The 144,179-nt window shown below is 38.0% G+C and overlaps 4 protein-coding genes and 1 pseudogene across 6 annotated transcripts in view; 3 read left to right on the forward strand and 2 right to left on the reverse strand.

Moving 5' to 3' along the window:
- Nucleotides 1-19,172: 19,172 nt before the first annotated feature.
- Nucleotides 19,173-26,094, forward strand: LOC117394576 (RING finger protein 32-like; annotated as a pseudogene).
- A 4,556-nt stretch (nt 26,095-30,650) lies between these two features.
- On the reverse strand, nt 30,651-85,997 carry LOC117394431 (limb region 1 protein homolog). 2 transcript variants are annotated; one of them, XM_033992702.3, is made up of 17 exons: nt 85,618-85,993; nt 82,964-83,036; nt 75,431-75,470; nt 74,293-74,432; nt 72,290-72,393; nt 59,861-59,987; nt 59,591-59,659; nt 58,908-58,972; nt 57,889-57,961; nt 52,416-52,496; nt 51,015-51,091; nt 50,642-50,734; nt 45,425-45,498; nt 45,124-45,214; nt 40,681-40,747; nt 31,722-31,883; nt 30,651-30,829 (listed from the first exon to the last, which is right to left on the reverse strand). In XM_033992702.3, exons 1-17 carry the CDS (start codon nt 85,684-85,686, stop codon nt 30,750-30,752), a joined length of 1,485 nt encoding a protein of 494 aa, XP_033848593.1. In that variant the 5' UTR covers nt 85,687-85,993; the 3' UTR covers nt 30,651-30,749. The 2 variants fall into 2 exon arrangements, with proteins under 2 accessions (XP_033848593.1, XP_058875115.1); XM_059019132.1 differs by lacking the exon at nt 30,651-30,829 and adding an exon at nt 32,669-32,747 and having other exon boundaries at nt 31,732-31,883; nt 85,618-85,997.
- A 965-nt stretch (nt 85,998-86,962) lies between these two features.
- Nucleotides 86,963-100,455, forward strand: LOC117435754 (nucleolar MIF4G domain-containing protein 1-like). The gene is made up of 11 exons (XM_034059167.3): nt 86,963-88,176; nt 89,025-89,149; nt 91,302-91,497; nt 92,629-92,952; nt 93,295-93,405; nt 94,548-94,706; nt 95,310-95,431; nt 95,586-95,718; nt 97,253-97,384; nt 98,371-98,480; nt 99,150-100,455. Exons 1-11 carry the CDS (start codon nt 87,181-87,183, stop codon nt 99,325-99,327), a joined length of 2,586 nt encoding a protein of 861 aa, XP_033915058.3. The 5' UTR covers nt 86,963-87,180; the 3' UTR covers nt 99,328-100,455.
- Nucleotides 100,456-113,807: 13,352 nt separating this feature from the next.
- On the reverse strand, nt 113,808-118,653 carry LOC117394577 (motor neuron and pancreas homeobox 1). The gene is made up of 3 exons (XM_033992895.3): nt 118,046-118,653; nt 115,780-115,940; nt 113,808-115,278 (listed from the first exon to the last, which is right to left on the reverse strand). Exons 1-3 carry the CDS (start codon nt 118,548-118,550, stop codon nt 114,994-114,996), a joined length of 951 nt encoding a protein of 316 aa, XP_033848786.2. The 5' UTR covers nt 118,551-118,653; the 3' UTR covers nt 113,808-114,993.
- A 17,884-nt stretch (nt 118,654-136,537) lies between these two features.
- LOC117435231 (ubiquitin-protein ligase E3C-like) overlaps nt 136,538-144,179 on the forward strand; it is a 65,353-nt gene continuing 57,711 nt past the window's right edge. The window contains exons 1-7 of one of the 2 annotated variants that reach the window (XM_059019156.1): nt 136,538-136,611; nt 136,808-137,074; nt 140,410-140,528; nt 141,147-141,200; nt 141,553-141,627; nt 141,902-142,048; nt 142,687-142,802. In XM_059019156.1, the coding sequence (XP_058875139.1) occupies nt 140,463-140,528; nt 141,147-141,200; nt 141,553-141,627; nt 141,902-142,048; nt 142,687-142,802 (458 nt within the window). In that variant the 5' untranslated portion in view covers nt 136,538-136,611; nt 136,808-137,074; nt 140,410-140,462. The other variant, XM_059019165.1, reaches the window with a different exon arrangement.

Genomic DNA, 144,179 nt, shown 5'->3' on the forward strand with positions numbered 1-144,179 from the left:
AGTCGAGTTCATCCAGAAAGTGAGTGAGAGGCCCAGGGGGGCGGTACAAAACAATGAGCAGGAGTTGACAGGGAGAGGTTAGTTGGACTGCATGAAATTCAAAGGTAGTGACAGAGAGGGAGGTGAGATCAGAGGGGACAGAAAAGAGTAAGGAGGGAGAGAGGAGAAGACCCGTCCCACCTCCCCGTCCGGTGAGACGCGGGGTATGGGACAGGACGTAAATAGAGGACAGGGCAGCAGGAGTAACAGTGTTATCAGGGGACAGCCAGGTTTCAGTGAGAGCAAGGAAATCGAGCGAGAGGTGGGAGGCAAAGGCAGAGATGAAATCAGCTTTGTTAGCAGAAGAGTGACAGTTCCAGAGTGCACCAGAGAGTGTGCGGGAGGGGGGGAGAGGCAGAGAAATGAGGTTAGAGGGGTTGGAGGAGCAACAGCGGAGGGAGGGCAGAGGACGAGGACGGGAGGACAGAACAGGGATGTGAGAGACAGTCATAGCAGGACAAGCAAGACAAAAGGCACAGTAGGAGCAGTGGGGTGGAGGATACAGACCTGACTAGTAGATGGCTTCTTCCAGAGCGCTGGTAGGTTCGGATCTAGTCGAACAGCGTCTCAGCGCAGGCCTCCCCTCGCTGGACTCCCACAGCTAGACTCCCGGCTCTGGATATAGCCAACCTAGAATTGCTTTGGGAAACTAGCGTCACTATTGTAATATAAGGGAATGAAACTAGAAATGAGTGAATCGCCGACCCTGTGCACCACAAGCGAGTGTCTTAACCACTATGTAAAACTGAAGGGTCGTCTCCATCTGTGATTTTAGAGCTTTTAACCTCATCTCATCTCACCGACAGGAGAGGGCAGAATCCATAACGGCAGTGTATCACACAACACTGCCCGTTACATAAACACACACATCAAATCTCATCTCACCGATGGGACAGGTCAGACTCCGTAATGGCAGTGTATCACACAACACTGCCCGTTACAGAGGAATCCCTAGAACTGCTTAAATTAAAAAAAAAAAAAACAGCTGCATAGGAATCACAGATTGTGCTGTACCTTGGTAAATTGCACCATCAACAACGGACAAGGGTGTGAATGCAAAATAAGTAGTATTATCAATTTAAAATGTAAAATTTGAAACCCTAATCATAATATTGTTATTGCAAAATTGAAAAGTTTAGCACTATCCACAAAATGGCACAAAGATTTTCCTTTCCTACCTGTATTTACCCATGTTGTTCAATGTTTAACTTTGCCTTAGGTCAAAATGCTATCAAGAGGTGGAAAAGTGCCCATAACTTGCAATCTTCTATCATTAAGATCAAAGCCAATGATTTATGTTGCTCAGTTTTCTGTTAAACTAAACTTAATTACACAGTCTAGACTATCATACTGTATTTGAGCGCATAAAAACAAATATTAGTTTTGCAAAAATACACACAACTATATTGGGTAATAGTCACCGTTTGTAAAGGTTAAATATCTTACTGCAAATGGCAATTGAGTGTCTTTGGATCAAAAATTATTATTATTAGTTTATTTGGCAGATGCTTTCATCCACAAATGCACTCCCAACTTTCTCATTGTACCCTCCTACTTCCCAGTGTTGTATAGCTGACACAAGCAGCACCCTTCTCAGCTGCATGCAGACTGTAAAGATTAACAAACCTGGTTGTGTAAGATCTTGCTTTATTGTCAACCAAAATATTGAGAAGAAAGCAAGTATAACTGTTTTCCAGTTAGCTGTAGCAAGTAAATTGTTCCCTTTTGCTTGTTAAGGCTGGTTAATACTTCAGTCTTGTGACCACTGGGCGAGGAGCACCAGGCAGTCATCTGACTAAAGATGCTGGTAATCACCCTCAGCAATGGTCATATAAAGTATGAACCAGTCTCTAGTTGTTCATTTTCACCATCAAGTGACCTTCATGCCCTTTTCTAGCACCGCATCCCTGACTTTGCAAGCATTCATATTCACAGTATCACAGCATTTCTCTCTCTCGTTATGTAAATCAAAGGCACTTTTTCAGGAACAGTGGCTTGAAATCTGGTTCCAGGAGGCCTAGTTTGAGGCAATGTTGCTCTATCAAACCCCAAGACTCACCTGGAGTGCCATGTCGTCTCCTGAAACCTAGTCCCAAACCACAAAGTGGCTTTGTGTTCCCTCAGCTTAAGAGAGATTGAATTGTTTCCCGATTGTTAAACGTTTAGCAGTTATCTTTAAAGTGTAACAACTGTCAGAGATATGGATGTCAAATACAGAGGTCAGCTGTAGTATTTACACATTATGATGTACACAGTGCTAGGTTATATTTAAAATACGTATTTTCTTTATACACATACATGCTGTGTACATGCACGTTGTAGTATAGCATGAAAAAGTAACAGCACTAATGAAGGGCTTTTCCTGGTGACTTTTTTGATTGATTGTTTAGTTGGTTACAACATTTCCCACTATGTTAAAGTTTAGATGTTTAAACATTTGGGACATTAAAAGTAATCTGACATCCCTAGCAACCCTTGATGAATGTCTCCCTCTGAGCTTTCCGACATTCTGGCTTTTTTTTATGACTCCATAATGAAACCTTTTCAGATTCTTTACCTTTTAAATGTATTCACCTATCACACCCTTTCACACCAGTTCCCTTGACCTTTTTCAAACAACAATAACGTTCTATCAATCTGTGTAGTTAACCCAACGTCTATTTCAATAGTTTGTAGCCTGCGACAGACGGCTGTGCTTTCAAAACTAATTGCAGCTGTTTTTTGTTATCGGCGTTGAAAATAAGTGGGGTGAAAAATACATTATAGCACTTATCATTTTTCAACTGTACTGGGCTGAAAATGTTATCACATCAATTATTTAATCAATAATGCTGTCTCTTTGCAATTGCGCACACATTTATTCCAAAGTACTAAAATGTAATTACCTTAATGTTTACTTCCACAGTGCCGTCCTTATGAGACAGTTTAATACCTTAGAACTCTGCACACACTATTGCAGTCATTTCCACACTATTTTATACAGTAGAAATAAAGGGGAAGCTCATATTGCAATTAACATAGCTAATAAATAATTCCACGAATCTTAACTTTTGGGCACTGCATCATCTATGCAGGTCTCACTTAAATAAAAACAAAGGGCCAAATTGAAGTTAATATTTTTATAACTAATAAATAACAGATATGATTAGAATCCAGACATTGAGGCCACTTGTTGCAAGTCAGACTAAATCCAAATTAACCAGGATCTGACTGAAAATGCACCTGACCTCATGTAGCAGGGCAGAGGCTGAGCAGGGACCGGCGACCCCGCACACTGCAAGCAAGTGTCTAAACCACAATGCAAAAGAGCCAGGCTCGTCTGAATTTGTGGTGGTAGAGCTTTTAACCTCATCTCATCTCATCTCACCGACAGGGAGAGAACAGAATCTGTAATCCAAAATTATTCAATTTAAAAAAAAAGAATGGTTCTAAAAATAGAATAATTATGTGATCAGCGGTACATCTGTTTTTAATAGATTATGGTTTCAACATTCCTGCAAAGAGCAAAATGTTTGCATGTTGTCGATCCTTCAGTCACTGGATTACCATGAATCGGGGTCACAATTAGGGAAATATTAATGTTAATATTGTAGTATTAAGGAATCAATTTCAGAGTGAGTTGATTCTATAAGTACCACATCTGGCAGCCTTACAGAACAAGATACAAAAATAATGTAACGGGTGTTTCTCCTTTCAAATGAGACCACTACAGAATAGATGTCAAGTATAGTATAGCACAGTCAGAATTCAGCGTGGTTTCAGAGTTTAGTTGTATGTAGCCTAAATTAGCTGGCTTAATTTTGAGCTTGGTGTTATATATTTTTTATAATGAGTGATGGGGTTCCCATAGTGCACGGGAAGTATTTCTTTACAATACCACTGTTTTTCAAATGACCGTGTTTGAGGTATAGTACACAGGACAATTATGTATGCCGAGTTGTACAATAGCAATCTTTACATTTTCAAACAAAGCAACAGCTGTAAAGTACGAGGTTTCTGCTAATTATTTTTCAAGGAACTTTGATTTGTTGAATAGTGGTTAGGTGAAAAGCCATACAACCGAAAAGAGAAGAAAAAAAAGGATTACATATTATATGAACTTGCCATAATTACGTCAATACAAGGCACGTCTAATTTGGACTGTCACTCTTTTTATCACTCCTAAAATGGGAATGGCAATGTATTTTATTAGTAGCCTAAATATCACTCCAATTAAAAATTCTCACTCATTAATTAGTTGACTTTTGATTGTTTCCTTGTACATAATCAATACAATAAAATACCATAATACAGTACATATGTTCAAACCACCTATATAAATTAAACTAACCGGTGGAATACAATTACAAAGCCTCTCACTCCCTAAATGAACCACTCCGCTTCTGAAACCGTGTGCAGTTTTGCCTGCAACATACTTGTTGCCGAGCAACCGTAAACACTTCCTGGTCGAAGATCCAGTGTTGAAGGTTAGTTCTCTTTTATGTTGACTTTGCCATCTTTCAATTACATGCTATAGTATCATGATTAAGCTTAGGATGACTTGTTTAGGGAGTTTATAGTGAACACACAGGACTAACGTAAGGAAGCGTCTAGTTGAAAATGATGCTCGTTTATCATATCAGCCTCCGTTTTACAAATAAAAAAACCGTGTTTACTGTACCTGTGCATTGTAGACCCTTGTTGTTATGTTAAATTAGACGAGGCACACAACTTTTTGCGTGTTGTATGTGTTATTTTTATAAGTAACAATTGTTGCTGCAAGAGAATCACTATTATTATTTAAATTACATATACAGGAAATAGGTTTAATTGAACCAATCAGGAATGTGTTTATTGAGACCAAAGAAGCCTAATGCACTGCTACTTGAGGTACCCTACTGTTCACCTACTGCAGGTTACCTTAAACTGATAAACGAATTGTCAAGTCATTACAGTCATTGTCACATATGCACTCCAACCTGTTCTCATCTAAATGCCCTTGCATATTTGCATCAAAACCAGACAAAAGGTTTCCAGTGTAGCGTTCAGTAGTTAGCCAGCGGAGTCTCAGTATTATAAAGAAATGTTTGTGATTATGTAATTCCCATCTGCTCATAACTAATCTTACTAAACCCCGAGCAGGAAGAGAACAGGGCTTGGGATAACCTGATTCCCTGACAAGTTAATTAGCTAAACCCAATGCTATCCTATTTGTTACTGAATGTTATCGTATTAGAAGCATCACAGTTTATGACATGAAGTTAATATGTACAGTTGACCCAGTCTCTTATGGTATGAGTACTGTATGTCTTCTGGTAAGTATTTTGTGTGGGTAAGAGGACTGCAAAGCAACGTTTCTGTCATGCAATGTGCGAAACTGTGTCAAACTTGTTTAACTTGTCCATTTCTACAGTACATTGTACAGGGCTGTAAAGCTGACCCCTTTTTGTGTATATAAATTGCCCCCTGTTGAAGATATCCCGTCTTTATATGGCTGGACCCTTTATGCGACTGTAACTTGGCCGTTCTGTTTTGAAATGCACATAATTACATTTATACACACGATAAGATGTAATTGTGATTGGTTAATTTCTCATACAAGATTTATAATTGTGTTACAAAATCTTACTATGTTCGAATACTGCATCTCCCCCACATCCTGACAATCAGCACTTTGGAGGATAAAAATACAAATAATAATAATTAAAATAAAATAAAGGCACATAGATAGGTAACAAAGTAATTTATGCTGATGCACAAAAGAAACTCAACACTCAGGTCTAATGGATTTAATCAAATATTTTAAATATAGATGTCAAAGAAAATCACAGAAAATGTGGACAAAAATACAGATCAAAGAATCATGATAAGTTTTCAGTATGAAACTTGACACACTGTCAAAATGAAAACATTACAAAGTTAGTATCTGTTGCCCCAAGGACTTCATCAATGTATCACTGAGCAGTAAGGTTGCCCTCAATCTGTACCAAAGGCTTTCTTGTGTTAAAGGAGATTCCTCCCCACATCATCACACTTCCACCACCCCACCGGTTGGCTTGAACAACACAACAGTCAAGCCTAACACTCACCATGTCGTCTCCACACGCGTGGTCCTGGGCCGGTGTGTTTACCCTTTGCCTTCCAGGACGTGGCCTGTCCCTCACAGAGCCGTTTTTCTGGTTTCTCTGGACTAGTCTGCTGATTGTTGAAGCAGAACATGTCATTCTCCAGGCAACTTCTCTCACAGACAGGCCGCCTTCAATTATGCCGATAGCAACCAGGTGATCTTCATTACTTCAGCGGTGCATGGTCGTATCTTTCGCTGTTCTTGCGTTAATTAAAATCATGTCTTTTCGATTGGCTACACTATGTAACGCAATTTTTGTTCCTGGGTAGTAAGTGTTATTTCCTAATTGCTTATGCCTCAAAAGTATAGAAAATGGCTATTATTCCCAACAAACTTTGCTTTTGTGACCAGGAGTGATATTTTGAAATTTACCTATTTCCAATGAGAAAACGGGCGAATTTGTGTCTTTTCGTTCACATAAAGTCAGAAAAAAACAACATATGAATCCAAATTAACATGTATTTATACTAAAGTAATACAAAAATGACTACAGAAGATTTAGAAGTGAGTAGTTTTTCGAGATTTACGATTATACTGTAAATCACTTTCACGAATCAGCCCCCAAATGTAGTCTCCCATCATGTTCTCGTTATACTGTCCTTCATTGACAGCTCATCCAGGAGCCTCAAAGCCGTGCTGCTCCATAATGGTAACAAGTAACCGTCTCTTCCCCTGGCTCACTCGGTGCACCTCAAAGAGGATTACAACAGCATCAAGACCTTGCTGGACGCCTTGAAGTATGATGAGTACGGCTGGGACCCCCGGAAGGTGCTGATGCTACCACTGCACATCAAATTGGGCCTTATGAAACAATTTGTCAGAGCTCTAGATAAGGAGTCGGCAGCCTTCAGGTACCTTCAAGACTTCTTCCCTAAGCTGTCTGAGGCAAAGGTCAAAGCCGGTGTCTTCGTCGGACCACAGATAAAGAAGATCCTGGAGTGCAATGAATTCCCCAAGAAGCTCACTAGTAAGGCCGAAAACTATGTGGAGCTGGTTGAGACTCTGGTGAAGAACTACGGCACAATGGGCTGTAGGATGTCCCTCAAAGTCCATATCCTAGATGCTCATCTTGATAAATTCAAGGAGAACATGGGAGCGTACTCGGAGGAGCAAGGCGAGCGCTTCCACCAGGATATACTGGACTTTGAACGCCGCTACCAAGGACAGTATAACGAGAACATGATGGGAGACTATATTTGGGGGCTGATTCCTGAAAGTGATTTACAGTATAATCGTAAATCTCGAAAAACTACTCACTTCTAAATCTTTTGTAGTCATTTTTGTATTACTTTAGTATAAATACATGTTAATTTGGATTCATATGTTGTTTTTTTCTGACTTGTGAACGAAAAGACACAAATTCGCCCGTTTTCTCATTGGTAATAGGTAAATTTCAAAATATCACTGTCCTGGTCACAAAAGCAAAGTTTGTGGGGAATAATAGCCATTTGCTATACTTTTGAGGCATAAGCAATTAGGAAATAACACTTACTACCCAGGAACCAAAAAAAAAAATAAAAATTGTTACACGGTGCTATTTATACAGATTCTTAATCAACTCATTTTGGCAATTTTAACTCAACTCAAATACCAAACACTGAGCACCTAGCACCTATCGTTTTTATGAAATCACATGACTTGAGCTCAGTATTTTGTTATCCCAAGGAGCAATACTGCTCAAACAAACAACAAACCTATCTGCTCACTATTTAAAATGTAAATACCATTATGTATGTGCCCAATGAGCTATTGATGTAAAACTTAAACTGTTGCATTTTCATTGTGCATCAGTATATTTACCTCTGTGGAAATATTTTTAAAATGGGACACAGATTGCCCATGAATTGATTTTATGGGCAATCTGTGGCCCATTTAAAAAAAAACAAAATACTATTTGAAAAATATGCAAGCTAAAGTACAGCCTCTTTGGAGACTTTTGGGAGTACATCACCAAACTGTGAAATCCTTCAAGCCTTTAATGTCCTTGAATTAACCGCACAGCATGTTTTATACTGAATATAAGAATTATCAACATGTGGTATTTGGGAAAAAAATAAACCACATGCTATCTAACAGATATTATGTGGTCTGGCAACATGTTTCTAGATAATTTTTCCTAATTATTATAAGACATAGGCCTACAAGTAGTACTGTATTTGAAGTGTTCTAAATGCAGTAATGTGCAAACATTTTACTCTCCATTAAACTGAAATGACTACATCTGATTACATTTTTTTTATTATTATTGTTATAATTAAGCTTGCATTACAGTAATACCTCCACGTTTACAAAAGCTCAAGTTGTCTTCTCATTTGCAAACAAAAAGGAAGTAGGAGTCTTCAGCTGGTGTCAAGATCTTACAAAAACCAAGGAATTCAGTTTTCCAAGAGGTCTTAACATCAACAGGAGCCAGTTCTGGGTGTTTTCAGTGTGATACCAAAGAGCAAGTAACAGAAGCCAGGGGGACTAATCCAGATTATGTCTTTGGGAATACCTAAAGTTAAAAATACAGACAGCATACTAACACTTCTTAAAAGTTTTTTTTTTTTAATGCTAGGGGCACATACAGGACTTACCAGTTTTTCAGAAAGTGTTTTCCAAGAAAGCAGACCATTAATTTTTTGCTCGTGAGAGAGGACGTCTGGGAGAAATACAAATATTACATTTATAGAACAACATACTTTGAGTGCTGCACCCTGCTGCTACCGAGGCAACAAAACTAAAAGCCTTCAATAATGATTTCCATTACACGAGAGTAGATGTTAAAACTTCATGCTGATTTGAACTCGGCTCTCGCCAAGATAAGCACCAACTAAGACGTAGCTTTACAGTAAACTAATGTGATCCATATGTGTCTCCCTCCATTTACGTTTCCTTCCATATGATGATGTAGATATCCTTCTGTCTGGTGTTAATGGCTGAAGTGTAATGCTGGCTCCAGGGATCAGCTTATTTTGCCTCCCTGGCGCATCAGCACACACAACGGCTGCGATGCTGGCTCCGGGGATCAACCAAAGTGCGGCCTCCCCAGCGCATCAGCATGACAACCGTCTGGATTGAGCTAAGTAGGGTACATCTCTGGGGTTTTCAAGTGGGCACCTTCCATCCTCAGTGTTTCGTCGACTAGCCCACGACACCTCAAGAGGGCTCGACGGTGATTCTGGCGTCCCAGCATCACCCCCCTCCGTCCCCCACTCAACTCAGCCCAGCTTACTTACCTGTCCCCAGCCAGAATCTTTCCGTCTCAACCACAGCCAGTTGCTGCTCCTCTCTGCTGCTTCAGATAAGTTCTTCACTGTGCGACGCAACTCTTGGCCACTGAATCCGACGTCTCTGAGAAACCGGGTTGTAGAGTGTGCCACAAATCCTCGACAACCCACTTCCACTGGGTAAACCCGAACTCTCCATCCTCGCTGTTCCGCTTCAGTGGCTAGTTGAGCATACCGCAGTTTCTTCCTCTCATACGCCTCATCTACAGCATCCTCCCATGGCACTGTTAACTCTACCAGGTGAACAAGGCGTGCTGATCCAGACCACAAGACAATATCTGGTCGAAGGTTAGTGGTGGCAATCTCAGGTGGAAAAATAAGCCGTTGACCAACATCTGCCAGCATTTTCCAGTCTCTAGCAGCTTCCAGTTGTCCTGGGCGAGGATTGGTTTTAACACCTTTTCTTGGTGGTTGCTCTCCTGGGCGGAGGAATGTTGTCTTTTGTGTGTAATGTTTTGATGGAACAGGTGGCAACTTATTGGTCATGTTACGCTTGTCTTCCAATGCTAAGGCCAAACATCGCAGCACCTGGTCATGGCGCCAAGTAAACCGTCCTTGGCTAAGAGCCACCTTACATCCTGTCAAAATGTGCCTTAATGTTGCAGGTGATGAACACAAAGGACATGAGGGATCCTCTCCTACCCAGAGGTTTAGGTTCTGTGGTGATGGGAGAACATCATATGTTGACCTGATGAGGAAACTGATCCTGCTCTGTTCCATTGACCATAGGTCTTGCCAGCCAATCTTGCGTTGTTCCACACTCTCCCATCTCATCCATTCTCCCTGTTTGGCCTGGGAAATGGCCTTTATACACCTCATCCTCTCCTCCTGCTTTTGCACCTCGTTGACTACCATCTTCCTCCTTTGAGCTGGGGCCGCCTTGTGCCATGTAGGAGGAGTTGAACTGAAACCAAGACCCCCTCTTCCATGCTGAACTTGCCCCATGATATCACCAATTCGAAGGGCAGCCTTTGCATCTTCCACAGCTTTCTTTGCCGCCCACTTTCTTCCAGTTTTCAACACAGGTGCTGCCTCCCTTACGCATTTATCGCGTGACTCTACTAATGTCATTTCCAGTCTGACCTTGGCGCACTTAAACTCCTCGGTTAGAGCAGAGACTGGTAGCTGCAGTATTCCTTTACCATAAAGTCCCACTCTGCTGAGGCAGCGTGGAACTCCCAACCATTTCCTGATGTATGAACTGATTAAAGCTTCCAGCTTCTCTACTGTTGTCAAAGAAACCTCGTACACAGTCAGTGGCCACAGCAACCTCGGCAGTAGACCAAACTGAAAGCACCAGAGTTTTAGTTTACCTGGTAGAGCGCAGCTGTCTATGCTCTTCAACCCTTCCACTGCTTGTTGTCTAACTTCTCCCACACGAACTGTGTCCTTTAGATCCCCGTCGTACCATCTCCCAAGACTCTTCACTGGCTTCTCAGACACTGTTGGTATTGCCTCACCATTAATGAAGAATGTTTTATCTACTACTTTGCCTTTAATTATAGAGATGCTCCTTGATTTAGTGGGCTTGAATTGCATTCGTGCCCATTCAATGTTATTGGTTAATTTGCCCAATAATCGATTAGTGCAGGCTACTGTTGTAGTCATGGTTGTCATGTCATCCATGTATGCTCGAATTGGTGGTAGTCGCATTCCAGAAGCCAAGCGCTCTCCTCCTACTACCCATTTTGATGCCCTAATGATTACTTCCATTGCCATGGTAAAAGCCAGTGGAGAAATGGTGCATCCTGCCATTATTCCAACCTCTAGGCATTGCCATGTAGTGCTGAATTCTGAAGTTGAAAAACTGAATTGCAAATCTCCAAAATAGGCTTTCACTAAATTTGTTATTGTCATCGGTACACTGAAAAAATCAAATGCTGCCCAAAGTAGTTCATGTGGCACTGAACCATATGCATTAGCCAAATCCAGGAATGTCACATGGAGCTCCTTCCTCTCCTTTTTAGCTGATTGAATTTGTTGCCAGATCACATTGATGTGTTCTAAGCAACCTGGGAAACCTGGAATGCCCGCTTTTTGTATTGAAGTGTCAATGAAGCAGTTCTTTAATAGGTAAGCTGACAATCTCTGAGCAATAATGCTGAAGAAAATCTTGCCTTCTACGTTTAATAGGGAAATGGGACGAAACTGACTGATGCTTGTAGAATCTTTTTCTTTAGGTATAAAGACTCCACCTGCTCGGCGCCAAGCTCTTGGTACAACCTGTTTTTCCCATGCCACTTTCATCAATTTCCACAGAATTCGTAGAACTCCTGAAGCACTCTTGTACACTCTGTACGGAACTCCATTAGGCCCTGGAGATGATGAAGCCCTTGCTTTTTTCACAGCTTGCTCTATTTCTTTCCACTTAGGTGCACAGTCCTCCATTTGGTATTCTGGTGGATTGATAGGTGGGATGTCTGACGGAACTGACATAGGCTCCTGCCTTTTTGAATCTGTATGTGTTTCCTCCAAATATCTCTCCAGCTCAACCTTAGATGCTTTTAGTGTGCCATTCTTCTCACTGGTGAATAACTTCTTTACAAATTTGAATGGGTCTTTATAAAAGTTCGCTCTCGCACGCTCCTTCTTTTTGTAGCGTTTCCGTAGGCGCTCAGCTCTGCGCAATGTTGCAAGCTTATCTTTTATGACCCTTTGTAAGAGATTGAGTCCCTCCTTCTGACTTTGTTCTGCTCTTCTCCATTGGTTCCTCAGCTGTCTCCTTTCTCTAACTAAGCGTTCAATCTCCTGCTGCCGTCTAGACTTTCCAGGAATAGTTTGTACTTTTTCCTTCCTTTTTTTAACTCCAAACCTCTCACTTCCATATGCGTAGATGATGTCCCCAAATTTATCCAGCTTCTTTTCAACTGTTCCACTTAATCTTTCCAATGCAACACAGAGATCTGTGTTTACTGTGTCCCATGCAGTTTTCTCACAAGCTCTTGGCCATTTAACTCCAGGCTTGTGCCCGTTGAGGTTCTTTTCTCTCTTATGCTGGTTTGTCTGACCGGGTTCACAAGGATCATTAGGTTCATCACTAACTGTGTCCATGCAAGTCCTCCTCACATCTATGACAGGGGTGCTGATATCCTGCGAACTGTGGTTTGCTTCCTGTCGCTGGATTTCATTCGACTGACTTGACTGACTTCGTAAGAAGTACTGATCAATGCGAGGCCCTTGTCCCTTCTCCCTCAAGCATTTCATTCTCCCTTGATGAATCTTCAAACCCCTGACCGTTGTCACCTTGCTCCAGCCGCAGACACAAACCTGGAGTTCCATGTCTTTGTTAACTGCAGATCTTGAACTAGTCTTTTGTGAAGTACTCTCCATACTCATATCCGTTTCCGTTCCTAAGTCGTTAACCGTGTTGTCCAACGTTGAGTCATCTTCCGCCCCCGCTCTCGCAGACTCTAGGGGTATTTTTCTCTTTAATTTCTTAGAAGCCTTGGGCGGGTGTCTCCAGCATCCTGTAAACACAGAGCTGGATACTGCCGACAAGGGTAGCTAACCCTTACCAGCCCCAGTGGGGTCTCTTTCCTCCTGTCAGCTGTCTCTCCAGGCTGTCACAAGGTCTTTCCCTTGTTGCCAGCTGCACTATTCACAGCAGTCACTGGACGTATCCAGATCTTCATGATTTCCATTACACGAGAGTAGATGTTAAAACTTCATGCTGATTTGAACTCGGCTCTCGCCAAGATAAGCACCAACTAAGACGTAGCTTTACAGTAAACTAATGTGATCCATATGTGTCTCCCTCCATTTACGTTTCCTTCCATATGATGATGTAGATATCCTTCTGTCTGGTGTTAATGGCTGAAGTGTAATGCTGGCTCCAGGGATCAGCTTATTTTGCCTCCCTGGCGCATCAGCACACACAACGGCTGCGATGCTGGCTCCGGGGATCAACCAAAGTGCGGCCTCCCCAGCGCATCAGCATGACAACCGTCTGGATTGAGCTAAGTAGGGTACATCTCTGGGGTTTTCAAGTGGGCACCTTCCATCCTCAGTGTTTCGTCGACTAGCCCACGACACCTCAAGAGGGCTCGACGGTGATTCTGGCGTCCCAGCATCACCCCCCTCCGTCCCCCACTCAACTCAGCCCAGCTTACTTACCTGTCCCCAGCCAGAATCTTTCCGTCTCAACCACAGCCAGTTGCTGCTCCTCTCTGCTGCTTCAGATAAGTTCTTCACTGTGCGACGCAACTCTTGGCCACTGAATCCGACGTCTCTGAGAAACCGGGTTGTAGAGTGTGCCACAAATCCTCGACAACCCACTTCCACTGGGTAAACCCGAACTCTCCATCCTCGCTGTTCCGCTTCAGTGGCTAGTTGAGCATACCGCAGTTTCTTCCTCTCATACGCCTCATCTACAGCATCCTCCCATGGCACTGTTAACTCTACCAGGTGAACAAGGCGTGCTGATCCAGACCACAAGACAATATCTGGTCGAAGGTTAGTGGTGGCAATCTCAGGTGGAAAAATAAGCCGTTGACCAACATCTGCCAGCATTTTCCAGTCTCTAGCAGCTTCCAGTTGTCCTGGGCGAGGATTGGTTTTAACACCTTTTCTTGGTGGTTGCTCTCCTGGGCGGAGGAATGTTGTCTTTTGTGTGTAATGTTTTGATGGAACAGGTGGCAACTTATTGGTCATGTTACGCTTGTCTTCCAATGCTAAGGCCAAACATCGCAGCACCTGGTCATGGCGCCAAGTAAACCGTCCTTGGCTAAGAGCCACCTTACATCCTGTCAAAATGTGCCTTAATGTTGCAGGTGATGAACACAAAGGACATGAGGGATCCTCTCCTACCCAGAGGTTTAGGTTCTGTGGTGATGGGAGAACATCATATGTTGACCTGATGAGGAAACTGATCCTGCTCTGTTCCATTGACCATAGGTCTTGCCAGCCAATCTTGCGTTGTTCCACACTCTCCCATCTCATCCATTCTCCCTGTTTGGCCTGGGAAATGGCCTTTATACACCTCATCCTCTCCTCCTGCTTTTGCACCTCGTTGACTACCATCTTCCTCCTTTGAGCTGGGGCCGCCTTGTGCCATGTAGGAGGAGTTGAACTGAAACCAAGACCCCCTCTTCCATGCTGAACTTGCCCCATGATATCACCAATTCGAAGGGCAGCCTTTGCATCTTCCACAGCTTTCTTTGCCGCCCACTTTCTTCCAGTTTTCAACACAGGTGCTGCCTCCCTTACGCATTTATCGCGTGACTCTACTAATGTCATTTCCAGTCTGACCTTGGCGCACTTAAACTCCTCGGTTAGAGCAGAGACTGGTAGCTGCAGTATTCCTTTACCATAAAGTCCCACTCTGCTGAGGCAGCGTGGAACTCCCAACCATTTCCTGATGTATGAACTGATTAAAGCTTCCAGCTTCTCTACTGTTGTCAAAGAAACCTCGTACACAGTCAGTGGCCACAGCAACCTCGGCAGTAGACCAAACTGAAAGCACCAGAGTTTTAGTTTACCTGGTAGAGCGCAGCTGTCTATGCTCTTCAACCCTTCCACTGCTTGTTGTCTAACTTCTCCCACACGAACTGTGTCCTTTAGATCCCCGTCGTACCATCTCCCAAGACTCTTCACTGGCTTCTCAGACACTGTTGGTATTGCCTCACCATTAATGAAGAATGTTTTATCTACTACTTTGCCTTTAATTATAGAGATGCTCCTTGATTTAGTGGGCTTGAATTGCATTCGTGCCCATTCAATGTTATTGGTTAATTTGCCCAATAATCGATTAGTGCAGGCTACTGTTGTAGTCATGGTTGTCATGTCATCCATGTATGCTCGAATTGGTGGTAGTCGCATTCCAGAAGCCAAGCGCTCTCCTCCTACTACCCATTTTGATGCCCTAATGATTACTTCCATTGCCATGGTAAAAGCCAGTGGAGAAATGGTGCATCCTGCCATTATTCCAACCTCTAGGCATTGCCATGTAGTGCTGAATTCTGAAGTTGAAAAACTGAATTGCAAATCTCCAAAATAGGCTTTCACTAAATTTGTTATTGTCATCGGTACACTGAAAAAATCAAATGCTGCCCAAAGTAGTTCATGTGGCACTGAACCATATGCATTAGCCAAATCCAGGAATGTCACATGGAGCTCCTTCCTCTCCTTTTTAGCTGATTGAATTTGTTGCCAGATCACATTGATGTGTTCTAAGCAACCTGGGAAACCTGGAATGCCCGCTTTTTGTATTGAAGTGTCAATGAAGCAGTTCTTTAATAGGTAAGCTGACAATCTCTGAGCAATAATGCTGAAGAAAATCTTGCCTTCTACGTTTAATAGGGAAATGGGACGAAACTGACTGATGCTTGTAGAATCTTTTTCTTTAGGTATAAAGACTCCACCTGCTCGGCGCCAAGCTCTTGGTACAACCTGTTTTTCCCATGCCACTTTCATCAATTTCCACAGAATTCGTAGAACTCCTGAAGCACTCTTGTACACTCTGTACGGAACTCCATTAGGCCCTGGAGATGATGAAGCCCTTGCTTTTTTCACAGCTTGCTCTATTTCTTTCCACTTAGGTGCACAGTCCTCCATTTGGTATTCTGGTGGATTGATAGGTGGGATGTCTGACGGAACTGACATAGGCTCCTGCCTTTTTGAATCTGTATGTGTTTCCTCCAAATATCTCTCCAGCTCAACCTTAGATGCTTTTAGTGTGCCATTCTTCTCACTGGTGAATAACTTCTTTACAAATTTGAATGGGTCTTTATAAAAGTTCGCTCTCGCACGCTCCTTCTTTTTGTAGCGTTTCCGTAGGCGCTCAGCTCTGCGCAATGTTGCAAGCTTATCTTTTATGACCCTTTGTAAGAGATTGAGTCCCTCCTTCTGACTTTGTTCTGCTCTTCTCCATTGGTTCCTCAGCTGTCTCCTTTCTCTAACTAAGCGTTCAATCTCCTGCTGCCGTCTAGACTTTCCAGGAATAGTTTGTACTTTTTCCTTCCTTTTTTTAACTCCAAACCTCTCACTTCCATATGCGTAGATGATGTCCCCAAATTTATCCAGCTTCTTTTCAACTGTTCCACTTAATCTTTCCAATGCAACACAGAGATCTGTGTTTACTGTGTCCCATGCAGTTTTCTCACAAGCTCTTGGCCATTTAACTCCAGGCTTGTGCCCGTTGAGGTTCTTTTCTCTCTTATGCTGGTTTGTCTGACCGGGTTCACAAGGATCATTAGGTTCATCACTAACTGTGTCCATGCAAGTCCTCCTCACATCTATGACAGGGGTGCTGATATCCTGCGAACTGTGGTTTGCTTCCTGTCGCTGGATTTCATTCGACTGACTTGACTGACTTCGTAAGAAGTACTGATCAATGCGAGGCCCTTGTCCCTTCTCCCTCAAGCATTTCATTCTCCCTTGATGAATCTTCAAACCCCTGACCGTTGTCACCTTGCTCCAGCCGCAGACACAAACCTGGAGTTCCATGTCTTTGTATATATATAGGCGAACAACAAACATATACCAGATATCATGTTTTACAATAAAAATATGATGTCTGAAACATAGAATTCTTTTAAAACTACATATTTTAGACTATACCGTGAATTGATGTGCCTGGCACGTATTTGTTTTTATTAGCTACTCTCACTTTAAGTACAAATGTAATTTACAAAAAAAGCATTGTAATAAAGTAGCATTGAGTCTAATGTGCACTTTTGTTTTTAGGACATGAACCACTTTTGCTATTAGATATTGCTAGAATGGATCTTAATCCTAATCATTCAGAATCAAGGACGGTGCCAAATTCAAAACCTGCAATGCAAAAGGTACTTACTTACTTACTAACTAACTAACTAACTAACTAACTAACTAACTAACTATCTATCTATCTATCTATCACATACCTCAACATAGCATGCTATTATTTTCTATTATTGACAGTAAGAATGCTTCTATTTGCTATAACTATCTGTATTGAGAATAGACCATGTAGTACATGTATATGAAAACTGACAACGAACAACTTGTACTTAGGGTTGCCAACTTTACATTTTTTCAAAACTGGACATCACCACCACCAACAATGTACAGATTCCCTTAAAACTGGATGTCCCTTCCAAAACCGGACAGTTGGCATCCCTATTACAATGCAGGCACTGCCTCCTTCTCCGTTTGGCTCCAAGCAACATCTATCTGTACAGCGATGTGCTGAAAATAATTGAATAGCAGCATATATTAAATTATGTACCTATAAAAAGCTGAAATTGAGCTGCGCATCGTGGTGATGTCAATTTGTCCAGCTGTTTTGTTGTTTTAGCAACAGCAATTGCTAATTAAAGGCACCACTGTCACAGAGCCAGTGGTGGCCTTTTGGGTCTAAAACCGGACAGTTGGCAACCCTACTTGTACTGTACTTCTTTTTTTCTCTTAGGGAGCAGACTCCAAATGTAATGGTTTAGCTCTTACTGCTGTTGCATTGCAAGATCACATCTCAAGGAGCCTACAAATCCAGAATCTCTCACTTTCTGCTCCTCTAAAGAAAGGACACAGGAACCGATTGCACAGCTGTAAATCTGTTGATAAAAGTGTAATAAACCCATTGGTGGACACTGGGTTAAAAAACAGAAAGCTCCTGAAGAAGAGGTGCAATAGAAGAGATGAGAAAGAGTATGTGCTTGATCCAAGTCCTCCAGCAATGACACTGGGTAAGCAGCATTCCACACTCTACGATGACTGCATTGGATTTCAATGCTGAACATCCTTCACACTTTGTGTTACTTGATAGTTCCTGAGCCAAGAGACCTTCATAATTTATGTTACAGCATGACTTACTTTTCTGTCATGTGGAAGAAAGAAATAAGAGAACAGTTTATGATGCCAAATAACAAGGGTAGTTTCGAACAAATGAGACAATAAATGAAATGTACAGCTAGGACAAAAGTTTAGCTTCGTGTAGAATTGTAGGATTGACACATAATTTAAAAAATATATATATGAACATAATTTAGAAAGTTTTATTCGACATGATGTAATCAAAGTAATGATGTCGTACAAGTCTACCGGAAGCCAGAACACAGCAGTAGTACAGTATTTCATGTTCGATTTCGAAATGTTAATTTTTTTATTTGTCAGTTTTTTGTTAAGTATATGGAAAATTACAAAGCGGTATGTAATTCAGTATGTTAACGTATCATTTTATTCAACTTCAGAAGCACAATTTGTTAATTCTATAATGTGATGCAAAACCTTTGGCCATAGCTGTGTGATGAGAGCGAATTAATCCTAGTCAACAATCTCCCTCCCAACCTGTGAGGGCACAGTATAACAGGAACAGCGTGCCCCGGACTGGATGGTTTGGCAGTTCATTCCAGGGTCAGTCGAAAGTTGGCCATCCAGAAAGGGGACGGAGTCACAATACCAGAAGTCATCGCCTTAATGCAGTAGGTGATGTGTCAGTCATGGATTGGAGGATACGTGATTGCACTCGCTACCGAAGGAGGCGTGACTGAGGGTATATCAGGGGATGTGGCGAAGCAATCTGTGCCTTTGTTATGGTTACGGAAAGACCTGTAAAGGACATACGAACAAAAAAGAAACCGTGAGTTTTTTGTGTGTTGCTTTGCCTGTCTATTTAACTGCTATATTTGTCATTATAGAAGGCTAAACTGTGGGAGCTGTGGCTAAACAGCCAGCAATTAAACCCGGACTACACATCACCGTTGTGCACGTATAAACTTGTAAATCACCACTTTCATGAAGAGCACTCACTCTGGACTTGTGACCGTGTTATGTTTGTCTGTGTCTTGTTTAGTGTCTTATTATTTCAGGACTGAACCCCATGGTTTAACTGAGCGATACACATTGGTGTGTAGAGCCAGGTATTATTATTTAAGAGTTGCGAGCACACAACCCAGCCAAATAAAAGAGCTGCTTTTCACCGGGAACTATCTTGTGTCTGTTATTACTGAGCACTGCATCACCTTTACACCTGTGCACTGCAAACCACTTTGCCACAGCACCCCAAAAAGTAAAAGGTCTTCTTTTGTGCATGTGTTTCAGCTCAGAAAATGGGTCTGGTTGAAGCTCCTGCGATGCCTCTCACTGCAGACGACTGGGTTAAAGGAGAGGTCTGTGCAGCAAGGAGAGTCATCACAGCCTTGTGTGATTTGCAAAGAAGAATTTGGGCTTCAACAGCAGGTATTCACAACCTTTGTGTGCTTTTCACATCACAGTTTGGATCCTGCACTTATCAGACAGAAATTCAGTTCAGACTAATAATTATTTGTCTGGTTTCTAGATACAGATTGTGCACGACGGGGTGTCTTGTGATGATGCAGTGTATGGAGGATCAGAAATCAGTGCAGTTTTTATAGTTTCAACACTAGCTGCACAATATCATCAGCTTGCAAATACATATTTCACAGGTAGAAAAAGGTCATATTACTGCAAATTAAAAATGCTATTTTTTTCTATAGGTATTGCTGTCCTGTTCACATGTTTTTCACAGAGTAAGTTTTTTTTTTCTTTTTTTACAATTTAATTTTATCCTTGTGTGCATTTTACATGTTACTGTATCTATCAACTCCCTAGTCTAGTACATTGTATAAGGTTTGTAAATTAAGATAAATAGGTTATGTTTTAAGGATGAGACCAGACCATATTTCAAATTTTAACAATGTTTACCATTTATTAGTTCCAAATACCCCCATAACATTTTACATTGAACGTCATTGTTTAGACACAATACGTGCCACTAATATTAACAGATAGGCAATTGATTGGATTACCTTAACCCCTGGATAGACAGCCTCAGACTGATAGATCAATGGTCCTGATGATCCTGGACGTATTAAAAGCTTCTCTGTGTCTGTGTCGCCTCTATGCCTGGTATTTATACTATAGTAAGCTTAGAACATACATGACTATAGTTTGCTTTTGTTATCTTGCTAATTATCAATAGAAATGAGTTATTCAACTGTTACTCCATTCAGGTGCAACCAACCACTAACTACTTTATTGTACAAGGTTACTGTGGTTGTTTTCCATATTTTTCTTACCCATACATTTCTGCACATGCTTTATCATTCTAAGCTACGTTACCTTAGCAAATACTTATGCCAAAGTCACCTCCACAAACTGGTTTAACATTACCAACACATTTTCACTACAATGGTGCATGTCAGCTGGTCTGGGCCTCATTATTGCAGTTCACACCTTGTACTTTACCTGCTTGCCAGCTGCACCCTTATTAAATGGGGAAGGTTTGAAGTGAAGATAACGGAATAGGATGAACTTCTCCAATTCTAAGGTGCTCATCCAGGATAACTATTGGAAAGAGGTGACTTTTTTGCATTGCAAATCATTTCCCTTATAAAAGTTGCCCATAGTAAAAGCATATCAAAGTCTAATAAACCACAGTGAAAACATGGTAGAACATAGGTCATTATTGCAAATAGCGAGGTATGAGAAAGCATAGTAATAAACATGGCAAACCGGGGAAAACTATGGTAAATGCATAGTATAACCATGTGAAAAGCATGGGAAAACTGCAAAAATACTGTGGTAAATTTTTATAAGGGTTTACAAGTACAAACAAACGTAACGGTGACTGGTTTTGAAGTACACAGTAAAATTGTAGGTTGGGCATCTGTATATGTTATTGACATGAACATGAATGCTTGTTGATGAACATAACAAATACATCTTTTCTTCAGTAAAAGGACAAAAAACTGGGATCATTCAAGACCCAACTTGACAAAGTTTTGATTTCAACCAGCTACTAGGAACCAGACGAGCACTGATGGGCCAAATGGCACCTCTCATTTGAAAACGTTTTTATGTTCTAAAAATCTGTACCGGTACCAAAATGTTAATAAAGACTAATCCTGTGCTGGAGACATCATTGTGACAAGAGAGAAGAACATAAGAACGTTTACAAAATGAGAGGAGGCCATTCAGCCCATCTTGCTCGTTTGGTTGTTAGTTGATCCCAGAATATCATCAAGCAGCTTCTTGAAGGATCCCAGGGTGTCAGCTTCAACAACATTACATGCAAGTAATCAGCAGAAAAGAAACAAAAGTAAAACATAATGAAAAATTACTAAAGAGGTTGAAATGTGTGTGTGTCAGGTTTGTTTACAGGCATTTGAGAGGTTTTCAGGGAAGAAGACATGCCCCATGTGTCGGAAAGAGCTGTACGAGACCAGAGTCATACATGATGGGGCGCGGCCGTACAAAACCAAGTGTGCAACCAGGTAGGGCATTACATTGCACTTGATGACAATGTCGATCTTAAAAGAAATGCCTGTCTATTTGTTTTTTACCTATTTTCTTTGTTTTCTTAGAATTCAAGCATGCTGGCGTGCATATATTGTACGTAAATGGTATTCACACTTGAGAAAAACAGTACCACCAAAAGATACAAAATTAAGAAAAAACTTCTTTGAACAAAACGTAAGACACATTTTATGCATACGATTCAATACTGTGGCATTTAAACTCCTGTACGATGATTATCAAAACAAGTATTCATGCTACTGAATCATTAAATAAATACAACACTTACTAAAACTAGAGGAAATATTGGTTCTCTTAACTGTATTGAGGGAACATACAAGCAATGTTTCATTTTGAAGTTGGATATAGATTGGTTTCCCACTGTGGGGCGATTCACTGCTCCTCATAACTAAAGGGATCTCTGGAAAATGGAAGAAAGCATTGCCATTACCTTAAAGAGTGAGCAGCTTTCAAATTACATTACATTACATGCATGCATTTATCACGACTTTCATTTTATTAGAGGCACATATATCAGATAAAAAACATAAGTTAGGCCTACATTTTAGAATGTATCATAATAACCTAATGCAGAGCTCACAAATTGCTGTTAGTGATGGAATGCCCTTTACGGTGAGATGTTATCAATTCAAATTCAGAATTCAGTACAGTTACAGTACATAGATTACGTTTTTATAATCAATTAATAATGCATAGCGAATGAGTAATGTTTGTCTGATATGGGATACAAGATACTGAATACTAGAGTCTTCTGAAGCTGTTTACATGGTTGCAGCTGGTTACACTTTACAACAGCTTGGTTAATGTGAGAATAATGCAGGGTTACATCTAAAGCAACCATTAGCATTGATTCACTGTGAAATTCCCTTTAAGTAACTTACTGGTTTCTAAAATATCTGTCATCAATTTTAGACCAAATGATCCATTGTTGTTAAATATATCTCAGTTTCAAACAGCACTGTAAGAAATTCCCTCAGTTACCCTGGTTTGGAGCAATTTGTCTGCTAGCCAGAAGCCACTTTCAACCTTGAGTACTTCACAGCACAGACTTACTGACAACTGTCATTGAAACATGTATTTTAGTCTCCAGGCTAGGAATTCAGTAACTGTCCCTTGCAGTCACTTTTTCTTGCCATGTTCACAATCATAACCACCTAAAGATTTAAAGAATGTCGGTAGTCAGAACTTGATTTGAAGATATTTAAACATTATTCATCCACTTTTTTTTATTATTATTTCTTTTTTTTTGGGGGGGGGGGGGGGGGGGGGGAGTTGTATTGAAATTAGCCAGGCCAGAATCAGGTTTCGTAACCTGGCAAGGACACTTACCCTTGCTCTTCTTCTAAACTGTCCCATGGCCCTGGGGTTATTAATATCCATGGTGTGGACAGGACCTCTGCTGAGTCCCCTACAGTACACTGTGCTAGGGCATTGCTTTGGGTACTTAGGGAAAAAAAAAAAAGAGTTCTGCCGCTGCATCAGCACAATATATCTGAACTTATTTGATGTTCACAGGTCCTTTGTTACCATCATGGTGAGACCGCAGAGGAATTGCTAACCTTTTTTTAACTGAACTAAACTTTTTACATTGGGAAAAGGTTAAATGGTTTGGATGGTGCCGGACTATGTTTTATTGGATTGGTGGTGATACAGTAGTCTTTCCCATTAATCTATTTGGGTTCCTTAATTCAGATCAAAGGGGTCCAAAATGTCATTTGAAGCGTTATGCTAATAACATATAACCAAAGTGTACTGAAGGCGAAGTGTCATCTACAGCCCACTGGAACACGTCTTTGATCTTTATCTATAAACTTTGCTTGCGCATGTCACATAATTGCAGTCCAGTCATTTATTGCAGCAATTAAATCTATTCAGATACATCACAATATCCTCAACTGCGTTTGCTGTATTGACAGTTCTTTGAGGAGGCAGTTGGAGTCATTTGTAAGAATGATGCGGTTGACTGTGGCTTTTCCCACATGACTTCTCCAGCAATTTTCATTTAGATCTCGCCAAACAAAATAATGGTCCTGAGGTTTGCTTAGTTGGCAGACTTCCTTTATCACACAGAGATGGCAAACATTCTGTTGCTAACTTGCAGTGGCACCAAGGAGCAGGGTTTGGAGGATATTAAACAAGTACAAGCTTATCAGTCGATTCACTGATATGCTGTAAATTCCAGCCTTTTCATTTTACTCTTCAGGCCTTACCATAAGTCAACACATTAGTAGGCAATTTGCTGACATTAAGATGGATCGCTTAAAAAACGTTCCCCTTCCCCCACCATGCTGGACAAAGTTCACCTGGAAACTTGTGTTTGGACAACTGTACCGTAGGTAATCATATTCTTTTTTTAATTTATTTTTTAATTATTGTCAGTTGTGTAACTGAGATGAAACTGAGTTGATTGTAAACGCTTGTCTGATGTGTCGGCTCATTCCTCAATAGGCGATTCCTGTTTGTTAACATGGCTAATGTTGTTTCTTTAGTTAGTGTGTATTTCAAACTAGGTACACTATCTGGCCACAAGTAATTGCATAAACAAAGACTGCATTTAAAAGAAAACATTTAAAAGTGAACTGTATATTTAAAACCAAACAGCATGCAGTAAACGCTTTTAGATCATTCATTACTTTGTGTTCTTTACACAGGTGTTCATGTTGTTCAGCTTTTCTTTGTTAAAATGTTTTTTTACATAAAATCTAAAGGAATAAGACGCAATGGAAGCCAATAACATTATGCTGTCTAATATATTGTTTTTTACAGTGGTATGCTATTTTATGTTTTATCATTTCAGCTCCAAGAAATGAACGATAGCAACATTGATACCAACATTGATGAGTTCCTCTCTGAAATAGACAACTCTGTGGCATCAAGTAAAGGTGTTCTACACCAGTTTGAGAAAGAGTGTGGGTCGGAAATCTCTGAGGAAACATGGGAGGAAATACAGCTAAAGGTGTGTTACTGTTTTTAATTTGGAATTGTATTAGTTACACAAAAGGGTGAACAGATTTGCTTTTACCCTTTCAGGACCTCAAGGTCCCGTCTTATCTTAGCGACGTACGTTAACATATGCACCCAGAAATCACGTTGGAACCTCATGGGACTCCTAGGTCCCAGTCTGAGATACTGTGTAAATATGTAAAAAAATGTTGTCCTGTTCTCATGTAAAATTTATTTTAACCCCGAAAGGGTTAAAACACTATGGACAATATCGTATGCAAAGCTTAAGGACATGGGAATTTGTACAGTCAACACATACTTGTTTAATATGTATTTTACTAATAAAAAAGTGAGAAGAAATCCAGCATTTATTTTTGTGTCATCTGATACCAACCACAACCATTGCCCCATACAGGCAAAACTGTACCTTTTCCAGCCTTGTTTTAGAAAGGTCAAGTGCTCTGTGGTTATTAAGAAACGTTGTCTAAGACTGTGGGATGTTTACCAAAGAATCCACACGAAAGCTCACATCATTAATGATGCAAACATTTCAATATTAGAGCGGTCAAGTAGTGTTTCATTGGAATGTACAGCCTTTGAGTTAATAGTTCAAAGCCGGTACCTGGTACCTCACAGCTAATAACTTAGCATGTAACAAAATATGACAATTACTTATAAATGATGAAAGGTGAGCAAAACTACAGCTCTGTTAATATGCACCACTCAGAAAAGATTTGGTACAGTAAAATAAAGATCTGCATTGTGTAATTTGAATGAGCAATGTCAGATGTTAATCCAGTGCCATAATATGCATGTTTTAATATTCCTTTTCGTGTTTTCTATGGAGGAGGAAGTATTACGTGCTAAATACAAGTCTTTCAGCATTATGATGGCCTATCAGATCCACTGGGAACAGTGTACAAGCAATTGAATTGTTATCTACACTCTGGAATAATGTGTATTTTTAAATTCACAGTACAATACTTTTTAAATTTTAAATCATGTTGTTTTGTTTCAGGCTGTATTGCGGGAGACCAGCGATTGCCCGATTTGTATCACCCCACTGTGTCACATCAGCAGCATCTTACACCCAATTACATCAAGTGATAATGATACACACCTTTCTTTGCGACAGACTGTGCTTTTATCTTGCGCACACGTTTTCCACCACAACTGTCTAAAGGCCTTTGAAGACTTCTGTGTAGACGAGAGGCATATCTGCCCTTTATGCAGGTCTTTGTACCAGAAAATGATTATCTGAAAGTAGCAACTACTGCTAAAACAAGGTATTCCTAAAGCAAATACACAATATGTAGCTGGGTGTGCAATAATTGTCCAACAGTTACATTAACATTGTTAGAGGCATCTTTCTTTATTTATTTATTTTTTTTTTTTTTTTAAGGGAGATCATATAATACACCTTCAAATTGATTATACAAATACAACTCCTTTGGTTTGATCACTGGTTAGTTATTAAGGAATTCCAGGCGATGTCTCCAATTGCACATAAAGTACACAGCCAGTCTAACAGTAACTTTCACTCTGTTTTGTAAAGTAGGCCTTGAGGCGGTTGTGGCTATAGGGGTGACCGCTTTGTTAGCATATTCCTCTCAACTGATATGATCACTGGCACTTAACAGATTATTCTAACAGACACATTCTTGTAATTGGTAACAGCTTTTCCTTTCAGTCACTGTGACTTTGTGAGATGTCAGTCCCTTGAGGTTACAACAGCTGTCTCCATGCACAGAATTGCAGGGATACGCAGCTACACTGCAAACACTCATTCAGTGTTTACTTATCTGTAAATCTCATACATTTGTGTTTGTGTGTGTTGGGAGGAGTAAGGGGCATTTAAATTGGCACATTGCTAATTAAAGAAAGCTCAAAAATAAGATTTAATGCAAAAAAGTTTGACTTTAGTATTCTATGTTCTGTGATCTATATAGTGTTTATTTCCCTTGTGAAGATGGCCGTAAACAACCCATATGCCCCATGCATGTATTATCTGACAGATCATCTAGTACCCGTGTTCTATGTATCTTTTAACATACCCAGCATAATCAAAAGAACACAACACATTCACCATTCATCAAATGTATTGTAAACTGAAAAAGTACAATGTAAATTCATACAATCTTTACAAAACTGTTCTATAAAAAAAAACAAAAAACAAAAAAAAAAACAACAACATTCACATTTACAAGTGACATGCAGAAACATCACCAGCTGCATAACCAACAGGCTGTTCCCTTGACTTCGGGTGTTATAAATGGTAAAATACTGTAAGGCAACCAAAACTTTTCATGAGCTCAGAATACTCCCTGTGCATCCATTGCAAGCGGTGAATAGGAAACAGATTTATTACATTATGTTCAACGTGTCTGCCTACTCTAAAGTGAAAAAATAGAAAGCATGCTACTTTAAAATGACAATAAAAAAGTAATACGCTGCAAATTTATGTTCCCTTGGGTTTAGGGTCATTAGTTATTCAATCTGTAAAAAAATAAAGAAGCCAGTGTTCTAAATAAAGTGCTCATTTTGCAAGAGTGACACACTTAACAAGTACTAACTTAATGTACACTACGGATATTTTGAACAAAGGGAAATTATATGTATTATGATTTAGACAACATAGAGTCATGATGTACAAAAAAAATGAATAACTTGTTCCACTCACTATTAAATAAATAAAAAATAATACATTTGGGGGGCAAAAATTCAACAAATCTTGTGACTGGTCAATTGAGATCCTGGGCTCCTCCTACAGCAAAGTGTGGTTTCACTTCTATGTAACTAGCGTAGGCAATGGAATGTATCCATTTTGGTCAGTGCTACTTCGTCACAGTATTGTTAAGCCACATAACTGAACCATGAGGTCTGTTGTTTGGCATTTTTAGAAGTCAAAGTTATTTGCATCCACAACCTGCCCTGTTGGAAATGAATTTTACAAATAAGAGAAATAAAAGAGTACAGAGCATGGCACTAAATCATTCTACTACTGCTAAAGACTAAATGAACTACATATTCAAACGCATAATAGTAAATATTCTGCATACATCATGTACAGGTATACAACAATATGATGTACGTATTGTGGATCCCTACAATAAGGACCAGTGAATGATACATGTTTAAATGTGTGCTCTGAAGTACTTCATTATTTGGGGTTTACTACCCTCCCCTCCCCAATTTTAGAATGGGGAAGCTGTTTCTCAGAAAATGTGTTCCTTGTAAGAATTAAAGTATTTCAGAGTAAGAAGCTAGTCGTCAAGCCTTCATTTTACCGTACAATTCACATTCCAATTCCACGCACAGTCTTAGGTGTATAAAAAGCTTGATCATGTACGGGACTGCATGTCTACTCTAATTTCTGCTAGCTACTGTGAGGAAAACCAGCCTTGTATGTAGAGCAGGGGCTTGTCCCTTGTGTTGTCATTCAATTGAAAACAACATGTCACGTGTCCTTATCGACAGATCAATGTGTGCTGTAAAGCTAAATTACCCGAATTCCAACTACTGAATTGTGTCAAATAATTACTACTGAAATACCACTTTTAAATGAACACTGAAATAAGAAGTGTGAGATAGTACGCAAAACGCATGACCCCCAACCCACCCTTTTTAAGCAAAGCCAGCTGAATCTGTTTTAAGACATCTTTTTCAGATGAGGGTATTTATCAACTACTGAAAATTGCTGTTGAATAGTAACTAGAAGCGCTTACAGTGAATCTGTTGTTAAACACACACACACTCATAGGACAACGGAAAAACCTTACAACAAACTAGCAATGTCCTCTTCATAAGGCATATTGAGGTGTCTGATTTGAAACTCAAAAAGAACACAGCATACTGTTATTTACACATTTAAACATGAAATGATGTTACCTGGACAGTTATCCCAGAGGTCCCTAGCTTAATCTGTAACCCATTTGAACAATTTCTGATGAGGATATTAATAAACTTCATGAAATCGTATAATAAATGCAACTATTGAATGTGTGAAACAGCAAACCCCTGGTTTCACCACGACTAGCAATCAGGATTTTCAAACGCATGTTGCCACACACTAGCTTAGCAGAACCCACTGGCCGCATAAACCCTTTCTGTACTATATCATGCCACAAGCAGCTAAAGGGCAATAAGTCACATCTAAAGGGTGTGCATATAAACTATTCAATACAACAATGCTAATGCCCCCCTCTAAACTGTATATTTGGACTATTTTATCCAGTGTTTTAAATTTCTGCACATTACAAACTGGTGTAAAATACTTAACATACTAATTACAGTTCTTAGTCAGTCACAGTGGTGCTTTTAAGATAGAGTAAAAAAAAAAAACATAAAGTATTGTTGTTTTGTAACATAACACATTTAAAATATTAAACAGGACTAACCTTTCATGACCTTATACTTTTTTATTTTGGTTCCATTTACCTAACATGTGAATTGTCAAGTCGCATGACTTATCCAGCATTGCAGTGTCCCTATACTGTACTCTGCAACCACAATCAGCGCTCAGGTTGTGTGGATCAAGGCTCTATCCAGAATAGCTCCACTTAGCCCCAGGCCAGCCCAATGCCGGAGCAAAGCTATCAATGTTCTATTAAATCCTGTTTCTCATCTGATCCCACAGAGTAGGTGCTGTCTGCAATGTTGCCTATAGCGAGAGCTTTGCTGTGACCTGTGATCAGGACTTTCTGTACTTTACTTGCCTGAGCAGGAAAAAAAAAAAAAAAAAAAAACCTGGCCAAGCATGGCTTAAAAATATATAGCTGCAGCGACAGTTGTGCTTTCGTTAAAAAGATGGTGTAGTGAGGTATGTTCACCTTTCAGTTAAATCTGTTAGGTCTTTTTTTACCAGCAAGAATGTAAAATACATTTGAAATCCTTATTTCAACATGCATTATGTAGCTGCATTTCTACTACGGAACAGTTGTTCTGTTTAAAAAAAAAGACAAATTCTCCCAAATTACTCTTTTTTTAATTATTATTTTAATTCTCAATAGATTAATTTTATTTTCCATAATCAATATAGCGCCCATGAAAGGTGCTGGAAACTGCAAGCCTCTTTCCTCAAGTGACTGCTCTGGAGGGAGAGGACGCTCTGGTCACCAAGCTCATCCAATCATCGAACTCTGAGAGCCTTTTCATTTTCCAGAGCCAATAGAACAGTGGTTTTGTGATGTTGACAGCTGTCCACTAAAAGCTAGGCTGAAACCACAAAAACTCAGTTCACAGATATCTAGCAGTCATCAGATGGTAGTGGACTTCATTCACTACCAAGCTTAGGTGAACTCAACTAAAGGCTTTAAATGTGAATATGGATCTGCTGAGCCACCCAGCTCTGTGTGCTGTCCTTTATAAGTGAAGGTTTACAAACTGCAGCATGCGATTAGAATAAAACCGGCATTAGCATAACATCAACCTCATTGGCAACTTATATAGAGGCAGTTCTGCAGAGCTGGAAATGTATAGCTGCGTTTTAAACACAAGAAAAAAACATCTGTGTTAAACAGAGAGATTTTCTTTTTAAAATAGCTGTTAAAATATATATATATATATATATATATATATATATATATATATATTTTTTTTTTTTTTCCTGAGATACAAATGCAACTGGCCTAAAAAAAAAAAAAAAGTGTCAAGCTGCCAATGAAAACTGTGATTAATGGTTGTCTTTGGCAACCTCCAATATCTGTTGATGAACAAATTACAAGAGGATTACCTGAAGAAGTGCCCTATCTTGTTTGTTAAAAAAATCCTGTGATCTTGTAGGTAAAAAAGATGAAGGTTATCTGCTGGAGTTACAACCCATTGCCCCCGAACCCAGGGCTCGTGCATATTCTGCAGACTGCACAGACTCATATTTTGCATTGGGTGTGGATCTGTCAATTCAGCCACTTTCTACTGGATTAATGACCCTCTGGAATCAGGGAAGAATCCGCTCATCATTACTGGCAACATACTTGTGAACAGGCTCAGGTCTTTCAAATGTATGCCAGACACAATTGTACTTCTGTGGGGGGGGGGGGGAGGGGGGGGGGAGGGGATATACAGATTATCATGTGTCATGAGGTGGAAGCTTTCCCTTCTCGTATTCAGTCCTTGTTGATTATTTACTGGTCGTATTTTCACAGTGATTTCTGATGCCTGTTTGCAGAATGCTTTTCTGGTTCCCTTGTGTTATTTGATAGGTGTAATTTATCTAGACCTGGGTAAGAAGAAAAAAACAACAAACAATGGAATTAAATATGATTTTAACCGTGTGGGTTTAAAACGCTTTGGCCTTTAAAAGTAAATTCATTTATAGGTCTCCTTGCATCCGACTACATGGACTTGTTAGAACAAGCTTTAAAAGTCTTTTTTGCTGCCACATCTACGGCAGAAGAATATTACTTCCAACACAATTGAGTCAGTTTACGTAGTTCAGGTCTGACAGGAATTAACATTCTACACCTTCCTGGTGTGATTTCACATCATTCGAGAGAGCAGACACATTGATTTATCCCACAATAGTTTTCAGAGTTAGTCAAGAGTTTTTAAAAAAACACTGTAGTTTTTTTAAAAAGCCTGACTCAATTCATGAATTCAAGATAGTAATTATACACCCTGGTTAACGCTACATTTTTGTCTGCTCAGTTTATTTAAGTGAGTGTTATACTTCTTATACCTGATTTTGCGAGAGACTTGTTACATATGTATTAGTAATATACCCTGGTATCTCTGAAAAGATCATCATCTCCTGTTTAAAAAATATGCTAAATATTTGAATGAGCAAGACATCTCAAGTAGAATGGTACCCTGAAATGTTCTCCTTTTTTCTAGGAAAGCAGTAAAACTGGGGATGGGGAGTTTGTTGCTGGATAACTTCACTCTGACTACTTGCTCACTAAATATCGGTATCCCTGAATATATATATATATATCTATTTTGAACTACAGTATTTTAATTTCTAGCTGGCATAACTTTACCATAGCATTTTAGCAGCTTTATATATGAGCAAAAGGTAAATCGGTTGGAGCTGGATTTTACTATTCTGTGACTCCAGCCGAATCTTTGTAATAATGTGATTAAATACAGCAAGCTGTACCACAGAGCTTTACCTAATGCTTTCAGAAGCTCTTCCCGCACAGCTGAGGTAAACTTTCTGACCAGACACAGTGTCGTCACAACAGCAAACAGTATGTTGTAAGACAAGACGATGTAGAAATTTCCCAACCAATTGAATCTCCCAAAGTCACCCAGGAGATCAAACCTGGTTATACCTGGAAAACATAAGCCGAGACAACACATGTATCAAACAGGGTATAGCACGACAGTTTGAAGGTGTTTGTTACATCTGCATCAGTAACCTTGATGAAGCATTGACTTCCAATATACACAAATACTCTCATTAGGCCATAAATCTATAAATCTTTGAAATTCCTCTCATAACTCACATGCTGAACAGATGTAGGATGGACATTAAAAACAATTGTCAAAACCACAAATCACAAACATAATTAATACAAATAAATTACCTTCTCATACATTGGGGGAAAAAAAAAAAAACTAAAAAATAAAACTAAAAACAAATGTCATCTTGTATAGCACCTTATACCATAAAGGGGCCAGGCATATTGATTGTACATATCCATTATATACTACAGGTCCACCTACAAATATTGATAGGTGAGTGGGTCACGTGTGTGTCTGTAGCTCTGGTTGGGTGCTTGTTACAGAAAGCATGCACACTAAGAGCACGCAGAGTTGTCAGCAAGCTGTACCATCCTACTTGGATACCTGGACAAAGAGTATTAATGGAAAGAAAGGCCTAAAATAACAAGTATGTTAGTAACACAGCTGTCAATACAAGATTAGAGAAATCAGTATCGTTAATAAGTGTGGCAGATGTACAAGTCACACGAGCAGGCATCTCATTACATAACTTGTATAATAACTTGTGCTAAAGCATTTTATAAAAATGTGTGACATACAGTATTTTTAATATCCACCACTATATCTCCAATTGCAGGGGCACAGAAGGGCACACTACATCTAAAATATTTACCAGATTATGAGCGGACAGACATGGTTATCCCCAAGCATGTTGAATGTGCTAATTAAGGAACAGCTTCCGTCTATATCCTCTTTAGAAAGAAAAGAAGAAAAAATGCCCCCATTGGGCTTGTCATTTCATTCACCAGTGTGGACAGGTATAAAAAAAACTAAGCACAGCAACTACCTTTGATGAATTAACAAGAAAAGAATGACAAAAAAATGCTGTGGTCTTTTAAACAAAAAGAAAAGAGCAACTTGATAAATGTACTAAAATGAAGGAAAAAAACACATGGGAGTTGCCTACCTTCTCCAAATATGTGTGGGAAGAACAAATTAACCCTGACCTTTATTCATGATAAAAAAAGTGTTGACTACCGTTTAATAACTCATTACTTACAAAGGTCACTGGAATAATACCACAACATAGCCAGACTTCAGCTGGGGCCTTCATTCTGCATGCCAGTACTTCTATTCACTTAATCGTGGTGTCTCATAAAACAGAGAAACCAGATATAATAGAAGAGCACTTGTGCAAACTGGGAACATTTACTAACCACACCTAACACACCACAAGCCTCCATGGAACCAGCCTCCTTCAAATACACCTGGGTCACCTTTCCATTTACATATTTCAAACTCAAACAATAAGCAAGCACAATCTTGTTGCTCACAATAGCTCAATGGGATTCTCTCTCTGCCTCCTTTTTCTGACTTTGTAATACGCATAAACTCATTTCCGGCACCATTAACCCTTTCAATCCTGGCGGGACCTCAAGGTCCCACCTTATCTTAGCGCCGTGTGTTAACATATACCTTCGGAAATCACGTTGGAACCTCACGGGACTCCTAGGTCCCAGTCTGAGATAGTGTATAACTACTTGTGTAAAAAAAAATATATATATATATACAAACATTTCCTGCTCTCATGTTTATTCTTCAGCTCTGCAAAAATAATTCAGGACTGAAGGCCTGCCCTTTTAATAATCAGGGAGGATTGCTGGTGAAATCGTTTCAAGATGGTTTCAATCAGCAATCTCTGTACAGGTCACATCAGGGAGAAATAAAATACATTAGAACTAAACATTGATGGTAGAGGGGATGGTATAGTCTACTCCAGCTTCCCAGCTCTGGTGTAAAGACAACCTGTTGGGCAATATTTAAGCTTTAATGACCATTGAGGAGGTGTCTAAGTGGCAGATAATGACCTAAGGGGGTGGTTGGGCTGTTAACAACCCTTATGTCATTATTATTATTATTATTATTATTATTATTATTATTATTATTATTATTATTATTTATTTCTTAGCAGACGCCCTTATCCAGGGCGACTTACAATCGTAAGCAAATACATTTCAAGTGTTACAATACAAGTAATACAATAAGAGCAAGAAATACAATAACTACAATTATCTGCCAGTTAGTGACTGACACGGAGACACATTAACGCTATTATAAACCATATTATTGCAATAGTTTGGGCAAGTTAACCCCCTTTCACACAATTTTAAAGCTTTAAAAAAAGGGTTTTAACTAAATATTCTTTATGATTTATAGAGCCTCTGAAACACTCATGTGATTAAGTCAGTTGAATGAAGAAATCCTTGCTGAAAGAGTGGATACTGACACATTAACGCCTTTCTCCCAGCACTCTTCACAAGAGAAAATGGCTGAACACCTGAGTTAACAGAAAATGAATTTCAAAACCTACTACAAAAAAAAAAAGATGCTCCAAACATGGTGACTTAAATGTCACTGTTTTCTGAAATTCAAACAAATTAAACTCTGTTAACTATATGGTATGAACTTTTTTCATACCATTATTTATTTATTTACTTATGCTGTATCGGCTATATTTAAACAAAACATATAACATTGTATTTACTATCCAACCTTGCCTCACTTATTTTCTTGACTGATTTATATATTAAATATGTACTGCAGACTCAGCCACAGTGGAAAATTAAATGCCCCTCGGGAAGACTATTGTTACCTGCAGGGTGCAATGCCCTCATACAGCCATGACCTGGTGATTTTCTAGCTCAGCAGTGGAGAGGAAGGATGTGTACTGCAGTTGCACAAATTGAATGATTTGTAAATCCCACTTCCATACTTATTTTGCCCATCATCTTCCCAAGGATATTTCCCTCACAGGCCTGTTTTTATACGGCAGGAGTTCAAACGTCAATCGCAGGTGTGGAGGGATGTTTTGGGTTTGAAGTAAAAACAGCAGGGGCTTTAAGCAATCTAGGCAATCACAAATATGTATTTTCTAGGTCTGGAACAATGCAGTATTTCTTAAGATTTCTTACATAGTACATATTCCCCTGTAGTTGTTTTGTTTCAATTGTTTTTTTTTTTCATTAAACAAAATGGTGAGAAGTTTCATTCAGTTTTCTTTTCTCGGATACAATTCCAATCGGAGGACTCATTGCCCAAAAAGGTTTTTAAAATGGATTGATACTGCTTGTTAATACACAGTAATGAGGCTTTTTGTTCACACTAGTGGGCGTTCACTGGTAGATAATGACCTGTTAGGTTTATAATGTGAAGTATGCGGCAGTCCATCGAGCGCGATATCATTTTCATACCAAATAGATCCCAGAGCAACAGTTCAACCCAAAAAAAAAGAAACCGGACCATTGACATCCACGGATGAAAAGAGGATCTCTCTTTTGTATTTTATCAGAAGGATAGCTCTTTTAATACTGCAACTTCCAAACTTCATGTTGGGGTTTTGCCAGACTGAGTAGATCCTCAATTTAGAACCATCTGTCTTGGAGGATAATATGCTGCTTGCTGAGCTATCAACACCCTGTTGTGCTGTATTTATTTATGCTGGGTTATTCTAGAGTCTGGTCTGTCAATTTGCAGTGCTACTGTATGGCTATACATGCTTTTACTTATTACAGCAATACCTTCCACTTATATACTTGAGGTACTTGCAATACATGCAATTATAAACCTCACCTCATCTGTAGGATGAGAATAATTAACTACTGGGAACGGAGCACTTTCCAGCTAAGCTGTTCTAACTAAACAGAAATATACAGGCAGTAAAGATGATTACACACACAAAAAATGATCATCTATACATGCTCCGGGGGGTTAATCCACTGCAACTGACTGCAAGTCCAGCAGCAGAAGAAACACGTTCTGAGGGCACCATGAACCGTGCGGTTATAATTTGCCTCAAAGGCACACAGTATTTCAGCTCCACAAAAGTCATTCATTTGAGAAATCCTGCACCTTCAACAAAACCTATTGGCAGCATGTCTTCAGTTATCATAGTGCACAAAAGCTCAGTTCATTTCTGAGCCCGGGTTGTGCCGCATCTACGGAATTTTCAGAAACAAATGTTGTCAGCGTTGTATGCTTACTGTCATCTTTATTTCCTGTTGAAACACATGGGTGCTTAAGTTTCAAATGATTTAGTATTGTTCCAGTGCTGTTTGAATAAGTAAGTTCTGCATTACATAATTTACATTTAGCACACATTTCTTTAACTTTTTCGAAATGATTCCACACGCAGCTCCTTTTCAAACGATCCATGTTAGCTAGTAGCTGGATTCTCCTTCTCGTCCACGCGGATGCAATCAACCTGTCACTACACAGCATGCAAAATGGTATTTACATCACATACTTATTTACATCGTATGTGAGACGTATTTATGGTGTTGTTTTTTACTCTAGTTTAAACTAATTAAATATATATTAAACGTTTCAGAAAAAGTTATAGTTTAAGCGATTAAACTATTACATTACCTTGAGAGCCTAGTTTTCTGTGACAACAAGAGCCAATTAAAGAGCTGAGTTTTGTAATAAGAGACCTTGTACAAGAGGACAACTTGTATTAATTTAGCACATGGTGTCAAACTGCTATCAGATACTGTTTTAAATCCCTTTCACTTTGTGTAGTGACTGAAATGGCCAAACATTTTAACCAAAACAATATGCTCGTCTACACATCTATAGTAATGAACCTGTGGTATTGTAATGCATTAGAAGGGCTTTGAATCTAAATCAGGTGGCATCAAGCTCAAATCAGAACTGTTCATATCTGCTGGCAGCAGACCTGGAAACAGCTCCATTTGAATTGGGACTCCGTCAACCAGATTGCAGCCTGGCACAGGTCTCTCCAAATCGTGTGCATTTACAAACAACATGCAGACAGGCGTCAAACTTCAAACTGCAGAAAAAAATGACGAGAAGCTGAACATCTGATTGCCGAGCCCCCAGAGTGCACTATTCTAAAAACAATACTACTAATAATAATAATACTAATAATAATAATAATAATACTAATAATACAAAACAAAACAAAACAAAAAAACAAAGCCAGGGCCTATACACTGCATCAGCTTGTTGAGTAATACATCCCCATACTGTTCAGGATTTCTTTCTAAAGAAATGTCTTCAAAAAATGAGCTTTGTGGCAGTACAAAACAACAAATAATAATTGTGGAAGGAAGTGTAGTGTTGTGTATATTGTTCTTCTGCCGCTGCAGTGATGATGCAACTTGAAAGGCTCCCTGAGTTTGTCTGCATTCCAGACCAGTCTGAAAGGGTCTTGGCATTAACACAATGACTGCTGTTGGTTTTGTTAACAGATTTATACAAGTTGACCAGGTGTTGGCATTGGTATGATAATTGATGCTACTTTTTGTTCAAAAGATTTAACTAAATCCACCAGGTGCTGGCATCTGTATTGTAGATTAACTGATAGACTTAAGAAAAAAAAAAAAAGAAAAAGATGAATATTAAATAAAAAGTTCCTGAAGAAATCCTTTTTTTTTTTTAATGCAATACATAAGATTGGAACACGCAGGTCAGACTCTGATGAAAGATGTGCCCAAACATGTAGTCGTGGACAGCAGTAGAAGGAAAATCATTATACTGTACAATTGACAGGAATTTACCCGATGCTTGAAGTCCACAAGCATAACCTCAAACTTTAGGGCACTTATTGTCCTATTAGATTATAATCATACAATACCAGCAACACCAAACCACTATGGAGAACATGATGGCCCTGCTTCAATTGCTAACACAGGACTATGTGTGTTTATTTTTGATATTTTTGTATTTATTTTTAAACTTTCACAGGGTGGGCTGATTTGATGTTCCCCTCAGATTATTTTTTTACAACATTATCTTAATCTTTCCCTGCTCTAGACGGCATACTTTTTCACCCCATGTGGTTTAGCTCGTCTGCACTTAAAGGTAACCGATGCATGCACATAAAAAAAAAAGAGGGTCCTCATGATCGCCTAATAATGTCACAGTACTTGAAAGGTCTGAAATATATTTATGAAAATGGAGAGTGTATCGGATTAAGCCACATGCAATATGAAACATCTATAGGAGGCTGTTTTAGAATCCCCCTTGCTTTGCCGCAACGATCCCACTATCCACAAATCGCTGCAAGACAGTGCTTTTAAACATAAACACTTTTTCTACCTCTAAACTGTTCCCTGTGTCCACTGTGGTTATCAGCTTCACTGTAGTCTCTCATACTGTACTTGTGAGCACTCCTGATCCACTGTGGTTATCAGCTTCACTGTAGTCTCTCCAGGTTATCGAACAACAACAAAGACTACTTCTGCAATGTCAGTGTCACAGGGTACAGTAATGAAGTGTCCTACAATGCAAACGGATACATTTGCAGACACCAAATCTTTGTTGTTGTTGATGGTTTGTCGGCTGGGTTATTTCCCAATATGAAATCTGTGCACAACTGCTTCTTTAATTTAACAGAACTCTCTGTATATGTGATGCGGAGTTCATTCCGTATGCAAATGAGAGTAACAGTAGCTTTGCCCAGTTTACCTTTCCCATCACGCTTAAAAAGCTACTTTTCCTCTTGTCATCCTGCTCAGTTTTTTTTTTTGTATACTGTGAAAAGACTCAATGAATCTGTTTAACGCATGTACTTATTTTGATCCACTGAATGCCACTTGGAATAGCCTGTAAAGCAATGCATGTTGATATTGTGTGAAGCACCACATGACCCTCTGTAGTCTAACACCCACCATTAATCCTGTTTGGACAGCTGTGTATGTGCATCTGTTAGCTTCACTTTAATTGTTCCATCTTTTTTTTTTCTTTTTTACCCTCATTCAATCTCTATGGTAAACTATTGAAGAATTTAGTTTGTTGATCTAAAACAGTGGTGAGCCTATGCCACCTATTTTGTCTGCTTTTGTAATAGAAAGTACACTAATATGATGTGCTCCTCCCGTAAAATTGTATAAAAAGTAATTGTATCTGTCTGTACAGCATACACAAATTGCTGCAGATATTTTTCATTAGGTATGTTCATTGGTAAAATAATTTAAATGCTTCTACGTAAACCAAAATAAAGTAGTCAATCTCTGTAGCACCATTATATATATATATATATATATATAAAGTATTCAGACCCCTGACCAATTCTCTCATATTACTGAATTACAAATGGTACATTGAAATTTCGTTCTGTTTGATATTTTATTTTAAAACACTGAAACTCAAAATCAATTATTGTAAGGTGACATTGGTTTTATGTTGGGAAATATTTTTAAGAAAAATAAAAAACTGAAATATCGTGCTTGCATAAGTATTCAACCCCCACACATTAATATTTGGTAGAGCCACCTTTCGCTGCAATAACAGCTTTAAGTCTTTTGGGGTAAGTATGTACCAGCTTTGCACACAGTGTCGGAGTGATTTTGGCCCATTCTTCTTGGCAGATTTGCTCCAAGTTGTTCAGGTTGGTTGGACGACGCTTGTGGACCGCAATTTTCAAATAGTGCCACAGATTCTCAATGGGATTGAGATCAGGACTTTGACTGGGCCACTGTAGGACATTCAGCTTTTTGTTCTTGAGCCACTCCAATGTTGCTTTGGCCTTGTGCTTGGGATCATTGTCCTGCTGAAAGGTGAATTTCCTCCGAAGCTTCAGTTTTTTAGCGGACTGAAGCAGGTTCTCTTGCAGTATTTCCCTGTACTTTGCTCCATCCATTCTTCCTTCAATTTTAACAAGATGCCCAGTCCCTGCTGATGAGAAGCATCCCCACAGCATGATGCTGCCACCACCATACTTCACTGTAGGGATGGTGTGTCTTGAGGCATGGGCAGTGTTAGGTTTGCGCCACACATAGTGCTTTGAGTTTTGGCCAAAAAGCTCTATCTTGGTCTCATCTGACTACAAAACCTTTTCCCACATTGCAGCTGGGTCACTCTAATGCTTTCTGGCAAACTCCAGACATGCTTACTTGCCACCCTCCCGTACAGGCCAGTGTTATGCAGAGCTCTTGATATGGTTGACTGGTGCACCATTACTCCACTCCCAGCCACTGAACTCTGTAGCTCCTTCAAAGTGATTGTTGGCCTCTCTGTGGCTTCTCTCACAAGTCTTCTTGTTTGAGCGCTGAGTTTTGAGGGACGGCCTTTTCTTGGCAGTGCCTGGGTGGTGTGATGCAAATTTCCATTGGGGTATGTAAACTTTTGACTACAACTGTATATATATATATATATATATATATATATATATATATATATATATATATATAATGTAGACTAGGGACTGGCAGTTTGTGGGTGCTTGCGCTGGCTGGAGTTGACTCAGCTATAGTGCAAGTCTACAATGTAAACTCTGCGGTAGTCTTGCCTCCTGTCTGCAAAGTGAGTCAGATCACTGCAGGGACTACAGTTCTCCAGGAGCAGTAAGCGGGTATTGAGATGCAATATGAATAATGCTGAGCTACTGTTCTCAAGACGGTGGTACCGGAATAGCTAGACAAACACCTGTAGCACTCCTGCGTCTTTGCAATTACACAAACTTGAAATGTTGAAACGGCTAAATATATGGCAATAATACAAAATCTGTTAAGAGTTAATTAAAGAGTACACCATTTAATGTCTTTATAAACCAGCTATGGAGGTTTCATTTTCATTTTCATGACTCTTACTGTAAATTACAGGCAGGAGACAATTTTCCACCAATAATCAACGCTATTTTAATGGGCTTATGCAAGCACTTACCCAAGGTTCTTGACATAACTGGCAATGCAGAACTCAACACAAGGATAGACACACAGCAACCAATGATCTGTTTAGAGAAAAATCACTTTAGCTACAATTTGCAATATCACTTATAAGTACAGATCATGCATGTTAATATAGAACAGTTGCTATTTGGGGGGGGGGGGGGTCAGAATTGTTCAGGTTTATTTTAAGATCACAATTAACAGAGAAAACACCTTAAAATGTACAGAACTTGAAACACTGCAGGGCTTAAGCTTTACTTGCATGGCATATCAATATCAACGGTGTCCCAGGAAATAAGTTGATCGGGAAATAAGTTGATCAAGCTCTAGAATTTAAAGGGGAGGTTCCATTGTTTCTAATGTAAACGAGCCTAGGCTAGGAAATAAGTAGATAGAGCCAGGAAATAAATTGATCGGATATATTAATGAACAATAAATCATTTAAAATTAATTTTGTAAGTAGAATTTATCTCAATTAGTAGATCTGATTTATTCAGCAGTGTGCTGCTAGATAAGATGATGTGAATATCACTTTAGATCCAATATATTAGCCTAATAAAAATGCATAATTTAAAATGACTTTTGTATGTATAATTTACATTAACATGTAGATCGGATATATCGAAAGTATTATGCTAGATAAGGGAATGTGAATATCGCTGTATTATATATATTAGCAGCAAATAAATAATTTAAAATGAATTGTATGATTGTACATTTCTGATTGTGTATTTCTGTTTGTGTAACAAACGTTAACTAGCAAAATGTGTTACGTATTAACGTTATTTTGCATTTCTGGAGGTGTTTTTGTTTTGGGAAGCACTACAGTATGGACAGCAGGTATGCGAGCGATTGTCCAAAAGTTAAAGCACAAGTTTCAATCATGGAAAAAATTAAGCTCCATGCTGCGATTACTATGATTACTTGAAAAACGTTGTTTATATATATTATTTTATATTATTTATTATTTTATATTTGTTATTTCATTTATTTTTATATACAGTACTTTGCATATTAAATAATTTAAAATGAATAGATCGGATATATTCGACAGTGTTACGCTACATAAGGGAATGTGAATATCGCTGTAATATATATTAGCAACATATATTGCCCCCCCCTCCCCCCCCAAACTCAACACGACACGACTGTCAGTAAACATGACAGTAAACATAGACATAATGAAGCGTTCTTACCTTTATATAAGTTAGTGATCAGACGCATTTCCCGACCATATAGGGACTGTTGGCACGTATGACAAATACGTAATTTAAAAATGTTACATATTTAACATTATTTTGCATTTCTGGAGATGTTCTTGTTTTGGGAAGCACTACTGTATGGACAGGTATACGAGCGATTTTCCAAATGTTAAAGCATGAGTTTCAGTCATGGAAAAAATTGAGCTCCCTGCTGCGATGGTGCACATCAATCGCATGATGTACTTGAAAAATGTTGCTTATACAGTATTATTATTTTGTATTATGTGCTTTGTTGTTTCATTTATTTTTACATACAGTACTTTGTATAATTAGGACAGAAAACGAACAGGAGACTGGTTATCATCATGCATGTATTTCAATTACAAGTTTGGGAAGAAACAGTACATTAATTAGTTAAACTAAAGAGTTAACGTCTTTGCTAAACCGTGGTAAATACGTGTAGTTCAATACCAACCAAGATAGCTATTGTAAGAAAGAGAGATCATACAGTATATGTAGGCTACTGTAGAGCAGCATGATTTTAAAAATGGTAAATTCCTGTAGTGCAACAACCATGTAAGAAATAACGAGCAATCATATCTACCATGGCATACGTTTTTCATTTCTGTATTTGTCCTATCAAGAGGATTTGACAGAGTCCTTTTTTTAACATAGTACAAATCTTATTCCTTGGTAATACTATATATTACTGCAAGGAATACAATTGTCACGTTTACGAAGAATATGGCATTTATGTTAATGTGTTGTGTGCAAACAACATGAGAGATTTCTTTTAATTCCCAACCTGAGTACACGACACAATTCCTTACTAAAAAAAACTTTCATCTGGCTATTTGTGGTTAATTTTCTTCACCCTATCCCAATTTAAAAACCACAACCCTAAACCTATAACCTTTTTTAAATAAACATAATTGTATGTGTAACAATAAATGTTAATGCTTAAGACATGCAGACAAAACAATGTACTGTATATACTATTCATTTTTTTTTTAACTCTCAGTGTAGGCCTACGTTTTGCCACGTCTAAACTGTAGTAAAGTTACTAATGTTAAAATGTAAAAATACGACCTTGTCATACTAATATGATGGATGCAGCATGTCATCAGATTATATTACTGAAACATTATAATTTTGATTAAAGACTGACAACATTTTGACGTGTAAAATCATTTAATATAAAAATAAATCTCTGCAATCACACAAAAACTACATCAGATTGACATCGATGTATAGAAACATAAAAAGATAGAGGTTTAAAACAGTTTACCATAGAAACAGTCGTCGATCACACATTTTAAAGTTCATACGAAAAGACAGTGGCACGAACACGCACCAACATACAGTCTAGTAAATAAAACGGCCAGATAAAGATAAAAAGCCATGCAGTGAACCTCCCCTTTAATCAAACTGTAGCCCCGCCTTACTTTTGTTTACTTTTGCCTTACTGCGCTTGCGCGATCAACTTATTTCCCGGTCAACTTATTTCCTACGACACCGGTACTCTAAAGTTTCAGACTGAACATTGTTTTAGAGTTTTCAATCATCCTGCTGTATAATGCACTAGTGCCTATGACTGGTCACTATTGCTCTGCATTTGTGTTGTGAAAACATGAAATCATACACAATGCAAAAGTATACTGAAATAAATACACGCTCACAGCTGGTTATACAACACATCCACAACTTAATAAATAATAAAACAATGAAGCAATAAAATGATACATGTGGTGGTTGCTGAGAAATTAAGACTTCTTTTTCGTGGCCTAAGCTTTGTTCAGTAGATCATCTGCAAAACCAATCCACTAATGTCCGATTTAGTGTGCTTCCTGCTAAACCCCTGATGGCAGACGATTTTGGCAGAACGTTTTTGGGGGGACTTCATAATGCAAAACAGCACCTTGACTTGAGAAATTAAAAACTGCCACCAGGTCATTTGAATCCGAAACAGTTTGTGGCACCGAAGGAGAGCCTAGATCTCCAACCAATCCCTCCGGAACGATTTACATAATGTACCTATCTACATGGAGATTACAAATTACACTTGAAGACACCAATTTAAGCATTTTAGCTTTTTCATTTGCACTTAAAGCCAAATTTGAATAAAACTGCAAATACTATTTCATACAGATACTCCAAGAGAAAATACAAAAACAGGTTAGAAGACAGTGTCTTTTGATCAATGTGAGATATAAATCAAGATTGAAAGATATTTGTAATATCAATAAAAATATTCTTTAATGCTCTTTGACAGAATGACACAATGTACCAAGAGCAAAATAAGGTTAACATTTGACAGCAAGTGTAAAGAAATCAAATCAATATCACACTCATTCATATCAGCTGTCACTTGTATTCTACCCAGAATGACCTTTACAATTCCTGAGACAATGTAAAGCTAGCACAGTAGAATCCAACAGTTTCTATTACAGACACTCTTATCTTGCTCAGTACTACTACATTATTCCGGGGGGGGGGGGGGGGGGGGGGGGCAGTGTGGCCAATTTATTGTTTAGACCGTGTTTGTGTTCATTGTGTAACTATATATGACGATGACGACTGTGAGATTTATTAATTTGTTTAATTATTAATATATACATTTAGAATTATGACAAGGTTGCACATGATCATTTTGAGAACTCTGATTAGACTCTGATTTTTTTTTTTTATTCTGTTTTTCTCTATGGGGGGGTGCTAGAATCAGAAAGTAGGATAGTTTCAATGTGGCAGTTTTGTTATAAAATACATATAAATAAAACATATCCAGCTATTTATTTTGGATTGATTACAACTATAACACGTCATACTTTTTATCATATGGTTTTGTAAGGTAACAAGTTATTTCCAAAGGTCTCTTACCACACACACACTTCTTCTAGTTAAACGGATTCCACTGATTGTACAATTAGTACTTCTGAAGTTGCTCATTACCAGGTTCTTTCATTTGTAGTCCTTTCACTGAACTGCTGTGGCTAGTTAACAAGCCTCACCACCCCAAGCTATTTACAAATGAATGGGCACCATGAAAACCAAACTCTTCCCACTCATTCAGCTTCATGAAAGCCTTCCACTTGTTGTTTACGCAGCTCGCAAACAAATATTGATCCGCGCAAATGAGTCATTCAGGGTAATTACTGAAGGACAGCTAGTTGGGTGGGCAAAAAAAAAAAAAAACAAGCACGAGGCCCATATACATGAGCACCTGGAGCCTACCTTACCGTTGTCATGGTTGTGTCATCTTTCCTGGGCGTGAGCTCCTCAAAGACGCGCAGACTATAGAAGCCAACGACAGAAGACACCATTAGATAGCCGTGAAAATCAAGGACAAATAAAAACAAGACTGGAGCAACACACTAATGTAACGGTTCTATTTAAAGTTCTTATCTATCTTTTCTTCTTCAAAACAAAACAAGTGTTGCAGTCAGTAATCAACAGCCTTGTCCCACCCCTTGATTAGTAACACAGCCCTGTCACCAGAACCTAGAGAGGCAAGAGCACAGAACACAACAGAAAGGATACAAAATCAGGATGATTTCAAGTGCTGCTCCCACAAATCCAAACGTGGACAAGGAAGCACTTCCAATCCCCCGCTCCTGACAAAAAAGAAAGAGAATCCGTGAAAACAAACAATAGTAAAAGAGGGAACAAAGCCATGTTTTTTTATTATTTTATCAGTAAAAGTACAAACCCAATTGAAAGGATCCTTGTCCAATTGAAAGGATCAGTTAATAGAATGGTAACTCACACAGCTGTTTTGACAAAATAACAATATAAAAGCAACATCTGTGCTCTGTGCAGTATGTCACAAATTGTATAGAATGTCAAATGACTGGTATACATTTTTACAGAGAACACAGCTGTGCACCACAATATCTGAAAGTGCCCTGTCCTTATTCTAGAAACCTAGAAGAGGTCATAGGACTGTAGAACCCCAATATGGCAGCCGTGCTGAGGCAAAAGTCCACTGAAAATACGAAGTCGGCATCTAACATGGATGTGAGATATTAGCAGTTAAAATAGCGGCTTACAAAAACATATACGCTCCTCTCACAGGGATGCTTAAAAAGGTTACCCAAGATCATTTCCTAAGAAAGACTTCTTGGCACTGTCTGCCGTTTACATTATACAACTTGGCTCTTTATTTCAGGGATTATCACACAAACCTGCACATTCAGAAGTGTCCATGGTGCTCAAACCCACAAGAACCAAAAGGGGAGCAGCTTCTTTTGATGCATCGGCATGAAGCTAAAAATTAATTTTGTGTGTTTTTTAAGTTCTTTGTTGTAAGCTATATATTTATTGAATTTGAACATGTTCTTTCACGTCTCTGTGCAACTGTCATCTTATTACTCAGATATGAAACACAGGTTGCTGTTTTTGAGACATGAACAGCACAAAAGATGCGATACCTCTTGCCAACAAAAATCTGAATATACTTTAAGCTCTCAACAATGTCTGACAATAAAGTGCAAACAAATGTGATTTCCTCATATTAAGCTCAACATATTCAGAAGCAATTGCCCTGGAAGTTGGGGAATTGAGTTGCATGCACAAGTGAAATGTCTACAGTGAGCTTTATAACCATCTTAAAAAGGCACTCTGCTAGGAACACAACAATGAAGGGATTTAGTTTACAATAAAGAACGTTCAACAACCGGGTGGTGACGACAAAAACAGGAACTAATTAATCACACTCTTTAAAAGGTTCAAACTCTATCTGCAGGAAACGTTACAAACAGATAAAGTAAGTTTAAAAAGGGTTTTAAAAAAGTAGGCAAAAATGTATTTAAAGGAGGCTGTGTTATCCAGTGGGTAAAGAAACTGGCTTGTAACCAGGAGGTCCCCGGTTCAAATCCCACCTCAGCCACTGACTCATTGTGTGACCCTGAGCAAGTCACTTAACCTCCTTGTGCTCCGTCTTTCGGGTGAGACGTAGTTGTAAGTGACTCTGCAGCTGATGCATAGTTCACACACCCTAGTCTCTGTAAGTCGCCTTGGATAAAGGCATCTGCTAAATAAACAAATAATAAAAAAAAAAAATATATATATATATATAGATATATATATATATATATATATATATATATATATATATATATACTACCGGTCAAAAGTTTTAGAACACCCCCATTTTTCCAGTTTTTATTGAAATTTAAGCAGTTCAAGTCCAGTGAATAACCTGAAATGGTACAAAGGTAAGCGGTAAACTGCCAGAGGTTAAAAAAAAAAGTTTAGGTTACCAAAAACTGAAAAATAATGTACATTTCAGAGTTATACAAAAAGGCCTTTTTCAGGGAACAAGTAATGGGTTAACAACTTACAGCTGTTCTGCGGCAATGGAAGTAAATTAAGCCTTGAAAGTTGATGCTAACAATTCCTACAGGTGTCCCAACTTTTGTTGATTACTTACAAACCCTCTGTCTGTATAAAAGCAGTGTTGGAACAGACTGTGTTACTACACCCTCTTAAGCATTATTTGGACAGTATTGTACTGCAGGAAGTAGTATATTGCTCTCATAATGGCGAGAAAAAGGCAATTAACAAAGGAAGACAAACAGACCATTATAACCCTTAAAAGTGTAGGTCTTTCCTTTAGAGAAATTGCAAAGAAAGCCAAGGTGTCAGTGAGTACAGTTTCCTACACCATCAAAAGGCACTTGGAAACTGGAGGAAACTCTGACAGGACGAGGTCTGGCAGACCCAAAGCCACAACAGAATCAGAAGACAAGTTTCTGAGAGTCAACAGCTTGCGTGATAGGCGGCTTACAGGACAACAGCTTCAAGCACAGCTTAACACTGGTCGAAGTAAGCAAGTCTCAGTTTCAACTGTGAAGAGAAGACTTCGAGCTGCAGGTTCGATGAATCAAAATTTGAAATCTTCGGTTCATCACGCAGGGTTTTTGTACGCCGTCGAGTAGGCGAAAGGATGGTTCCTCGGTGTGTGACACCAACTGTCAAACATGGAGGAGGAAGCGTGATGGTCTGGGGCTCTTTTGCTGGATCCAGAGTCGGCGACTTGCACAGAGTGAGTGGCCCCCATGAACCAAAACTGCTACCACAGCATTTTGCAGCGCCATGCAATACTCTCTGGTATACGCCTAGTTGGTCAGGGGTTCATCCTACAGCAAGATAATGACCCAAAACATACCTCCAGGCTATGTCAGAACTACCTTAGAAGAAAACAACAAGACGGTAGGCTTCAAATCATGGAATGGCCAGCACAGTCTCCAGACTTAAACCCCATCGAGCTGGTTTGGGATGAACTGGACAGAAGGGTGAAAGCAAAGCAACCTACAAGTGCAACACATTTGTGGGAACTTCTGCAACAGTGTTGGGAAGAACTTTCCGAACAATATTTGCCACGAGTGTGTTTGTCTATTATATCTGCAAAAGGTGGCTACTTTGATGAGTCAAAACTTTAGATTAAATTTTGTTAAACAAAACGATTCCATGATTTCTTTTTTATCTCCAATTGTTTATTTGTTCTATGCTTTAATTTCAGAGTACACTGAGACATTAAACTGCGTAAATTTCAATAAAAACTGGAAAAATTGAGGTGTTCTAAAACTTTTGACCGGTAGTGTGTGTATATATATATATACATATATATATATATATATATATATATATATATATATATATATATATATATATATATATATATATATAATGACATTACCCATCCATTCATCAAAAGGTCATCTTGATGAGATTTGTTATATATTCAATATATGGTATCAAATGAGTTAGTTATTCCCAAAATACAGCCTCCAATAGAACTTGCATGATCAGTCACTGCTCTTAGTTACAGGCAGTGAAACACTTCTATTATTATTGTGTTATTACATTGGTAAGAGCAACAGGCAGAATGACATTCAATACAAACCAAAGAGTCTCAGTCTTCTAAGCAGACTGTGTAAATGTATGTATTTCTATCAATTTAAAAAATACAGACATGACAAATAATTAGTTTTCTTTATGTTGTATATATAATTTAATTATAATATAATTAGGGCTTCTGTTTTTCGGGTTTTATTAATTGTACTTCTCAATTATTTTTGGGTTTTATGTAAATCGGTTTTTTTCGGGGCTTTCGTTTTTGATATACTGTATGAAATTAGTGTTTTCGGTTACTTTCCAAAATGCTTGAGCGTTTTTTTTGTGTCAAAATATGCATAGTAACTCGACAGTACTTGCACACTTAAGTTGTACCTTCTTTCCTTTGCTGTCTTCCACAACAAAATCCCTATGGGCACATTTTTCTGGGTTTTTTGTGTGTAGGCATTTTTATACATTTTGCCACAATTCTGTTTTAAATCCTCTGTATCTTAACTGTAATACAGCTTTAAATCCCGCTAACAAGCCTCCATCCTGATTGTAATCTCGTTTTAAATCTCGCAAGTGGAGTCTCCAATAGAAATGTAGGAATGTGCTGTCACTCAATAGTTGGACGGGTTTAAAGTATTCAGAACGAATCAATGATAGATACAAGTCAGGAAGGCGGGACATTGCCCAGCAGCACTGGGAAATGTGTTTATTATTATTTTTGTAGTAGGTTTTATTTTTTTTTTAATGGGAAAAGGGTAAAGTCAACGTGAATAGATTAACCATTTCCACAGTTTTTCCGGTGTTTATTGGCTATCCACCGATATCATTTTATTAGTATCAGGGGTGTTTTATCGGGTTTTATCGGTTAAAACCGAAAATCAGAAGCCCTAAATATAATATAATATAATATAATACAATGAGCACACACACACGTATTTATTTCATTTCTCAAAACAGCAAAAACACAAAAATGTTCACCTCCAATCCGATTACCTTTCACAAACTCTAGGCAGTGCATGAACAACTAAGAAAACACAGCAACATGTCGGGTTAAGATGGTTATCAAACGGAGAGCTCTATTGATTAGCTTTAAAGAGGACACCTCAGACACATGACAGGAGATCAGAGCAATGGAATGCATCCAGTTCTTCAAACATATAACCATTTACCAAACAGCGCTGTCAAGAAGCTGACATCACTTATGACATGTGTAATTTAGGGGATTTTCTCATGTGGGTCATGCCAAAAAAAAAATACAGTTAAATAAACAAAAAAAATGGAATGTTCAGAAAAGGTACTGCAACAGGCGAAAATGACTAGATCTATGGCACCGTGAAATTTGAATGCAATGGCCCTGAATGAGATACACTTAATAGAAATAAAAAATAAATTTCCTTTTTATTTATTTTTACATTAAAATCTGAATTATCGCAGAATCACACTCCAGCGAGATGATGTTTTTACAACCCATACAATAAAAAAATATAACCATTAACTGAATATACAAAGCTTCTTAATACAAATATGGAATGTGGAACATGCCTTACAATTTTAAACACACAATACATTTTGCACTTACAGATTCCTAACTAATGCCAAGTATATATTTGGCTGAACACATTACACTTTGTGTACATTTTACAAATCAATAACATGTCTAGTGTTTGATCTGCAAGGTACTGTGAAATGATTCTTAATGGTAAAAAACAAAAAACAAACATGCTGACACTGATGAAATATCTGATAAGAAAAGAAAAATCTTAAATCAGATAATATACAACTTCTGGCTTTTTAACTTCAATGCATCTAAGCATACCCGGTATTTAAACAAAGTTTCAAAACAAGCAGTCACACCATAATGAACTGGTCAGCATTGCGTTTAAACAGAGAATAGCACATGCTGTGTACCTTTGTATTATTTGCCTTTGATCCCCTTGGCATTGCAGTTTCATCAACTAACAAATAGAGGATGTTGAACACAACCAGAAGGACTGATATTGTCTGTAATAAAAACAAACAAAAAAAAGGAGTTGGTCATATTAACAGTACACATTTAAACTAAAATGACTTAATGTTTCCAGCAAAGTTATTAACCCTTGAACATTAAAATACAAATGCATGAAAATAAAGAAAACGTCCCCCCAAACCATCCGACTATAGTGACCTTTTCCGTCACGCAGCCTTAAAATGCAAAGTGCATCCTGTCAATAGGATACCTCTACTTACTTAAAATATCTTGCTATTCAAAAGAGAAATAAAAAAATAACAATACATTGCTTACTGTTCCAGCCAGGAGTATTAACATGACAACAGGATACACCAAATTCTTCTCCCATGCAGAAGCTTTCTTCCGCCTTTCTGTAGGAGAAGAGGGACATATTTCAGACTTCCTTGCAGGAGATATGCAGTAACAAAGAGGTTTACACATTGAAAACTTTGTGAATTTATGTATCAGATGTCAGACCTAATATCTGGTGATTTTACCAGACCAGGTTCTAATGTCCAAAGTAATTGAATACTTCACAGTACAAATGGGCAATGATGTCAGCCTCAGACACCTAAAGTTCAGGATTGTAACTAAATCAGAATAGAAGTAGTAGAATAGAAGTGCTTAAAACTGGAATGTACGAGACACTTCGTACTAGACAGTAATTCAAAACTTAACGTCCATTCTGCCTCCCAAAATAAATATATAATCATTTTGTCAGTAACATGCATAACCTGAGAATGCTGTAAATAGAAATTAGAGCTGCCATCATCAGTGACAGTGCATGAAACCAGGATGCTTAATAAAATGATACTTGACCAATGGCGGAACGGCCAGATGGAATTACAACGGGCATTTTGGAAACCTGTGTTCCAAAAGTGCAACACTAGAGGGGGTCGGCCAGGGCCAGTTTGTCTGGGAATTTGATGCATTTTGACAAAACAAGAGAGCAGCATCATTGGTACCAGTATCAGTAAAAAAGAAAGTACCAAGTGAGTACCAATCCCTGCTTTTCTTATGACTGACGGGTTTTCAATAGGGACTTCATTCCTTCATGTGACTTTAGGAAGTTGACGTGGAAGTACAGCATTGCAGTATCTGCAAGAAGCGTTCAATAAACATTTTTCTACAATATCTTAAAATAAATTACCAAAAAACCCGAAATTCAACTTTACCATAATGTGTCCGTTTTTCATATCGGAGAATCCGGAGACCAACACAATTATAGCAATATATAAATCGGGTAATATTTACTGGAATTATTTTGTTTGCACCATGTACTTAATAAACATCATTGAAAGGTTTTGTCCAATATCTTAAGTGCCACTATGCCACTTCCACCCCGGGCTCAGATGTACAGTTTCCTTAATAAAAATTTTGTTAAAAGGATTATAGAAAAAAAAGAACAAATGAATTCCGCCTCTGTGACCGAGGAAAACAACTCCCTTCATAAACAATAATATTCAAAGAGACACGGCTGCTTTAATACCCATCTTGACTATGCTTTGTGGATAATAAGAAACGGCTCACCCAGTTTATTTAATACCCATCTTGACTATGCTTTGTGGATAGTAAACGGCTCACCCAGTTTATTTAATACCCATCTTGACTATGCTTCGTGGATAGTAAGAAACGGCTCACCCAGTTTATTTAATACCCATCTTGACTATGTTTCGTGGATAAGAAACGGCTCACCCAGTTTATTTTTCATGCTTCTTACGCTGTCCAGCTCCTGTTGCAGATCTACTGGGTTGTATTGGGAATGTGAGGTCATCCCTAAAAAATGCATAAACACAATGTTAACATACTATACATACCAAAAACAAAAAAACACAGTGACAACTTTTCATACAGAGAGCAAAACACAGTGTGCTAACTTCTCATACAGTGAGCAAAACACAGTGTGCTAACTTCTCATACAGAGAGCAAAACACAGTGTGCTATCTTCTCATACAGAGAGCAAAACACAGTGTGCTATCTTCTCATACAGAGAGCAAAACACAGTGTGTTAACTTCTCATACAGTGAGCAAAACAGTGTGTTAACTTCTCATACAGAGAGCAAAACACAGTGTGCTAACTTCTCACAGTGAGAAAAACTGTGCGGACACATTACAAAAACAGACAGACATATACTAGATGAACTACTGTATTGCATGTACAAGGTTATGTTCGAATATAATTGCATAAACAACTTCATTTATTACAGTATGGTTTAGTCTTTTCAACACCATCACTCTCAGTCCTGTTTTTAAAAAAGAAATGGTCTGGGTTTCCACTTGTCTTTATTTAAGTACAAAACAAACCCGTACTTTCTTGTGGGATTTTGTACACACCTATTAAACTCAGATCCTGTTCTAGGGGCCCCGACAGATTGATAATCCTACTTTAATGGATTATACTATTATTTCAAACATAGATACAAAACGAGTCGTGTCAGAGCTGTCTAGAGAACAGATCTTGTGGTAGACGCTACATGCTTCGACTCGTCAGGAAAAAATAGAAAGGGATTCTCCAGGAAAACCACAAAGCAGCTCATTTAAGGTTAATGTATCTGTTATACTCTGTTTTTCTTCCAGCCCTGAAGTACGGTTTGAGTCCTCAAAGTGGAAGAGTATCTATTTGCATCCCCTCCGGGGGATTGGCAGAGCAACACCAATTAGTGCAGTGTTGCACTGTTACTAGCGTGCAATAAAAATAACGCCTTTCTTTGTTATAGAGGTGAAGAGTCAATAACTTCGATCAAAAGTCTTTTTTCATCCTACCACACCCCATCTCCTTGGATTCAGGGAGAAGAAATACAAAAAAATTTAAATAACTAAATAGCAGTTTGTCTTATTAGTATCTTGGCTAAATTTGTATTGCAACCACTAATGCAAATTTGGACTGGTAAGACCTATATCATAAAACAGTGAAAATGTGGAACATGATATGCTATTATTTTGTTCTGTTTGTGTTTGAAGGAATAAATCATATTATTACCCCCAAGCATTAGTCTGCCAAACTTCGCAGCTATTGCATTGTCCTATTGCGCCATCTCATATAAAAAATGGAAATCAAAGCACCTCTTATTAGGAAGTGAAATGCAGTCATTGTTTGTTTAGTGACTTGAGGTAAGAACCTGGATTGCACTGGTCATACTTGTGATCAATCGATTTACTGATGTGCATCGGACGTATTAAAAAGTACAGATGCACAGGCAGGAGGAGGTACTGGAAATTCACACATATTCTCCGAGCAATAACACCCAGCTGTTGATACTGTATTACAAAAAATAAAAAACTGGCAACAAGAAAACCCAATTGCATTTTACTCTAATAAGGGGACAATGAACAGCGGCATAGAAACGCACGGTAATTTGTGCATTTTGTTGGGGTTTTGGTTAGTTTCATGTTATGTGATCTCGATCGATGTCTATGACATGAATTCCTCCTTTTAAATTCCACCCTTTAAGGGGTTACATCATTTAATATTCCGGAATCCTTTTCCTTAATCGGTTTTAATTGTGATGCAGTTTTTTCCAAAAGCTCCCATAATAATTATGCCAACCAATAACTGCTTATACTTTCACCTGGGTGGCAGCGTTTCAATGTTATCAGGATGTGCTAAAATAAAAATAAAATAGCAGTCCAAAAAGGCCTTCGTATGTAAGGCATAGTTACAAATACATTATCTTTTCACTTCTCCTTTGCAGTTCTGTATTGACAAAACTGTGTGAGCTGCCATGAATAGGACATAATAAAAGTAATAAACATCCACTGTTGTTTGACATATCATTAGCCACGGTCCATCATGTGTGTAATGCAAAAATAGATGAGTGAATGCTTTGAAGCATATAATCTGACACTGATGTGTAATAAACCAGTTACTATAGCAGAAAGAACCATGTTCTAACCTTTTTTGTTGTTAATAGAATGTTTGCATAGTAAACAGTGCGATCTGGTAGCTGAAAGAGGACATTTAGAACAGGGGTGTCAAATTCCATTTTACTTTTTACATTTTACAGTATAAATCGTGGATTCATGCTTGGTCTTTATATAATACATGTACCTTGCATAATCTTTCAATTACCCCTCAAAAGGAATACACTGAAGGACCTGGGTCTGAACTATGCATGTTTTATTAAACCCTTGCCCTCACTGTATTACTGAGTAGTCTCAACCAATGCAAGTGTGCACCTTCACCAGCAGCATGAAGCACGATCCCTGGAGAACCTGGAGGAGTAGCTGGAACTTGAACAGAGGTGTAATTTCGATTTATACTCTGGCAACAGGGCAGCTGCACAGAGGGACAATGTGCTGAAAGAAGTGTCTACTGATCAAAGTTAAAGTCTGTTATGCATCTTGGAAGCTGAAGAGGATATTAAGCCAGTAATGTTATTGGTGTTGTTTTAGCATGAGAGGCAGGTGTGCACTGTACACAAAGGCACCGATTTTTCACCATACTCTATTCTAGTTACAGTATGCAGTGCAGAAATGTTAAACAGATGTAAAAGCCTGACATGTTACTTATATATTGTATTCTTACAAAACATTTCTGTCACTTTCATTTGCCAAAATATTGACTCAGAGGCTATTCTCTTCAGGCTGCATCGTATTCAAAATGTACCATATGCCTGGCTTCTATTGTGCAACTGGGATGGAGATGAAAACAATTTGAAATCTGTCCTGTATGTTTCCATCAGCATCAGATTGATATTCACACGATTCGAACGGGGACTAGGCCAGTATGTGTTTTGAACACTCCACTATTCCAGCAGTGTTATATCACTACTCATGTCAGTCCAGTTAATAGAGAAGCAGACAACAGCACCACCCATCATGCCATGCTAAACTGTAGACAAACACAACAATCTAGCAGAGATGCCAAAAGAGGCCAAAGCACGCTGAGCACACCTTACAGCATATCGTGATGTTTTCAAATGCAGGGAAAAGAAAACTCAGTGGCAAAGAAAGATCAAACACGGCCAGCTGATAAAGAAGAGATTACAATTACTGCATCAGGCCTTCAAAGCATTGCAGCAAGCCAATCTTCTGTTGTTTGGTATAAAACGCAAATCTACCAAACAGAACTCCTATAGAGAATAGGTGTAGCCTACAAATAGTAAAGCAATCTCCTTTTCTTATCAACTGGGAAATCTTGCTTACCTCCCCATTTTAAATACAAACTCGTCTTTTTATTTACTTACATCTGCACACTTGGTTGCTCGCTTGACTTGATATTAAAAAGTGTGTTTGGCTAGTGTCCAAATACTTCAAATGCTATGATTTTTTAGATGCAAGGAAGATGCCGGGGTATCAAACGCTACGGTATGAAGCTAGCCTGCTAAAAGGCTCGTGTCTCTCTCTCTCTCTCTCTCTCTCTCTCTCTCTGTATTCAAGTTCACAGAACATTAAGTTCCCTCTCGGTTAAATATTTATCAGAATATCCTTCGTTTACGAAGCATGTATCAAAACAAGGTAACAATGTTTTTGGCATCTGAAAATGTCAGTTCCTTTTCTGGAGGAGGACCATACTTTCAAAAGGAAGGTTTATGTTTTTTTTTTTTTTTCTTTCTTACTTCACTATTAGATCATGTAATTCATTCTCTGAAAAGAGTCAAGGATTCAGCATGCTTTACTAATCCTTATAAAACAAGCATTTCTAGCACTTGTGCTTCTACGACTAACCACACTGGGCCCAGTTTTGATGAACAATAAAAAAAAATGGAAGGTAATGTGCAAACTCAAGAGAATTTGTGTTGCGTCCTGCCGTATCCCCATGTTGCGATTCTAAACTGTGCAAAGGCTGGACTCTGGCATGGTTTGGGTAGTGCTGGGCAATCTACAGAACATGGCAAGCAGAGTCTGACTGGCTTTTTGATAATAAAATATGTATTAATTATTTCCATTATAGTAAACATCCCCCCATGGCAGCTTATATTGGGTACAGTGCAGAACCTGGATCTATACAATATGGAATGAACAGTATTGTTGCTGTGAAAATTTGTATGAATAGAAATAAATACACTTTCTACTCACGAGAAGTAATTTATTGTTAAGCATTCTGATTATGTTGATGCAGTTATTATTTGAATGTCCTATTTTTCCAAATGCCTGCGCATGTTGAACTGGACACAATTTGGATCTGTGCCTTTAATAAAATGAATTAGTTTGGAATTAAGTATTTCACACAGGTACGAAGCATGAGCTTCACATCATTCTGAGTAACTGGAAGCGATCATTTGCAGAGCAGCACTAAATTTATCGGATCGTCACACAGAGAGCACCGTAAGTGCATAAAGGCTACTAGCCTGCAGATACTGGCAGATCAAAAGCTGTATTGCAGACATGCCTGTGAACATGTAATATAAACACCAGGTTATTGTGGCACTCTGAACTGTCCGATTTTTCGGAATGTCCCGACACTGTGTATGTGTATGTGCCAGTTTCTCAAACTGTAGCATGGGACTGAGCCCAGTTACTGTAAAACTGTGAAGCACATGTGTGTATGGTATTGGAAATGCACTGACAGTGAAATTATTAAGTGTTATATTATTAGGACTGGGACAGTGCCTCCTTTTTTACCATCAATACATCGTTTTCCAAAACCACCGATACATCAACGAAGACAAATTGTATTATTTTATATTGCTTCATGTTTTATGAAATAAAAATGGGTAAAGTATCCGTGAGAACACATAACTCAAATGCAGATTGAACAGCAGCATTTACAGTAGCAGCTCTTTTTTTTTTTTTTTTTTTTTTAAAAGATGGCAAGTTGGATTAAAACCAAAATAATTAATACAGTAAAATAAAAAAATAAATATGTAATCTTAAAAGAGAAATATAACCAGGGCTCGGGCTTGGTCACAATGTCATTTATATTACATTGTTTACTATTGTTCAATTTGTATATAATGCAATGTGGCACATATCTGGTTGTTCAATAAAACAGTACAAAATGGTGTACTACTACAATACTGAGTTTTCTTCTTACACATAACAGCAATTTTATTTTTAAAAACGTTATATTACAAAGTTGGGGAATAAAACAGGCAGAAGAGTCTTTAATGCTTTAGTAAAATGATGTCATTCATTAATGCCAACTAATTGACTTTCTCAGTGTTCCCTCACACCCAATGAGCTATTCGCGTTCCAAGAACGTGTTGGCATATTTGCGGTGACATACCGTTTAATCTCCTTTGAAGTGCTTCCTCTTGTAAATGGATGCAGTAAATTTGCTCATCCAGGTCTTCCAGAATCTGAAAGTTGAAATGAGAGAGAAATGGCAGTAGCTGCATCTCCGTGCTTGTCAGGTTGTATGAACTGCTATGTGCAGCTAAGGAGTTGCAGCCCTTGACGAAAGAGAATGCAACACCCAAGGTCAGAAGCATCACCCCCCTTGACCCCAGCCAGGTGGGCAGATACTGCCACGGTGCCAATTAGACACTGATATATCTCTCCTGCTCCAGATCCCCATGCCTTGATGGCTGATTTAGCATCAGTGCGTCATGGTTTCTGATATGCAGGAAACAGCTTGCTCATGCAGTCTGAACAGATTGCAGAACTGTTACGCCCTTCAGGACACGGTCAGTCGATGACATTCTGGTTTTCAGCTGGATTTAAATCTAGTCCTCAAGAGCAAAGAAACCTGGTGCAGCTTATCTAAAGCATCACCTACAGTACCATATTCTCTAGCAATATGCCGTGACAGTCTGATTAAAGGGTTCGATCTGTAATCATCACTGCACAGCTTCCATATCAGTACAATGTTCTTTCCATATTAAATGTGCTGTTTTCAAAAGGCACACTCATTGTTTTGGTTTCTTGTCTACAAAGTCACAGTAGCGTTGCTGATGTAGACAGCTATATTTTCTGCAGAACTCAATGAATCTGTTAGATAAAGGAGTACAGCTTCTTGTCGGTCCTCTAATATTTTTCAGCCATATTCAACTACAGCTTCATAAGCTTGGCTACTGGAGTTCTGTCAAAATGATGGTAATAATGGGGATGGGAGAAGCAAAGAAGCAAACAGCACTATAGAACCATTTCAAGAATATCAAACCATTTATTCATAGAAAAAAAATGCATACATATTAATAACTCATTGGGCCATATATAGCAAAAGGTACAAGAAAGCTCTGATGCAGAGCACAAACATTATTATTAACCAACGAGAACAGAGCTGTCCACGGTCTGGCTACTTACTGTTGGCTTTACCAGCAACTGCCCCATGACTGTAAACATCCTGGAAAGGCCCACAGGTGTGCATACTGAACACATCAAAAGATGAGAACAGGAAAAAAACAGGCAATATTTAGTTTTCAAAACCAACTTTCATGCAAACATTAAATCACAGGGCAGTACCTTATTAAAAAAATAGATTCAAGTTAAAGGCTGAAATTAAGATTTATGTAGGTTCGTAGAACAAAAGTAAACCTTCATACATACTGTACATATATAGACTATGAGACCAAAACACATTACAACACTGAATACGCTGTTTCGTGGGATTGAGCTTCTAATAATCAATTTGGCACTCTGTTACAATAGAAAGTAAATTAAATTAATTATTCCAAATTATTTTCTGGTTGGGATGTTGGTAAGATTCTTCATCAAAACACATACATACATACATATAATGGTTATTTACCCATAAAGCACACAATATCCACTAATGCCAGATGTAGATAAAACAGGTGACTGTGCCCAGGTAAACGTAACACATTGTGACAGACTGCTAAATACAATTATCACCACACTGTGTTTCTCAAAGCCACAGAACCCACCTGTGCTTTGTCTATGAAAGACTTCTCTATTCAAAAGTATGCATTTCACTATAGAGCAAACCAAAAGGACAGCATTTCAAACAGTTATAAAGGAATACTTACAAAGAAGCAGTAAACCCCCCATTAAAGAAATACAGGAATACAAATAAGGCAAGTAGAACTCCCAAAGATCTGGAAATGAAAAACACACACACATAAAAACACATTAGAACAAGACTGAGGAGGTCCTTGACACACCACACTCCAGCTTCGTTATTCGCAATACATTTGATTTGATCTTGATTAAGTAACTTCTTGTAAACGTACATGTTTTCATGATGATGGGAATACGCAGAGACTACCTGCATGAGGAGATTTAAAATAAACTCTTACCATACAAGGATTCCATACTGGCTGCATCGTTGTCTATAAGAGCCGACGCTACCCAAACTATTCCCAGAATAAGCAACCCCAGCAGTATAAGCATCACAAATGTTTCCAGGACTCTAGCTTTAATGCCCTGAAAAACAAAAAAAAGAAAACACTGCATCTATCATTGGCACCTTCTGAATGCAAGATTAATATTATACACGTCCACAAACACGTTGCGAGGGGAACGTATTTCGGAACGTATTTGCAACATAAAAGATGTCCCATCTAGTTTTTAGGTAGATCAAAAGTTGGTCTCAGTTATTTGAAGTTCACACATGCAGTCTTTGGTTTTCTAACCCGAGCTAAGGCTTGCAGATGTTTTTTTTTTTTTTTTTTTTTTTCTACCTGAATCCTCCGATACCTCAAGTTAGCAGCAGCATCACGCTTAGTCTACATATGCAAGGTTCAAAATGAACTTCTGCTGACACCTCGTACATTTAAAACTGAGGGAACAGGAAGCCACTTTGTGGCTTGGAACTTGGTTTCAGGCCACTGCAAAGCACACCAGGGGAGACTTGTGGTTTGATACAGCAAGAACTAGGTCTCCTGGAACCAGGCTTCAAGCCACTGCTCCTGAAAAAGTTGCTTTGTGTTTCCTCAGCTTAAAAGTTCAATTCAGCCCTCTGATTGGGTGCAACTCATAAGTGCATCTGTGACCTTAGCACAGGACTGCAGTGGCAGTGTCTGCCATGCCTGTGTTGCTGGCAGGGTTTGTATGTACTGCATGAGGTGGGCATGTCTTCCCACACACATAACCAGGGTGCCACAAGCTGGGGGAAGTCTGCAGTGAGCTGCAAGCCCTCTCAACTGGCTTTACAGACTGGACCCTCCCTGTACTGTACTGCCAAGCTCCTTGTTTAAAATATGCAAGCAATTACAAGAAATATATCTGTGAGAGTAGTTTTTATTTATTATTTTTTTATATACAGTTAAATGTTTTGTAGGAGAAGGACACAGTTACTGTTAGTAAAATTAACAAGCTTAGTTGACAAACAAATGCCATTAAACAGCAATTACATTATTTCAGAATTTAGACCACAGTACAAATAAAAATAAATTGGTTTTCAGGCTATTACTTACATTTTCCAGCTGCAATTCTAAAACAGTATGAAGAAACACTATACATATCTATTCTGTATCACTTTACAGTAACAGATACAGTAGCAATAAATATTTACAGTACAGCTATGGTCAAACATTTTGTATCACCCTATAAAATTAACTAATTTTGCTTCATAAAGTCAAAAAAAAACACTGAATCTTCTTCGGTATGGTGTTTGAAAAGCAACAGGCTACAGTTATAATTTTAGTCTTGTATGCCATTCCACGGCACCCGGGGTAGTGGAGAGGAGTCCACTTGTTCCGCATGTATTGGGCAATCCTCAGGGATGTGCCTGATGGTTTGCACCTCACTGCATTCGCAGTTTGCTGAATCCTTGTTGGGACGCGGTTGAGAACACTCCACTGTCGTCAGGGCAAGAAGAAACCAGGCTGTCCCTTTCTAGGATTTTCATGTTACATTAACATATTGAATTACATACTACTTTGTAGTTTTCCCATAAACTGACAAACTGAAAAATGTGACACTTTGAAATCTAACATGAAATACTGTATAACTATTATGACTTCGTGGGGGGGTGGGGGGGAGGGGGGGGACAGCAAAGACAAACAATCAGACAAAAGGGGACTTCCACAGCAGGCTAGGAAGGACAAGAGCACATTTACCCTTTATTTGGCTTGATTTCGCTTGCAGTCAAATTTACCCTTGATTCGGCTTGAGTTAGCTTGCAGTCACTGTTGGAACTGGTTGGGTTTAACTGTTTCAAGTCATTTAATAGCATCTTTTTCTTCATGATAAACCAGAAAACCACAAAAGCATATTTTCTAATACAAACCTATGGAAGCCAATAGATATCTCTGTACAGATGCAACAAGAACAAGCACTATGGCTGGTTTAAGGCAGGCAGAAAGGAAATCTGCAGGACAGCCTGTTTCCTGGGGTTTGCCTCTGGCTCCCCCTTACTGGTGTGTTCAGGTGGCTGTCCAAACACTGCTCAGGTATGTGCATTCTCCAGAGACTTGTACTACTGGGGGATAGGGATTAGATGGCAGTGCGTGTTGTTCTGTTCTGATATGCAGACAATGATGAGTGCAATGATTTGGAGTTGTCTAAATTGAACAAATGCAGAGAGCCATGCATGAAAACCAAACCAGTACATTTTTACAAATAACGTGTTTGTTGGGTCCAGTAAATAGAACTTATCCTGTGCAATTCCATCATCTCCCCCTTAAAGACAAGACACCTATGACCGTACATAAAGAAAGTATTGTGGTAAGCAAGAGTAGATTAGAGAGGGCTCCAGGTGTGTTGAGCAGTATTCAGGATGGGTCTGTGATCATGGCATAAAGGCAAAAAACATCAAACCATCAACAGAAACCACAGCAAATTATTTGAATGCAAGTAAAGTTTGCAATGTATGCAAATGTATGTGATCATGTGGAGTGTCATGTGATGCACCGGACTTAGGAAATAAGCTTTTTATTATTAATAATATTAATAATAATAATAATAATAATAATAATAATAATAATAATAATAATAATAATAATAATAATAATAATAAGGTTAGAGCATATTTAAGGTACCAAAGTGTCCATCAAGACATTCTCTGGAGTTCCCGGAACCCTACTGTACCCGAAAGAACACCTCCCATCACAAGCGGGTCATGACGGATCAACCATGTACTGCGATGCTACTGAGGCCCAGAAATCACAGAAACTGTTTCCACTCAAACAATGCACCAGGAGCTATCATTTGTGGCCATTTTTTGGTCAGTGAGTGTATTTGGTGTTTGATTACTGAATTTTTAACGTTTATTTGAGCCTTTAGAATATTGCTGCACATGCCTTTTTCAGTGCTCCTATTTCTTTAAATCAGTGAGTGTATTTCCAAATACATATTACATAGATTACATTTAATTTAGAGTGGTAAAAGACGAGTTGCAATGGAGCAAAGTATAAACACTGTCTGACACTGAAAAGATATAGATTTATCATTCTGTCTCAATTTACTACAAAGGGTTAGTCATCCTTTAATAGAGGAAATTCTAGCATACTGCAATCAACATACAGCAAGTCTACAGAGCCATCCTGTGGATGCCTGACAAACTGCTGAATCTTGCTACAACACAAACCCATGAGTGCAAGGATGCAAATAAGACTCGCATTGCAGAGAAGTTCAATCCATTCCAGGTTCATTATTAATCCCAATTAATCTCAATAAGGCAGAAAAACTATAAAGATCACAAGCTCAGCTTGAACCACTTGAATAATGTGTATATTATTGTGACCCCTGAAGAGCATTCACAATTCAATGTGCTCAGTGTCTTTGCAACTTGGCCACCCTTGGGACTTTCAACAAAAACTACAGGTGACCTTAAATTACATTTAATAGCAATCTGTTTTTGTACAACTTTAACATTGTTGGCCTCTTCACATCAGATAACTGACCATTCTTTTGAGCAATCATCGAGCAGAAAAGTGAAAGGTACGTGTAGTAACTCAATGCACCATCTTCAGCAGACCAATGGAAGCAAACCTTATCAAGTGGAAATCAGTGGCATATATAATTATATGTAGTGGCTTATTATCACAAAATAGACACACAGGTTTTCCTTCCAGTTTCCTCGGATGAAGTGCCTGCTTTGCCTAACTACCCGAGCTCCAAACGGACAGTCTGGCTTCTACTGGAGCACATCCGGACAGTCTGATCTGTGTCTCTTCAGCTCCTCCTATTGGCTCGGCTTGCTTTCTTCTCTTTCTTATATCTGTGTCTAATACTGGTGGTGCTCTGAGCATATAGATCTAGTAAAAAAAATAATCATAATCATTTAAAAGCTGAGCTGAGATATTAATGGCCCTTTTATGACCCTTCAATTGCAAAGCTGTTGTAATCAAATCTGACTGTTATCCGTAGGTTTCAACACTCGAGATGTGCTACAAACCAGTCTGTAACTGTACCCCAAACAAGATTCCAGGATTGACATTGGGGAAGAATTCATTATGAAGCCAACAGAATGTTGGACTGCCTCTGCACATTTCATTAACAGTATATGCCAAACGCACAATGTGCATCAGAATTCAATCACTTAGTCTGCCACAACTGTGGTCTTCGTGTATCAGAAATTCAAAACAAGGATGCTGGATTATAAAAGAGAAGTGCAACGCTTTTAAAATCAACAAAATTAGTTTTTTTTTTGTTTTTATTCATCAAACTAGTCTACTGACTTTAGTAATTCTCTTTTGTGTTCATACTGGATAATTCAATTTCAATACTGTTCTAAACTGGGCTTGCATTAATGTAATCAACTCACATTGTTCAACGAGAAGGATAAAGCAGCCTGATGTTGAATGCCTGAAAACAACAACAACAAAAGAATCCACATCAGCTCTCAAAAGCTAGAAGCAGTGTTGCGTCTTCAGTTCAGTATTTTGATGGGTGACTTCAATGGAAAATCAGGTGCTGCAAAAAGCAGGGTTGTCATTGGAGATTGCTCTCCCATCCAGGGCACTGTTACAGAGAGCACTGTGGTGTAGGAGCTGCTATCATCTGGACGAGCCAGTACACAAAGGTCCTGGCACACTTTCAAAGAAGAGAAGGGGCGTTAATAAATCCCAATACATTCAGTTTCTCTTCGGTTCTCAAACAAGTATTGAGGTCCCTTATCTCTGTAAATTGGGTCCAGGCTTCTGAGTAAACCTGATGCTGGACCTGTCTAGGCCTATATCTATAAAACTAAATAAATACATAAATAAATACATATACTAGTAACACAAAATTGATTTTCAACCATTTCCTAGGAAATAAAACACTACACTCAGTTAGAGCTGACTGAAAAATGAAACCTTTAACAAGTGCGCTGAAACGCATTCCTCCATTTTTACATTATTTAGTGTTAAATCACCAATCTTTGTTAGAATGCCACAATAAACCAGATATGCTTATGATGGAAATTGTTCAGTTAGATGAATGAGGTCTGTAGGATATAAATACACCCTTGAACCCCAAGGCACATGCTACTGCATTATTTCTGTAAAAAGCAGTGCATTCAAGCATCATAAACTTACACAGTCAAAAGAGCAAAACAATATGCAAGTCAAATATGTTTCTATTCTTGCTCCTCTAAAACGTCTACACCTGCTCTAAATATAGCACTATAAAATATTTAAGAGCTTCTCAATTCAGAGCTTTTTCATTTCCCGCATGCTGCTCAGCAGAATGCTGGCCAGATCTATCGTTACCAAGCGGTCTGCTTCCAAGAAATGTCAGTGTCTGTGCCAAACACAAGTGTTCATTCTTTGGGACATTATACCACCATTTGGAATGTAGTTCCCAAAGGGGACCGTAGACTTTAGTTAGAAAGCAGCCCCAAAGGAAATCCCCGAAATGTCAGTCTATTCAGTTTAAAAGTAAATCATAATGGCAAGCTGGCACTGCGGTACAATATGACTGGCTGTTTAAGGCAAAACTAACTGGTAAGTTAGACAGCATAGGCAGCCAGCAAGCAAAATGTTGTTAAGGAACAGATTACTCTGGATAGCTATACATTATTGCTAGTACCTAGTGTACCCATTCATTTTACATAGGCCTACATACTAATCAGTTTACAATAATCACATTATCTTTTTTTTTTTTTGAATATAAATACTGTATGAAAAATGAAAATGAATCATTGGTGGCCTGCAGTGTAGTATTTCTTTAGGGGAAGAGATTACTTAAAAAACATGCTTTGTAGGCTGCAGCCAGGGAAAGGTTTAAGAGTTAAAAAGCAGAGGAAAAAAAAGAAGTGAGCTGAAAAGAAAATCTCTGATAAATGTCATAATACAACAATTGCTGATAAAATCGCCCTGAGCCCTGGCTGTCATTAAGGTAGGGTGTCTTATTCATTGCACCTCTCCAGGGCATCTCTGCCTCTGGTTCAGATGCTGTGAGAGGAGCTTTTACCACCATTAAATCAGCAGCAGGCAGGTCAGCACATAGACTGCAAAGCAGCAGACTGCTCCTCCTTCCATTAACAGCCAGGAGCAGGAGCTGGAACAGGAGCGGGAAGGTCCCGAGAGGCCCTGCTATCAGTTCAGCTTGTGCATTTACTTTAGTTAAAGACGCACCAGATGTCAGGCCAACTTATTAGTATATCCTTCAACTGAAGCAGTGCAGTGCAGTGTCATGGATATAAAGCAGAAGGCTACAACTCCTAATAAAACAGCCGAGTAAATGGCACATAGATGGCAGATGCGAAATATTTCTTTACATAATTTAAGGCTTGTAGCACTTTGGCTGAAAAAACAATACAATAAAAAATGTGTTAAGCTGAGTTTTTTTTTTTTTTTTTTTTTAATAAATAAATAAATTAATCAAGAATAAAAAATATAATTTTCAAAGGATTCAAAGCTCGTCACATAAAACACATCCCGGTATGTATGATGTAATATTTAAAAAAGATTAAAAAGAAAAAGGATTTATGTTGCATAAATATAAAATAAGTTTTAGTTTTTTTTTTGTTCTATAGTTAATACACCTGTTTTCTATTACTGATATATGTCAGTTTCTGATTAGCTTCTTTAAGAGAGGTACATGGCAGCTAATTCCAACATTTCATAGTAAGTCCTCTAAAATATAAAATTACAGAAGTGAAAAAAATATATAATTGCACTGGCAGTAGTAGCATCTATCAGAGAAGAAATATAATAGGATCAGAAGAATCCTCACTGTGAACAGAAACCCCACTCAGACAAGCAGGCTGTGAAACCCAGTGTGACTCCAAGAATAAGGGCTTTTTCACATACTGTATGGTTTGTTTATAAACGAACCAAACTGAGTGCACTTGGAAACAAACTCCAGAGGAAAATAATTCAGTTCCTTTTGTCTTCACATATTGTACATACGTGGAAAAGAACTCCATTCGCTTCAAAAAGGACTCTGGTTCTATTTGCTGGTTCACTTCATTTTTCTGAACTGACTGTGCTTTCACATTGCACTGAAACTAACTAACTAACTAACTAACTAACTCAGTCCTTTTGCCCAAACGGACTGAGATCACCTCTTGAGAAGGACTCCGCTCAGTTTGATTAAAACAAACTCTGAAAGGGATTTAGTTCTTTTGGAGCATTTGCATATGCTTCCAAAACCAACCGAACCACACTCAGCCCAACGAACCAAGTGTGAATGCACCCTAAGTATTCAGGTTCCAGGAGTCAAAAACATATTTGGCTCTATGTATCTTGGCTCAAGTGCAGCTTGTACTCATATGTGGAGCCCCATTAAGATTAATACCACAGGATAAATAGCTTATCACACCAACTAAGGCAGTGTGCCGAGGTGTTAAGAATGAACTGCAGTGCCATTCCAAAGCAACAGATCCCTCACATCTGAGAGAGCCAGGAGATATATTAAAACCAGCTATTCCTAAAAAGAAACTGCCACAAACCAAGGAGAATCCATTGGTAATATCTTTATAGTACTTAAGCCAAATCTCTTAAAGGCAGTAATAACCAAGGCTTTAAAATACTCCCAAAAAAACTTGTGTATTTTCACCTGCCGCCACACTGCAGCTTAATTTCCTGTACAACAACTATTTGGACCCCACCTGAAACTTGGTGACTTCAGAGGGATCCTAGTACCTGCCGCAAAGGGAATTTATCTACAGTGGGGTATTTTTCGATACCAACAGTGTCTCAAACATGGCTGCAGCTTACTTTCTAGTTTTAACACAGCTAGTATGTTAGCCAACATGGATATCTAATTGATAAATTATTTATTAAATCCAATTCAGTACATACTCATCATGCTTCTCAAAGCTATACAATGAATTTAAACCTACTGCAATACATTTGGTCTGAAAGAAAGGGGGGAGGGGGGATCCAAGCAAACTGCAAAAAAAAAAAAAAATCTTAACAATAAACTAATATGTTTCTATGGCAATCAGGAGTTCAAACACAGCTTTACCGAGACATCCTGACCTTTAGCAAGGTATGTAAACATTACTAGTCCCCCCACCCTTGAGAAAGCCTGGGAAAAAATGTCTGCATGCGCAGCACATGTTAAATAAATATCAAGCCTATTGTGTTTCTCCAACAAAGAGGGTATCTTAGTAACATTAAGATAAGGTTTGCTCAGTAAGACATTTAGCCTGCTATAAACATACTGTCTGTCATCGTGGGATGATCAATGGAAGCATCTGAAAACAGTTTAAAACTATTCTCTGCTGGACCATATGGGCTGTATTTAGGTGGCACTTGAGGAGCATCATGTCCTGACCTCAAAGATACCAACAGTATTAAAATAAGACCAGCCTTATATGTTCCAGGTAAATGTACCATGTAACATTACAAAACACCTCATAGGAAGCTGAAAGGTACTGTACCAGACCGAAGGGCAGAAGCCTGATTACATCACACAAAGCAGTTCTTCTATCCACAGGTATTTCTAAAAGATTGTGACACATGATTTTGCCGCTTTCACCTTCAGACAACATTCGGTTTCTGTCCTTTATTTATTTGTTTAATGTGTATGTATGTGTATGAAAAATAAACAATAATGATGACTGGACCTTTCCATCTCCAGTAACTAAATGCTAACAATCCATTATATCCCTTCAAACAAGGATCATCAGCAGTTTCAACCACAAGTACAGTGCATCATTCCTTAGTAATGAAATGTTGTACAGTATAAAATACACAATGTAGCCATGTGCAAAGACCCAATTGCTTTTGGAAAACAGAAAACAAAATGATAACCATTCTGTATTAGCAAACCTTGAGAGCGAGCAGCTGTTTAAAAAGTATGCAAATTAGGAGCAAAGAATGTTTCCAATTTTATCTCAGCCTATTAAGCACAAGGCGATAATTCATGTGAGCTGTACAAGAAATGGCTTTCTGGAGCCAGACCAACTGCAATAATGTTGAACTATAAAATGTCATTTAAAAGAAGCCTTATCTGTATAATAAATTTCTCAGCATTTTGCCAAAGTACAGTAAATCTGTTCATCAAACGATACAGTAGTCTGGCTGCAGGCAGTGTGATTAGAAACACCACAAGGCTGTTTCCTCCCCCCCTCTCACTGAAATTTGTAAATAACTGCACAATGTGGGCAAAGGAGCTTTTAAAGTGAGTGATGAAAAATACATCAACCGAAGAATTACTTGCGCTCCGACCCAAAAAGTAAAAACTTGCAAAGCTTGCAAACCAACTTACTGTAACCTTTAACCTTGGTTAAAAGAAAGTCTGCTCAAGTCTTGTGTTTTTTTAGATGGCATTTGAAAAAAACACAACACTTTTGAGCAGACGTTCTTTAACCAAGGTTAAAGGTTACAGTAAGTTGGTTTTATTGAATGTACAAATGAATAGACAAAAGCACCAAGTTGAAACAAGACTAAGGATAAGCAGACATGAGATTCACAACCTTTAACACATTTTTTAAAAATAGTTTATTTAACTTTGAACCCTAAGATAGGTGTGTGAATTTTCCCAATGTGGAAAATATATACATTTTAGTAGAAACACCAAAAACCGCTTTGTCACACGCCTGATTTATTGCAAATAGGATTGGTGCCTATTTTTCCAATTTTGTCACGCGTCAACTAGAGAACCAATGAGGAGCAGCTTCCCTTATGTGCCTTTCTTCAGGAAACAACGGCAGAAGAAAAGTGAATTCTTACAGTATCAAAATACCCAGAGCTGTATAACAAAGGACACCAAAATTATAAAGACCCAGCGATGAGGGAGAGCATCTGAAAGTCCATTTCATCTGGGAGCCCATTTCCACGGATCTGGATACAGCTAGTGTGTAGGATTAATTTATGTTGAGTCCATTTCCAGGGATCTGGATACAGCTAGTGTGTAGGATTCATTTATGTTGAGTCCATTTCCAGGGATCTGGACACAGCTAGTGTGTATGATTCATTTATTTACTGAAATAAGTATTCTGCAAAAAGCTATCACGTAGTCTACATTTTTATGAGCTGTATAACAGGTGCAACACAGCACCTCGACATTTTGTATTTTACACGCAGGAACAAGATTTCTGAGTTTAGTTTATGTTGAACCGAGTAGAATAATGCTATTAAAATTGAACAAAAGCGGTCCCATGGATTAGTGATAAAAGCCAATGCCTGGCTTCAGCACGGGGCTATGTCCTTGCAGGCTCCCATCGACAGCTCTGGACAAAGGTTTTGCATCACCCTATAGAATGAGCTAATTTTGCTTCATAAACTCGAATGTTACGGTAACATATTGAATTACATATCACTTTGTAGTTTTCCACAAAAATTGTAAAATGTGACACTTTGGTCTTGACTTAAGTTCAGTGGCCTTGGTGCCTCTACAACTTTATTGAACTGAAGGCCATTTTGGCCTTGCCCTTTTTGTTGCCCATTTAGATCCCAGCTACAGTATACCTGGCTTTAAGCTGCTTCAGATTTGTCTAGAGAATCTTATGTCCCGGAACTCTACAGTCATCCTCATTATAACATGTTTCTAAGTATTCGGTAGCGACCTCTAATCGAGAGTGTATTTCATTCTCTTGCACTCTTTGCTGTGTCAGGGTCTGTCATACAAAGAGTGCAAGAGAAAGTTCACTCAACTTGATTAGGAGGCAGCCACCGAACACTTACAAAACATAACACATTAAATCTAAATTAAAAACCAGATGAAAAGCTGATACTAACGTACTTAATCTGTTTTTATAGAACCTGTTTTAAACATTTAGAATTCTCGGTCGATGACATTCTGTGCAAAATCTGCAATCTCAGTGATATTGAGTGTAGTTGCATGGAATAGGATCCAATGGGGATGCGACTTATAATAAGGTAAACTATATTTAGCATCACGTCTTGATAAGAAAAAAATAAATAAAAACAGATTATTCTTGGTATAAAAATACATTAATGACTTGAGCAATAATTGCAATAATGCCACCAGGTCCTATACCACACAATAGCAGTAACACAGCCATGTGCCCTGTCTCTACATTTGAAACAACTAAACCGTGAAATCAAAAACACATCATATTTGTTTCTAATAATGTGTAGTAAGTCACAGTATGGATGGATAAGCCTCAAGTGCAATTATATTAGCACTGAAAGACTGAGGCATAACACTGTCATTGGCACAGGACTAATGTCTTATTATAAGCATATAAATCCAGTGTTTATGGCATTTTAATTTCCTTGAATGCCTCAGCAAGGGTTTCCCTTGTCTCTGTGCTGTTACACGATTTCCTCTGCACCCACAAATACCTGAGCGTGTAACTAACATTAAGCAGCACTTCCTTCCCGCACACTTATGGATGACCAGTAGCAGAAAACAGTTGCAACAAAATGAAAGAGCAGGATGAAAAAAAAAAAAAAAAAAAAAAAAGTGACAGAAGCAGGTTCTACGTCCTACTGATATTGGCCATTCCTTTAATATGGAACCCCACCCCCTCCACCCCCACCCCACACAATTACAAATTAGCAACAGGAAAAAAAAGTCATCTGGTCATAAAATACAGTACAGGGTCATTTTTATGTCAGTTTGCCAAAAGGGACGTAAACCAGGACCACTTCAAACTGTGGACAGAAGTGTATTAAAAATAAATCTTTGTTCCTGGTCTATTGTGCTGTCATGTTGTTTAGCTTTATGGATCTTTTGAGCACCAATGCTGGCCTCTTGGGCTAATTAATTGAACTAGGAAGTTACCTTGAATATTTTGCCATTCTGCTTTATTATTAGACTTTCCTTTTGAAGTTTTCTCTTTTTAGGGGATTTGAACTCTTCAATCACATGGATGCTGAACATTTTGCAGCATCTGGATAATTTAAATAATAGTTCAGGATGTGGCTGTCGCTGATGAGTAACTTTGTTTTATTTTAACAAGTTTATGTGCACAGACTTGTGTCAACAAAAAGGCACAGGGAAAAGACACCTGTTTCTGTTACAAACACTTAAAATCATAGAAACTTTTTTTTTTTTTTTTAAATGACTTGTAAATATTTTAGATGTGAATTCCGTTCAGTTATCACTTTGCAAATAGTCAGATATTTGCTTGTTCAAAATGCAAGTAATTCAAGTATAGACCTCTTGTATGTTTTGAACACTTGTCCAACACCTATTTTCAGTAACAGTTTATCAAAAACAAATACAGAAGAAAAGAGACTTATCCTTAATATTTATAGCTATACTTGGTGAGAATTTCATGACGGTGCTTTCTCAGACCATGAAGCATTATGGTATCCAACTTCACTTTATCGTGCATTTGTCTCCCCATGTAAGTAACAACGCATGAGCTAACATAAAAATACAAGCTCATAGAAACATAGCCGTGAGAGTGGTATAAAAATAACTTGCTGTACCTTTTTAGATCCAGCAAACCCTTCCGACTCCAGAAAGAAATAGGCAAAGGGCATGAGCATGAACAGGCAGAGGTTAGAGAACAGGGACACCAGATTCCACAGGCCTGAAACAAGTTCAAGAGGTTAAATCAGCAATCCACAAACACTTCAAACTGAATTCACATATTCACAAGTAAAGTAGCATTTATTCATCCAATTCGGTATTGGAATTTTCAAAATGTCAAACGTGGTACACGAATTTACTGATAACGTCTTCACATGCTCAAGAATTTACTATAAAGCATGCCAGGAAAACTAGTTCACAAGCAATAATAATGACCTGGAGATGTTATAGTATACTGCCACCTTGAGGCACACCACAGAACATATTTAAAGGATGAGCAGATGTAGAGGTTAGTTTTCTCAAGTGCTAGTTGTGCCAGATATCCCTCCAGAACAACTTAAAATACAGAGAACGTGACACAAGTTGGAGCAATAATGTCAGGCTGGGAATCAATGTACCAGTATATATTTACACGCACACTCCTATTTTTAGTCTTAAGAACACACCCTTGAAAGTTAGACCCCAAAACCGTGTCCCAAAAGAAATTATACAACATAGCATGTCTAGGCATACCCAGGCAGATTTCATTTGGGTTCTAATTTGATAGGACCTTTTTTCTCTTACCACATAATCTTTTCAATTTCACAGAACATGTATTTGTGTATTCTGTCAGGACTGAAAGGAAAATCCAAGACATTTCTCAATCATGTTGTTTTTATGTTTGCTGGGGTCACTAAAAGAGCCCATAGTGTAATCCGTGTTGCAAAATTAAAACTTTACACAGAGGGTTACTGCAGTCCAGACACGTTCAATTTGACAAGTATTGTTACCAACTTTGCACATCAGTAAATATTTCTGTTCAAGAGAAGGATACATCTAGAGAATGCCCAGAAGATGTAACTAAAGTAGGAGTCATAATTACGAAATGAACTCGCTAGAGGTTATTATTCAACGAGCTGCAGCGGGACTGTGGTTTGATTTAGAGCACCACTATAAACTTTTTATACCTCGGTGGACTGTGCAACTCAGGCCTCATGTGAAATTAGTTTACTGACCTCAGGTCACACCCTAGTGGGCAAGATCACGGCAGTCAAAGGCTTTGCTGAAAAACAAGCCCTGAAATATGCAAGCTGGGTAACATTAACAAGCAGTTCTCTAGCTGGCTCGTTACTGTATGAGGAGTAACTTGGAAGGCATTGACAATCCCACAGAACTAATAAGATGTGCTCTAACATTTCCTTAGGTTCCAAGTGCTATAGTTTATACAAGTCTGAGCAACAGACAAACATACAATACAAATACCTGGGCCACTTTACATGCAGGCAGGGCATTTTAGAGAAAGCTGTATGTTAAGTCATGAAGAAGACAGTGTCTCTTTCTAATGAAGTTGTTGTAAATGTATAGCACAATAATTGTGTATATAGAGAGATCTGCCTATCCCAGTGAGGAAGCTTGTAAGAATATTCTTTAGTGTCAGAGTCTGGGGATGCAGGGAGGAGCCTGTACATCCAATCACATGTACAGTATGCATGTGGCGCTGAGAACTGAATCTGAATATACTGTGGATGAGGGTAACAGGGCTCTACTTCATGATTCTGATGGATTTCATTTAGCTTTTATAGATGCAGAAATTACACAGATCAAAACCAAAATACGAACAACTCCACATGGAGCTGAAATTCCACATTGAACTGAGAGTTTAATACAAATAATAGGATGGAAAGCATGTAAAACACACAGACATTCTCAAACATTGAGGTCAGTAAAAATTGCATTTGATTAGATTATTTATGCAGCACATATCAAGTTTAATAGAACTTCTTATACCTGTACATGCAAATCAATGAAATGAGCTATTCAGTTAACAGTAGGTACGCTGAATGCAAACAGGCTGAATTTGTATATTTAACACACAGAACATTGACAGCAGTAACGCAATAAAAGGAGGTACAGTACTAACCATGGATTAGTGAGCCATTAAGCCACTGGATATAGTAGTTTTTAGGGAAGGAGAGCAGGATCTCAATACTGACTATTGAAAATGGCAGAAGCAGCACTGCCCCAGCTGAAACAGCCAGAGTGAAGGTGCACAAGTAAAGCCTGTAAAATTATAAACAAAAATAAAGAACGAAAGTGTGTGTTAGTCACCCGATTCAATGTAGTGTAAAAGGATGTACAGCAGTGTGCACATGTATTAGAACACCTCAAGATTTGTCATTCATATCCGTTACATACTGTACCCACCAGCATGAAAACCTCACGATGGGAGAATTTCAATTTTCAGTCAGTAATCTGTGATCTAGAAACAATAGGCACTTGTGTGTGAAAATGTTAGACCACTTTGGGCTTTAATTAGGCATCTTAAACAACTTCTAAAAAGTCTGCCTTTTACCATATGTGGCTATGTGTTCCTTTTCTCTTAATTTACATGAACTGCATGTGTGGCATATTAAAGTCACCAATTAGACAATCGGTAATTTGCCCATTTTGACAATTCTGAATTTCAGAGCCAGTGGTTTGATTTCATATGCACAGCAATTCAAAACAGAAGCAATGGGGTGTTCTAATACATTTGCACACTACTGTAGAATAACAAATTGTACTTGCAGTTAATAAAATCAACAATAAAAGACTTTAAATACAACCTTGATTTGAGCATGCTCAAGTCATAAAGGGATGCTTTAACTGCCCTGTGCTGCCTGTAGAAACCCTCAGTGTACTATGTGTCTGTGCAGGCTTTTAAAACAGGTCTGCATGAATATCAAATTTAACTGCCACCGGCTGGATATTAGTTATCAGTGAATGAATATACAGTCTGTGATAACAGGACTCCCTCTGTTGGGCACTTTGGGGTACTTGAGCACAGGCAGAAGAAGATACAGCACACAATGAAAAGATGGTTCTGGTGTAACTTCAAGCCTTTTTTCCACAGCTATTTATCATTAAATCCTTTACCATTTATCATTAGATCCTTGTAAGAGGTTGTGATGTAGGTGTCCTCCTTCATATTAAGTGTTTGCTTGCAAGTAACCCTAAGCATACACGTACATTTTCTACCAGCTTTAAATAAAAAGACAAAAGGTGACAAGTAAGCTTACGATATTCGGTTGACAATGGCATCTTCATCTTCATGATCATCTGAAAACCAGAAGACAGACACCGCTGTTAGAAGGACAGATTTAGAAACGGTAAACATTCCACAATACTCCATGGCACCGCACATTGGACACATACCTATTCATATTAAACACACCAATGCTGATTGGCCCAAGTTTTCAGCCCACATCACAATGCAGGAGGGTGAGTGCACTCCAAAGTGTAACACACATAGTACGGAACGGGCCGACTGCTGCCCTCCGCATCTTCCTGCATTTTTCAAAACACAATCAACTTGTTTGGATATTATTTTCTGTGTGTCCTGAGGCACTGCTGACAGACTCATATAGATTGCAGTCTAACAACCCTGATCTCAGAAGAACTGTAAAGTTCTAAAACTAGCAGTATGAGCAGTAACATTTTTGTTCCAAGATGTTTCTTCATAGTTTTACACTGCCAAAATGGCTTTATTCATCATTGCACCTGCTTGTGCCAAAGGACTGTTCAATAAACTGTTCCCTTTCTGATATTAACAGTGTCACTGAATGTGAACACATAGATTTATGCTGTATGCTTTATGCCAATGCAAGCATCCGCTGAAGGAGAAGGCAACCTGGAATACTCTTTCCACACCAGTATCATATGATGACTGGAGTTGACGTGGCCAAGTGTTTTCAGATAATCCAATGTGACACACTGCTTGAAATCCACTGGAGCACCAAGCCTTTGGGCAGCACTAGTCTAAAAAGAGTCACAGTGACTGGAGGTCAAGCAGAGAAGGTTGAGCCACTTACTACAGTTAACCAACTAAAGATAACAGGAGTTTAAAACAATACAGAATAAAGTCAATGAAGCAGTAAAAACACAGAGCGAAGTTTCTATTCTTTGGGATAGTTGACAAAACAAAATGTAGGCCTATTTGTTGAGATAATCAAATTATTACTGTATGATGGGGTCTTCTAATGTATGATACAGTGGGACTCATTTTAGACCAATTAGGATTTGTTAAAGATTGTGATGGTGTATAACATGATATACAACACCTAATGAGAACACAACATTTGTGTATATACAGACTATACAGGTACATACATTTAACTTACATGGTACACCAAAGCCCACATATTTGGCATGCGTATTTTTGATAAAGCCAGTGTGGCTTCCAATAAGGAATGCTTTATCTACATACCAAAAATTCTAAATGTTTCTAACACTTGAAAAACGTTTCAATCTTCAAACTCTAATGCTAGATGTAGTGTAGGCTAGGTCAGTGTCTTTATAGAAGCAAAAGCTAGAACCATCCAGTCATCTGCCACTGGATGAAGTTCTCTATTGATTTGCTTGCACTAGAGGGTACTACTGTAGCTCTTACGAATATGAAGACATTGTGGCTCATCTAGCCTATGTTACATAGGTCATGAAGACAAACTGTCAGCCAGCTTGCCTGTTTTAAATCTGTTTATTATTCCTCAATGCATGTTCTTAATCATCATTTGTCATCATTTCTGCATTTATGGATATTTGACATGTTTCATTTAAGACAGCAGCAGCATATTTTACTATCAGGGGTGTTCAGTAATGAGGCAGTTAGGGGTCCAGGATTCAAATGTAGTATTTGTCTTCTGTTTTAACTATTTATTATCTGATGTTGCACATGTTGCTTTGTTTACATGGGCCCCGGGGAAGGAGTGGCATATGCCCCGCCCGCCCGCCCCCGCTGCCCCCGCTGCCCCCGCTGCCCCCGCTGCCCCACACACAGTACTACAATCATCCGACTGTAGTATACTCATCAGTCCAGGGAACAACGTTATGATGTGTACTGTATTTCGCGATCGCTTGATGATCAAACGTAATGGCAGTGTCAGTGATAAAGACAATAGATGGAATATACAGTTAAAGCACAAAAGATTGCAATATTTATATATGTTTTTACAATTACACTTGCAGAACTTGTGTTTTTAATGCTGTAGCTTCCTATTGCTCTGTATACATTTTAGGTTCTGTTGCCGTCACAGACAGTGGACAATGGTTTTGTTCCTATTTTCTTTGTTGATCTGTGTTTAATTATTATATTTTACATAACCCAATGTTTTTAAAAGCAGAAAAGTGCTGCAATGGTGGTATTAGATTAATTTAACCCTATTCATGAATGTTTTATGCACAAACAACCACTCCTTGTCCAAGACATACACTATTGTAAACAAGTCAAAGTTTTCTACATGTATACAAACTTAGTTCTAACTGTTAAACTAATCTGTATGTTTTTTGCCAGTTTCGTTGCCCCAGCTGAGTTCAACAACACATACATAAAAAAATGCAAAGGCAGCTTTTTGCAAAACGTAAACAAACTTAACATTTCAGTAAAAAAAACTGCTCTGTGAAAGTTATCTAACAGTTACTTTGTAATGAACTTCATTCCCAACTTGTCTGTACTCATAATAGCCACACGCACATATGTTGTTGTTACACTACCCACACAAAATCATGATAAAAAAAAATCTGATTTAAGAATATTTTAAAGCACGTATAACTCTGCGAAAGCACGTTGATGGATAGGTCATTGCAATAAGGGGTCTGTCAATAGGTATAGCGGTTTACCAGTTAGGTACATTACAGTATTGATACCGTTCCCGTACATACCAGAATTACGGTATACAACGGTTAATGCTATCTGTGTGTTACTATGAAGGAAAAGGTCCTTTTCATATGAACTCCTTTTTAATATTCAATGTCCTGTACAAAACAAAGCTCAGGACAGCTCAGTTTTCTCACCTTGCCTTTCACTTGAACATTTCATCCACTTCAGCCTTACTGTCAATCACCATCCCATCATCACCGTCGGTTTGCCTTTCATCTCTCTACTGCAAACCTGCTTCTAAACCAAGCGATGATACTTGCAAACTCAGCAAAGTGTCTGAGGAAGATCTTTTGAACATAGTACTTTGATAGTGGTTTTGAAGGAAACTGTCAACATAGAAGTTTCAATATCTCAATTAAAATCTGCAGCAGGATAGTTTACTTTCTCAAAGTAGATAGTCATTTACGGTATTTAAAAAAAAAATAATAAATTGGTAAGTGAATACGGTAAATCTTTTTTTTGTACAAACTCCGGATGTGTAATAGTCATTAGTAACAACATTAGAAGCTTACTTAACATCAAATAACATATTTTTTAGTATTAAAATATATTTTGATGGTGTTGCTCTACATCTGTTGTATGTATCCTATGCCAAAAACAAACCACTCATGCTCTGAACTAATAACCTGTATTAGTAAATATATTTGTATTGTAAGCAATGTAACCGATCATTCTCTAATTGTGTTTACCATCAGCTGAAGAAAGTACTTTATTTTATATGATATAATAAACTGCAGCACCACGTTGTTTTGAGCAAACTATAGATCTTAATAGAATAATTCATACTGTAGTGGTGTAACATATTGTGCGGCTTGAGGGTTCCTTTAAAGTTTTAAAATTCTGATTGTCTTTAAAAATTAAAAATAAAAAAATACATATAATTGCTCTGCTTTTTTTCAGCTTTTTGGTGTAGTAAAATACAAAATGCAAAAGTTCAAATCATTGCGTGAAAGGAAGTGTGTGATATATTGTGAATTGTAGTATTACTCCATTTTTCTGTAAGCCTTCATTTTATAATATGATGTACTGTGGGCTATAATGTGATATTAAAGTTACCACTGTATTTTTGTTTTTATACCAGGGCTCATCCCTAGTCTATAGTATCTTGACAGAGCTGCACTGCTGCCGTGTACACGTTACACAACAGAAACACATCAGTTTGGTGTACAGTACTGGTGTTTTCTCTTTTTAAATGTGGTGGTGGAAATGCAAAGTGTCTTGTGCAGGGCTACTTGTTTTAAAACTTATATATATATATTGTTTATTTTCTTTCCCCCTCTCCAGGGCTCCTTTCGGGGCGTTGGGCCCCAGGGAAATTCTGTGATAAAAAGGCTTAACGTTAAGAAATAAGGCTTAACGTTTCAAGATAAAAAGGCTTAACGTTACGAAATAAATATTGCATTTCAGTTACAAACTAAATTAACTCATAATATTTTACCACAACTGGGTACATTTGTGTAATGTAGGCTTAAAAATAAGTTAAAATAAAACACTGGCATCTGTTATATCAAAAGATCCTGCTGAGCAGTAAAGGGGTGGGAAGGGTGACTACAGTCTTGCATTCATCACAAGCACAACACATTGTGGCTGTCAGCTAAACACTGGCATATGGTGTGATCAGATGGGAAAGTGAACTGAAATGTAACTGGAATGAAACATTCTTCTATGTGAAGCCCTTGAGCAACACACAGACAACACAGCAAGAGAGTTTGCACTGGTGACATTGTACAAAAGCATATTTTAATCAAATCATGAGATCTGTTGTAACATGTAGAAAACAAAGTACTGATTAGAGGAGAAACCTCAAAATGGAGCGAGGTAACCAGTGGTGTACCACAGGGATCAGTATTAGGTCCTCTGCTATTCCTAATCTACATTAATGATTTAGATTCTGGTATAGTAAGCAAACTTGTTAAATTTGCTTACTATACCAGAAACTTAAAGTCATAGTAAAATTTGGAATGGATCACACTGCTATGCCACAGGAGTCTTATTTCCATCCCTGAATTTTCTAATTTTACAGTACTTCCATTCATACATTATTCGTGTTCTTGCTTAAAGGGACAAAAGAAACATGGCAAGGAGGTGTTTCATCACGCTGTTTAATTCCATTGAGGCAATCTTTTATACTTTTTAAGATTATGATTCTGTGAATTTCAAAACCACCTTGTTACTAGTGCTTGGACGAACACAGGATTTTCATGTTCGGATATTTGCTCATAATTTAAATATTGTTTTCAAAAAGTAATAAAAGCCATTATATTTCTCAGAACGCAGGCAGAGACAGCATAGCAGCAGGGGGAGGGGGTGTGGCCCCTGTGTGTGTGACTTTATTTTACAGCAAGACGTTACAATGTGTAACACGTTAAACTAGAAAAATATCACAGGAGAAAAGAATACATTGTGTAGGCCTTGTTTTACCCCAGTGAATTAACTACAAAACAAAGGATGCCAAATAGCAGTTCAAGTGAAACGTTTTGTTTATTCCCAAAATAAACAGTACATAAAGTTGACACCGCATTTTATTTATTTTGTACCTTGAAATTTAACTTTAAAACACTTCAAATAAAACAAACATGGAAATGGCGTTATAAATCCTGTAATAAACTCACTGTTTTGGTTCCCGTTTATTACATTCCACATAACAGAAAGTCGCAACCATAAATATATAGTGTATAAAATCTACACAAAAATCACTACACAACATTTCCAGCAAGTTGGGCACTGTTTAGGCGAGGTATTTCAGAATGACGTGCTTGCCTTTTTTCTGTCCCATGAGATTCTGACTTGCTCTAAAGCAGCACAAGACGTTTTTGACCCAGATGGCGCATAATCTGGTTTGTTTACTTTTTGCTGTCTAAAACTTTTTTGAATTGCACAACTCTGGTGAGGTGGTAAATAATAATTATTATTTATTATTATTTATTTCTTAGCAGACGCCCTTATCGAGGGCGACTTACAATTGTTACAAGCTATCACATTATTTTTACATACAATTAATTACATTATTTTTTACACATTTTTTACATACAATTACCCATTTATACAGTTGGGTTTTTACTGGCGCAATCTAGGTTAAGTACCTTGCTCAAGAGTACAGCAGCAGTGTCGCCCACCTGGAATTGAACCCAAGACCCTCCGGTCAGGAGTCCAGAGCCCTAACCACTACTCCACACTGCTCCACAATTGCAAGGTATTTTTGTCATTTCTAGCGAACATGAACATCTGATTTTTGGTCCAGTGGTTAAAGAAAAGGGCTTGTAACCAGGAGGTCCCCGGTTCAAATCCCGGCTCACTTAATGACTCACTGTGTGACCCTGAGCAAGTCAGTTAATCTCCTTGTGCTCCATCTTTTGGGTGAGACATTGTTGTAAGTGACTCTGCACACACCCTAGTCTCTGTAAGTCGCCTTGGATAAAGGCGTCTGCTAAATAAACATAATAATTTGTCCCAGCACTATTTGTTACACAGTAGAAACAGCAATATCAGTTGTGCTGTATATTTGTAAAGTTTATAGAATAATAAGGCTTCACAGTTAGAAACAGAATACTTGTCTCTGTGTACTATCTCAATTAGGTGGTGACCACTATAGCATAGTAACTGAACAATCCAGGGACCTGAAACCAAGGACTGCTATAACAGGACTCGCGTTTCAGCCACAGATTTCTTTTCAAACTGAACCACAGGACAGATTCAGCATTTCAAGTGTTTAACACTGTGGCTGCAATTTTAGGTTTTTTAAAACAATTAAAACAGACTTTTCCTCTGGCATCACCTGCACTACCTGCTGCAGTGAACAACACAAAATAAAAACTAACTATTAAACACAGCATACACAAGGGAATATATTTTCAAGAATCATCTTCAAGCAGAGCAAGACCATTTCCACTGCAGAGTCTAACAATGGAGGAAAGCATTAATATTACATTGAGTGATCCAGCTGTGATAAGTTATACATAATAATGCTACATAAATAACAAATTACTAATTTGTAGCAGCTGTACAAATCACATCATTTTGCATAGGCACATGATAAGAGTCACATGCTCAAAGAACCTCTCCTGATTGGCTAAAAAGCAACATGAGTCTGGTGCAACGTTTCCCAAAGTAGACGCCAGGTGAATTGTGGATACAAGTTTCATTGCTTCTGGAAACACGAAGACATCCATCTAGCATTGTAAATGTTTCCTTGTGTACGGTGGGTTTTACGCATGTATAAGAATTCGCCTTGTCCTGTTCAGAGCCTATCCAGACATAAGCAAATGAGCGTCAGAAATGTTTTTTTTTTCTAAAGAAAGGCACTTCATGTTTTTATCACTGCCACTCCAGACCTGAACCCTGAGACCTCAGCACACTTCTAATAAGGTGTACAACTAATGAAGCTGGAGCTACCCCAGCAAACACAGAACACACAGCGTCAACACCTATTCCAACTGTGACATCTACACTGTCAACGTAAAACTATTTGATATAATAAGCATTAAAAGGTTAGACACACAAATCTATGTGATCATACCGATCCTGCCTCTTTATTGATGCATGCTGTAACGATTCCCACATACTGTACAATCAGCATCAAATACAGCTAAATATTTTTGTTTGTACAGATACCAGTAATACAGATGTTACAACGATGTTTTAATGAGTTTTGTCATTAGCTTCATAATGTGCACATCCCGTATATAATACAGACAGTATTTTAGATAAGCTTTTTCATGGTGTTTTGCAAACAGTCATCGCTGAACCAATTACATTGCTTTTCACATGCGCAATGCTTCAAAAGCCACAGATTGACATTTTCAGTAAAAGAACACAGCAGCAATTGTTTTTTAGTGACCATATCAGTGTGCATAATATATTCTGAAGTGTTTTTTATAAATGTACAGCCAATACTCACCAGCTTTCCTCTTGTATCTGGTGATAATGAAGTATGAAACGAAGTAGAGGACTGCAAAAAGTAGGAAACAAATCTAAAAGAAAAAAGAGGGGGTTCATTTTAAAAGCTGTTGACGAAACGGGGCAGAACAATATTTTAATAAATTACACAATTAGTAAAACATTTTGGGGAGAACAAAAAAAACTCAATTACATGAAACAGACCATGTAATGGAAAGTATAGGCCTACATTGATATTGTATTTTAGGCGTCATTGAGGAGAAATGCCGGTCAGATTTTGATAGTCCTCATCTCGTATAGGATGAGATTAGCTATTTTATCAGTTGCCGCTTGTGGCGGAGTGTCCCGCCCCTATTTATTATTAGTATTATTGTTTGCGGCGCGGATAACAGCGCCACGTATTTCTTATTATTTATATATTTAAAAACCCGTGAGGATGCGTGGCTGATCAGCTACTGATTATTTAACTAGCTGACAGTCACGCATCCTTACCAAACGTGTGCAGACTGTGGCCGAGGGGTAATAAGATAATTAACAGCTAGTTAACCCCTCGGCCACAGTATAAGAACCTGCAGCTGTCCGTGCCTTTGTGCCTTTTTGTTTTGTGTTTTGTTATTGTTTAAATCTTTTGTTTTGTTTATTTGATTTATTAAACACACTGAGTGCCGTAGCATTCAGCTTCATCCGCCCATCCACTGTTTTGGTTCAGTTACTTCCTGGTCCGTGACGTCACCACTGCAAGCCAACCTGCCACACCACTACAGTACATAACATTTCTGTGTTTAGCTCAATTCTAAGTCCAATTAAATTGGATGTATGAATTTCAAAAAAAATTGTTCAACAAAACAAAGGAACTTTAAATTACAGTAAAACCTCTCTAATCTGGTGTTTTGGGAACTGAAAATTGTGCCGGATTCGACAGCGTGCTGGATTACAGTAACACAATAATGTCTCAGCAAAGTTTAAACAATGCCTCAACAAAATCTTAGCACAAGCCTGTTTAAACCATGATTCAGGTGCTCTGTGCTGACATTCAGGTTTTCTCGGTGTTGCTTTTAAGTAGCCATATTTTCTTTTCAGAATGTCTGAAACGGTTTGCCCTGCGATTTTGAATTTTTCATTGGTTTTTAGTAAACATTCATCTTTTTTGATAATTTTCTGCAAAATCGAGCAGACAGATGGCATGGTCCTCTTTCAGGCACCTCAGGAAGTTTTTAAAACACACCTGTGAGGTTGTGGTAGTTTCAGATGTGTCACTGTAACAAAGAAATCTAAGTTCCACACGCAAGTTCATAACTGCTCAGCTCCAAGCTACTGCCACTGGAAGCACAACCTTTCACTTTTTACTAGATCTAACCCCACGCAACGCAAAACTGAAGAATAACGCCAGTTCGGTTAGGACGACGTGGTACTTTAGCCTCACCAAAGTGGCCATAAGCGATGCTCAAATGCATGACAAATGCAACTTCAAACAGAGCGCAAAACCAGGGGCCATGGGTGGAAGCTGAAGAAGGGCATATTCAGAACCGAGGGGAGAAGGAGCTTTTTCACAGAAAGAGTGGTGAACCATTGGAACAGGCTGCTGTCATGAACAATATTGTATAACCCCTGTGACCGTAACAAAACCTTTAGCTAGCCACCTGGAGGAAGGGCGGTCCATCTAGCCATGCATTCCCAGAGGTTTCATTTCCCCTACTAACTTGGTTAGGGGTTTTTTTGTTTTTCCTCTCCTGAGTGCTAACGGACCACACTTCAAAGCATGCGAGCATAGGTGGGCCGAATTGCCTTTTCTTGTTCTAGAATTTCTTAGTTCTTTACTGAGATAAAAGGGAAACAGCACAGAACCTAGCACATTCCAGTTGGTGGGTTCGATTCCCGGTATGGGAACGTCTTTGATGTAGGGCAGCAGTGTGGAGTAGTGGTTAGGGCTCTGGACTCTTGACCGGAAGTTCGTGGGTTCAAACCCAGGTGGGGGACACTGCTGCTGTACCCTTGAGCAAAGTACTTTACCTAGATTGCTCCAGTAAAAAACCAACTGTATAAATGGGTAATTGTATGTAAAAATAATGCGATATCTTGTAACAATTGTAAGTCGCCCTGGATAAGGGCGTCTGCTAAGAAATAAATAATAATAATAATTGATCACAATTAGCGCTATTCTGTGAAAACGAGCTTCTCAATTGGCAACAAATTGCTTACATTGAAGTCACTGTTAGCCAATTAAATTGGCTTCAAATGAAAGCAGTTTAACAATCACCATAATAATTATGTCTCAAATTGGACATGAAAGACAGGAACTGATCCCTATGAAGACTGATTCATAATCCCTGGTACTTCTTACCACAAAATAAAAATGGAAACTCGCTAAAGCTTAATGCATTAATAATAAATACATCATACATATATAATAATAATAATAATAATAATAATAATAATAATAATAATAATAATAATAATAATAACTATGAACCAATGAAAAACAGTTCCCTAAATGTAATGTTAACATGTTTAAACGAGACACTTCCTTTTTATTCCAAAGCCAGCTGGCCTGCAGTCGGTCTGATTGTTTTTCTACTGGGCCTGCTAAATAAATGCTGTTGATTCAAAACCACGCTTCCCCCAAGTTCATATATTGTTTGTACAGCAAGCACTCACAATGTATTCTCGGACTTGGCTGTGGAAATTCTGCTCTCTGGCGGTGATGGTCACATCGTCTTCTTCCATTCTTCATATTGCAAAGAAATATAAATTACTTACTTACGCTGCATAGCAACTTTCACAAATTACAAAATTATCTTTCGCAAAACCGCCCCACCCCCTCAAAATAAACAACAGAGACCCAGAGAAGACGTTCCAGACGCGCAGACGTTACTCATTCTGCGCAGAAATCGTTCAAGTTCGCCGTCTGCATGACCTCAGCAGGAAATGACATCAGACGTCACCCACCCACAGATCGCTGGAGCAGCCACGGCTTCAAAACAACTGAGGAGCGCTGAGTGACAGAGAAGGGCAGCGACAACTACATACGAGTATCACTCAACCTGCTACTGCCACCTAGTCAGGGGGTGTGAATAACACAAAATCGCCTTCTAGTCGTGTCATTTGAATGACACGCCTCAGAATAGATACAGAAACCCTTTACACCGCTACAATCACTGTCTATACAAATTCCATTGATATTACAGTTCCTACAAATACCACTGCAAATGACTGAAATGTGTTTTATATTAACTCGCTACTACAAATAATAAAAAAGCTACATATAAATTCTCAGTTTCATAATAAAACATTGTACGTGGATATTTTCATCTACCCTTGTTTGGTCTGCCAGCATAGACTTATGCATAAGGACAATTAGTACAGCAGAAAATTATGAAACAAACAATTTCAGTGAAGTTTAATACTTGTGATTTTAGAATAGATATGGCTTTGTTGAACACAATATAACATATATATGTGTCTTTTACTAAATATGATTGAGTGAATGTAATAAGATTCCCATGTATCTTTGTCTTACTACATATAATGGGCATAACTGGCTATATGCAGCATCCCATTTCACTCTCACAGTCTGCTCTTCTGCAGTTTCCATAGCAACGCTGTCAAAACTCCCTCTGCAGACCGTGACGTCAGCCGCAGACTGGCTGCAGCCGGCGAACAAGTATTGTGAAAGCAGCCAGAGCCTCACAGCGCCTTATCTTCTCACAAAAGCACTACCTTTTTCTGCCAAGTCCATTCTGAGACGCCCGACTCTACCATGACGTCAAAAAAACATAGCCTAAACGGTTCAACTCATTATCCCAGGATATGACGATAAAGTTCTGTGCGGGCATAGGTGAGCACGCTATCAGACGTGACGAGTGTGGCATAAAACAAAGCACAAGTCAGTTTTGCTAAAATGATGAACAGTTATGTAAAAAAGTAATGTCGTGTGAGTGATCCTATCAGCACTAAGAAGTGGCGGAAGTAGGCGTGCTTTTGATCAGTTGTTCCGGTAAATGTTTCAATGATGGCGGCGCCCATGTAGGAGCATGGTTTTATACTCAGTTAAAGTATAAATAAGCTTAAGTTTTGTGTTTACCGAGATATTTTACGGAATGTTGACAGTAATCGTTTACTTAACATAGCACGTGGTTTAAAAGCTGCTCTATTAAGTGCTGTTTGGATTTGAAAGATTATCTTTGAATTTGTTTTACTTTGCACTTGCCTGGACGTAAAATGAAGAGGAAGCCTCAAGGCAAGCGCAGAGTAAAAAGAGATTTCAGCAAACTGCAAAAGTGTAAGTTATCCGTTGAGCAGTTTTTACAAAAGGAAGATAACTCCACGGAGACCGGGGAAGGGGAGGGTGGTTGCCATGGGAGCACGCTGTTCAGTGTTAAGAGGAAACGTAGGAAGGAATTAAGGAAAGAAAAAAGAAAAAACAAGAAGGCTAAAATGAAAGAGTATTATGAGGGGAAGCTTTTCAAAGCAAGCCCCGGCGTTACTGTTACAATGGTACAAAATAACAAAAAGCCAACGAAACCAAATGAAGAAGCAGCCGAATCTTCTGAGCCACAAGAAAACACTGCTGATCCAAAACAGAAGAAACAAAAAACACACCATGCAACAGGGGGAAGCAAACAAACACTAAATTCACAGCAAGGATCAAAGAAAATAAGCAGCAGTACCGCCGGCGATTCGCGGCAGGGGTCAGTGAAAATAACTAGCAGCAACACTGCGCAGGAAGCAGCGTTCAAGAAACTAAGCAAGCAGCAACAAGTGAGGAAACGGGCGCTGCTGGAAGCTAATGTTGAAGAAGAGAAAGAAATCAAAAGGTTAGAGAAATACTTGGGGATGAACAAACGTAAGAATAAAACCACCCTGCCCCAGTCTTTCACTGCGGATGGACTGGATTATATTTTGGGCATTCTCGAACCCGGAGCCTCCGCGTCGGGGCTGTACGAGAGCGACGAGGATATGGACATGACCAAGGAGAGGCTGGAACAGCTCGGCGGGAGTGAATCTGAGTTGTCTGAAGATTCTCAACAGGAGGAGGGATCGTCAGACGAGGATGAGCAGGACAGCGGTGAATATGTTGAAGAGATGGAGGTCATTGAAGAGGAGGAATGTGATGAAGTACTGGACCAGGATGGTGGAAATGAGGAGGATACAGTTATTGAGGGAGGAGAGGCAGAGAATACAGTAGAGGAGCCTGGAGGCAATACAAACGAAAAGGTACGGCTGTGTGCCTCTGATTCTGGAGTGAGTCGATGCTTTGCAAGTGTACACTGAATACAGGGGCATTAGAAATCAATATGCTGCTCTGAAATCAAACTGTTCTGCAGCTGTGGAATAAATTCATCCTAACCCAAATATAAGAGTCCACCCATCCTCCAAAAAAGTTGTGTGTGTTGTGCTTTTTCACATTTGATATTGATGGTGCAAACTTTTCCTTAGATACAGTACACATTAACTAGGCATCTGCTACAGGTCAATGTATATGGCCCATGGTCAATATTCATTGAATCATGTTGCTCATCATCATTGAGTCAGTTTTAAAATCTGATCTTTTAAACAATATCTTTTTTTATTTTTATTGGCCTTTTACTGGCAGTCCGCTCAGGGCTCTTTTTAGTTTGTTTTATTTTTGTAACGCGCTCTGAGATCCCTGTACATAAACAAAATGGGAATGCTATGGTGTACCATCTCCATGATCCACCTGCCCATTTACAATACATTGCTATGTGATGAGTTCAACAGTGGAATACTAACAACAAGCACCTTGTGCAACAGAATGAAAGTATGAACATGCTTAAAAGATTGTTCAAATTGTATCTCGTTTCTTTTAAGTGCACTACTGTAGCGGTTGAATGATGTATCTTGCCTCATGCTGTAAGTATGTGTTGGGTGCACGGCTTCTGAAGTGCAAGCACCCTCAAGTTGGAACAGCTAAAGAGGATTGACTAGTTGCTCCACCTAGTGGTAGCAACACACTGTTTGATACCCAATAGGTAATGTACAGTGCAGCACTTGCACAAACTGAAGTGTAACATATTAGTTGTGCTCCTGTGTGTTTTGTGAAGGGCTCGGAAGAAGGCAGCACTAAATACATCCCACCTCACCAGAGGGAGTCTGCAGAGACTGACGATGCCAAGAGGAGACAGGAGCTGGAGAGACTAGGAAGGAATGTGAAAGGACTCCTAAACAGGTAATGCTTATGGGTTTCTTTTGTTTGCTTTTCCAGTTGTGATGAAACATGACTAGGGCTGAAACAAAGGGCGCATTTTGACCTTCAAAGGTTCGGAACACATTACCGAAGGAAGGTTCGAACCTTCGATGGTACTCATTTGCATAATTTACTGGTGACATCACCATAGCTACTTTAAATATTTGATTGAAAATCCTGTTTTGCAGGTAATTCATATAAATGGAATAAAACATTCACATGTAGTTCAAATATTGTTTATGTAGATGTAATTGATGCTGCTTGCTATATATACAGTAAGCTTGCATTGCAGCAGCATCTTATTGCAGCCAATTAAAAGCACTGCAGCGGACTTATTTTTTTATTATTTTTTGTTTATTTAGCAGACACCTTTATCCAAGGCGACTTACAGAGACTAGGGCGTGTGAACTATGCATCAGCTGCAGAGTCACTTACAACTACGTCTCACCCGAAAGACAGAGCACAAGGAGGTTAAGTGACTTGCTCAGGGTCACACAATGAGTCAGTGGCTGAGGTGGGATTTGAACCGGGGACCTCCTGGTTACAAGCCCTTTTCTTTAACCACTGGACCACACGGCCTCCTTAGTACTACTAAAAATAATAATAATAATATGAATTAACGCTTGCCAAGTGATCCCAGAGATTGGTTGTGCCTCGATGATACATCAACAGTCGCTTGCACAGTTTGCATTTGACTTTTTTTTTTTTGGTCGTCTGGGCATTTAACTGAAAAACTCCAAAACAGCAGAGGGGTTTCAAGACATTTCTTTCAATACAACTGACGCTATACAATCCTTTGCTGTCGAGATGGCAAATGAAGAAATTAAAGTTCTGCCTCTGGATAACACAAGCTGGAGGGGGGAGGGGCGGACGGTTCTCAGTGCTCGAAATTAAAATTATCTGTGTTTGCATATATTTTGTATGTTTCAAACATATTCTACCTTACCGTTGTAACCAGGAGATACCCGGTTCAAAACTCGGCTCACTCACTGTTTGACCATTGAGCAAGTCACTTAACCTCCTTGTGCTCCAAGACATTGTTGTAGTGACTCTGCAGCTGATGCATAGTTCACACACCCTAGTATCTGTAAATCACCTTGGATAAAGGTGTCTGCTAAATAAACAAATAATAGCACTTCTCTTACACTGTCTTGTACACTAAGTATTAAGTATCTATTTTACTGAAGCACTACAACCGCTGTAGGTAACCCCCCCCCCCCCCCCCCCCCCCATGCTTTGGCATACTATACCCTGCTCCATACATGTCAGCGGCGCCATATAGAATTGCTACATATAATGATTTGGTAGTGGATTTTAATACAACAACTTTTGTCTAAGTAATGTGCATTATACAAATCAAAAGATCGAATTTTGCATGCAAGGACATTTTACTGTGTGATTAATTATACTATTCACACCTTTTCTCTGTTAAGAGAAAAAAAAACCTTGAAGGTTTACACCTACCTCCAAATTCCTGGCTAGCGATAATCTTCGACCCTTCGAACACAGCCCTAAACGTGACCATCTTCTGCACGTGTTTTTGCTAATAATCTGGATGGCCTGTCTGTACAGTACAAGACAGTGATTTCATGAGATGTTTTTGTTTGTAGCATTACACCTGTACCACTGGAGACTCAACAGCTTCACAAGCTGCATTGAGGCTTGCAAGTCATGTGTCTCAAACTCTCTGTTCTGTCTTATAGCATCACACATTATAATTTCAATGTACTGTATATAATGCGACAAACCAAAAAAATATCCTGAAATTATTGGCTCACTCTAGATATTACTATTTAAGCTATTGTCATCCTTCATGGCTGCTTTTACAGCATGGTTGCAGCAACAATAAATATATACAGAAATCTGGGTTTTAGGTTTTCCATATTTAGCATTGCCTCAATCCACACTCGCACAAATAACTGCCTTGACGTGAAATTCTGTACAGATCTCTGTATAAAGCCATAATGCACAGTACAGTAGCTATGTTGACGGATAGCGGAATGTGGTCTGTACAGTAAACTCTGCTACTTATTCAGTGTGAACTTACAGAGAGAGAGAATGATCAAGATCAAGATCAGGGTCCAGGCAGTGGAAACGATGCTTAAAGTATTTTATTTTGTTTATCTGTCTGTAGACTAACGGAGCACAACATGGCATCTATAAGCAGCCAGTTGGAGGAGCTGTACATGAGCCGCAGTCGAAAGGACATGAATGATACTGTGACAGACATCCTGCTGGCGGCCTGTGTCACTCCTGCCCTAATGCCAGACCGCTTGCTGCTGGAGCATGTCCTGTTGGTCAGCATTCTCCATCACACAGTGGGACTGGAGGTAATGACATCCGATCTTCAGGAGAAGATACTGCTGTCTGAAAAATGGATCCTGTTTGTAGATGTCCTGTTCACATGATCCCAGAGTCAGTAACAATGAACTGTACAGTACATTTAAAAACAAAGTCACATTATAGAAATGAAATAGAGGGTTACCCAATCTGGGGGTATCTTTCACAGTGACAGACATAACTAAATAATTCCAGTAAATCTTAGTACTATATACTGCCATCATTTCATAGGTCTCATCTTTTCCCTCTTATGTTAAAGGTGAATTAGATTTTTTTAATGGTATTTTATTTTAAGGTATTCTATTTGAAAATGTATGGGACTCTCTTTGCAGATACTTCAATGCTACACTTCTGGTCAATAAAGGAACTAAGTTATTATTATTATTATTGTTTATTTAGCAGACGCCTTTATCCAAGGCGACTGACAGAGACTAGGGTGTGTGAACTATGCATCAGCTGCAGAGTCACTTACAACTACGTCTCACCCGAAAGACAGAGCACAAGGAGGTTGTGACTTGCTCAGGGTCACACAATGAGTCAGTGGCTGAGGTGGGATTTGAACCGGGGACCTCCTGGTTACAAGCCCTTTTTCTTTAACCACTGGACCACACAGCCTCCTATGGCGTTGGTCTAGTGACGTTGAAAACACATCAGTCATAGGAAAAGCAGTGATTGGTACTCAAAAGCAAGCCAGTGTAATTAGCTTGTGGGAGTTCTTTTAAAGAAAATAAGTGGCATATATTTATCATGTTCATTTTCAGTGTGAATAGGAAGCGTGTTAAAAGAATAAACCTAAACTCCCAAAAGCAACTGTCCTGTTTCGGATGCATTCCTTCAACGGGACTTTTATACATAATTCATATCTCAATTTTATTTACTCTTTCCTTCTTAAATCTGTTTCAACAATGTTAGCTGCCTATTAAAAAATATAAAGCGCTTTACCTCTGGGACTGGTTTGCACAGTGTATACACTTGGTTTATTCTAACTCATGGGTCGTTTGTGTTTTACCTCCCAAGGATGTGACCGCTCAAATGAAAAGACTGTCCTCTATCTGTGTGGTATGGCTTTGTTTCTTTTGTATTTTTTATCCATTATTACTGTGCCGCTTGTATTTTTACAGGTTGGTGCCCACTTTCTGGAAAAAGTGGTTCGTAAGTTTGAAGAACATTACCAGGTTGGCAGTGAAGGTAAAGAGTGTGACAACCTCATTGCCATAATCGCACACCTGTACAACTTCCACGTGGTGCACTCTCTGCTCATCTTTGATATTCTGAAGAAGCTCGCAAAGGCTTTTATGGAAAAGGACATCGAGCTGATTCTGTTTTTACTGAAAAACGTTGGATTTTTATTAAGAAAAGATGATGCAGTGTCACTGAAGGAGCTGATCTCTGAAGCACAGAGCAAGGCCAACGCTATGGGAACAAAGCTCCAAGATCAGACCAGGGTATGACCTCACCTGTGAATGAAATTTGCATGCAGAATCCCACGTGTTTATTAAAGAGGGATCAAGGGGGATTGGAAAGTAATATGGTGCTGAGTGCTTGTAAAATGCAAAAAAAAACAAAAAAACAGACATTATGTTTGTACATCCCTGATCTAAAAAAACACATACCATCCTACTGAAATGTACACCTTTTAGTCAGACACAATATATAGTTTTGTCTTGCGTATGCTTAAATGTACAATGTATATATTTATTCATTGGACAGTATATTAATTAGTAGCATTTAGTTGTATCTTATTTTATTAAATAATTCTTGCAGTGTTAACTTTGAACTCCTTACAGATGCGGTTCATGTTGGAGACCATGCTTGCACTCAAGAACAACGACATGAGAAAAATCCCAGGCTACGATCCGGAGCCAGTGGATAGACTGAGGAAACTACAGCGGACACTGGTAACTACGCTCAGTCAGTACTCCTCCCCCATTTTAATTTAGGCATAGAAACAGAATGCTCCATATGCACCACGTTTGATCATTTGGCAGATTAGCAAAAACCTATTTCGGATTTGTAAAGCACCAATCCTGTCCACCATCTGAAAGCGCTGTTCGAAACTGTGAGTACTGTATTCTACCCCCTGAGCTTTTCCTTGGTAAAAGCACAGCAGTGTGGTGTGCAGGGTGAGTCATACAGTCAGGGGAGGGCAGGTTCATGTCCTGGCTGTGTGACGTCGGCGGTCTTCACTGGCGATTCCGGAGGGGAGCGTTCCATTGGCTCTGGCACTCCTGCGAGTTAGGGATGCAGAACCGGCACGTACTGTTTCTACTCATGGTGCTACAGCGCACCCTACTGGCCAGGTGCCCAGTAAGCTCAGGTGGACACCTGCAGGGCAGGCCTTTGTCCTCCAGAGGCTGGTAGCTCGCTAACATCCTCTCTCAAATTCCTGGGTGTAGAAGAGGAATCTGGCTTGGTTGTGGGATCAGAGGACACCCACTGAACCTTCAGTTCTCCTGCGCTGTGTGGGACTTGCTGTGGTGAGGGGACATAATTAGACACTCTAAATTGGGGAGAAAAATGTAGGGTTATATGATTGGGCACTCTAAATATAAAAAAAAGAACTGATAACACTAAATGCTAGAACAGTCCCCAGACAGGAAACTTAAATAAAGTTAACTATTCTACCAACAGAAGAAAGGTTAGGTTAAATAAAGCCCTATATCATGTTGCAACTTTGTTTTACAGTAGCATTGTTTTATAGCATTAAAAAAAACAACTTTGCAATCCACTAAGAAGATAAATCAGCATCCAATCATTTGTTGGGATGAACAGATTTAAAGAATAATACCAGCAGAGGGCATTACACCACAACATTTCCCTCCAGATAGATAACATTTGTGGATCCTCGGATGATGTCCTTGAAGGATTTTGTTAAAGTTTTGAGAAACAAGATCCAAGTAAACAGCTTGCACTCTCTGAGAGGGATCTTGTTCAAGCCTTTTACTTCCCAGTGGGATTTCTGGCTGCTATCGAGTAGGCATGAAACTTCACGAGGGTTCAATGTAAAGTGAAAAGAGCTCAGGCTATGCTTGTTCTTCAGATCCATAGCAGTGCCAGTGGCAGCGATGTCTGTCTGCGGGTCTCTCTGGAGAACCTGCTGGCTGCAGACCAGGTGGGGCGCTGGTGGATTGTCGGGTCCTCCTGGAGCGGAGCGCCAATGATTGGCAGCAGCACACAACAGAAGCAGCCTACAGGCCAGGTAAGTTCGCTAATACTGAATCTGTCTTCTATTGCATCGTGCTTCTCGATATAGGGAGTGTGGCGAGAGGATAGTTGTGTGTACCCTGGTATGAGCCAAAACTGCTGCTTGCCATGCCAGCATTGTGTGTGTGTGTGTGTGTGTGTGTTTCAAACTGCAAAATAAAATAAAATAATAAAATAAAAAAACCTTTTGCACTATTCTGCGTCATTACGTTTTCAATGCATTTTTTAAAATTAATTGCAGTACATTTGGTCAATTCATATGATTTTTGTAGGTTATTAAGATGACAAACATTTTTTTGTTTTGTTTCCACGTGCAGAAGTTGCATTAATCATACCGTACAGAGTCTTTGCTAAATAAGGTTGATAGATGAAATGGTAGCTGTATCAGTTCAGAGATGATAGACAAAGAGAAGAAGATGTGATACCTTTTATTGGACTAACTAAATAATAATTAATCACAAGCTTTCAAGACCTCAAAGGTCTCCTAAGGTAAAATGGCAGATCCAGTGGTTCCTTTGTGTAATTCAACGTTTTTCAAACAGATTCAAAGTTTGATGCTGGTACTCGGTAGATTTCTAAAAATCTTTCTCTTTTGAAGGTAAGCTCTAAGATTTTGGAGCTTGCTCGTAAACAGAGAATGAATACTGATATAAGAAGAAACGTTTTCTGTGTCCTGATGACCAGTGAGGATTTCCTTGATGCCTTTGAAAAACTGATCAGGTATGCCTTGCAAGAAGAAAGTAGGAGTTCACAAAACAAACCCCTCCCTGTGAGCTGTATGACTTCCTGAGAGGCAGGGCTTGTTGATTGTTTGTTTCATTTTTCATGGCTGAATTTGAACCCTTTTCTTTTTCTTTTGTCTTTATTTTTGCAGGCTTGGTCTGAAGGATCAACAAGAGAGAGATATTGTGCATGTTCTCATGGACTGCTGTCTGCAAGAGAAGGGCTTTAACCCTTTCTATGCTGTCTTGGGGGAGAGGTTTTGTGAATATGACAGGCGATTTCAGGTAGTCCGCTATATCCCTATAATGGCACATGTAACATATGCAAATATATAGATAAAAGTGAATATTCAGATATAAGAAACCCATCATGCAAAACTAGTAACCATGTTTATGGTATATTTTGCCAAAAAATGTAACAAAATAATATCAGAGACAGGTACAGTATTATATAAAAGAATACAGAATCACTTATCAAACATAAAAAATAAAGTAAAAGAACCAATAGTTAAACACTTTACAAAAAATGAACATAACATGAATGCCCTACAATTTGTAGCTTTAGAAGAAATACAATTAGATAATGTACAATACAGAAGAATAAAGGAAAATAAATTGATAAACTGACTCAATGCCATGATGCCTGGAGGTTTACATAGAAAGGAATAGTAGATCGTTACATCATTAACTAAGTAGTAAATGACATCACAAACACATTAATAGATTTAAATAGAAATAAGTGTGAGATTACCAAGGCATCTAAAAGCCTATAAGTACCTCCGCTTCCCCTTGACAAAGGTATATTAAACATATATCAATTACTGGTATTTAGCTGTGTGTGTTGATCCTGATGATCCAGTTTCTTAAACACACTGTACAGCCGTCCAATACATTGGCAAAAACAAAAATAACTAAATAAATCCTATGTTTTCTTCTGAGTCTGTACTCCTCTCCTCTTAGACAAAGAGCTGCAACATCGCAGGTCTTTTATACCCCGCCTGTAATTGCTTAACCATCCATTTCATTTGATTCCCTTCACCTGGATACCTTGTGAAAGGGTTAACCCCAGGTGATGCTCTGATTTCTGCAGACCGATGACCTTTAGTGGTCAGCAAACTGCTACTGCAGTCTATTTTACCCATTTGTTTTCTACAAGTCCTGTATAGGGGAATAATGCTTTACTCTGCCATAAGCTAACATACTTCCCTTCAGTTACTTTGCCACTATATATATATATATATATATATATATATATATATATATATATATATATATATATATATATATATCTATATATCTATATATCTATATCTATATATATATATATATATATATATATATATATATATATATATATATATATATATATATATATATAAAAATGTAATTCCTTTCAGAAAGTTCTTTACAGTACAATATCTGGCCACCAGGTGGTACTGTGTGCTAGCTGCAGTCCTTAAATGACATTTAGTTGATCTAAACTGGTGGATATCAATAATCAAAATAGGGCCATTTGAATAAGAAAGTTTTGAAAATCAAACATCCAACAGTGTTTGTGTATTTATTTTAGAAAATGGGTAAACTGACAGGGAGGGTCCTGCTTATTTAGTTCCACTGCTTTAGATTAATGAGTAGATGCTATGAATGAAAATATATATATATAGATAGATAGATAGATAGATAGATATAGATATAGATATAGATATATATATATATATATATATATATATATATATATATATATATATATATATATGCGCAAATATTGTTCCTCGCGTAAGCTGGCTCTCCTCATTTTAATTATTTCTTTAATTATTAGATGACTTTTCAGTTCAGCATGTGGGACAAATTCCGTGATCTGGCAAACCTGTCCAGCACCTCCTTCAGCAACCTGGTTCATCTCCTGGTGCATCTGCTAAAGAAGAAGTCTCTTTCACTCTCCGTCTTGAAGGTCCGTCATCCTCTATCAGGTTCTAAACGGGCTCGCATTTTCAACTGTACACTGAAATACACGCAGTGAGTTCAGACAGCAGACTTGATTTCAAGATCTTTATATAGATCTGCTAAGAAGTAACCTCGACCTTATTAATTGGTGTTGGAGGAATGAATTCTTGTAATGTAGGAGGCTGTGTGGTCCAGTGGTTAAAGAAAGGGGCTTGTAACCACTGACTCACTGTGTGACCCTGAGCAAGTCACTTAACCTCCTTGTGCTCTGTCTTTTGGGTGACACGTTGTTGTAAGTGACTCTGCAGCTGATGCATAGTTCACACACCCTAGCCTTGGATAAATAAACAAATACAGTAGTAATAATGTACTGTAAGTGCAGTTTTAGGTCTCCTGTGCAACACTGTACAGTAGAATCTATCATATCCGATCCTGTAAGATACGATACCCTCTACAGCGTTCTCACCAGGCCTTTTCAGCCAGATGAGCCACCCAGCTAAGTGGCTGTCACCGCCCGTTTTGCAGATGCTACTGTGCCTTTTACAATAAGGATTGATTGCGCTGCTAGCAGACTAAATCACTTGTGCGCCTTGCTGGGTGAAAAAGTCTTGGAACCACAGGACTGCTGTGTTACGTCTTGACACTACATTTAACCAATCAGAGAGTGGAAGGGGTGGGTTTTCCAGCCTCTCAAAGTGCTTAAAACAGAACGGTAAAATGACTGCTACTGCTAATGACTGGAGTTCCTGGGTGTAAAAGAGGAAGCTGGCTTGGTCATGGGATTGGAGCTGTGTAGGGAATTGATGCGGTGAGGGGAAAATAATTATTGGATAGTTAAAATTGGGGAGAACATTTTTAGAAACAAAAAAAGAATAAGACTTATTTTGGAGTTGCATTCAGTAAGGCTAATTTAACATTGTTCTGTTCAAATAAATAAATACATCTTATTTTAACGTGTGTTTTGTTTTTGTTATTTTTTTTTATTTAAACCAGGTTATCGAGTTCAGTGAACTGGATAAGCCTAAAGTCCGGTTCCTGCGCCAACTGCTGAGTAAACTTCTATGTGAAACGGAACCAGAGGAGCTGAAAGACATTTTTGGGAGGTAATCAACATCTTTTTACACTTCAGTGTAACATGTGACTGTATCTCTCCTACTTTAGCAATGTATTAACCCTTTAACATTAAACTGTGGCTGAGCCCTTTTGAGTAAAGAGATCGCTATCGATTGAAACCTTTTAAATTAGAATGAAACACTTTTGTACATTATTCATAAAGCAAACAGACTTATGTAAATGCATTAAGTTTATAAACTATATGTGGGTCCTGGTATCTTTAACTTTTTTCCCAGCAAAACTGATGCAGTTGTAGCTGATGAGTTCCTGCCTGTTTAGAAACCAATCTTTTAAAAAGGTGCCCTGAGAAACTGGAGCTTTCTTTAATTGCGCACACAGCCATGAGCAGTGCAGGAATGGTGGCTGATAGTTTTCTGAATCTTATGTCCTAGCGATCCTAGCATACCTGTAGAAATTGTAACAGAAACACTACTTGTAGTAGTTTTCGCTTCTCATTTTAAAGGCAAGTAAGAGAACTGCATTGTTGGCAGGACATTCCTTCTACATCCTGGTAAAGACTGCATTTTAGAGTTCCACAGATGCTTTTGTTTTAAACGCTAATTTTGGTTTGTATGGGGAGGAAGGGGGTTAAGAGTACAAAGGGGGTGTTATTATTGAAATCCCCAATAACTGAGAAGCACGTTTTCCACTCTGTGCAGGATTTCAGGAATTCCAAAGCTCGGAATGCTGCGGGAAGGCTTGAAGCTTTTCATCACTCACTTTTTACTGAAGAATGCTTTGAGCCTGGGAACAGCTGAGCAAGCAATCCTGCTGAAAGAAAGGGCTGGCGTGGCAGAGCAGGGCTTGCAAGTGAAGGATGCAAAGCTGAAACTGTAAGGAGGAGGAATCTTAAACACACCAAGAATGTGTCGACAACATTCAGGAAAATACTAAGCAACAATGTTGCTTTCATTGGTAAAATAAGGCACTGCCTGTTTAAATGGTACAACTGGCCCAACCACCAGGTGGTGTACTGTACATGGATTTACAGTCATTTATATAAAAATAATGTTTTGGTTTTTATCCCTTGTCTTTCATATTCTTTTTGATTCATTAAAAAATGTGGTTACTGCTATAATGCTCCAAAACATGTAAAGTAGTGTGCACATGTATTAGAACACGCCATCATCGCTTCTGTTTTGATTTGTTGTGATTATTAAATCTAACCACTGGAACTGAAAATCTTGGGAAAATTGTCAAAATAGGCAAATTAGTGATTGTCTAGTTTAATTGGTGACTTTAATAGACCACACATGCAATTAATTTTAAATAGTAAGAAAAAAGGAACACAGCCACAAATGGTAAAATGCATGAGACTTTTTAGAAGTTGATTAAGATGCCTAATTAAAGCACAAAGTTGTCTAGCGTTATAAAGGATAAGTGACAAATCTTGAGGTGTTCTAGTAAATTTGCAATATACTGTGTGTGTATGTATGTATGTGTATGTGTATATATATATATATATATATATATATATATATATATAATTGGCGTGTGTGTGTATATAATTATTTGTTTCCCCTTTGTCTTCCATGTTTGTTTCAATTGATTTTAAAATGTGGTTAGGACTGTACAGGAATGTGTACCCCCCCCCCCCCGTCCATACCGCACACACATTAGCCGTCCTAGCACAACAGCGTACACAAATTTAGGGACCTCATTGTGGAAGAGCTCAGGCTTGTGGCTGGGCAATGAAGAAGTGCTTGTCTGAATCTGATGAAACTATACAAGTTATTTAATTAAATTAAAAACAGTCTAATACAAAATGTAATAAAACTGAAATTAAGAGACAAAAAAAATGTGGTTGTAATTGTAAATTTAGAAAAACGAAGATAAAAAGCTAGTTTGGTAAAATGGAACAATTAAGAGAGTAAAACAATTATTTATTTTTTAAATTGGAATAACGAGAACTTGTTCTGTTCACCAACTGAAAGAGATATCCGTCATTGCAGGTGTGAGTTGGTACTGTGATGAGTCACTATTTTCTTCTGTACCACAATGTCACTGAATTACATTTCCCTGAAAAGTATCATAGGGCCCTGCACCAGCCAATGATGAATCTGTAGTCCTGTAGCATGTTTCACCAAGTGCTCCAGTAACACATCAGGCAGAGGCAACCTGAAGACATTGTTGCATTCAGCAGACCTTGGGATTCAGTCCTTAATCCTGTACTAGCATGGAATTCAGCTGGTGCAGCACTTTCTGTTGCTTGTCTTCAGTAAATTCCAAGGTTTGTATTCACTAAGCACCAATTTCAGTATACAGTCAGGGAAACAAGCAGCTATTAACAGACTCCTTTGACCTGTGGATTAAGAGCTTCTCTCCCTGCTGACTGGGGTGCAATAAAAGGGTTTTTTTGTTTTTTAAATTTTTGTGTGCCTTGCTTCATTATCAGAAGATCCCGTTGTTGATAAATTTTGCTGTTTCTGGTGCCCTCGGTAGGAAAAAAGACGTCTACAAAAACATTGAACAAATGGATTACAATGAATCACAAAGCCTGTAGGGGGCAGGGCATTGCCACATTACAGCATGTTCATTCTTCTCTTAAATTTGGCCCTAATGTCCCTGTTAAAATTAGGTGTACAGTGTAAAACGTATTAAACAGGATCACTACCCAGTAGATTTGCTCATGTTCATTTTCAGTCTTTTCCTTTCACATTTAGAAATGTAAAATGACTGTGCCACAAGTGAGCAATACAATCCCCCCACCTCCCCCAAGGTGCTACAATTCTAATAATACAGCCCTTCATACCCTCTGCAAACCCTTATACTGTCTATACAATAAACACAAGAGAAGCCAAGAGCAGTGGTAAGTTATTAGTTTTATCCTAACAGTTATAAAAAGTATTATGAATAAATTAAAGGAAACCCCGCAACTCACATTAAAAAAAAAAAAAAAGTTTATTGATTAAAAAAACATTTAAAACCAAAGTGTTTCAGCTTAGCATTGCCTTCATCAGTGTACATGTTGTTGTTTTTTTTAACCAATAAAAAGTATTCTGCCCAACTGGCCAGGCACAGTTGATTTCTAGGAGACTTCAGGGTTATTATTATTATTATTATTTATTTCTTAGCAGACGCCCTTATCCAGGGCGACTTACAATTGTTACAAGATATCACATTATTTTTACATACAATTACCCATTTATACAGTTGGGTTTTTATTGAAGCAATCTAGGTAAAGTACCTTGCTCAAGGGTACAACAGCAGTGTCCCCCACTGGGGATTGAACCCACAACCCTCCGGTCAAGAGTCCAGAGCCCTAACCACTACTCCACACTGCTGCCCACTTGTCGTACCTCCATCAGTCCTACTTTTCAGGACAATAATGCAAACACATCTCCTTTTGTTTTAGCTTTAGCAGTGTAATTATATGGCTGGAACATTTGCAAACTCTTGTCCTTGCTCACATGCCTGAGAGCTCATCTTCAGAAGCTAGAAGTATTACCCTTATACAAAAAGGACAACAACTTTTAAGGGGATTTCTTGTTCCCACAGAATAATTCAATAAAATGTGCAATAATTCATAGTCACAATAATACCCTCTGCATCATTGCTAGAAATCACAGAGGACTTTGGCCCTTACTGCTAAAAGCAGTTCTTTCTGCGTTGGGTATTATTGCTTAAATAGCATGTGAAATAAAATGTATTTTATGAGGGATGGATAAACACATTTAAAAAATAAACAGGAGAAGCTAGGACTGCTATTGTTATGCAGGTCAGCAGCACTGGCTCAAGCTGATGGTCTGCTTGTGATAGAAATACTTCCAGAGGGATATGTACAGTAACTATTATTAACCATTGAATAAAACACACTGAGAGGTAACCATGTATTTTTTTGGTTTTATGAAACTGCAATACAGTTTTTTTTCAGATCTCTGCTGTACACAATTCACACAAAACTAAAAGCAATAACTTCTGCTTCCAAAGCTTTTATGAGCCCAGGCTCGTCCCTGTTCAGACGTGTTACACACATGATTTCTGAAGATAGATGTCAGTAGGTGTGTCGCCTGACAGACAATGAACAGAGCACTATCTGTCTTATCCACATCCAGGAGCCTCTTTATGAGGGTGAAGGGCTGTCAATTAAGGATAATGAAAAATCCTGAGGTTTCAATGAAAGACCTTGTCAAGACTGTGACCTTCTGCCAGTACATCTGGGGCATTTTCCTCACGCAATCTCACTGATTGATTGTAGGCAGCCATTTAACACTGTATTTATTCTTTAAAGCATGGGGGGGGTCCAATATACTCATTATTCATGCAAACTCTTACTAGGATCCCAAATCCAAAATAAACAATTTTGCTTTTGAGATTGTCCTGGAGACATAGCAAGCATCAGTAGCATATGCTAGCATACAGCACTTGGGACCACAGGATGTAGATGTTGACTTGATTTTAGAAGGTCACGTACAATAATATACAGATATAAGATATTGCTCCATCGCAAGAATTGAATGTGCCCAGTTCTTTATATATGACGGGTCAAGAACGGAGCGACTGGCTACAATATAAAAGTACCTTCGTACGGCACACAAGACCCTGTGTCTTCACCACAACATCTGCTAGTCCATCGGTTACGTTCATTTGGAGTTACATAACAAAGCAGGTACCCTTTTTTTTTTGCCAGTGCATTTAAGAAAAATATTGAAGATTATTGACACTAAATCTGTACTGATATTCAAACACAGATACTGTACACTGTAAACCCCATTTCATCACCAGCCTCTTTTTTAGCACTTTTTAAACATCATACCAGTACATTGTAGCAATGAAGTGTTGAACTATTGGTTGATTCACTTTATACAGTGCCTTGCGAAAGTATTCGTCCCCCTTGAACTTTGCAACCTTTTGCCACATTTCAGGCTTCAAACATAAAGATATGAAACTGTAATTTTTTGTGAAGAATCAACAACAAGTGGGACACAATCATGAAGTGGAACGAAATTTATTGGATATTTCAAACTTTTTTAACAAATAAAAAACTAAAAAATTGGGCGTGCAAAATTATTCAGCCCCCTTAAGTTAATACTTTGTAGCGCCACCTTTTGCTGCGATTACAGCTGTAAGTCGCTTGGGGTATGTCTCTATCAGTTTTGCACATCGAGAGACTGAAATTTTTGCCCATTCCTCCTTGCAAAACAGCTCGAGCTCAGTGAGGTTGGATGGAGAGCATTTGTGAACAGCAGTTTTCAGTTCTTTCCACAGATTCTCGATTGGATTCAGGTCTGGACTTTGACTTGGCCATTCTAACACCTGGATATGTTTATTTGTGAACCATTCCATTGTAGATTTTGCTTTATGTTTTGGATCATTGTCTTGTTGGAAGACAAATCTCCGTCCCAGTCTCAGGTCTTTTGCAGACTCCATCAGGTTTTCTTCCAGAATGGTCCTGTATTTGGCTCCATCCATCTTCCCATCAATTTTAACCATCTCCCCTGTCCCTGCTGAAGAAAAGCAGGCCCAAACCATGATGCTGCCACCACCATGTTTGACAGTGGGGATGGTGTGTTCAGGGTGATGAGCTGTGTTGCTTTTACGCCAAACATAACGTTTTGCATTGTTGCCAAAAAGTTCGATTTTGGTTTCATCTGACCAGAGCACCTTCTTCCACATGTTTGGTGTGTCTCCCAGGTGGCTTGTGGCAAACTGTAAACGACACTTTTTATGGATATCTTTAAGAAATGGCTTTCTTCTTGCCACTCTTCCATAAAGGCCAGATTTGTGCAGTATACGACTGATTGTTGTCCTATGGACAGAGTCTCCCACCTCAGCTGTAGATCTCTGCAGTTCATCCAGAGTGATCATGGGCCTCTTGGCTGCATCTCTGATCAGTCTTCTCCTTGTATGAGCTGAAAGTTTAGAGGGACGGCCAGGTCTTGGTAGATTTGCAGTGGTCTGATACTCCTTCCATTTCAATATTATCGCTTGCACAGTGCTCCTTGGGATGTTTAAAGCTTGGGAAATCTTTTTGTATCCAAATCCGGCTTTAAACTTCTCCACAACAGTATCTCGGACCTGCCTGGTGTGTTCCTTGTTCTTCATGATGCTCTCTGCGCTTTAAACGGACCTCTGAGACTATCACAGTGCAGGTGCATTTATACGGAGACTTGATTACACACAGGTGGATTCTATTTATCATCATTAGTCATTTAGGTCAACATTGGATCATTCAGAGATCCTCACTGAACTTCGGAGAGAGTTTGCTGCACTGAAAGTAAAGGGGCTGAATAATTTTGCACGCCCAATTTTTCAGTTTTTTATTTGTTAAAAAAGTTTGACATATCCAATAAATTTCGTTCCACTTCATGATTGTGTCCCACTTGTTGATTCTTCACAAAAAATTACAGTTTCATATCTTTATGTTTGAAGCCTGAAATGTGGCAAAAGGTCGCAAAGTTCAAGGGGGCCGAATACTTTCGCAAGGCACTGTATATATATATATATATATATATTATATTGTAAATTACTCGCACCCACTTGGGTTCTTTGCCCCTTTAAAAATAGACCCAGGACACAGGAAATTGAGGTTTAAGCGCTGACGCGCTATATTTTTTTTTATAAACAAAACAAACACCTAGCTGTTTTCTTGCACACTACACTAAAACACAAAACAGGAACCTAAACTATATAATAGGACAGCTTAACTGTTTACCTGCAAAAATCTAAATCAACAAAACAAAACACAGTTTTTAAACCAATAACACAAATCCCAACAAGGCTTCCACACAGCACCTTCCTCTGCATACGCTTGCACACCCTAGCAAGCAGGCTCTCCACACAGCAGCCCCAAACAGACTGGCTGCTTTTCTTAAATACCCTGCAACTGGCTCTGATTTACAATGCTAGCCAGGTGCAGGGGATCATTACTAATTAAACAATTAATCAAATTAAATTAAATTAAACAATTAAACAAACTAAGGCTGTTCCCCTCTGGAAGATGTAGTCCCATTCCCCAGGACACTACACTATCTCACCATATATATATATATATATATATACACACACACACATATATTGTGTTTGTAAACCAAGCTTTCAGCTAGTGTTGCACTTCCTTAGTCATTACACCTGTTAGTTCCTACCTCTTCAATGTCTTCTTTCCTGTCATTAATTAACCACCTGCTCCCCCCATTAACTGCTGTGTTTTCAGCCAGTGAAATGCTTTGACCCAGAGGACCCTGTTTCTGGTTGTGTAGAAGCAGCTGGAGGTGGGTCAAGTGCAGGGTGAAGTGGTAACATATTTATAGTATAGGCTAAGCCACAGCTGAGAAATCACACTGGATTACATCAAGCACCTATCCATCGTGATTCCAGGCCTATATTAAATATATAGCAACAGACTAATGATTTATCGAAGAAGATTGAACTCATATTAGGATGTCTAGATTTAATAATGTATAATGTATTTGTAGAGCCCATTTGTGTATGAATATGTTTGTTTGTTTACTAGCTTGTTTATTAAAATATTAATTTGTCAATATTAATAAGTGGCGGTAAAACCATAATTCCATATAATTTTTGTATTCTGTAGATTATTATTTTCTATTAAGTTTCAACAAAGTGATGATATCTAGTCTAATGCCAGCCCTGGAGGCTGCTTTGGCCTGTAATAACATCATAGGGTTAATATCTATTATTGTTTATTTAATTTACGGGGAAGATGTCTCTCTTTTTGGAGTCGCCATTTTCTAACCATTTCCTATACAATTAGATTGCTATATATATATATATATATATATATATATATATATATATATATATATATATATATAGTTTGCACCTGACATAATGGGAGATACCGCAGCTCATCTGCTCATTTACTATACTGTAATAACATTTCGTGAACCCTAAACTGCCCTTTTGGTTTTTTGCAGATTATCTGTGGGTAAAAGAAGTCCCTTTGCTGACCTCGCCCCTGAAGCCAGGTGATCTGGGTCGGGAGCTCTTCTGTGGTCTGTGTGCGCTGCCACACCAGGGCCATCCTTTCTTGTCCTCTTCAGGAAAGGGTTGCTGAAGAGATTGCACGGGGCTGCCTTTGTTCCCCCACAGCTGGGCAAACCAGCAGTCTGCTGGATTCTACTTCAATCAATAACTGATGCACCTTAAACCAAACACCTTGCAAGTAAGCATGCACCATTGCGGAAGATCCACACTTTATCTCAGCACTGCTTGTGTAAGTAGCCTCATGGCTAAAAGGCATGATCGTTGTGTCATCCCTTTAACAAATATATTTGAGGAGGCTGTGTGGTCCAGTGGTTAAAGAAACAGACTTGTAACTAGGAGGTCCCCAGTTCAAATCCCACCTCAGCTACTGACTCATTGTGTGACTCTAAGCAAGTCACTTAACCTCCTTGTGTTCCGTCTTTCGGGTGAGATGTAATTGTAAGTGACTCTGCAGCTGATGCATAGTTCATACACCCTAGTATCTGTAAGCTGCCTTGGATAAAGGTGTCTGCTAAATAAACTAATAATATTTAAGAAAGACTGGTACTGACGCAGCTGCTACTGAGGTCTTGGAATTTGCAATCCTTTGTAAACTGTTTTTCAACTATTCCAGAGTTGGAATAATTGTAACGCTTTTCTTTAGCTGTGCCGGATGTCATGTATTGCTGTGCTTGGTATACTTTGGTTAAATTATAGAAGTAAATCGTTGAGTTGTTTTCAATGTGACAATATTTTAAATATGTTTTTATTGGATATTTTTAAAAAGGTCAAGTTTTATTATGCTTTTAAAGTCTTAATTTTAAAAAATATATTTTTGAAGAAGCTTATTTAAGTCACAACATGTCAGTAAAAGCTCACATATTAAAACCTATCGCTGGATAGCCACAATTTGGCATATTATAATAGACTGATTGGTACAGAAATATTCTTCAACATTTTGTTAAAGGGGGTTTTAAGTATCTTTGATAGTATTCTTAGAATAAGACCTGTGTGGTTTTTTTAATGCTTGGACCAGGGCCATTCCAAAGGGTGTTTTCTTGATAATGTTACCATAGTAAACTCAAGATAAGTCCTCAGATGTAACATAGCAACATGTTTTAAATCCACAACCCTTAATAGTGAAAACAGTATCGAAGCACTCTAGCTGATAGCCAATAGCAGGTTTATATCAATTCAATGTATTATCTTAATCATGCTTTAATTGCTCAGCTAACCTGTGCTTAATCTTTTGCATTGAAATATCAGTGAGTTAAACCCATATTTGCATTAAATCTAGGTTTAAAAGGGCTGTATCAGGTGACTTAATACCCTGACTGTCCTATGACTGGACTTTTGAAGTTGGCCCTCACCAGTATGAGAGATTGGGGCTTTAAAGGGATTAGTTTTATTGAAGAATACACACGGTGACAGTAGGACTTTGGTACAGAGTCCACCAGAATTGGCACATTTATTCTGTAGTTCCAGCACAAATGATCATCTATCTGGCCAATTATGCATAACCCATATGCTGTCAATTATCAGTTACCTTGAATAGGCTAAACAGTGTTCATCTTCTTTGATAATATAACTAAGATAATGTGAATCAGGCCACCGATGGGTTTTCATGACCTACATTATTTGAAAGGATCCATAGAAAGCATATTGGTAAAAGTAAAAAAAAAATCTTGAACATATCAATAGTATAAGGGAACTATCAATAGTAATGCAGTTATGACACAGGTTTAAGTTAAGGTTATGGTTGAGATGATGTAGTGGGTCATGGCTTCACACTGAATTGTTGTAACCTGCTGTTTCTATGCGTTTGAGGGGGGGAGGGGGGGGGGTCGTTTATAACTATTGCCTGAAACTATAATAAAAAGGTTCTTATAAAAGCCTTGATTTAAAATGCTTTACCCGTGCGCATTAGCCTATTGCAATATTTAGGCGAGTACTGAGTACATGCGGCCTCGTATCTCAGCAGCAGATAAGGCACATCACCTGGATTAGGGTTAAGCAACAGAACCACGTCTGAAGAAACCCGTCCAAAACGCAGTCAACTCCATTTCACATTCCCGTTACAATGGAAAACCGCCCATACAAAAACGCAACGACCATAGCTACAGCAATTTCAAGAACAGACATAGATTGCAGGTTAACAGCTGCCAACACAGCGCTTTAATGCATCCGTAGCCTACCCTTCTGTTTGTACATGTTTATTTAAAAAGAAAAAGGGTTTATCTGTTTATGTATTTGCTAAATAATATTTAGAGTCATCAGTCGTCTTCGTTTATTTAGTTATTTTACATTTCTCAAGTATAACCTTTCGTAGTGTTTCTGATCTATTAAATTCATAAACACAGCGGGTTCGTTTTTCATATGAGACAATACAGAGTTCTGAATCATCAGGCAAAAAGCCAAAGTTCTGTGGAAGAATGATACATGAATACAATTAAACTGCGATACAATCAGTCAGAACAATAAATTCATAAATTCCAAATAAAGACAACCACGGGCAGTTCGTTAGAGGAAATGAATTGTTATCTGTGGCCCGAGGCGGAAAATGATGAGATAGTGATTATATTTAAATTTGCTCTAATTGATTTCGAGGAGTGCTTCTTGGCAAAGACCAAATCATTATATTACCGGGGGAGAGAAAGCCCGTGCTAATAACGCTGAAAGAGGAACTGCCCAATTAAACTCAAATACTCAAATACAAAGGGTATTATTTACCTATTTCAAATACGATACTGTATTTGCATTACATTTCATTTCAATTATATAAAATAAGGCTAGTATACAGATTATTCATATTTGATAATAATAATAATCATCACCGTATAAAATATATAAAATGTATATAAAATTCAAGTGTTCTATGTTCCACTGTTTTGTTTCTTTACTAAAAACGTGGGATCATGAAGTTGGCCTGTGGTATTTTTAAACATCGAGGCGAGCTTTCTCCACCTCGCTTTATGAATATTAACCCTGTAAGTGTATGACTGTCAATGAATCTCTTCAGACGTATGCATCACGAGTTTTAATCTGTGCCAAGTTGCTGAGTGCTGGCCCGTGCTGAACTGCTGACCCCACCTCGGCTAACAAGCTGGATTCAACGCTTCTCTTGATTAACCTGATGTATCGCGTGCAGACTACTAGAAAACAATTGTGATGCGCCTGCCTGTGGGGACCAAGAACGTTACAATATATATATATATATATATATATATATATATATATATATATATATATATATATATATATATATATATATATTGTAACGATCTATATATATAGTAGATGCCGGTTATTAATAACCTATCGGTTCCTAGGATAAAGTTGTCATTTACCGAAAGTTGCCAATAAGCGAAAAAACCCCGTTTTTAAATGTATTTATATTGAACGATATACCGTAGTTGTACAAATATGGCACTGAAATACATGTGTTTTAAATGTTACAGTGTTAAAAAAATGAACATGAGAAACACGAAATACCCAAACAGAACTGTTTACTTCTGGCATGTGTAAAACAAAAAAAATGTAGTAGGCTAGTCTTAAATAGTAAACTACTACACGACGATGTACTACAATTGTCCTTACAATGAGTAAAGCAAACACCAAAAAAGTGCTGTGCTTACAATAAACTCTAAAGAACACACTTTTAAAAAACAAATTAATTGTCCAACGTTGTCTGCTTTTCACAATGTACCACCTCCTTTTGTAAATCCATCTCAATTTTGCGTGCAGCTTCGTTGCCAGTTTCAAAGCCATGATTCTGCCTCAGTCCGCCTGAAATACGCAGTTGCGAAGTCAGTGTGTTATAAAAGCTGCATGAAGTACGTGCATAAATCATGCAAGTGCACTCTGTAGCACTGGCAACTAGTGTTGTCAATAAGCGGCGTGCAGTTGCTAATTTCAGAATTCCATTAACATTAAAGTCTATGGGACAGGCTTGGTTCCTGGGAAAATGTTGTTAATAACCAAAAGTTGTCTTTATCAGGGTTGCTAATAACCAGCATCTACTGCACATGTAGCCTATATTATTATTATATATTTATTAGCAGACGCCCTTATCAAGGGCGACTTATAATTTATCACATTATTTTTACACACAATTACCCATTTATACAGTTAGGTTTTTACTGGAGCAATCTAGGTACAGTACCTTGGCTCAAGAGTACAGCAGCAGTGTCACCCACGAGGGATTGAACCCACAACCCTCCGGTCAAGAGTCCAAAGCCCTAACCACTACTCCACACTGCTGCCCTTGTAGAGTGCATGGGGGAAGGTAGCAGTAGGGCAGGTAGGTGACGTAAAAACACACAGAGCCACAAGCCCTATATAAGCTCCTTGCAAATGAGCATCGGCGCTATGCTTTAGTGCGAGAGGTCCCGTGTTCGCGGCCGCCCTCTGCCTGTGTATGGATTGCCTCGCCCTGTGTGATGCAGGGCAGAGCCTTGAATGTAAATAAAGTGTTGGGGCTATGTGTTTCGGTGGTGGTTGGCAGGGATGGGATTAATTCCTATCCCTGCCAAATGTATGTGAAAATGTGGTTTTGTGGCTGTTTTGCTCAGTCACATGGTTTAATTGATTAATTGTTTAATTGTTTTATTAATTAAGTACACCTGCTTGTAATTAGCAGGCAGGTATTTAAGCAGTTCAAAATGTTTGGTCTGTGTCTGTGTGAAGGCTGAGAAGAAACCCTGTGGTTGAGCCCTGATGAGGGACGTGTGTAATTCTTGTAAATTATTGGTTTTGTTATTGTTAAACGGCTTAGCTGGCCAGTTGTAGTTAGAACTTGAGAAAAGTTTAGTAAGCACTCCTTGGAGGAGTTCGGTTTTGTTTAGTTTATTTTGTTTTGCGTAAATAAATAAATATACAGGCCTTGTTTAAAAAAACAAAAAAAAACCTGTGGCTCTGCATGCTGTTCCTTTTAAAAGGTAGTGGCAAACTAACCCCGGTTTATCACATATGGTGGAGAATGCAGGCAGTCTTCACATAAGAACTTGTTTGTGTAAAAGGAAAACATACCATTAAAAATCCAAGAGAAAAAAAATGGAAACTGACGGGTGCCGTTCTGGACTACCTGTGCCAGTCTGCCACTCCACAAGCAGGCCAAGTTCAACCAAGCACCACCAAAACACATGCAGGACTTCATGAGTTACAGGAAAATAATTCCATCTAGGGTTTATGTGACGCCATAAACTACAAGACCATTATAATACATGGACATTATCTGTGATCAATAAAATGACAACAAACAGGTGTTAAGATTCAAATTGCAAGTGGATTTAATGAATAATAATAATGTAAACTAAGTCAATATTAAATCATCTTAAATATAATGTTCTTTATGATAATTCAGGAACAGTGAATTAAACTGAGTAGATACTGAACTGCAGAAAATAACTTATTTTTAAGGAAAATGTCTTTCAATGGAGTATGCTTTTTATTTTATTTTTTAGTTGCTGTTAGAGTCGAAGATTATTTGTCTAATTCGCTTGGTTAGTGCTGCCGTTGGTGGATGATTGTAAATCTTCAAAGAGACAGATTGGCAAAAAGTGCCTAAAAACCCCTAATTATTGGTGTTGTCGAGTGATTGAAAACAAGGCATTTTGTTTGAAAGTGGTCTCGGGGTGCACAGGAGTCAAATATGGGTCAAAGGTCAAGTATAATCTTCTAGACGAATATGCAATTTTGATGTCACTACTGCAGTATTATGCCTTTTTTTCGAATGGCTCAGGAGGCAAATATAGTCTTTATCCATGAGAGAGAGAAAGAGAGAGAGAGAGAGAGAGAGAGAGAGAGAGAGAGAGAGAGAGAGAGAGAGAGAGAGAGAGAGAGAGAGAGAGAGAGAGAGAGAGATATTATCTGTGTTGCAGCATGTCAGGGTCATTAAAAACACTTATAAATATACTATTTAACAAAAAGAAAACAGATGTATTTTAAACAAAATATAGTTTAGTTATTATATAGTATGGTATACACTGGGTATGATAAAATATATAACTAGATAAGGTTAATAATAGAAAGTGTCAGTCCTCACTATTTCATAATTCAGATGAATTAATATATTTTTTTTTCCTTCAAGACAATGTCTTATTTTTAATTTTATTTTTTAAGTTAAGTTCTAGAACAGTCACAGTGCAAAAGTAATAAGTGACTTATGTAAATATGTTACCATTTTAGAACATGTGGACAGAAACGTTTTAGAAAATGTGGACAGAAACGTTTTACAAAATGTTGACAAACGTTTTACAAAATGTGAACAGAAAGCTAATGTAATATTAGATTATTTTATTTTACATAGACAGCTATAGTTAGCATATGAACAGTTAATTATTTATAGAGCATGTTTAAAAAATTAAAATCACTCAATGAAATGCATGCACAAAGACTGCTGAAAACATTCAAAGCACATGAAGTGTAAAAGCAGTGAATCTGTTAAACACGTGCTTAAACTTCACCCTGGGCGCGTGATTGATGAGACGCGTTTCAAAGCTGTATTAATATAAACCATTGCCGCTCTGGTGTGAAATGTTTCGGCAGTTTGATTCCATCCTGCTGTTTGCTCGGTATTTACACAGATCCGAGAGCGCTATATAGCAGTTCTCAGGCCCAGACTAAGGCTCAGAATTGCACCATTTAGAAGAGGAAAAAACGAAACATAGGGAAACAAGTAATTAAACAAGAAGATGCAACCTGAAACGTTAGAATAGAAATAAGAACCCCGGTTTTACAGGCAGCTCGGTTTGCAACCCCATCGGCCTTACTCGTGCTTATCTGCACTGCGCCAAAACCAGTTCAATAGTATGCAGATGTACACTACATATGCCTGGTGTACGCTAGTGTGGTAAAGCTGCGGCTTTAGAGAACCTGTAACTAAAAAAAAAAAAAACACACACACACACACAAAGCAAGCGCTATCGGCTAGGTGCGTCTATAATGTTAATTCCAGGTCATGCAAATCTGATGCAGAAAAAGTACGATACAAGGAAACGTCGTTACATTAAAAACGTGTGAATGTCAGTGTTAGTAAACAAATGTATGTATCGAAAAAAAAGATCACTGTACAACTAAGCAACTACAAAAAACTGCCATCCGTAAAGTGTGCCGATGTAGGGTGCCATGCTCGTGGTTGATCTCCAGACATCAGCATGTTTGTTCTCCTTCTAGTTTTACATGGAACATGAAACTCAAAAATCTAAATGTGTAAGATTGTTAAATTGTTGGGATTGTTGTTCGGGTCTACACAAAGAAAGGAAAGTTAAGCAAAAATATAATATAGCCAGACACTGTATGGTCATATTTATATATACTTGAACACATATCAAATCATTTGCAAATAATAATAATAATAATAATAATAATAATAATAAACATTCGAGAGCATATTGTACAAAACCAATTTATTTGTCATATCTGCACAATGGGATAAGCTCAACAATAATTTAGCATGCAGTACCTAGAGGCATCTTTATAAATACAATATACAAAAATAAAGACGGCACAGTTTTCTTTCTTCCTGCAATTTTAACGTTTATGACACATGCAGCGATGTATCAACAACGCACATTTCATTGATGTACCAACCACGCACATTTCAGGGATGTATCAACCACGCACATTTCAGCGATGTACCAACCACGCACATTTCAGGGATGTACCAACCACGCACATTTCATTGCTGTGCCAACCACGCCCATTTCAGCGATGTACCAACCACGCACATTTCATTGATGTACCAACCACGCACATTTCATTGATGTACCAACCACGCACATTTCATTGATGTATCAACCACGCACATTTCAGGGATGTATCAACCACGCACATTTCAGCGATGTACCAACCACGCACATTTCAGCGATGTACCAACCACGCACATTTCATTGATGTATCAACCACGCACATTTCAGGGATGTACCAACCACGCACATTTCAGGGATGTATCAACCACGCACATTTCAGCGATGTACCAACCACGCACATTTCAGCGATGTACCAACCACGCACATTTTCAGTTCTAAAACTGAAAAAATTGGCTTTTTTTTTTTTTTTTTTTTTAAAGAGCTATATAATAATTATTTACCGAACACTGTAGTAAACCTCCAATGTTACTGAGCATTCTTCAATAACGGCCAGTAAATCTCTGCTCCAACAGACCTCCATCAACTAAATACAAACCTTAACTCAGAAGCAGTAAGGTAACATTTACATAATATTGGCAGAATATGTCCAGCAAATCAGTAGTCATTTATAATAACAAGAATGTAACAGACAATGGACGAATAGCCAGTTCATAATGATATGGTCTCACAAAAACAGAATGTCTTCTTTCAGTTCATATTTACAGACTTCTGCATCGCTGAGATAATCGGCCGTTGCTGAGGTTTCTAACTTTTTGTTTAGACGAACACTGCAAAATGGTCCATGAGGAAACCGCGTTTGCAGTTAAACATGCCGTTGCACAGTTTGCAGAAGGGCGCAGTGACTTTAAAGAACTGTATAAACGTGAAACAACTACCCCCACCCCCGCACCACACCCCCTCAGCCACTTCGTCCTGTTAAGTCTCATTACTAAGGACAGCTATGTCTGTTGTGGGTTCTTTCATCTTCTGAAGAGCAATCCGAAGAATTGTACTGGGACTGTTCTGCTTCATCGTCATCACTGTCTCGGAAGTCTCGTATCCTGTTGTTTTTAACTGCGTCACCTTTCTTGTAATCCGACTTCTCCTCAAAGTCGTCCGATTGGTCCTGGACGTTTTTATTATTTTTTTGTTTATCTGCCTCCTGAGCGGCCTGTTCTTTTGCTTTCTTGCTCCGTTTCCATTTCATACGTCTGTTCTGGAACCATATTTTTACCTATAAAAGCAATAAAGTAATATTAATATTTGTATTAGTAATATTAAAATAGTAAACACAATGGCAATTATGTATTATAAATATTTTAAAAGCGAATAACATAAGTAATACATCTAATTATAAATGTGATAATAATAATAATAATAATAATAATAATAATAATAATAATAATAATAATAATAATAATAATAATAATGTGCTCAACAATATTGTTCTAAAAAAGCTCACATTATCTCATTACTAATTTCTTACTACAAATTTTCTCCGGTTTGAAGAAATACTTTTTTAAAAAAAAAACATTTTTAGGCCTATATGTTTTCGCTGGCCTTTTTGTTTTTTGAGAACATACTTATTTAACCTTGTCTAATTAAAGTAAACAATTCGAAAATAGAAACATCAATTAAAAGGTCTTTTTTGTCATTTTTAGGTGAGTCTACAGGTCTGCTTTATTATTCTTACCATCACTTCGCAAAACGCACAGTATTGTGCCGTGCTGCTTACCTGAGTTTCTGTAAGCATTAGCGAAGTTGCCACCTCGAATCGTTTGGGTCTTGAAAGGTATTTATTTAATTTAAATTGATGTTCTAATTCTAACAGCTGTTGGCTCGTGAAGGCTGTCCTGGGTCTTCTGCATTTCCCCAATAAATTAGACTGCGTTTGATCTGTACAAAAAAAAAAAGTTTATTTTTTATTCTGATAAAATGGTAAGCTTCTTAAATGATTGGTATGTTCCTAAATCTGCCACGTACAAATAAATGTAAAAAATAAATACATTACAGCATTAACGATATAAAAATAAACTAAATTGTCGGTGAGTAGGCCTACCTATTATTATTATTATTATTATTATTATTATTATTATTATTATTGGCGAGGTGTTACAGGGCAATACAAGGTTACAGTACAAAAACAATATTTAAATACAGTATAGTTTACAGTAAGTTGTGATGGAGAATACAATATGAGAAAAAAAAATACATACATTAAAGTAATAATTTAAAATACAAACAAACATTGGGTTTAATAGAAACGGCTTGCCTATATATAGTATGCAGCATTTAAAACATATGACCCACGGTCTCTATAATTATGCGGTCATTAAAAAAAAAAAAAAAGAAGAATATTGCTGGATTCCGTGAAGTAGGTCGATACTACTTATACAGGCCTTCCGAATAAGTCTAAATATTAGGATTCAGGAGGGAACGATGCAACACTGCTTCACGTAATTAATTTAGCCAACAGTAAAGAAATAGTTTAACAGTATTACTCAGGCGCTCAGGATAAATGAATGAATCCTAACTCGCGCTGGCTGTGCAGGGTAGTTAAACTAATTCCGGGTAATCTTATGGTTTATTTAATGTAGCGCTACGGCACATGGCGTTGCATTGTAGGCAAATGTGTTACAATAAAGGACCAGTTAATTTCCCGCAGGCTTAACATCTATCAAACAATAAAAGGGAACAAAGGATTAGGGTTAAATCAGATCAGTCTCTCCTGGGGAAAGCAATTGGCTCTAATTACAGCGCCCACCACTTCATAAAAACAATAACCCCAGTGCCCAAAACCCTGAGACAAAAGATAATGAATTCCACCGTGTGCAGCGCAGCGTTGATACAAAAGAAAAAATAAATCTGAAACACTTACAGTATCATACAAAAATATAATATATAAATACAGCCTACACAATCATCCACAATTCACACCCATACACTCTTTCACTGACGAACCTGCAGAATTGCATTGGTATTGCATCTTTCGTTCTTTCTTTATACAGTAAATCAATACAGTTTCAAACTCACGGAGGTTTACAGAAATGTCACAGTTTTGTGTTTTACTTTTAGTTTGCTATGATATATAATGTGTTTGCGTTTTTGCACTGTCTGCTATTGTGCAAAACCCCTCTGTAAACGTGGTAAACTCATACAGATGCTTATGTGTCCTTGCTTTGTCGCAGATTCTGGTGGCTTTTGCACGAATTTTAATGTTTACAGAGTGGAGAGACTGTTTATTTTGAACAAATCTGTTAAAATGAAAAGGAACAGAAAGTCCAGTCTGTGGTGTGTAAACAGAGAGAGGGGTGGAATTCTCACACTTCTCTGCCATTTCCAACCGCTCCATTATCTGCACATTTGAGTTCAGCTTTCAAAATGTATACATTTGTTAAACATTCACCACAAAGAACTGTGACTGGCTGTGTCCCACATCCTGGACCTACAGGGCCCAAACAAATCAGTCCCGGGCAAAACAAGACGTGTATTTTATTTATTATAATACATTACCCGTGATATGAATATATTACGATACAATTACAGTCAAAAAATAATAATATACCCATTAATAATTGTGCTTTTTTGTGACAATCATAATTGCCAATTTGCCAGGTTTATTTGTACTGTTTTATAAGTAAATATAGCCTTAAGTTCTATAATAATAATAATAATAATAATAATAATAATAATAATAATAATAATAATAATAATAATAATAACCAGTATTGCTCCATTATAACCCCCATATGGGCTAATAAAAGCAGGACCAGATTAAGATCTATTGCACAGGTGCTGCACATGCATAATTCACCCGTGATATACTTCCAAAAATATTCATAATAAAAGCAAAAGCGCATATTTGTATTGTTTTAACTTCACACGTGATATGTTTACTGTTGTCTAAAGATCCTAAGATCATAAAAGGGTAACCATGAAACTGTAGCCTAAACCAAGTAGTGCATTACAATTATAAACAGCTATTGAATAAACAAACTCACTGTTGAAATCCGGCATTTTGGGCAGCATCAGCCCCGCAGTGGACATGCGTAGCCAGTGATCGAGTTGAAAAGTCCCCGGAGTGAGTTTGATGGGGTCGCTCGGGTGGTGGTGATGTTGTGACGCGTGGATATGATGAGGGTACGAGTAAGACAGGGTTGGGTGCTGTCCGAGGGCAGCGGCTGAGTAGGTGTACATCGGGTGCCCGTAGAGAGCTTGGGTAGGGATTCCGGCTGTACTTTGCGGATGTAATCCGACTACACCAGAGTGGGAGCCCGTCAAGAAACCTGGTTTAGGCATCAGGCCGCACGCAGAGATCCTTGGCGGAGACGGGGTCTCAGTCCTTAAAGAATCGGTGCTGTTATTCAACTCAGAAGCCGGTGCATTTCCAGACGAAGAGACTGCTGAAGAGGATAAAGAGGTGACCAGTGCCAAAGGCGAGGTTTGCACTTTAGGCGGATCGACAGCCAAAAGCGCGTCGATGCAGAAATTTCTGGATTTTTCCATCTAAACTATCTACTACAGCCCCCTGTTATCAAGTCAGAAATGTTCAGCACACTTCAAATAATAATTTCACAGTGAGACTGAGCAGCCCAGGTCAACAACTGCGAATCTCAGCTGAACTGCAAGCGGTTGAACTCGAGCTCTTTTCACTTGGAACATTAAGCTGCCACAGGATTGGCTGAAGGGGGTGCGCTGAGTGTGATTCCATTGGTCGAAGCGCAGCGACTTGACAGAGACTAATTGCATTGCATATCTTCCAATCTTTACTCCCACCTTCTGGGGCATGGCAAGTAACTCTTTATTTACAAAACGTCGCTTTTTAGTTGTACTGAACTGTTAGTGATGTCATCTTACTTAAAAAATATATGTTATTTTAGGGCCATATCCTCACTTGGTTTACGCGCTATTTGCGCATCTGGAAGAAAGGCTTCCAGAGGGTGCGTAAACCCTTCTTCCACTGCATAAGTAGCGCGTAAACCAAGTGAGGATAGGGCCCTTCGAGATTGCACAGCTTTTAGTTTATTACAATGCAGTAGGCCTACATACAATTTGAAAACAACCATTTGATTTAAAAGATAATGATAGGAGAAATGTACATTAGCTGGCGAATAAGGTTCAGTGCTTGAACTGTACTGGCTTTGCAGAGGGTTTACATTCAAGGCTGTCTGGATTCTAGTGCATCGTGTCACCTTGCAAAGATCATATTTATACCCATTCAAAAATACGAACCCTGTAATGCCCACGTCTGTATCACATGCTATATAATTTTTTTTTAATCCATCCTCACAAGCCGGAATTTTTCATATGCAGTAAATTGTCAGAAAAAAAGTTTTGTACAAGAAATAGAATCTAGTTCTATAAATAAAGTATCTTTTCTCATTTAAAAAATGTTTGGGCATGACAGGGTTACGATTGTATTGTGTATTACTATATTTACACTTGTGCACAAAAGCGTCTATACTCAGTTTATGCTTATTTTTTGTATACAAGTCAAGTATTATGTTTAGTGCCACTATTGACATCACTGCATAGTTTTAAAAAGACAATTTTTTTGTAAAAAGATTCAGTGCATCAATATATCAATGTAAGGAGATGCTTCACATTACTGTGAAAACCACACGTACCATATCGTTTCTACTGTATTTAAAGCGGCCTCTGGTCGCAGGTATCTTTCTGAATTGTTTGACTCCAAGGAGGCAGCGACGTTTCCTAGAATACAGGCCTTGTCTGTGTTTTAAACTAAAGGCGTCGTCCTCGGAAATAAATGATCCCAGCGCTAACATCAATATTAAAATTAACTTTGGATTTACATTTTACACACACGTCTATCTGCCAATGAGGGCGGGGGTTCGTTTTGGTGACTTGTCGGTATGCGCTGATAAGGTTGTGGGGATAGGCTAGTAATCAAAATAACAATACACGTCAAATATAAGTAGCATAATAATGATATTTAAACTATTGTACAAATCATACCACGATATATACTGTGGAATTTATCAATGTTACTTAAGCGGCAAAGAACCACGCTTGTTTGAAAACCACATTCCAAGCGATAAATCTAATAATATATGCTCATAAATAACAAACACAATAAAACAAATGCATTTCACGCGTTTTTGTTACCAGTACGTTTTAGTACTGTACAAAATTATTTCGCAGCAGGTAGGCAATTTGCAGAAAATCTAATAAAACGTTTTGGCAATTACATTTTATATAAAATGTAGCATGTAGACCTTCATACGCATTTGCAGTTGTTATCATTTATAAGTAAACGATGTCTTTAAAAATTTCTTCATGTCTGTCTTGTAGTGACGCATTTACATTATGCTGGATATGTTTGTACAGCGGAATTAGCTAATAGAGGTGCCAGCAACAAATAAATCACGTAGCCTACAACACCACATGTTTAGAAGGTCAACGCACCTGATAGTCACATATTTTGCAAATGCTAGTTATGGTTGAAAATAATATAAGGTGTCAGAGAAAGTTCCAGCATCCGTGGACCCTTTTTATAAGAGTGCAAGGGTCCTTTTCAAAAGCGAATATAGCTCAACTGGAAGTACAGTTACTGGCTTTTAGGTATAGCTTAACGCTTCCCATTAAAGGATCCCTATAGCTGGCAAGGCGAACCGGTATACTCGGTGACTTCCTTCAGAAAAGCGTCTCCAGCCACCAGATTACCGGACTCTCCTGGGTGTCAGCAGTCACCCGATCTGACTACGGTTAACAGAAATTACCCCATAAGACTGGGCCAGTATCCCTACTAGCCTCAATCAAACGGAACGCGAACTATGAACTAAATTACAATTTATTTATTAAACACAGTATACTCATGTAGCATAACACAAAATGACCTGAAAATGCAACAAAGCACGTACAATAAATTGTATTTGTCTCTCTTTTTTCCCGCAATAATCGCTCTCAATCAAGGCTTCCACAACAGAGCGAGGGGAAAAGTGCTTTTCTCACACTGGCTTTCGATTGGATGAAAAGTGAGCATGCGTAATATAATCCTCAAAACGAAAGTCCATTAAAGCGCTTGCGACGAAGGACTATTTGTAATAGCATTGGCCACCAACCACTGCATGTTAACTGGCTTAGGCGTATAGCTGTATACTTCACCCGCGCGTTTTACGAGGTAATCACAGGTGAACAAACTCGTGATGTTGGGCAGTTTTGTGACCCAGCGTTAGCTTCTATTGCCGTTCAGCTGCTGTGTGTTGGTCTCACCCTGATTGAACATACCATCTTTATTAAATATATCAAGCTGGTCTATTTAACGTTATTGTTAAATGTTTGCAAGATGCCCACTGGAACTAATAGCCCCATAACCCTATTATTTAAGAGAATTGTGGGATCAGAGCTGAAATGAAAATACTAAATAATGATATCGTGTGTGTAGATATGGTGCCCTCAAATAAGCAAAGCGTTACCGTTCTTATTTTATAGGCCTACTTTATTAAGATGTTACACAGCCTGTACGATAACTAAATAATTAAGCGGACAGCGCTACATAGTATTGCAGCATAACAATGCCTTTCAAGATCATATTGCCTTTTTCAAACCAATTTATCTGTGAATACATGAACAAAAAGTTAATACAAAAAATAATAAAAAAATACTAACAATAGCAAGAGCCTACAATATGTGTCAGTGTGTCTATGTAATACTGTAGACAGTGCGAGCTAATTCATTACAGATTCGTTTAATAATTTAGTTTTCGTTTTATTTCAGGTTTGCTGTAATATGTCTTACTTATATTGTATGGTATAATTGTTACTTATGCGCCACTTCCTCTGAATGTGACGGAGCTGTTTGAATAAAGGTAACATTGTTTGTTATTCCAATAAATAATCTGACTAATGAAGTCATTAAAAGTGTCCCAGTGGTCCCCTGAGCCCCTCTATGATCAGCGGGGAAATTCAACTAAAAGGCGGCCTTATGCCTTCTCCTTCTGTCAAGGTTATTGTTAGTTTAAAAAACACACATCATAAAAAAGAGTGGTTTTGCAATCAAACAAATGTGTGAATAAAAGTGTAATAAGCAGAACGTCTGAAGCTTTGTATATTGAGTGTTAACCACGCATCGTGCCGATATACTTCAAGTGATTATTGTTTTCAATTTCATATGTGTGACTTAAAAAAAAAAGAAAAAAAAGTCGTTTAAACCTCAAGGAGGGTATCTCTATATGTCAATATAAATTGGACGATTTAATTAGGAATTGGCTAAGCAGATTTCAGTTTAATTACATTTTTTCTTTTAATTCAAAGTGACAAACAGTAGTTTGTTCACCTGTGTTGACCAAGGGACATTGTTCAGGTGCACAGAACGCCGCGAGACCGTGACTATAGCGCACTGTTGTATCCCACGCATACGGATCCCTTAGGGGAATGGCATTGAAGTCTTTGGGTGGTCTTTTAATAGGAACGTGCACCATACACCGTTACTAAGGAATTTATTTATGTATGTATGTCCTTGCGTTTATATAAAAAAAACAAATGTCATCATTAATAATTACTTTTTAACAACAACATAGTATGTCTGTAGCTATCACTTAAAATATTTTGTAAATATCCTTGTTTACTTTTATTATTTAATCTTAATTTTAGTGGAATTTTGGTTTTCGTTAAAATATAAATGAGCGTTATCTAAATTCAATTAAAAATTATATTATTGCTGTTTATAATACAATGCGGCTATTTATTTTCTAGCTAATTGCATTAGTAGCCTACAGTAGTGTTATAAAAACTGGAGACATTACACTGTGGCATTTAGTAAACGCGATTGTGATATATAAACCCAAGAGAGAAATGGGACAGGATGTTTCTTTTCTTCTTTCTTTGAATTACTTGTGTATAGTGGACTTGTAATAATGGCGAGTTTATGAAAGCAAGACTGCATCGCGCGGCTCGTCGCTCTAATCAGATACTTCTGCTTAATGGAGGAAGGGTCAGAACGGGAAATATCGACGCGCTGTTGCCCTTAACCTGTCCTGTCTCCCAATAAAGCTGATTAGTTTTTGTCAATTCATCAACTAACCACTCTCCAGAGGACTGCATCAAAGGCTTATTTGCTCATGGGAAATCAGCAAGTCACAGATCATATGCATTAACTGTAGCCTCATGCTGGGGACTAGGAGCTAATTTTGAGTTCCTTTCCCGATCCAAATTCAGTCATATTCACTGACAATTACCCGAAAAAACTTAAATAAAACAGGTATGATGGCCGTATTTCCAATGCGATCCAATGTGATTTTATTCATCAATGGTTGTGTAAAAATACATTTTAAGGAGAAGGATATTTGGTTTAGAAGAAGAAATTTTATTTGATCTATTTTTGATTGTATTAAATTATATGTTGTTAATTTTGATATATTCCCCCACGGTTTAATATATGATCTGAAGAGGTCTCAACTACACAATGATGGTGCCGTTTGATACATAAAGGCCAAGTACAGAAACTGTTTAGAATGCAGACATTTATTAAAAGTACAGGAATTCATTATGTACACGGGTTATTTATATATATATATATATATATATATATATATATATATATATATATATATATATATATATATGCATGCACATGCTTTGCACAAAGTTAATGTGTTTTAGTTGGCTGGGTTTTAATGCCTTAATGCAACTGGCAGCCGACCTGCTTTGAATATTAATTATGAAAAGCAAAGGTATAACATCGAATAATGTTTATTATATAGTGGCTCCCAAAAGCATATACATTGGAATTCAATACCGCACACGATGCATTAAAATAGACCTATACAGAAGTTTTTGAGAAAATGTTGTCGTTGTAAAAGGTTCAGAATTATAATTAAGGGCCCTATTCACAAAGCTTAAACTGCTTTAGAACAATATGTTAAAGCTTTATTAATATTATTTTTTAACAGAAATCAACACATTACGTTTTCTTTTTGTGTGTACTTTAATCAAAATGCATCGATTGACAAAGGTTTCCATCCGGGACATGAAATATAACGTTTTAATATACTTGAGCTAAATGCCTTGTAACAGGAGGGGCTAAGATAAAATGCTGGAACTAGACTAATATTTAAAATGGTATTGTGTGAAAACATAATCAAATTACTTTCCTGTTAACATTATAATAAGCCTCTTGCATACCAGCACACATGATTCAACTCCTGTTGCTTTAACTGCTCTGTCCCCTCCCCCAGGTTTAATTTTCTTAAGAGAACGCATGAATATTTCTATTAAAACCCCAAATGAAATATGAAGCCATTTGGTCTTGGCCTGCACCAATCACGCAGATTTATGGCTTTTTTTCATTGCATCAACAGCCTGGAAAAATTAATTTTCTGCACCCTGAGATGGAATAAAACCCCAAACTTCGGTCCTTTTCTGGAAACTGTTAATTTTCTCTGTAATTACTTTCACAATTAACTAAAATACAAATCAACGTGACAAACTGAAATAGTTTCTATATTAATTACCCACTGCAAATGCGTTCAATACGAAAGGCAATTTAAGAAGACCCGCTCTGTCACTTTTATTGTAATATATTCAATTAAATAGGCACAATTAAGAGGCTGCTGTCCTCAGACGTAGAGCCTGCTTTTAAACGCGTTTGCAGCTAATAGCCTAATCATCACATCAGTTTAATTCGAAGGTTTTATTAATTTCATCGAGGTGCTTTGGGCGATGTGTTTTATTTGAAACAGCTGATCGCATTTAATTTCAATAATAAGTGTGTCTTTTTGGCTATATATATATATATATATATATATATATATATATATATATATGAGGTACGGTTATGAATGCGACGTTGACATTTGAAAGGCTATCAGATTGATTCACGTGTCCCTGCTGGCAATGCTGCGAGTTGAGAGGACCTCCTCACGTGGGGTTTTCCAGGTTGTTCCCATTTTACTTGATTTAGTAAAATATCGATAAAATCATTCAATGCCTTCAGCTCGTTGATCTTTATAAATGTTCCTATTAAATTAGAAAATGATTCTCTTCTCGTTTAATTGTATTCTCCCCTTTCTTATTTAACATTAATTAGACGCATCGACGTTGTAATAATTTAAGGTATAGTTGGTATAAAGTTTAAATAAATGTAGATTAACGAGAAGTTGCAGGGCCTCCAAACAGCCTTCATCGAGAAACAAAATACAGTAGGCTACCAAAAAATATGCGTATGTGTGTGTTTGTGTAAAAAGAGGCATGTACTCAAAGGAGTTCATTAGCCGAGTTCAATATTATTATTAAGCTTGTGGTTGGCCATTAAAAAAATAATAAGAATAATAATAAGAATAATAAATATATATATATATATATATATATATATATATATATATATATATTGCATACATTGTGTACATTATGCACCAGTGTAATGAATATAGCTTGAAATTAGTATTTTAATAATAATAATAATTAACCATTAGAAATCAGCAGGCTATTTTGCTTTTCAATAAACCTTGGTTTTAGAAAATACAAACTGTAAAGTATTTTATTTCTTATACAGGGTTTCTAACACGTTACACTGTTACAATCACATAAGAAAAAAGATAATGAATAAAAGCATCAACGCCAATCTAATGAACAAACAGCATTTTCGCAGATTATTAAGATTAGGCCTACATATCATACGAGTCTAAATAATTCAACCAAATGTTTCTGAATTACATTTAAGGTAATCTGCGCATTTATTTTACAGGTTATTGCACAAAACATTTTTAACAAAGTAGTTTAACTACATTCCTACCCCATACGTCTCCAACCTAAACAGTCCCACTGCAGCAGGACCATGCCAGTTTGCAGAATGAAGACTTCTACAGGCGAGCAGGCATTGCATACCACTTGGAAAGGTAAAGCGCCTTTCTATTTAAACTTTAATGACGTTTTAAAAATTACCTCCGATAAAATAATATGTAAAAAAGCTATGTGTTTTCCTATCTGGATTATGTGCCGGTAATTAGGAAAGTGCAGCAGGGTCATTAAAATGGCTGACCTTTAGTTTGGGTTATAGTTACTAATGACAGACAATACGTTATGATAAAAGGATCATATTATCGAAAATATATACCATACTACATTTTTATAATGGAATTGCAGTATTGTACTGTCTCATACCTACATTCTATTAACCGTTTTCCCGATATTTTGTATATTGTGCAAATAATAGGGGGTATACTGTATTTGGCTCAAAGTTATTAAAACCAACATGTGAAAGGTCTCATGGGAAACAGTGGATCATTTTGATAAATAATAACGCCTGCACAGTTAATCAATCTGTAACCTTCGCATAACACAGTGGCAGCATTAGGTGACTGGTAAATGTTAGGAGCTTAAAGGAGCTGTATGCAGAATTGTGTTGAATAAACGGTTCTGTAATAGCCTACGTGGGGCTACAATAATATACGTGGTACTGTAGGATATATGTGTGTGTATATATATATATATATATATATATATATATATATATATATATATATATATATATATATATATATATATATTTATGTATGTATATATATATATATATATATATTACACATGACATTTAGTGCCACATGCATTGCTATGTTTACATTATACGATTTTAAAATCCATCTGGGTTGTACACAAACTACTTTATTATTGAATAACTTATTGTAATGGATGCAAACAAAGTGATTATGATTAGCACATTAATTTAATATATATATATATATATATATATATATATATATATATAGTATTTTATTTGAAGTTGTTTTCTACATTACTTTTTTTTTTTAAGTCCAAGCAGACAAGACAAATGTTTTTAAAAAAAGTTTGGAAATGGATAAATCTTTTTTAAAAAATGCAAAGCTATAAATATTAATAGGCGTATATATATTATATATAGGACCGATAGCCACACAATACATATGCTATCAAAAACTTGTCACGTGAAACGGTATTAAAACCAACTGTATTGTAAAATAAATTAAAATGTAAATAGTAATAAGTAAAAAAAAAAAATAATAATATATATTTTTTTGCATAACCAATTGAACTCTTTGTCCAGCTGTCCAGGTACAGTGTTAGAACGTGGTGCATTGTCACAGTGAAAGTGGTACACTTCCGATTTTGGTAGAAGTGCAATCAATTGTGATCTGATGGGTGTTTCCTATTTAATTATTATTATTATTATTATTATTATTATTATTATTATTATTATTATTATTTCTTAGCAGACGCCTCCAGGGTGACTTACAGTTGTTACAAAATATCACAATACAAAGTATAACATTACAAAATATCACATTACTGATAAGTGCAGTTATAAAAGTACAGTAAAATCAGTAGAAAGTAAGAATTAAAATAAGAGAAAAATAAAGAATACAGTAGCCTAAATAATTAGATTTAAGAGCGAATTTGAGAAAGAGCGATTACATTTATAGTACAAATATTTGCTTATGTGAGTAAATTCCATTAAGAGCACGTAAATGAATAAGAACCATTTCAAATAAGAGCAATTACAAAACACGTGAATACGGATACCTTTAAGAGTAAAATCAAATACAAGATATAGGAAGTCGTTTTAATTAAGAGCAGTAGTCCACTTGTGAGGTTTACAGATGCTGTAAACAGAGGGTTACCATTTACCATGTAGGCCTACCGTTAATTATACGTGATTTGTTTTGCAAACTTAAACTGTAAACAGACAATCAATTTCTCTAAAAAGAAAAAAAAAACAATTCACGAGGAACAAGACAAAAGGACAAGCTCACTGCAGTTACAGAAGTAAAAAAAAATGTACAAGACCCAATGTATTGCATAGGCCTATGACAAATATTCACATACTATTTTCTCAATGGTGTAAAAATATGATCAATTCCATTTAAAAAGATGTAAAAAAAAACACCGAAAACAGCATAACGTACCACATTTGAATGGGCGCGTCCCAGCAATGCTCTGAGGACCATTTTTTGCCGCATACCAGAAAATAACACACACCGGTACTACCGTATGCAGGCCTAATTTTATAACTATAAAAAAAGAGTTATATTTCCTAGCGGAATTTGTAATGAAATACATTAGGTAGGATGGTGTGCGTTCTTAAAATGACTTAGAGCCCGTATTATGGGGTAGTCTATATTAGTCTACAAACACCGCTGCTTTACATTCAGTAGGCCTATAGCCGGAATACTACCAAACGATTTCCAAGAAGCTTTCAGTACCATCCGATTGGACTGTCAATGCATTGAATACACGGTATGTGCTAAATATCCACAATACCTAACCATATCGCTCCATTGAACTCAATCGTTATACCGGGCTATATGATTTTTAAGAGATTGCTTTGCTGTTTTGCTGTGGTTTATGGTTAACAGTAAGTTTATTTAACTTTCATTTAACCCATTTTAGCATAGCCCCGCCTCAATAATGACACTTAGCTCAGGTCACTCATAAGTGTGTAGTAAACCCTCTGCAGCTAAATCCAAAACTGTAAACATAGCCAGTGTCTGTAAAACCCAGATCGAATGTAACCGTTTTAAATTTGCGTTTGCCGCAAGTGTGCTTTATTAGTGCTATGAAGTAGATTATTGCAGACAACCGACTGGAGGTGAAAGTACAAAATCAGTCAAGAATATTATCCGCGTTCACGAAATCCATTTGCACGGAAAAACAATGGGTTTACAAACATAATGATAGCTAAGCCAATGTAATTTTGTTCTGCAGACATTAACCCAACAACACCTATGTTATGTTGAACTCCCAGCATGTGTCACGCCCAGCAGAATAATTTGTAAATGGGGTGTTTTCAGCACCTTCTCACAGTAGGAAACATTCAACACACAACGGTATATATATATATATATATATATATATATATATATATATATATATATATATATATATATATATATATATTTAACTCTACCTGGACAACTGGCATTTAATACTGTGATAACCCAGGTGTATTCACCCCAGAAACCTTATATTTAGCACTATTTTAACTATGATGAAAACCTACTGGTTCTTATCTGTTTTTTTTTATATTTCAATTTGGGGTACAGAATTCTATACAATTAAAAGTCTCCGTTGCATCCTGGTTGCTTACATGTAGCACAGAAAGGGATCTGTACCATTGTGTATGTCCTGAATTAAGAAGTAACAGAACAGTTTTAAAATCCCTGGCTGTATCTCCGTAAGCATTTAACACAAACGAAAGAATTCAGCTGTTTGAAGCAGAGATAAGCCTGATGTCAGCTGACATTGATAAATGGGGAAGGAGCTATTATTCAAAACAATCTTCTATCAACATCTTCTATCAACATAGGGCAGCAGTGTGGAGTAGTGGTTAGGGCTCTGGACTCTTGACCGGAGGGTTGTGGGTTCAATCCCCAGTGGGGGACACTGCTGCTGTACCCTTGAGCAAGGTACTTTACCTAGATTGCTCCAGTAAAAAACCCAACTGTATAAATGGGTAATTGTATGTAAAAATATCTTGTAACAATTGTAAGTCGCCCTGGATAAGGGCGTCTGCTAAGAAATAAATAATAATAATAATAGTGGTTCAAACTGATTAATTGGACTCTCAGCCAGGGAAAGTGTGAGCAACAAGTAGACTCATTTATTAGCCTGTTCAAAAAAGTGCATTACTTCAGGTAATCCCGAGCTCTGTGCTTATTTAGGCAACGCAAAGGAGACTCCTGAGCAAGGCAGTGCATGTGAAGTGTGATGGGATGACCACGTGACAATTCATCAGATTGATTAACACCAAGTAATCATATACATGTATGCCTTGTCCACAACACAAAGGAAGGTTTAATAATCACAGGAAAACATGTCCTAAAACAATGTCAAAGCTGCAATATATCATTTAATAGATCACTTTAAGTAATACCATTCATAAAACAGTCACTCATACATAGCCTATTATTACCAGTGAAACTTTAATACTGATAATATAAGAGATTTATAAATTACTACCAACACAATACTGGCTGTAGATGTAATTCCTTTTTAAGCACTGGAAAAGGCCTCACAGCACAATGCTTTAGTATAGGCAGACCAAAGTGACTGACCAGCAGAATCTAGTGGTAGCTGATCTGGTGACCCTGCTGGTTTTAGGTACTGTACTGTTTTTCCCAAACAGTGTCGAAGACCAGATTAAAATACAAACTCACATGTGATTCCCAAGTGTTCTGAGGAACATTCTGTTTGGGGTTCATGCGTGTCTGCACCATTGTGAATTTCAATTTTATTTCATTGGCATTGCTTAATAACTAATGATTAATGAATACAGATACTTGTAGGCCTTTGGTAAACAATTCCACTAAAGCCAAATTATTGCAACAACCATGTAAGTTCACATCTTGTGTTACAGGTATTAGAAAGTAAATGGGGAGAGAAAGCCATCAATCTTGAAGCTGCCGGATGATGGAGCTACAATTTTTTTGGCTTCAATTTTAAGGTCATCTGATCGGTGCCACCCACGTACTGACTAAGACGGACGGAAGATCAGCGGGCATCCTCCGATCGATTCCTCCTGAATGACTCTTTTACACTTCAAAATAAGCGATAGGTGAGCTTCGCCAAGTACTCATTGAATGGCATTTGTATAAAAGGCTAAAAGAAACTGCATACTTAAGGTGCATGCAGGGACCCAGGTTCATGTAACAGATCATATTTATCTTGCCTTGTCGTGCTTCCATTGGTACACCTGCAATTCAATGTTGAGTCGACTGTTTTATTCCTGAGGTCCAAGGGAGCTGAACAGATACAACCTGTTTACCTACACTGTTTGAAATGTGACACAATTCCTTACCCCCTGTCCAAAATATCACTTTAGTTTCACAGTCCTTTGCGTGAACAGTTCAGTAACTACACACAATAGTTGACAAAATGACAAGCAAGTTGATGATGGCATCCTGGGAGATCTGGTTTTGAATGCAGATTGTCAGATTTAACTCCAAGTGACTTAGCAAATGACATTGCCTCACGAAGCCGGTCTTTAAACTTCTGTTCGCTTGGCTTTGGACCAGAGTGTCAATTGAGACTCAATGCCAGCAGTGGTCAGATCAAGATGTTTAGTTTGCAGCAGATTCTGAGTACACAGCCAAATTTAATTAGGCAACAGACCATGCCACATGATTAGACAAAAGGCCATACCAGATGACATTAAGGAGTTCAACCTTATCCCACTAGCAAAACTTTACTACTGGATCTTTAAAAGCGTCTTAAAATGTAGCTGTGGTAACGATTAATAAATTCATCTGCAAAAAAAAAACAACTCTTAAAAGCCTGTTTACATGAAGTGCTATGTTTACAGTAAATATGATGTACTTGAACAGTGCATGCTAAATTCAGGGCTTGTTCAGTTTGGTCACAATATCTCACTACAGTTTAAAGGCACTTTTAAATACGATGCTAAATCGTAACACTTCACTTGTGAGACCTGGGTACTACAGTATTTGATCAGGTCCCATCTGACAATGGAATTAAAAACTACATCAAGCCGTGTCTTTTGTTTTGGACATGGTATATACTTTGGGCTTCTGATTGTCAGTGATTTCCTCTGACTTTTCTACTCTCCTTTAAAAATGCAACTGATACCTGTTAAGCCTTTTGTGTATCTCAATCACAACTGAGAAATGTGTTAATATTAGCATGATTTAATTGAACTAAATGGGCAAATCGTAAGTCTTACTTTTTCATTTCAAAGCAGAATCGACTCCTCTTTATTAATGTGATTACAGTCACGCAGAACGATTGTAATAAAGTGTGTCCAGCAAAAATACTTTATTTTTCATTATAGCTTTAATAAAGATTAGTTGCTTATTAACATGTTGAGAACTCATTTGTATGTTCTGCTTGTAAATTAACAATTAAGGCTTGGCCAATTTAGTTGTTTCACAGAAAAAAAAAAACGTAAATTAAATCGATTTTACAATTAACACGTTTCTCCGTTGTGATTGAGATACACGAATGGCTTAAACAGGTATTAATTTAATTCTTAAAGGAGAGGAGAAAAGTTGGGGGAAAACATTGAAAATCAGAAGCCTTATATATGCTTTACATTGGTGCCTGTAACTATTGAAACCATCTATGAATTTTAATATTATTCCCCTTGATTTTGATTAAATGTTTTAACGCTGGGGTGGAAACAGCAAGGCCCATATTTCAGATCTCTAGTACTGAATCTAATCAATTAATTGCTGGAGGTCATGAAAAGAATAGGACTGTCTTCAGGTATTGAACAGAGATGAGTGGCAGACTCTACCCTATATGAAACTTGTACACACTGTAATAAAGATACACAAAGTGGGTGTCAGTAAAGTATTACTGTTGAAGTGAAGAAACAGCACAGATGGTTGGCCTTCTAAGTCAGACCTTCTTGACAATCACAGTGGAGCATCAAAAGTTTTTTCTAGGTGCTGGGAAAGATATTTGAGTGAGATTGGAAGCGCTGTAGGAAACAGACAAATAGACATGTTTCAATTCTTAATACTGATAAATACTGTTAATGGGTTTACCCGTAGTGTGGCAGTTCACTTTCTTCCCTGGATATTTCCTGGCTGACTTTTGGTGAGTAATTTACTAACCAAGCCACTACCAATGGTAAAGTGTACACATTTCTTAATTCGATTATTGAGCAGAATTTAAACTTTGGACTAATTAAATAGCAGTTGGTCGTTATGGGTATGGGGGTAGCTTCACTGTTTCCAGTAACCTGAATCCAGTTTCAATCAACACTTTGACACCACAAAGCATAAAAGGTCCAATAGGTCACATGCTTATAAACACAGTGTATAAAATAAACACCCACACCCCCCAAAACAGGCCCGCCTGCCTTCATAATTCCTAAGGGAACTTTAAGTTAAAAGGTTATTGATTTGTATTTCATTTTCTTGTTACAGATAAATAATCATTATAGGTAAGCTGTCATTTGAAGTGGTTCTCCGTGATAAACCCTTGTTTCCTTTTTAAAGTAATCAGAGCTAACATTCCTTAACCCATAATTCCTAAATGAGCTACACCTCCTAAATGTGCTGGCTTGGAACTTGGTTTCAGGAGACAAGGTTTGAGGCCAATGCATGACACAGCAGGGGAGCCTTGTGGTTTGATACAGCAAAGTTGCCTCAAGTTAGGTCTCCCAGTCTCCTGGAACCAGGTTTCAAGCCACTGTTCCTGAAATAGTGGCTTCTTGTTCCCTCAGCTTTACAAGCATCTGACGTTTTTAAAGAAGCACATTTCATAGTAAACCTGTATTTTCATTAAAACAATGATATGTGGAACTATACAAGGTTAAAGAAAGTCTTCTTTGTACTTTTCTGGTACACTTCCTAGGTCATTTCACTTGAAGAACATCTTAATCACAACATGTTGCTGATGCTGACAATATGTAAGAAAATGGTCAGCACTTTCATTTCAATAAACACTGATAAACTATCAGATCAACTGTGAGGAACAAGAAATTCATTGGCCAGATAATTTTGCAAGATGTTTGTATTGCAGTACCTATATACAGTAAAAGCAAAGAACTACAAAACATAGATAATTGCACATGGAGGATAGCATGAATACGAAACCCTCTTAACATCCCCCAAAATGAGTGGCCTGGTGTTTAATGTGTTAAAGTATCTGCTATAAAAACACTCAAGTGGCTGGTTATGCAGGTTTGAGACTTCAAAGGAAAATGAAAGGTCTCCATCACTCATAAATCAATGAATTTAGGTTGAGCCAGGCTACATGGGAATGCTATTGGGTGATAAGTGAATAGTTATTTCATGTGAAAGAGATCTGCATCACTGATACAGCTAGGAGTTAAAACGATGTGGCAGTGACACTAATCAGCTTTACTACACGATACCAGTAATATTATTTTTTATTATGAGTTTCCATAACAAAGCAAATGAAATGGAGCCATCTGAAAGGTTAATGAGATATACTGTAAGCAGAAGAATAAAAGCATGTAGGCTCCCCTCATAGTGATGCATTGTACAGTCTCACCATTCACTTTCTCGACAGACCTGTCAATCAAATCTCTGATGTCCATGCATGCTAATGCAGCTACAAGCAATGTCATTCTTTTGTCTCACAAAATTGACTTGAGCTGGATGGCTTTAGAATACATGTTATGTGTGCTAGACATACTACTATGACAGAAGGTAATATTTATTTCCAAACAATCAATGGAACTATTGAACAGAAAGTTTCAAATTTCAGATTTATTTATCTAACCAGGATAGAAACCTAGAGATATACATCTAATTGCCAAGGGGTCCTGACAAGAGAAGCAGCAAGAAATAACACATTGTAAAATCAATGGCAAAAAAAAAGACAAATTATTCAGACAGGACAAAAATACTTAAAACAATCATACAAACAGTAATACAAAATAAAAGCATTAAAAAAAGAAAACAATTCCAATTGACATGATCCTGATCAGAGTCAATATTTACATGATTTGCAACCCTGGTCAGATTTTAAATAAACATTAATGAGTGATTTTAAAAAAGTATTGTGAAGTGGTATTTAAGACACTAAAATACCAAATGTCAAGACACTACTAAAACACACTAAAACACATCAATACATCCTGTACATCCTGTGCCACACACAACTGTAAATACAATGCATATATATCTAAAGGAAAGTGTGACATCCAGACTGATGGACAGGGTGCCATGATGTACCCCTCCATTCTGATGCTCATTTCTTTTCAAGTTGTATTAGAATTGGATACGTGGTTTTCTAGATCTGGGGTGGCCAAAGTTAACCCTTCAAGTCCTGGTCTTTGTCCCAACTCTGTTCTAAGTTGTTTCATTAAACCAATGAAACCCCCATCCACTGAAGTAGTTTATTATATCAATTTAGCCTTTGTTAAACAATGACTTTTTCAAGTTTCATCACAATTGAACAAGGGATATTCTATTACTTATATATGTCACCTGCCTAAGTATAGACGGACAGATTTAAGGATGTATGGCCACCTCCACTATGTCCCCTATTGATAGGGATATGCATCTGAATATATATATAAAAAAAACATTTTTAGGAAGTGGTTATGATTTGGAAGCCTTACTTAGTAAACATACCTATAACTATGACAATTATGTTCTTCTTATTATTAGACACAGTTCACTTTGCACCATGCTGAAATCACACCATGTCTTTGCACTGGTTCAGGTGCATTGTTGTTTTTCATGTGCAGCACTGTCATGATGTGATTGCTGCTTTTACAGTATAGGTTCTGTATGCCAGATTTCACCAGGCTCCTGTGAATAGCATGTCTCACTCAGTCTTTGACAGACACCCTGAAGAATCAGATGGATTGATATTTTGACCAGTTTTTCTACTGGATTTGAACAATACCTGAGGCTTGCAGTTTGCCAGAAAATTTGACATGAAATAACCCACAAATTCAAACTATCCACAATCTTGAAACAAACACCAGTACATTTAATGCCATTGAAATATAATGTAATGTAATTGCTAAAATGTAAAGACACAAATACCATAATAAATATGTATGTGACTTGAATACTGATATTCAGCAACTTCTGGTGAGCTGATGAGCTCTTGGCTGGCCTCTTACTAGGCATTGAACCAGTACAGTCTGCAGACTCTTTACAGCAAAGGATTTTTAAAGGACCCATTTTTCTTAGTCCAGCTTAACCTGCAGTATCCTAACCCAACCCGACCAAACCAGTAAACTCCACAGCTCTACTCCGATCAGTACACACCAGTGCTGCACGTTGCCACAAAGTGCTAGGCAGGTATGATTGGAGACACAAGAGCCAGGCACAGATGTACATACAAGCAATGGGACCTTTCATATATATATCATATCACAAACTATATATCACAAACTCTATCTCTCTTCTTTCAGCCCAGTACTTGTATTCCAACCTTATTGTTTAACTTTTTGGTTATAAGTATTATTATGCCCAGTCCCTGACCACATTCCGGCGCCTCCTTAAGACTCACCTCTTCAAACAGCACCTGTAGAACTCCTCTGTTTGTATCCTGGGACACTATCACCCTTCATGTAAATGTGCTTTATTTTGCTCTTATCTGCCCCCTATTTTACTGCATTTAATCCTGTACTTCAAAATACTGTAATCTGCCAAGTGTTTAACCTGTAGTACTTTATATTTAATCATATCCTGATGTAACTATCACTATTTAATCATATCCTGATGTAACTATCACTATTATCTGCTGTATTATTGAATTGTGGTTTGTCACACTTGTACTTTGCTTGAACAAAAGTTATTGTATTTCTTGCTCTTATTGTATTACTTGTATTGTAACACTTGAAATATATTTGCTTACGATTGTAAGTCGCCCTGGATAAGGGCGTCTGCTAAGAAATAAATAATAAATTATGACAACTCTTTTTCTAAACTTAAGGCCAATGAGACAATGTTTATAGTTTTATAATGAATCAAAACTGTCTGGAAAAATCTACAGTTTAAAAAATTAAACCAAACAAGCGTCAGTTATGACTTGCATTTTAAAGCAGTTTCACAAGCTGTTCAGAGAACTTCTCGCGCACGCGCAATGTAGCCAGACTGTCTTCACGTGAAAACTGATACTGAGTAAGTGGTTCCACAGCGTACGTGATTGCTTTTGTTCCGTCCAGAGTGACAGTGCAATTCTGCTTTAAAAATAGGTACTCTCTGGCCTCAAACTGGACTGGAAACCGAGTCGGTTGCAATTCTGCTTTACTAGCACTGTCCAGCCTCTCTGACACTGTTCACTATCTGATTGACTCTCCTGTCTCTTTTCTTCTAGCACTTTCAGGAAACTGAACCTCAATCAATCGAAAAGGAAGTGCATTTTACCTTGACTGACAGCTTCACTCTCCAATGGCCGCTGCAGATGTTCTGTGCTCAGCCTACCGGCGTTGAGTACAGCTAGGAAGAGGCGGGCCTTCCTATTACACTGTTGTGTATCCAGTAAAGAAAAAAAAAAAAAAGATCGTGTTGCTGGGATTCTACATTTAAAAGCAAACAGTTTTTCGCTGTGTTATTATTTCAGTTGCTAATTTCGTTATCACAGGTAAAGCAGTTTTATTTTACATTCTGTGTTACAAAAATTAATACATTTGAATGTATGTATTTATTAATAACGACGCCTGTTAGTAGTAAAGTATATAAAACAACCCCAAAAACAACACAACTGAATATTAGGAGCAAGGTCTGATTATTTATAGCAGTTGTATAGGCGTCTAGGTGTAAAACGTCGTTGCTTATTTGTTTACTCGGACTCTAGTGTACAGTACAAGCCAGCTTGAACAGAATGTTTAAATAAACGAGGAATTGTACCTGCTGAGTCATTTTCGAAAGACATAGGGTTGACAGTGGTGCTTTCTTTTCTTTTTTTTTATTTGGTCAGAGCCAAAATGAACTGTCTCATATGTAGGCCTTATCATAAGGCTTATGTTAAAAGAAGTGTTATGCAACGCAGTTTGTCTTGTTTTGTGATCGCTGTTCTGTTGACACTTTAGTACCTTGTCTGTGTTATGTGTAACTATCTCTAGTAATAGACAGAACTATTCCGTTACGTCTAGGGTAGGGGATTATTATTATTTATTTGTTTTAGTGATTGATCTTCTTGTGCTAGTGACCGTGTAAGTTGAACGTGTTAGTAAATATAACATTCTGGAATTTGGAATTGGCCGTCAGAACAGCTCCAGTGTTTGGGGGAATGTGCTGTCACACAGTGTAGGCGGATGTGCTGTGTTCAATTTAAACGAAAGCAACTGATTCATTTGGGAGGTACTGTGTAAAAGGTGTTGTACTTGTGGGTCGTGCCAGTACAGATCATCGTGACGAGGGATGATGAGCATTCAGTATGACAAAGGCATGGTAGAGGCTTTGACACGCTCTATCTATTGTAGGGAGAGATACAATAAACACTGGCCAGCGGTTGTGTGGGACAGCCTGTCAAACAGAGGGGAGCACTTGACAGTATAACATTGAATGCACAGTAAGTCAATGGATCACGTATTCTGTTTAGTGCTTAGACTGAGCTGGGGACATGGATGTGTTTTTCCATACGTTGAGAACTGGACCAAGGAGGACACTTAGTTTGTGTAATAATACATGATGTGACCTCTGGCTTTCATGGTGAGAAGTGTGAGCAAATGTCAAGGTGTCCATAAAAGTTGAGTTTTGGTGAATCCATTTCCTGTGGCGCTGTGCAACAGCATGGTGTTGGACAGATGTGTTGGTGGCAGAAGAGAAAAAGGCACTCCAAGTGTGAACACAGTCTCTGTTCGTTTTAGTGAAAGTCTACTGTACCTGGACAGACAATTTGCACAATTGGACTGAATCTCATAGCATTGTTATTGTTTTATTATAGCAGTAAGTAGTAAGGCCTAGTATGTTACACAAATAGTTTTAAAAAACTGTCAATGTACAGCCGGATATGAAACGATAAAGCAGACAGCAACCACATTCTAAAAGTACACTCTGAAGCACATGAGCAAAGGTACAGTAGTACAGTAGCAGGGAAGCAACAACCAACACAACAGCAATCCAACTCTAACTGATGTTTGATGGATTGGTTGTCCAGTATAGCAATCAGATAGTATCTCAGATGTTCTTTATACCAAGACTGCTGCACACCAGCTGTATGAATATCTGTCAGATTTGACTGAGAGGTGACCCTTCATATACAAGGTGTACTGTTTAGATTTTGGAGATGATGTGATCAGAGGTGACTGACTGGTGGTCATCTTTGGCTGTTTGTTGAGCAGGTTCATAATGTTGTACACTGTAGTTGGGTCAAAAGTGAATCCAACAACATTTACACTCTTTCAATACTAAGTAACTGACAAAAAGACAACCCTACCCTTATAAAGGTTTCCTATAGTAAAAAGCATAGATAAACATGGTAAACAATAGTAATGTACAATAAACTTGGCAATCCAGGATACACTGTGCTAAATGCATAATATACACCCCGGGGAATTGGGGAGTTACGCAATTACGCGCCCGCGTAATTTTACGCATAAAACGAATGATCAAGCATTGCCGCATAATAACCCTTAAGAACGTTAAAAATGGTCCATAAGTGATACTGAGAGTGGGCAGCCCGCAATTAATTTCTTGAATTTTCTTCTGGGATTTTCAGCCCCATTAGAGTTCCTGTAATGTCTCATGTCAAGGAGGATTACGCTTCAATTCCTGGTTTCAGTGCATTTCCAGAAGAGGAGTTTGCTTTGTATACCGGGAAGGTGGCGATCGACGCGATCCACCCCCCTGAACAGTCAGGGGGAATTGACATCGCCATGTTTGGTCAGCAACATCCGACCGACTCCCGAATATAAAAACATTAGCTTTTAGATACATACATGCTAACAAATACAACTGAAGCGCAGCAACTCGCTGTACAACCTTTGTTCTCTCTGATCGAAGGCGTTCTCTTTCGGAGGACAAACTGAAAGAGCTGGTTTTCCTTTACTTCAATCTTGCAATTTAAAAAGACTTCACGTCAACATAAAATCATTTTGAGTCTTTGATGCTTTATTTAATTTTTACCTGCTGTGCTATGGTAGTATGAGAAGTACCCAATATAACTGCACATATTTCTTTGTTACATTGCACAGTAATTTTGTTTAATAGTTTTTTTTTTGTTTGCACTTGTGAGCATCTAATTCACAGCAGGGTAATTTTGCTGAAAAGTCCTTATTTTCCTTATTTAACAACTGCATTTAGTTTTAAAATTTACTCCTGATGGGTCACTTTTTTTGTTCAAGGAATGATAAAGCAGTTGATTCTGTGATACAAATGTGCTGTGTGCTATATAAATACAAAATACCTGTACAAATTTCTAAAGAAGGTTAAAACAGTGTTATATTTAATTCAATTTGTAAACAAATAATACAAAGGATTTAATGTTGCATAATTTTGTATTTTTCCTTGCATAATTTTGTTTTTTCCTATGCATAATTCCCTGGGGTGTAATAATATAATCATGGGGAATGCATGGTAAACTGCAAACATACTGTGGTAAACTTGCATAAGGGTGCTTTTAAAAGAGGCATACAGTACACAAGATCCAAGTACTGTAATGTGACCATCTTCAATATTCCACTTTCACGGGTCTGAATCAGGGTTTGAAAAACATTCGGTGGCCATGCAGTTATCATGCAGTTAGGGTCTGTTTCACAAAGCGAAAGAGAAACTAATTTCTTTCCTTGTGCTTGGAAACAGTCGGGGGGATTTTGTGTCTTCGTTTGATTCAGAATAAATAAAATATACATTCTCTGTTTTTACAACTTGCACACGCCCACATACAGACTCACAGACTCCCACATTCAGTTTCCTGTTAAAAGTTTTAGTTTCTCTTGTGGTGCTTTACAGAGAGTGCTGTCGGTTCTCTTTCAGGTTTAAATCGCCTCCTTTCTGAAAAAACTTCTGCTAAATGAACAACTGCAACCATGTATAGCTTTGGAGGAGATTTCAAAACACGACCCAAGGTGTCTCTTGGGGGAGCGAGTAGAAAGGTAGGATTCAAAAAACAAATGGACATATTACATCTTGTTTTAAAAAAATATTGTGTAAAGAACTTGCTATACTGTATGTTGTTACTCTTTTTCATCACTGTGGAACAAGATTTGGGTAAAATGTGGAATTTGAACAATAAAATATGCATTACAACTTTCTCTCAAGTCTTGTTTTGCTGTTAATTTATTCCCCACAATTTTTTCACATTTATTCGGTAAAGCCAATTTTCCTGGGCAGCTCAACACTAAAGTTCGCTTCCTGTATTACAACTAATAGGACATCCCTTTTGCCTTTCTCTCTGCCTGTATCAAACTATCTGGTATCAGGTGGTATGCTTTTTTTTCTTTTTTTTTTTAATAATTTAGTCGTTGCCAATTTTACCCCGGTTTTCTCCCCAATTTAGTATGCTCAATTATTATCTGTATCCTCGGCTCACCACTCGCAACCTCCTCCCCCCCCCCCCCCCCACGCGTCCTCCGAAACGTGCTCCTGCCAAGCCGTCATTTTTCACACTGCGGATCCACAGCGATGCCACCAGACCTATAGTGCCGGGGGACAACACAGATCTGCCGGCTCCACTACTCCATAATAATTTAATCTTTTTTTTTTCCTTAAAGGAGGAAAAGTCCTCACTTTTACATCGTACACAGGAAGAAAGAAGGAAAAGAGAGGTAAAAATCAAGACTTAATTGCTAATTATGTTTACAACATTTCAACAGTGTGGCTAATACAGACACAGGATACCTGGATCATCTTTGTATTGACAGTTAAAGTTAATTTCGAAAGTATATATTGCAAACTGCAGTGTACAGAATGTCAGATTCATAATCGGCAAACCAAAATACAGCAAGCATACTCTGGACCAAAGGCTGGGTGGTTGTAAGTCTTCCATTTGCCTTCAAAGAACGTAGAAGTTGAAGATGCTGCAGAGTTAGGTATAGCCTAACTGTTGGGATGCATTTCCTATTTATTTATTTATTTATTTATTTATTTATTTATTTATTTATTATTTTTATATACCAGGATGAAAGACAAAGACTGAAGAATGCAGTTATTATTCAATCATATGTACGAGGCTACAAGGACAGAAAACAGCAAGTATGTTGGCCTTTTATATTCTTTACTTTTTAGAACGAGAACTTTTTTAAAAGAATACAAAGGCTGGTACCTGTGCATGTACTTTGCATTGTAATATAAACCGTGCACAATTGTATGTATCCTAATGTTTTAAACATAAGTCTTTACTCTTGGGCACGTGGCAGTACCTGTCTAGAAAGTCATTTTAATTGCCATTTGTCTCTCTATTTGACCTTCTTGCTAACTTGCACAGTGTTTATATCAAATGATATATTTTCCTTGTTTGTCTTTCCAGTATGCCATCCAAAGAAGCGAGTTTGATTACTGTGTCTGCTTAGCACAATCAGGCGGGGGATTTTCCATCAGTGATGCAGCTAATTTGAGTCTTTTAGTACGTCGGCTTCTATTTTTTTACAGGCAGAGTGAAGATTCAAATAGACTGGTAAGTATGTAGGATTTTCCAATGGTGAATATAATGGTCACCAGTCAATACTGCTGCTTTTCTGTTTTTGGTATGCACATTTTTTTTTATAACTACCATACTTGAACCTGGTATTAACTGGATTTTATTCTATTTCTAGTACAGGGATGGAAGTAAGACTCATTTCATAGCAGTTTGATCCATTCCTGGTTGAACTATGAGTTTAATAAGACACTCCCGAGCTTGTTACCTATACACCGGGGCTAATCAAGCTGGTAGTAAAACCTGGAATGGGTGAAACTGCTATGTAATAGGAGTCTTATTTCTATTCCTACTAGTGTAGTAAACTGCTTTTCTCTTGCCATTTACACTGAAGGATTCTGGTATTACACCAGTATTAATATGTATAAACTTGTTTTTTTGTGAACCTCGTTTCACTGTATCTCTATCATATGCAGTCATTTTAGTAAGTGGGTAAATAAATTACCCATTGGGAGAAACCCCAGCTGGATTAATATATAGTTAAAGAGTGGTGGTATTTAAATCCATCACTGTTTAGACTATTAAAATAGACCATAGGGTATACATGGATTTAATGTATAATGTATGTCCTGTGAAATAATCTGGAGATCTTTTCTTTTTTAACATGTTTTGTTTAGATATGGATGTGTCAAAATTTGGTGAAGTCCAATGTCCAGTTTGTCAAGCAGCTAGTAGGCCCTGACAGACAAACATGCTTGTTCCAGATACAGAGGATGTTGGGCTTATGTTGCAGGTATGTTTTATAATTTTACTAACATTCTCCAGTTATTTGACCAATCAGTGTAGATTTGGAAGCTGATCTTGCTCTTTGTTCAGCAGCTTGTTCACCTGTGTTCATATAAAGTTTATTCAGTGCCCTCTGGTTAAAAGCTTTATTAAAAGCACAGGAGTCAGGATGAACAGAAGTGTTTACTCTTGTGGTGTGCTTGAATAAAGCCAATCGATCATTTGTCTGCATCCATTGTTTAATTTACTTGAGGCATTTCCTCACATCATGCAAACCCAGAGACTGCACTTTTAACCCATTAGGTACCATTGTCCAGGCTACACTGTCATTTTTTGTTATGATATCATTGTTATGATAACTTACTCTAATTTTGTTAATCGCAAAAGTTAAGTCTAAGGGCTGGTTCATACTTCTGTTACAGATGAATGCGATACATCCGGCGCAGACAGCTATAAAAGCTGTGCCGCTTCACTCCGACCATGCAGCTAATGTTGACATTTGTCAACATTATCCGACCCTATATGATTTCAGGTCGCAGACACATGAGAAATGGCTGTACGACTTTCCAAAAAAGACACACGTTGCAAGTGACCCTCGACTCCAACCAGAAATGATGTCGGAGTCTGAAGTATGAACCAACCTTAAATGGAACTTATAATTCTGCAAATATAGCCCTCCAGATGCTTTTATGACGCCTCAATATACATTAAGAAATTTAAACCTAAAAATGATACATTTCTTGGTGTTTTCCTCCCTACAGTGATGATAAAGTTAACTTTTCTGTGTGTTGAGCTTCATAGCTCGCGTGAAATTTCAGTGGTCTGATTACTGGCATGTCTAACTTGACTGTCCTCAAAATGGGACACGGGGAATGTATGTTGTGAATCTTGAACACTTTTAGAATGGTATCATTGATTTAGAATGTATCAGATTACATAAATACAGCTTGTGTTCTGAAAATGTTATTTGGTACTTAATGGGTTTATAGTTCACTACTTGCACTGATACACATGCAAGTGTTGCTAGTGAGTGACATGAAATGGTTTGTTATGGAGCAACTCTGAAGACAGGCAGAGCTAATGGAAAGACAGAAGTGTAGCATGAGAAGTGGGCAAGGGCTGTAGCCAAGGCTGTGAGGAAGCAATTGTGAGAACACAGTAACGTTATGCATCTGTAAAGTTATGGTCTGCATCAGTCTTTGAGTCCACACAGTTTCTGTTCCACAAAACTGTTGTGTGTTATTTTGACCAATGGTATGAACTGATACACAGTGGGAATCCATTGCTGTATCATGACATCATGTCAGTACAAGCATGCGTCTCTTTTCTTCAGTGTCCTGACTGATAAACATTGAAAGTAATTCTTTTTTTTTTTTTTTAATAC

This window comes from Acipenser ruthenus, chromosome 3 (assembly GCF_902713425.1).
Source record: "Acipenser ruthenus chromosome 3, fAciRut3.2 maternal haplotype, whole genome shotgun sequence".
Lineage (NCBI taxonomy): Eukaryota > Metazoa > Chordata > Actinopteri > Acipenseriformes > Acipenseridae > Acipenser > Acipenser ruthenus.

Bases quoted from the DNA above. Each gene is read 5' to 3' on its own strand.
- LOC117435754 (XM_034059167.3), top strand. From the start codon at position 87,181: ATGAAGAGGAAGCCTCAAGGCAAGCGCAGAGTAAAAAGAGATTTCAGC. The intron at 92,953-93,294 runs GTATGACCTCAC...AACTCCTTACAG, and splicing joins AGCTCCAAGATCAGACCAGG to ATGCGGTTCATGTTGGAGAC. The intron at 95,432-95,585 runs GTATGCCTTGCA...TTATTTTTGCAG, and splicing joins GCCTTTGAAAAACTGATCAG to GCTTGGTCTGAAGGATCAAC.
- LOC117394431 (XM_033992702.3), bottom strand. From the start codon at position 85,686: ATGGAAGAAGACGATGTGACCATCACCGCCAGAGAGCAGAATTTCCAC. The intron at 75,471-82,963 runs GTGAGTATTGGC...TCTGGTTTTCAG, and splicing joins CAGATACAAGAGGAAAGCTG to ATGATCATGAAGATGAAGAT. The intron at 51,092-52,415 runs GTGAGCCGTTTC...CTTCTCCTACAG, and splicing joins AAGCATGAAAAATAAACTGG to AAAGGCGGAAGAAAGCTTCT.
- LOC117394577 (XM_033992895.3), bottom strand. From the start codon at position 118,550: ATGGAAAAATCCAGAAATTTCTGCATCGACGCGCTTTTGGCTGTCGAT. The intron at 115,941-118,045 runs GTGAGTTTGTTT...TTTTTTGTACAG, and splicing joins CAAAATGCCGGATTTCAACA to ATCAAACGCAGTCTAATTTA. The intron at 115,279-115,779 runs GTAAGCAGCACG...TTGCTTTTATAG, and splicing joins TAATGCTTACAGAAACTCAG to GTAAAAATATGGTTCCAGAA.